The sequence below is a fragment of the Ahaetulla prasina genome, chromosome 9 (genome assembly GCF_028640845.1).
Source record: "Ahaetulla prasina isolate Xishuangbanna chromosome 9, ASM2864084v1, whole genome shotgun sequence".
Classification (NCBI taxonomy): Eukaryota; Metazoa; Chordata; class Lepidosauria; order Squamata; family Colubridae; genus Ahaetulla; species Ahaetulla prasina.
The window spans coordinates 3,897,265-4,030,072 of NC_080547.1; the positions used below are offsets into that span (position 1 = coordinate 3,897,265).

Below are 132,808 nucleotides of genomic sequence, written 5' to 3' on the forward strand. Positions count from 1 at the left end.
TTAATATTCGGCCTATGGATTCAGATTTTTAAATTTCAAATATTGTGTTTTAATTTTTATATATGTCTTTTTAACTTGGCTGTAAACTGCCCTGAGTCTTCGGAGAAGGGCGGTATAGAAATGTAAATAATAAATAAATAAATAAATAAATACAGTCCAAAAGGTTGGACAACCGTGATCTATTCTAGAGTGATAAACAGTTCCACAGAAATCCTATTGCCGTCATCTTGTTTTCTCCAGAAATGCTAAATTCTACCCGTATCTAATCAACCCCTCTTAAGGCATTCCTGTTACTTGCTTCATTTTACTACGGTAAGAGAGACCTGGTCTCTGCAGGATCGATAAGCAATCCTGCAATAATAGTAAGATTCAAGGTAAGCTGTATGCATTAAAAAAAAAAAAAGCTTACGTATATTTACAATATTTAAATGTTTAATATACTATAACATTAATGTTAAGGTGAATGTGAAAGATGTGACAAGAGGAATGATGAAGCACAAGAGGTGTTTGTACCCAGATGATACACTGCATAAGGAAGATGGAACGTTTATCTTTGTAATTAAAAAATAAAAAAACTATTTTTATAAAAAAGCTACATTTTTTACAAAAAATTTTTTTTTTGCATCGAATGGGTTGCATTACGCCGGATTATGCTTGCATGCAACTTTTGGTCACCACATCTGGGGGAGAAAAATAAAATGAATGGGCTGCATTATGTAATGGGTTGAATTATGGTGGACAAACTGGACGATGCTTGCGTGCAACTCTTGTTCACCATATCTGGGGGAGCAAAATAAAATTAATGGGTTGCAATATGCAATGGGTTGCATTACGGTGGACAAACTGGATGATCCTTGCGTGCAACTCTGGATCACCGCATCTGGGGGAGAAAAATAAAATGAATGGGTTGCATTATGCAATGGGTTGCATTACGGTGGACAAACTGGACGATGCTTGGGTGCAACTTTTTTTTTTTTTATAAAAAGTTTTATTTTAACATTCATATCCAATAACATATTTAATGTACCATCGTATACAATTAATCGGACCTGCCCGGTCACCACCCCCTTCCTTTAACTCTCTTCCTTTCTCTACCTTCTTCTACTTTCCACGACCATCCTCCCCTTCTCTTATCTACCTCCTCTCCTCCTTCCTCCCTACTCCTTTCTTCTCCCTCTTCTATCCCTCTTCCTCCTCTTCTCTTTCCTACCTCCTTCTCTCTTCTACTTCCTTCCTTCCCATCATTCTGAAATGATAGCCAGGCAGCTCCGATCTTACATTGCCTGCAACTCTGGATCACCACATCTGGGAGAGAAAAATATTTTTTTTTAAAAAAAAAAATCTTCCCCACACATCCCCAAACACACCGGCACTGCTGGCCAATTACTATTCGTCCCCCCCCCCAAAAAAAAAACTCCCCCAAAGGACCGGCCCCTATAGAAGCGAGCCAAGCAGCTCAGATCCCATTGGGTCCAAAGGCCTCAAGACCTGGTGGGTGAGGAAGGGGGGGGGGGAAAGCGGGGAAACTACAATTCCCAAGAAGCCCCGGGGGGGGGGACGCGTCATTCCACGCCGGCCAATGGGAACGCGTCTTTTTCTCTCTCTTCCCCCCGCCCCCCCCCGGCGCTGCCTGTGTGTGGAGCTTTTGTGTGCGTGAGGGAAGAGAGGAGGCGGAGGCGGAGGGAGCGGGAACGAGCAGGGCCGAGACCGGGACGTTCGAGGACGAGCGGAGCGCCAGCGCCCCCTTCCTTTCCCCCCGACTCGGTGCCGCCCCCCTTCCCGCGCGCCCCCTCGGCGGCCCGCTCGCTCGCTCCCTCGCTCTCTCGAGGCCCTCAGGCTCCTCGACGGCGGCAACCCGGAGGGGAAGCGGCGTTGAACGCGGGGAGGGGGGGGGCGGCGGCGGCGGCGGAAGGGAGGCCGGAAAAAAAGAAAAAAAAAAGAGGCGGGGACCGAAGCCGGAGAAGCGGGAAGCTTGCAGAAATCGAGGCCGGGGATCGAACGCGGCCTATCGAGGGGTTCGGCCCGCCCGCCTGCCTCCGTTGCCGGCCTCCCCTGGCTCGGGCCGGCCTGGCTCGGGGCTTCCCCGGCGCGACTCTCGGCGGCGGTCGGTCGGATACGGCGGGGGGAGTTAGAATGGAACTGACTGAAGGTGAGGAGGGAGGGGGGGAAGAAGGGGGCGGGGCTTGGGGAGCAGGGGGCGGGGCTTGGGGAGCAGGGGGCGGGGCCAGAACCCTGGCTAGTCAGTCAGCCAGGCAGGCATCTTCTCGGGCAGCAGGCGCTGCAGGTTTAAAGCCATACAGCTCAAGTTGCTAGTCCTCAGCGGGTGCTCTTTTGCTTCTCCTGGTTAACTTGGGCTCTCTGGGTTGTTTTTTTTTTTGGGCTGGATGGGATGCTGAGTTTGAGAAAAGAAAAGAAAAAAAGCCCGATTTTTTTTTTTCTTGGATATAATAAGTTTTTAAGTTTCTGCTGGGATTCTTGGGCGTTGCAAAATCTGGAGGGGATGCCAGGCTAGGAAATTTGGGCTTTTTTTTTCCCTCTCCCCTTTCTTCCATTTCTCTCCCCCCCCCCCGCCCTCCTTTGCATTGACGTCTTTTCCTTTTCTCCCTCCTCTCCTTTTCAACGGCAACGAACCCAAAAAATAATAATAACTTGGTTGCTGAAAAGGAGGCAGCTTGTGCAATTTGCTACCCTGTATAAGTGTCCTATGTTACAGGTGCCGTTTATCGTTTATAAGTGGTGTGTTTATTGTAGCATTTATACAATGTTTCAGCCTGTATTGGTTATGGTGTTTCAAAGTGTATCCATGTATGTCAACAACGCCTAGTAAGTAAGTAACATTTGGTAATGGACGGTGATGTGAGAGTTCTGGGAAACATCAGCTCCCAAATTCTATTTTATCTAGTAATCTCAGCTTGTCCAAATCTTATCTTCTTGGCAACTGGGTAAAAATTAAATGGATAGAATAGAATAGAATAGAATAGAATAGAATAGAATAGATTTTTTTTATTGGCCAAATGTTATTGGACACACAAGGAATTTGTCTTTGGTGCATATGCTCTCAGTGTACATAAAAGAAAAGATACCTTCATCAAGGTACAACACAATGACAGTCATAGAATAGAATAGAATAGAATAGAATAGAATAGATTTTTTTTATTGGCCAAGTGTGATTGGACAAACAAGGAATTTGTCTTGGTGCATATGCTCTCAGTGTACATAAAAGAAAAGATACATTTGTCAAGAATCATAAGGTACAACACAATGACAGTCATAGAATAGAATAGAATAGAATAGAATAGAATAGAATAGAATAGAATTTTTTATTGGCCAAGTGTGATTGGACACACAAGGGATTTGTCTTGGTGCATACGCTCTCAGTGTACATAAAAGAAAAGAAATAGATCTATGATATTTTGAGCTTTTTTGTTTAGAGGCAAGGTAACACACAAGCATGACAGAGGATCCCTATAACGTATTACATTCATGCCCAAGGTGCTGGATGAAAGAGAGGGTAAATGACCTGAAATCAATTATGATTTTAAATTTGGAGTTGGGTTTCTTGAATTCAGCCCTTCTCCAGCCTGCTGCCTTTCAGATGCATTAAATTACAGCTCCTATTATGATCAGAAGAATAGTTGTGTGCTAGAATGTGAAGGGATGTAATCCAACTCCACATCCTGAAGGATTAATTTTAGAAAGGGGAGAGCTGGTAGTTATGGTGGAAGGGTGGCTTTTGGAGACAGATTTTGAATTTGAGAAACACAGTTATTGGTGCGTTTTGGTTGCTAGTGAACAAAAGCACTTGCCTGTAATAAGCAATTAAAAATATTCAGGTATTAAAATGCTAAGTGTTAATTACTCCACTACAGATCAATTCCTACTTAAATTGTGGTGGGAAGAGGAAAAGGGAATGTATTTTATTTTTTTTTTATTTTTTTTTAATTTACATTTATATCCCGCCCTTCTCCGAAGATTCAGGGCAGCTTACAGTGTGTAAAGCAATAGTCTCATTCTATTTGTATATTTACAAAGTCAACTTATTGCCCCCCCCCCCAACAATCTGGGTCCTCATTTTACCTACCTAATAAAGGATGGAAGGCTGAGTCAACCTTGGGCCTGGTGGGACTAGAACCTGCAGTAATTGCAGGCAGCTGTGTTTTAATAACAGGCTATCTTACAGCCTGAGCCACCATGGCCCTATACATATACATATACATACATACATACAAACACACACACACACACACACAGCATGTTTCCCCAAAAATAAGACCCTGTCTTACATTTTTTTGAACCCTGAAATAAGTGCTTGGCCTTATTGCCATGCGCTCAAAAGCCCAATTGGGCTTATTATCAGAGGATGTCTTATTTTGAGGGAAACAGGATGTGTGTGTGTGTGTGTATATATGTATGTGTGTGTGTGTGTGTGTGTATATATACACATACACACACACACACACACACATATATATTCGTTGAAACATCGCCAAGACACTTCCAATTTTACGCGGGAGAAAACCTGAATAACACACACATACATATATATAATATGTATATAATATATATTATATATATGTGTGTGTATGTATGTATGTATATAAAATGCATCAGAAATGAGACCCAACAAAGAGGAAGAGATTAGTGTGTGGAAATGGACACCAAACTTTTTCAGACTCTGAAGAGTTCTGAGGATATGCAGGGTAAGATTAAGCGAAATTGCTAAGAATGCTGAAGAAAAGATCTGGCTCCATTGATCAGTGTGATGGAAGGCACTGTATAGCAGCCATCTACGCCAAACACAGGGCAGGATCTACTACTAAGAACCTTTCTGGGAGGACCACCCAGTCTCTGAAGACTTCTTATCAACGATCAAGTGAGCCATCAGGTTCAGATCAATTAGCAGTTGGAGGGTTATAGTGAGAATCCAGTATGTGTTATATCAACTTGATGAAAGCAGGGGCTGCTGAAATAATTTTAAATGGTTTCTCCATTTTGAAGTTTAAAATGGAAACGTGGAAAGGTTTATGGAAAAGTGTGTAAATGTGTGTGTGTGTGTGTATGTAGTGGAATGAGTGACATTACGAAGGAATCCGTGATGATGTGGGATCTGTACATTGGTAACCGTCATAGAAGAAGCATGTGTGAGAGCACACAGAGAGAAAGAGAGTATCTGCACTGAAGAGGTGTGAAGTCTGAACTGTGGATTTTGAATGGATTATACAGCCCGGTGTTTTAATTGTTGTTGCGTGACATTTTGCGTGGGAAGGCATGAAGAAGAGTCATGAGACAGCGACATTCTTGGAGTTGGGAAGTCTTAGGCTGACCTGGTAATGAAACAGCCTTTTGTGTATGTGTGCTTGCAGTGCCTACAATATATAAATATGCACAAACATCTGGGGGGGGGGGTGTTTGAACTTAGAATTTGAAATATTCTCTTGGGGGGATGGGGGGGGGCAGCATCTCTGGCTCTGTCGGAAAGGGGAGAAGGATAATTGTGGACAGACCAGATAATAGTTTTGTGTGATGGAGGAGGAAGAGGAGGGCCACTTAGATTTAAAGGGGCAGAGGCAGCCATGTTTGCTGCCAGATACCGCAGTGTAAATCTCTTTCCTACTCCACCCCCCAGCCTTCCCTCCAAAAGAAACCAGCCCTGCTTTGGGTTAACAAATGGGGGTTTACTTCTTTCTCCGCGATCCTTACTCCCTGCTTTATCATTTACACTGTTTTAGATTTTATCATAAACAAACCGGGGGAAACGACATCTTTCCTCCCTGCCTTCTTTTCTGCAGCCAGGACAGCTAGGGACTGCGGTGCAGAAATTAACCCTTTTCAGTACAAATCTGCAGCAGGATTATTCCTATTTCTCTCCCCCCCCCACCCCACTCCATTTTCATGAAGAATTAAACAGAAATAGGTAGAAGGGCTGCCTCTCTCGGACATGGCAAGAGGAGCCGAAATGTCTTCTACAATTTCTCTTTAAGTAAACAAGGAAATTGCAACCGCACAGCTGCCGACAAAAGGCACACTTGTTTGTGCACAGCTAGCTCAAACTTATTTATGTTTTAAATTTAATACCGGGCAAGGATTTTTCTCTTAAAGCGTTTCTTAATTATTATTTTTTCTTGTCCGTTTTATGGTATATTATAAGTGAGGCAATCCTCTATTTTAATCCATCCCTGAATTGGGCAAATGGTGTTGTTTGAATTTCCTGTACAGCAGACAACAGAGATGTGAGACAAATTGCTGTTCAGGTATCTAATTAGTGGGAAGTAGGTATATTTGTATAATGTTTGAAAGTATTTTTCAGTTTCATAGTGCAGTAGAGAGAAGCTCCGTATACTGAATATATCTTTACTATATTAGATATGCTAATTCTGTTTCTCGTGTATTAATATGATGTTTGGACGACTGTGTAAATATCTTGTAAATAAGTCACAACCGTATGTTCAGATGTACTTTATATTGTTCGATCCTGCATTGTTCGGTTTTTGAATCCAAATTGAAATATTTATATGATTGTTCCTTTTTTTATGCGCTTGTTCATGTGGACTTCTCAGTGGTTTTGCTTCTGTCTTTTAAAAACTTATCAGCTGATAAAATATAATTTATTGTGATTGATTCAAGGATGTAGTTAGCATAGTAGTATTTCATTAATATTTCAGAATATCCTCATGTTGGACTCAGCAGTGTGTCTAGCAATGGAGCCATTCTTTCTGGTTTCTATTTTTCTTTAAGTGGGTCATAGTAAAAGATGATCAATGGATGACAGAAGGTGTTCCTGAACAGCTTACAGTGATAATATTTGGTTTCTGTGACAGAATAAATGCTAATGAACGTATAAATATAAGCTGAGAAAAGGGAAATTTATATTCGCAAAATGCTTTCCAGGAATAATTGCATTTTCTCCCCAAAATGAATTATTTGTTGCGAGTTAAGTGCTACATGTATGTAAAGCTGGAAATGACTCATCACATTGTATGATGGTAAAAAGCTGGAGGACGGTTCTACAGTTCAAGGCAAACATTATTTAGAATTTCTGTCTGATTGAAGAACATGAACAGATTGTTGTGTTAGAACAAGAAATACCAGCCAAGTGAGATTATATATTATTTTGTATTTAGCTGGAAAGAGGAAAATTTGCCCAGGCTTTGATGAATGAAAAAGAAATGCATGCATATGAGAAAAGTAGTCGGAATCCCAGTTATGTATGTAGCAGTGGGGTTATAATGGGAGGCAAATATTGTAGTGAGGCATACCTCCTTCAATAGAATTTAAACACTGTTGCTTATTATTGAAGGCTCAGCCATAAGATCTCTTCCTATAGCTGTTGCTGATTATTGCTATCTATACGTTATTAGTTCTTGTCCTACTGTATATGAGTACTCACAACCAGTATATAAATGATCAAGTAATATTGTGAAAACAAAATCATAAAAGGCTATAGGTAGCAATGGGATAATCAAAACTTAATAAATCACCTGATCCTACCTTCCTTCCTTCCTTCCTTCCTTCCTTCCTTCCTTCCTTCACTCCCTCCCAACTTCCTTCCTTCCTTCCTATTTATATTTCTCAATCAGTCTAGACCAGTGATGGCTAACCTTTTCTGGACCAAGTGCCCAAAGCGCACGTGCAAACCCCCAAAATGCAATGTGCGCATGCCCCCTCCCCCGCATACGCCCCACACCCCTGCGCACGTGTTCACGGCCCCCCCCACGTGAGCCCTGCCCCCTGTGCATGCGCAGCAGAGACCCGAAGATCTGCTGGCTGGTGGGAGACGTGCGCGCATGCGCGGCAGAGCCGAGCTGGGGTGATGGCTCGCCTGCCCACAGAGAGGGCGCTGCGTGGCACCTCTAGCACGCGTGCCGTAGGTTCGCTGTGAAGGGTCTAGACGAGGTACAGAAATAGAGTCGAAGTTACAACTATCAAATAGAACAGAAAAGAGAAATGGTCATTCTAGTCGGGGGGGGGGAATTCACTAAAAATAATTTTTTTAAATTTATTTTTTTAATTTGAATTTATATCCCGCCCTTCTCTGAAGACTTAGGGCAGCTTACAATGTGTTAAACAATAGTCTTCATCCATTTGTATATTATATACAAAGTCAACTTATTGCCCCCAACAATCTGGGTCCTCATTTTACCTACCTTATAAAGGATGGAAGGCTGAGTCAACCTTGGGCCTGGTGGGACTTGAACTTGCAGTAATTGCAAGCAGCTGCTGTTAATAACAGTCTGCATTAGTCTGTTGAGCCACCAACCCTTCACAGATGGAATTCCCCTCCTATACTAGAATAAAGTCTTAAGGAAAGAGCCAAATGTCCAAAGTACAAGAGCAGAATCATCCAAATCTCAGAAGAGTTGTCATGATGAAGAAGACACATTTCCAAGGTCCCATCAAATGACAGTGCTTAATAGATGAGATTTGTAGTCTTGTTTTATAGGATGGGCAAAAGCAATGGGAGAGAGAGAGAGAGAGATATTCTCAAATTACTGTGCCATATGGACCTTTGTAGGTAATAATCAGCTCTTGAATTGCCCCACAAAACCTATTGGTAGTGTCACCCCATAGTATTGGTACACGCCCATAACTGCATCTGGTTCAGTCGAAGTTTCCAATTGGTCTTCAAGGGTAGCCCATGTAGAAATCACAGTAGTAGTCTACCTTCAAGGTGATTCAAGAGCCGCCGTGGTTAGAGTGCAGTACTGCAGGCCACTTCTGCTGACTGCCAGCTGCCTGCACTTTGGCAGTTCAAATCTCACCAGGCTCAAGGTTGACTTCCATCCTTCTGAAGTCGGTAAAATGAAGACCCAAGAGGCCGACTCTGTAAACTGCTTAGGGTAAAGCTCTGTGAAGTGACATATAAGTCTAAGTGCTATTGCTAAGGAAGGAAGGAGGGAAGGAGAAAGAAGGAAAACAAGGGGAAGGAAGGAAGGAAGGAAGGAGTGTTGGTGCAGTGGTTAAAGTGCTGTATTGCAGGCTAACTGCCCACAGCCAGGAAGTTCGATCCTGACTGGCTCAAGGTTGACTCAGCCTTCCACCCTTCCAAGGTTGGTAAAATGAGGACCCAGATTGCAAACTGCTTAGAGAAGGCTGTAAAAACACTGTGAAGCGGTATATAAGTCTAAGTGCTATTGCTATCAGGGCCTGAATGATAATGTGTAATGGACCTCTCAGTCCAAGAACATACACATGAGATAAAATCATACAAAGGCCTTCCTGGCTATAGCTGTCAGCTGCTCTTCAAGCAGAAGCTGAGGATCCAGGAGTACTTCCTAGGAAGTCCAGCCCCTTTTGGCATTAAAGGTATAGAGGCCTTATGTTCAAATGGTCCAGCTAGGCATCGTCATTAGGTCTCACAAAGGTTGAGCTTAGATCTCTTCTATCTCATCCAGGTCTCATTACACCTCAGGCAGAGACAATACACCTTGGCAGCATCCTTAGTTAGCCAGGAGTTGGGATACACAGATGAATATTACTGATATAACCATCTCATTCATGTAAAAATGCCAACATATCTAAGAATCTTTCCACTGTCTTGTGAAAGTGTTCGATCCAGGTGGATTCTCTGCCTAGGACAACAACAACAAAAAACAGTCCTTCTGTGCAAATTTTGGAGGCCCAGGTGAGGTTCCCCAAATCTTAGGATGTAGTCTCCCCCTATCATTCTTGGGTTCCCACTGAATTTTATTATTTAAGTAACAGCACATGGAAATAAATATGTGGGAGTAATCATGGCTGTTACAGAAATAATTGAAAATGAGCTACATCAGATTCAATATGTTGACTGCCTTCAACTTACCACTGAACGGCCAAGCCTGGAAATTGGCCAGAGAAAGTTTATGCATCTTTAATAATTGCATCTGGAGATGGGATAGTCTTATTTGTGTAAATATGGGCAAAGTAAGGCTATAATCACCAAATTCATAAATTGAGTGGGAAAGGTGAAAGTTCCTATGTTGTACAGATCTCTTAAGTTAATAGTCCACAAATTGTTTGAAGGCCTCCTAGTTTAAAAAAAAACCTGTTTGTCAGAAAAAAAAGAATTATAAGAATGGTATTGGTCAGAAAAAAAGAATTATAAGAGTGGTATTGGACACATTTGCCTGTCTATTGTGCATACCCTCACATTCAGTTTAGAAGAATAATTGTATAACTACTGTGTTTCCTTGAAAATAAGACCGTCTTATATTTTTTGAACCCCAAAATAAGCTCTTGGCCATATTTTCGGGGAGGTCTTATTATTTTGGGGCACATGGAGCATGATGGGGCTCCTCTTGCTGTCTTACCTGATTTCCAGCTCTGTCTCCCTAACCCTAAGAAGAGGAAATGGCGCATGCAGTCAAATATTTTCAGGGAGTGTTTATTTTCGGAGAGGGCTTCGTATTTTGGGGCGCGTGGAACAAGACGGGGCTCTTACCGTCTTACCTGATTTCCAGCTCTGTCTCCCTAACCCTAACCAGAGGAAATGGTGCAGACCAGCTGCGCATGCGGTTAAATATTTTCAGGTAGGGCTTATTTTCGGCGAGGGCTTATTTTAGCGCATGCGCTCAAAACCCCGATTGGGCTTATTATCAGGTGAGGGGTCTTATTTCCGGGGAAAGACGGCAGAACTGTTCTGCACTGAAATATCACAGTTCCTTTCAAAAAAAAAATGAAGCAATTTTTCTGGCACCTAACCCAGCAACATCCCTTTATTTACTGTTGCTGAAAACAGAATTTTTAAATAAACGCCACCAAGATTGCTCGTTGTTACCTTCCGTCTCGCCAATCGTAATCCTCCAACTAATTTGCTGGATGGTGCAGCCTTGGAAATGTTCTTTTTCTCTGGGGGGGGGGAATTCCTGAGCTACCTGGACCTTCTGTTGGCTTGATCCAACAGAACTCTTCCTACGTGCTCATGGCTGTCTCCCAGAGAACATCTGGGCTGCCTGATTTTTATTTTATTTTATTTTTTGGCCCTGAAGGCAAATTTGGAAACCTGAGAAAATATCACACTGATCACCACAAAATGTCTGCTGTATTTGGCCTGTTACAGGAAAAAAAACACAACAACCCACAGACCTTCCTCAGGAAACCGTGAAGAGGGCAGTGGCTGACTTCCACCTTCATATATAGAATTATATTATAGGCAGCCTAGCAAAGCACCCATTTCACAAAAGGTAAATGGGTAAAGATAAGAAACTCCTCCCACTTTTCCGCATTTCTGAGGCTCGGGGACCGTTTTCTTTCCCTTTCCAAATCTGTATTGCTTCTCCAAGCACAGTTTGCATTAGAAGATAAGTGTTGTTTTGTTACTGTTGTTGTACTTGATTTGAGGCATGTTGTCGTTAGAAGGGAGGCCGTACTAGAACCTAAGCACTTCCCAAACCACGCTGTTTATAGAAGACGGCAAGGAAAGTAAACATACTTAAGTCTAGCTATGTAATGGGCCGTAGTTACAGGATTAAAAATCCATCATCTTGTTTTGTTACTGATATTCCTTCAAGTAAAAGTAAATATTAAAGTTTTTTTTTAAAAAAATTCTGTCTAAAAATGAACATAGAGCAGAACAGAATAACAGAGTTGGAAGGGACCTTGGAGGCCTTCTAGTCCAACCCTCTGCTCAGGCAGGAAACCCTATACCATTTCAGACAAATGTTTTTGTCCAATAGAAGTTGTGAATGCTCCAACACTGGAAATTTTTAAGAAAATGTTGGATAACCATCTGACTGAGATGGTGTAGGGTTTCCTGCCTGGGCAGGGGGTTGGACTAGAAGGCCTCCAAGGTCCTTTCCAACTCTGTTGTTATATTATATTATAATCTCTTCTTTAAAATTTCCAGTTGGAGCATTCACAACTTCTGGAGGCAAGTTGTTCCATTGATTAATGGTTCTAACTGTCTGGAAATTTCTCCTTTGTTCTAAGTTGCTTCTCTCCTTGATTAGTTTCCACCTATTGCTTGCCTCATATGGAGCTTGACCCCCTCTTCTTTGTGGTAACCCCGAGATATTGGAACACTGCTATCGTGTCACGCCTAGTCCTCCTTGTCATTAAATTACTAGACATACCGAATTCCGGCAACCGTTCATGGTATGTTTTCGCCTCCAGTCTCCTCATCATCTTTGTTGCTCTTCTCTGCACTCTTTCTGTAGTCTCAACCTCTTTTTTTACATCATGGCGACCAAAATTAGATGCAGTATTCCAAGAATGGCCTTACCAAGGCATTATAAAGTAGTATTAACACTTCCAATGAAAGCCTCTGGAGGCTGGGAAGAGTGAAAAAAGGGCCGTTTCCAACCTCCGGAGGATGGGAAGGCTGATTTCGCCCTCCCTAAGCTCCTAGAACAGGGGTCTCCAACCTTGGTCCCTTTAAAACTTGGGGACTTCAACTCTCAGAGAACTCTGGGAGTTGAAGTCCACAAGTCTTAAAGGGACCAAGGTTGGAGACCCCTGTCCTAGAAATCCTCTGAGCCTGAGGAGGGTGAAAAACCGGTCTACTGGCCCCACCATGCCATCGCATGCCAAAAGCGGGGGGGGTGGTCATGTGTCCATGCGCGGGTGGGTGGGCGCATTGAATTATGGGTGTGGGCACGCACGTGTGTGCCCCCCCCCCACTCCCGCTTTTGGCACGCAACGGCAAAAAGGTTAGCCACCACCAACCTATACTATACCTGTGCATTTGTTTTTTCTTGCCTAAATGTAGAACTTTTTTTTTTTTTCATCACTGAACTTCGTTTTGTTAGATAGCGCCCAATGTTCCAGTCTGTCAAGATCCTTCTGTATCTTAAGCCTAGCTTTTGTAGTGTTTGGCTATTCCTGCCAGCTTGGTGTCATCTGCAAATTTGATGAGTTCCCCATCTATCCCCTCATCCAAATCATCGATGAAGATGTTGAACGGTACTGGGCCTAAAACAGAGCCTTCGGGTACCCTCCTGCATACTTCCCTCCATGTAGATGCGGTTCCAGTGAGGGCTGCACGTTGAGTGCATCATAATTTGCTTTCCGCTGTCCATCTCGTAGAATATTAATTTTCAGGTATGAATAACAAATTCCAGCACGTGAGTAAATCGTGGAAAAATACAGAATTGCCATTATTGCTTTTTTTTTTTTTTAAATTTGAATTTATATTCCTCCCTTCTCCGAAGACTCAGGGCGGCTTACACAGTGTTAAGCAATAGTCTTCATCCATTTGTATATTATATACTTTTATTGCCCCCAAAAATCTGGGTCCTCATTTTACCTACCTTATAAAGTCAACCTTGGGCCTGGTGGGACTTGAACTTGCAGTAATTGCAAGCAGCTGTGTTAATAACAGACAGACTTAGTCTGCTGAGCCACCAGAGGCCCATTTTTATGGCATTTTGAGCATGTTGCAAATGTCTTCCGGCAGGCCTCAAAACTAAACACGCTCCCATAACGCAAGTTGCTTTCGGCAATTCATTAATGGGTTACAGATAATGTAATTGAAAGGAATAAAAGTAAGGCGCAGTCTTGACATTAGTACTTAGTGAATACATAGGACTGATAAATGCTTCTGGTAGTCCACCAACATCAGCCCATCGGTGAGGCTCAAGAAGGTTGTGCATCACTTGGTATATTTTTGCTGGCTGTTACTGAAGAAGCAGGGAGAATGAAATCCTTCCTGCCATAATTGCCTCCTAGAATGTACTAACGATCACATTTACCTGGAATAATTTTTCTTCTGCCTACGTTTTCTCATCGCGTCATCGTCTGTTATTTTCCCCCAATTCCTGGTAAAACTGGAACTGAAATGAATTGGCGCAGAAAGAAAAGATGCGTAGAAATGATCGGGTCTGTTGTCAGAACAGGAGTATAACGTGTCATTTGCTAAAAGAATAATTAGCATATAGTGCAAGGGGGGGGTCAAACTCGATTTCATTGAGGGCCGCCTCAGGGTTGTGTTTGATCTCGGAGTGGGGGTGGGGTGGGGCATGGGCTGGGCTGGGCGTGGCCATGGTAGGCATGACACAGGACATGTCGGGGGGCACCTGTGGTGGCCAAGTGCTAAGGCAGGACTTCACTGAGACCCTCCCTCACTCTCATTATAACCAACCAACCAACCTTCCTTCCTTCCTTCCTTCCTTCCTTCCTTCCTTCCTTCCTTCCTTCCTTCCTTCCTTCCTTCCTTCCTTCCTTCCTTCCTTCCTTCCTTCCTTCCATAGTTGATGATTATTGCTATCTATACGTTATTAGTTCTTGTCCTACTGTATATAAGTAATCCCAGCCAGTATATAAATGATCAAGTAATATTGTGACGGCAAAATGATAAACGGCTATAGGTAGCAATGGGATAATCAAAACTTAATAGATCACCTGATCTTCTTTCCTTCCTTTTTTCCTTCCTTCCTCCACCCTCCCTCCCTCTTATCTCTCTTTCCTCCCTCCCTCCCACCCTCCCTCTTATCTCTCCTTCCTTCCTTCCATCCATCCATCCATCCATCCATCCATCCATCCATCCCTCTTCATTCTCCTTTCAACTTCCTTCCCCTCTTTCTTCATTTGTTCTTCCTTGCTTTCTTCCCATCTTTTCTTCTTTTTCTTTGTCTGTCCTCTTTCCCTTTGTCCTTTCCTGTCTTTCCTTCTTGCCTGCTCAAATGCAAAAGGGGAAGCATTTTTCCTTTCCTTTTGTTTTGTTTTTAGTTTGTTTTGCTAGCCCTCTGCCAGGGAAAACGGAGTTCCATTTTCGCTGGCAGAGGCACTGTGGGCTGGTCCTTTGCTGTTTCCAGGCTGGCCCCGTGGGCCAGATCTAAGCACCCCGAGGCCTGGATCCGGCCCATGGGCCTTCAGTTTGACACCCTTGATAATAGTGGATGGTTTTGGAGATCCAGTTTCAATTCCCACATACTTTATGGCACAGCTTGGCCTTCTTAACATGGTTGCTATGGATGATTGTTAGCTTCTGGACAATAGTTTAGTGTAGTGGTTAAGGCATTAGGCTAGAAACCAGGAAACCATGAGTTCTTGCCTTAGGCACAACAGCAGGCCATCGTTGGAGGCAATGGCAAACCACTTCTGAAAAACCTGGCCAAGAAACTGCAGGGACTTGTCCAGACAGTCTCGAAGAATTGAACTTGGTTGAATAGGAAGGGGAAAAGACTAGATAGAATATAACTTTAAACAGAGGTAAAGTTGATTTGTTTCCTTGTTGTTGATTTCACTTTACTGAGGTAGCACATGTTGATCTCAGAGGATGGCGAATTTCAAAGAATCCTTCTGCGCATGCTGTTTACTGTATTTTTCGGAGTATAAGATGCACCTTTTCCCCCCAAAAAAGAGAGTGAAAATCTGGGTGCGTCTTATTATATTATACGCCGAATGTAGCCCCGGCCCAGCTTCTCAGACGGAGGTTTCAGAGGCTGAAAAAAAGCCCCCAAACAGAGCTTCAGAAAAGAAGCCCCTAATAGAGCTTCAGAATAAAAGCCCCCAAACAGAGCTTCAGAAAAAAAGCCCCTAACAGAGCTTCAGAAAAAAAAACCCCAAACAGAGCTTCAGAAATTGTGGCCACAGGACCCTGCCGCACTGCAAACAGCCATAAATGCAGTTTAGTTGTTGAGCATCAAAAATGGAGTCACATGACCAGTGGGGGGGGAATGTAGAAATTGGAACTTCAGATATGGTCCATTGTCATTTCTATTGCTAATGAACTGGTCGTAAGTTGAGGATTAGCTGTACTTAGGATGTGACGTAGCATTTGGACTTAAGGGAGAAAAAAAATTAAGCTAACGGCTGGCTTTACCTATCAAGAATTATTTTAAAGAACTTTCTGTGGAAAAAAAACAATATATCAGTAATATTTTGAACCAGGGTGGATTTGATTTAAATCAAGTTGACTTAAATCCTGATTTAAATCACTAGTAGAAAGGCTTGGTTTAAATCGACTCGATTTAAATCATAATTTTTAAAGAGCAACTGTTCCACAGCGGCTCCTCCTCTGACCCAATGTTGACTCACCAACCATCTCCATATTACAGAATACACAGCCTCATGCTACATAACTAAGCTCCATTACATGCTGAATAAACTAAATTATTGATGTATCTTAAATAGAAAACTATCTTTAGATAGATTTTTTTTACTCCAAAAGCATTTTGTTAAAATAAATTTGATAAAAATAAAAAAAATCCGATTTAAATTTTAAAAAAATCTTCCATTTTTATCCACCCTGTTTTTCACTTGCACTCGTACTTATTCAAAAAACGGAAGGATAGCTATCTACTGATTTTTCACTTTTTTCAGAGCATAAAAACCACAATAATGAAACTTGAAATGGCACTGATGTTGCCATGGTCGAATTGACACTCCTGTGACAGAGAGCTTTTGCAAATAATTGGTCGCCACGATGTAAAAAAGATGCTGAGACTCTAGAAAGAGTGCAAAGAAGAGCAACAAAGATGATTAGGGGACTGGAGGCTAAAACATATGAAGAACGGTTGCAGGAACTGGGTATGTCTAGTTTAATCAAAAGAAGGATTAGGGGAGACATGATAACAGTGTTCCAATATCTCAGTGGCTGCCACAAAGAAGGAGGAGTCAAACTATTCTCCAAAGCACCTGAGGGCAGGACAAGAAGCAATGGGTGGAAACTAATCAAGGAGAGAAGCAACCTAGAACTAAGGAGAAATTTCCTGACAGTGAGAACAATTAATCAGTGGAACAACTTGCCTGCAGAAGTTGTGAATGCTCCAACACTGGAAATTTTTAAGAAAATGTTGGATAACCATCTGTCTGAAGTGGTGTAGGGTTTCCTGCCTGGGCAGGGGGTTGGACTAGAAGGCCTCCAAGGTCCCTTCCAACTCTGTTGTTATATATTATATTATAATTTCCATTTTATAACATTCTCTCATTGATTGGTCCGGCTTCTGTCGTTTTTTGGGATTGTTTTAATTTAAAGGATGTTTGCTTGCAGAAGGTGATATTGAAAAAGATGTGTTGGAATTCAGTAATGTCAGAGTTTCATTGGGCCACGTTTTATATAGTGAGCTATTAAAAATGCCTAAGGTTGTTTTGGGCCAGAAAGTTAATAAATACAGAGGAAAAACCTACGGAGGTGGGGGAAAGCAAACTTACTCAAGATTTCCCTTATGACTGCATTTTTGCTGACGCCAGTCTTTCGTTTCCTCACATGTTGACATGTAACTCACTTACTCATTCCTGTTATCAAAAGAGTAAAGCAGAAGTACACTGTCATTTTACTGAACGTTTAGAAAATGCGCTACCAAAAAGAAAACTCTCGGCATCTGTCAGGTTCTGCTTCTTTAAGAAATGAAGTACACATGTGGCAAGAAGGTTAAAAGCTGCAGAAGTAGAAGGTTGTCTTCAAGAAGGCTAGCCTTCTTGGTCTGTTAATTTCAGGGAGAGGGGTGTTTGTTTTCAGCCCCCCCCTTTTTTTTGAATTACTTCTAAAAGTGGTATGCAAAAGTTGAAACTGCGTTTATCTGGAATATGCCTTAAACTAAAATTGGCAAGCGTTTCATCCCTAAGGTCACAGTTTTCCATTACAGGGGAAAGTTTAGAGTAGAGTGGAGTGGAATGGAATGGAATGGAGAATAGAATACAGAATAGAATGGAGAATGCAGATCAAATATAGAAAATAGAATAGAATAGAATAGAATAAAATAGAATAGAATAGAATAGAATAGAATAGAATAGAATAGAATAGAATAGAATAGAATAGAATAGAATAGAATAGAATTTTTTATTGGCCAAGTGTGATTGGACACACAAGGAATTTGTCTTGGTGCATATTCTCTCAGTGTACATAAAAGAAAAGATACGTTCATCAAGAATCATAAGGTACAACACTTAGTCATAGGGTACAAATAAGCAATCGGGGAACAATACCAATATAAATAAGGATACAAGCAACAAAGTTACAGTCATGCAGTCATAAGTGGGAGGAGATGGGTGGTGGGAACGATGAGAAGATTAATAGTAGTGCAGACTTAGTAACTAGTTTGACAGTGTTGAGGGAATTATTTGTTTAGCAGAGTGATGGCGTTCGGGAAGAAACTGTTCTTGTGTCTAGTTGTTCTTTTGTGCAGTGCTCTATAGCGTCGTTTTGAGGGTAGGAGTTGAAACAGTTTATGTCCTGGATGTGAGGGATCTGTAAATATTTTCACAGCCCTCTTTTTGACTCGTGCAGTATACAGGTCCTCAATGGAAGGCAGGTTGGTAGCCGTTGCTTTTTCTGCCATTCTAATGATCCTCTGAAGTCTGTGTCTGTCTTGTTGGGTTGCAGAACCAAACCAGAATACATAATGGAATGGAATAGAATAGAAAATAGAATAGAGAATAGAATAGAGAATATAGAATACAATACAACAGAATACAGAATAGAATGGAATGGAATAGTTCTTTATTGGCCAAGTGTGTTGGACACAAAAGGAATTTCTCTCCAATGCAGATGCTCCCAATGTACATACAAACAACAAAGTAATGTAATCATAATCATAAGACACCAATAGGAGAAGATAGTAGGAAAGATGAGGAGGATAAGATGACAAGTTTTTTATTCATATCCCTATAACTTTCCCTTTATATTCATAAAAATAAACATGCATTACATACATACCAGGGTGGATAAAAATTGATGATTAAAAAAAATAAATCGGATTTTTAAAAAAAAATTAAATTGGATTTTTTTGATTTTTATCAAATTTATTTTTAATAAAATGATTTTGGAGTAAAAAAATCTTATCTAAAGATAGTCTTCTATTTAAGATGCATTCATAATTTAGTTTATTCGGCATGGAATGGAGCTTAGTTATGTAGCATATGAGGCTGTAGATCAGCGGTTCTCAACTTGTGGGTCGCGACCCCGTTGGGGGTCGAATGACTATGTGCCAGGGGTCGCCTAAGACCATCGGAAGTATGGGAAGTATACTTGCGAGTCCAAGAATCGCGCTCCAATGGTTGACTCCACAAGCCAGCTGCAGGCTCTTCAAATCACTAGCCGAATTCGGCTTCAGGCACGATGAATTAAAAAAGAGAGAAATCTTTGCTCTGATGTCTCCCTCTCAAGCCAGCTGCAATCACTCCCAATCGCTAGCCTAATCTGGCTTCAGGCGCCATAAACTTAATAGGGGAGGAGTCTCCACTTTAATGCCTCCGTCCTCAAGGCAATCGCAGGCAGTTCAGATCGCTGTGTCTGACTTCAGGCGCGATAGATTCAAAATGAAAATAATTTTACAGTTGGGGTCACCACATTGTGGGGAATTGTATTAAAGGGGTTGCAGCACTATAAAGGTTGAGAACCACTGCTGTAGATTCTGCAATATTGGGACTGTCGGGGAGTGAACAGCAGGTCAGAGGAGGAGCTGCTACGAGAAAGAGATGACGGTTGCTCTTTAAAAATTATGATTTAAATCAAGTTGATTTAAATCAAGCCTTTTTACTAGTGTTTTAAATCACGATCTAAATCAAGTTGATCCACCCTGATACATACTACTTTTCTCTTGCCCCCTGCCCTCCCAAGGGACCTAATGTGGATTACTGGCTTCTTGCTGCCGTTAGCAGTGGGAAATTAAGCAATCTGTGCCTACTAATTAAGTGATCTGGTTGGTTGGTTGGTTGGTTGGCTGGTAGAATCAGATTATTTTGCTTCCTGCTATTAATGGCAACAGGAACCCAGCAGTCTCTTTCCTCCTGACCAGTGAGAAAGGTTCCCCTATCTCAGGGGTCTGCAAACTTGGCTTTTTTTAAGACTTGTGGACTTCAACTCCCAGACTTCCTCAGCCAGCAAAGCTGGCTTGCAGACCCCTGCCCTCTCTCTCTCTGTCTCTCTCAATAGAGTTGTTGTATCAAAGGTTTTTTTTAAAAAAAGTTTGTGCAGAATAAAGGTGATATTGTTTGAAACATAGTGGCACCCCAAAAAGAATGAAATCAAAATTTTGCTGCTTCTTCTTTTTTTTTTCCTATTGAAAGGGTAGGTAGATGGCCCCATTTTCGTCCTTTGAAATGTCCCAAATATTTGTCATCTGTTGCTGAACTTTGAAACAAGATATATATTTTATATCTTGGCATAAAGATATAAGACATAAGATCATGGCATCCGGCCCTCTCAGTTCCTGGCAAATAGATGGGGGAAAAATGGAGGTAGTGACAGATTTTATTTTCCTGGACTCCAGTATTGCCGCAGATGGGGACTGCAGCCAAGAAATTAAAAGACATTTGCTCCTGGGGAGGAAAACCATGACAAAAGCTAGACAGCATACTAAAAAGCAGAGACATCACCCTGCCAACAAAAGTGCGTTTAGTCAAGGCTCTGGTTTTCCCAGCTGCAATGTATGGCTGTGAAAGTTGGACAATAAGAAAGGCTGAGCGCCAAAGAATGGAGGCCTTTGAACTCTGGTGCTGGAGAAGACTCCTGCGAGTCCCTTGGACTGCAAGGCGATCAAAAAAATCAGTCCTAGAGGAGATCAACCCTGAATGCTCTTTAGAAGGCCAGATCCTGAAGATGAAACTCAAATCCTTTGGCCACCTAATGAGAAGGAAGGACTCACTGGAGAAGAGCCTAATGCTGGGAAAGATTGAGGGCAAAAGAAGAAGGGGACGGCAGAGAACGAGGTGGCTGGATGGAGTCACTGAAACAGTCGGCGTGAGCTTAAATGGACTCCAGAGGATGGTAGAGGACAGGAAGGCCCGGAGGAAAGTCCATGAGGTCACGATGGGTCGGACACAACTTTGCAACTAGCAACAACAACAAAAGCTAGAAATAAGAACGGATTGCCTCCTTGAAGCCTCTTGCTCCCGTCCCCAGCCTTATGATCATAGGAAAAACTGTAGCATGAAGACGGGTTATTGTGACTCTGAATTTCAGTGGCAGGACGTCCTGTTTCAGGTATGCCTTGCAAATTAGTCATCCCTGATTTAAGCCAACCAGGAAGAAAGAAAAAGGCTGCCTTGCCCCAGTTGATATCTGTAGATAGGAAAGGGAAAGACTATTTTTTTTTCTAACCAGCCATCAAGCCACACCTACAGAAGGTGAAAAACAAAAAATTAAGCTATGGAAATCCTGCTTACATATTGCTCCTTTTTTTAAAAAAAATATGTGCATCCTGTGTCATTGCTTTGAAGTGTTAACAGCTAACAGACTGGGCTCAGCAGCATACAAAGCCTATTCTTCCGTGCTGCTTTATTCAAGAACAGGTCAGGCTATGGTTAGTATTCTTGCACCCAAACCAGTAAGTGACTTATGTTTTATCTTCACATGTTAGATGAAGTCAAACCACGATGTGAATTAGCATGTTCCCGCACAGCTACAATCCGGTAAAACTAAGCTGTTTATTCATGTTTTGCATAATTAGTTCTCGAACTGGGGAGCCCTGTTACATTCCAGCAAGTCCGAGCTCTTTTCTTTGGTCTCAACTCATAACAAAAAGTGTTAGCAAGAAATGGCCTCATTAGATAGAAGGTTTAACAGCCGAGCCTCTGAATAGCTTCATTTGTATTCTTCAAGTGTTGTAAGGCATGATGGGGTTGTAGCTGCATTCTAAAGTATATTTTACGATTAAAATATCTCAGCAAGTCTATTCTGTTTCTCCGAATACTGGCTCCTTTCACGTTGCACAAGCTTGCTCAAGCTTTAATATCTTCTTTCAGTCGTAATCGGGATTTTTCTTCTTCCTCTTTTCTTCATTTAAAGCACAGGAATAATCAGGCCCCATAATGGCCAACTCTGTTGCTTCTGCTTTTGTGTTCCGTTTTTCGTAGAGGGAAAGTAAGTGGTTGATGGATTTGAAGAGGAAAGAAACATTTTTCACTCCTTTTATTCTTAACGAACGCTAACCCCATCATTGGTTGTTATTCTGGTTGCAAAAATGCTTTTTTCCCCGGTGTCGAGGTGGTCTTAGAGCACTTCAAATCTTTCTGCTTTGAAACGGCACGTCCTGCTCTCCATTATTACCTTTGCTGTGACTAACTTGGGTTTTTAAAGATTCATTAACTAGATGGGAAGCTACCAACAAGTTGCCCATCCCTATGTCGATTTTCAAATGTACCTCTGGGTCAGTTACAATCCCACAGGCCTAACCTATGACAAGGGAGTTATTGGTTGGGGGAAAATTGAAGGGGAAAGTGCTAAGGTTGCTGCCCTGAGCTGCGGGGGTGCGGGGTGGGGGTGGGAGGCAAGATAAGATATCAATCAGAAGCCCAAATAGGTCATAAGGCCACTGAACTGCATGTTGAACTGTCCCATCAGCGGTAAATTATGAGTTCAAAACCATGCATTTTTAAGTGCAATATTACCTTGATTCCACTCCATATTTAATATGCGGTTAAGACAGATAATTTGTTATTGAAGATTCATATATCTAAAATATTGTACTTGATTAAAGGGCTATAACTATATTTTTTTAGAAAGACGAACCCCTGCACTGTGCTGATAGTTGAAAATGAAGAGAGCGGAATATATCACCATGTGGTTAATAAGGAAAATATTTTGGCTTGGAAACTATAATAAATTGGCTTTTTCATTTCTTTACATATTTCCAGAAAAATGTTTAAATGCCAGGTTTGAGTTTCGGCTGTTGAGGGGATTTTTACAAGAGAAAAAAATAAAGGTTTAAATTTGTATGTAGCATCCAGTCAACCTAGGTTTTCCTCCTTATTGAGAATATAACCTTTGAATTAGGATGTTTTATGGCTACTGAAGTGTAAAACTTAGTCTAAGGTAGAGGCCATTAGATTCTGTTTGATAAGTTTTAGTTTCCCAAAATTAAGAATTGGCCCTGTAGACAATTCCAGCCTCTTTTCCCCATTTAGAATAGAAATAGAGAGAGGGATGTAGCCCCATGGGAACATTTCTCTACAGAAAGTTCCATTATAGGTAGGAAAAAAATGTTTATTACATACAGATAGTCCTCGACTTATGACTACAATTGAGTCCAAAGATTCTGTTGCTAAGTGAGTCACTTAACTGTCTCGCTTAGCAACAGAAACTTCGGACTCAAGTGTGGTCATAATTTAAACAACCTTCCTCGCCACAGTTGATTATTATTATTATTATTATTATTATTATTATTATTATTATTATTATTATTATTATTTATTAGATTTTTGATAAGTGAATCACTGCAACTTTTTAAGTTGGTAAGACGGTTGTTAAGTGAATCTGGCTTCCCCATTGACTTTGCTTGTCAGAAGGTCACAAAAGGAGATCCACATGACTCTGGGACACTGCAACCGTCATAAATATTGTGTTTCCCCGAAAATAAGACCCTGTCTTATATTTTTTTGAACCCCGAAATAAGCGCTTGGCCTTATTGCCATGCGCTCAAAAGCCTGATTGGGCTTATTATTGGGGGATGTCTTATTTTGGGGGAAACAGGGTATGAAGCCATATTGAATGGCCACTAAACAAACTAGTAAGTTGAGGACTATCTGTATTGTCAGGTAGGCTATGCAAACAAGAATAGAATAGAATAGAATAGAATAGAATTTTTTATTGGCCAAGTGTGATTGGACACACAAGGAATTTGTCTTGGTGCATATGCTCTCAGTGTACATAAAAGAAGAGATCATCAAGAATTCTAAGGTACAACACTTAATGATAGTCATAGGCTACAAATAAGCAATCAGGAAATAATATCAGTATAAATCGTAAGGATACAAGCAACAAAGTTACAGTCATACAGTCATAAGTGGAAGGAGATGGGTGATGGGAACGATGAGAAGATTAATAGTAGTGCAGATCTAGTGAATAGTTTGACAGTGTTGAGGGAATTATTTAAATTATTATTTAATAATATTATTAATATTATTTAATAATATTATAATAATATTATTTAAATGTAGGAGTCTGCCCATTCTCACAAACATAAAAAACTGCAACTAGAATTGAATCCTTCCAAAGTGCCGCTTTCAGTAATGTGCTTATGGTACTTGCCTGCAATTTCTTTTAATTGTTCTTGTGAATATTACAACTTGGTAACACTTCCAATCTTACCAATCTAGATGTATGCACTGTATAACATATTCATATTTCAGGATATCTACTCCAAATATTTTTTTTTCTTCCAAGAAAAGCATAAAAGAGATAAACAACGGTGCAGCTGTATGGATATATATATGTATGTATGTATATATAGATTGTGATTTATCTCTTGCAGGTTTCTGAGCCACCCATAGCCAATCTTGTTTTGCCTCAGAAGCCATTATGATTGTGCTGCCGAAATTAGCATTGTTGAAGTTACTCCCAAATTCGGTGGTAAATACATATTCGAGAAGTGCAAAGAAATTGCTTGCTGTATTTAGCCTTTTCCTTACATTTTCAACATATTTTAAGGGACTGAAATTATTTTTTTTTCTCCCTGCCCATTTCATAGAATGATTTAGCCCCAGTGTTTCTTAACCTGTGCTCCGCGATCCTCTGGGCCCCCCACGATGCCATTATGGGATCCACGAAGGCTTAAAGAAACGTTTTGATTTAAATATTGAGTTAAGTCCAGGGGTCCATGGCCACAAAAGGTATTTAAAGGCGGGTCGCTGGTGAAGAAAAGGTTGAGAACCACTGAAACTTTCAGTGGGCACAAAATAAAATGCCCTGAATTAACACTGAAAAATTTCCCCTTGTGTGTTTTTACATAAATCTGGTAAATTAAGTTTCCAAACATAGGGAGAAAACAAAATATAGATGAAGATATCTCCTATCTTTGGGCAGTTTATTTTGGATGCGGTGGCTCAGTGGCTAAGACACTGAGCTTGTCAATCAAAAGGTCGGCAGTTCAGCGGTTCGAATCCTAGTATTAACAGAGTGAGCTCCCGTCACAGAGTGAGCTTCTGCCAACCTAGCAGTTCAAAAGCAGGTAAAAAATGCAAGTAGAAAAATAGGGACCACCTTTGGTGGGAAGGTAACTGCGTTCCATGCACCTTTGGTATTGAGTCATGCCAGCCACATGACCATGGAGATGTCTTCGGATAGTTCTGGCTCTTCCGCTTTGAAACTGAGATGAGCACCGCCCCCTAGAGTTGGGAGCGACTCGCACGTATGTGTGAGGGGAACCTTTAACCTTACGGCTTCATAATGCTTTTAATGGTGGAAGGCTAGAGATAGATTATCATGGAAAATATCTATTATATGTGGTCTCTCGGAGTTGAATACCAAGTTCTATGAAACAATGTGCTTCTTTCGTTTCTTTTTATTTTGTTTTACTCCAAATTGCTTTTTGGAACAGATCTTGAGCTTTCATATTGGCCTAATAATTGCTCTGTCCTATTTTGCATACACTGTTAATCGTGAGCGATTAAGTTGGAGTGTACTGTGTAAATAGTGATGGTAAATCTATTGCAAACAGCGACAGCCGACATCTTTAAAGACCAACAGACTGGTCCTTGAAGTGTAAATATGCGTGCTGAAACAAAAGGGGGAAAAGCCCAGAGCCCCTCTCTGAAGTGGTTAAAAAGCATATATTTAAACAGAGGGAGGGAAGGAAGGAGAAAAAGAAGGAAGAGAAAGAGAAAAAGAGAAAGGAAGAGAAAGAGAGAGAGAGAGAGAGAGAGAGAGACTGTGTTTCCCAAAAAATAAGACCCTGTCTTATATTTTTTTGAACCCTGAAATAAGCGCTTGGCCTTATTTTCAGGTCTTATTATTTTGGGGTGTGTGGAGAAAACCACAGGAAATGGCAGGGACCGGCTGTGTATGAGTTTAAATATTTTTGGGGAGGGCTTATTTTCGGAGGGGCGTTTATTTTCGTGCATGTGCTCAAAAGCCCAATTGGGCTTATTATCAGGGGATGTCTTATTTTAGGGGAAACAGGATGGATGGATGGATGTATAGACAGACAGACAGACAGACAGACAGATAGATAGCGGGGGGCACATAGAAATGCTCTAATTTTATGTATCTATATGTCAAATTTATATAACTGCCCATGTCACAAACAAGTGTCGCTGAATGGTGTACTGTTCAACTTTCAGAAGTGTCCAAGTATATTTTTGTGCTCCATGTTTGCATTACCTGATACAGGAGAAGGACTGGCCGAATCCCGGGGGTGGATTTAAAAAAGACATCATCAGCCTTAGAATCCCTACATAGCCACAAGCCAAGTAATCCAGCCGCTCTTGAATTCAGTTAACGCTTATCAAACTCCAAGCAGGTGTTAACCATTAATTGAGGCGATTCCTGTGCCTAGGCATGATTAGCAATACATCAGTTTAATTAGACCTTCACATGGACCCGTTCTTTAGTTGCCTTTACAATAACGATAGAAAACCTTTTGTGTACCAAATAAAAAAAGTTTGCTGTACACCAGGGGTCTCCAACTTTGGCAATTTGTGGACTTCAACTCCCAGAGTTCCTCAGCCAGCTTTGCTTCTCCTCCTCCTCCTCTTCCTCCTCCTCCTCCTCCTCCTTTCTTCTTTCTTTTTAATGTTGCTGCAAAGCAAAACTTTGCTGGCTGAGGAATTCTGGGAGTTGAAGTCCACAAGTCTTAAGACCCCTTCTCTATACACTAGAGTTTATGCTGTAGTAAACTTCCTAGTCTTTGAAACCTTGTTAGCAGAAAGGGGGAAATTCCCGTTCAATCGTAGCGATCACCTTGATTTTTCTAAATTTTGCTAGAGAAGCCATAGAATCACATCTCAAAGACCTTGGAGTTTTCATGTCAAATGATCTAAGTGCCAAAGCCCACTGCAACTACATAGCAAAAAAAGCTCTAAGAGTTGTAAACCTAATTTTGCGTAGCTTCTTTTCCAAAAATACCACACTACTAACCAGAGCATATAAAACATTTGCTAGACCAATTCTAGAATACAGCTCGCCAGTTTGGAACCCTCACCACATCTCTGACATCAATACAATTGAACGTGTCCAGAAATATTTTACAAGAAGAGTTCTCCATTCCTCTGAAAACAATAAAATACCCTATCCCACCAGACTCGAAATCCTAGGCTTAGAAAACTTGGAACTCCGTCGCCTTCGACAAGACCTAAGCTTAACTCACAGAATCATCTATTGTAATGTCCTTCCTGTCAAAGACTACTTCAGCTTCAATTGCAATAATACTAGAGCAACCAATAGATTTAAACTTAATGTCAACCGCTTCAATCTAGATTGCAGAAAATATGACTTCTGTAACAGAATCATCAGTGCTTGGAATACTTTACCTGACTCTGTGGTCTCTTCTCATAATCCTAAAAACTTTAACCAAAAACTTTCTACTATTGACCTCACCCCATTCCTAAGAGAACCATAAGGGGCGTCCATAAGTGCACAAACATGCCTACCGTTCCTGTCCTATTGTTTTTCTTTTCTTCTTCCGATATATATGCTTATACCTCCTTATATTTACCCATATATGTGTTTATTTACTATATAATCTTTTTGTATGATACCTACATATATTGTTGTGACAAAATAAAATAAATAAAATAAATAAATCTTTTTTTCTCTCTCTCTCTCTTTCCATCTCTCATTTCAGGCCCTATGAGAAAAAGGGAAAGCTAAGGATGCTGGAGCAGAACAATGGATTTCTCCTTCTCTTTCATGCAAGGGATCATGGGAAACACAATTCAGCAACCACCTCAACTCATTGATTCGGCGAACAACCGCCAAGAGGATGCTTTCGATGCCCACAGCGACATCACGGAAGATGGTCGACAGACACCCTATGAAGCTGCCCTTGCCTTACAGCAAGGTTTTCAGTATCCCACGCCAACAGCCGAGGACCTTCCGCCCCTCATTAATGGATTTCCCCAAATTGGCATGTACGAGCCCCAGGCCAAATTCCAGTCCTTCAGCCAGTATCCCAATGGCTCTGCCAACGGCTTTGGCACCGTTAGAAACTTTAGCCCACCGGAGTATTATCAAATGGAGAACTCTAACCTAAGGCCCCACGACCTTCTGGAAAAACCTTCTCCTCCTCAGCCCCCACCTCCCTCGGTCTCCCAGACGGTGATTCCAAAGAAGACAGGCTCACCAGAAATTAAACTCAAAATAACCAAAACTATCCAGAACGGCAGGGAATTGTTTGAGTCCTCGCTGTGTGGGGATCTTTTAAACGAAGTGCAAGCCAGCGAGTTTGCGAAGTCCAAGCACGAAGGGAGGAAGGAGAAACGGAAAAAAAGTAGCAAGCATGACGCTGCCCATTCAGAAGAGCGCAAGTCACGCAAGATTCCGAAACTTGAGCCGGAGGAGCAAAATGTAAGTTGGAGTAAAAAATAACAATAATTCCATGGGTGGTTTCTTCTTGTTGTTGTTGTTGATTTTGCTATTCCTCTTCTTCTTCTTCTTCTTCTTCTTCTTCTTCTTCTTCTTCTTCTTCTTCTTCTTCTTCTTCTTCTTCTTCTTCTTCTTCTTCTTCCGCTCCTCCTCCTCCTCCTCCCCCTCCCCCCCTCCTCCTCTTCCTCTTCCTCCTCCTCCTCCTCCTTTCTTCTTTCTTCTTAATGTTGCTGCAAAGCATTGCTTTTCTGAGTCTTTTTCTTAATATTTTTTCCATCTGCTTGTCAGCTTGGCTTTTATGGAATATTGCCAATCAGTGCCCAAAGATTGCTTAGTAGCATTCCACCCTGGACTGTTTGTATAAATGCATTTTATTAAAAAAATAAAAATTGTAGATTTTTCTCTACTGCAGGGGGGGGGGGGAAACCCCAAACCATCTTTTGCCACCAACTATGCAAATTGTCAGAATAATTTATAAAGAACTTTAGATTCTTCTAGAGTCAAATTGTACAATACTATGATGGGTGAATATTATCTCAGTAATTTTATTACAGCTGAGTGACATGACGGCTATTAAAGTTGTACGGTGCTTCATTTTGGGGTATAATTAGGGAGGGAGAATGAAAATCATAGGCAGTACATTTTCTGTTGACAACAATTCCTGGTCTTTTTGCATTTTCTGTCTTCTTTTTTTTTTGTGGTATTAAATTATAAGCTTCCCTGTGTGAATGGGTAACTGTTTCGTGCAGAAATCTCTTTTACCACCCAGAACAATTCAGGCTCCACTTTATTTAGCTTCACGTGATAATTTCTGATTTTCATTGCTAATCGAATCATCTGCCTGAAGGTTTTAAAATACAATTTTAGATAAAAAAGTAATTTTGACGTTTCAAATTTGTTCTTCAGTGTAATCCAGTAGTATAAGGGACATGGTGCCTTAGTGGGTAAGATGCTGAACTTGTCGATCGAAAGATCGGCAGTTCAGCAGTTCGAATCCCTAGTGCCGTGTAATGGGGTGAGCTCCAGTTACTTGTCCCAGCTTCCGCCAACCTAGCAGTTCGAAAGCTCATCAAAAATGCCAGTAGAAAAATAGGGACCACCTTTGGTGGGAAGGTAACAGCATTCCGTGCGCCTTTGGCGTTGAGTCATGCCGGCCACATGACCACGGAGACGTCTTCAGACAGCGCTGGCTCTTTGGCTTTGAAACTGAGATGAGCACGCCCCCTAGAGTCAGGAATGACTAGCACATATGTGCGAGGGGATCCTTTACCTTTACCTTTAATCCAGTAGTATCCATACCTATTCAAAATGTTCATTGAGTTTAATGGGGATTATTCTCAGACTGAAGCCTTAACCACTAAATGCATGGACACCTACAGAAGGATAAAGAGGAAACGTGTGATGACTTTACACAAACACACTGACTCAGTGCTTGTAGCTGATGTTCACCATAAGTATGTAATTGCAAAATTTATTTGTTTGTTTGTTTATTGGACTTTTATCTAACGCTTTATTTATAGGCAGAACATACATTATACTCCTTCCTCCTCCAATTTGTTGTGACCTATGCCCAAGTAGTTATTACCAGACACAATCAGTCTTAAACAAACATATTTTATTAGAACAGCTGAGAATTGCTTCATTCTCAGCTTAGTCCAAATTAATTCCAAAACAAAGTCCTTCAGAAAAAGTCCTTCGGCCTTATCACAAACCTTTGTCTTCTTTGGCACCCTGCCAAAATCTTTTCTTGGCAAAGCCCTACAAAGTTCAGAAACAAGAGACGCCAGTTAGAAACAACTGGAGCAATGTTGTTTTCCTACAAAGAGCCCAAGAGCCGTTGCTGCTCTTTTAAGTCTTATGGGAGGGGACAATCATCTCCTGGCCTTACTCCTGAATCATCCTCTTTGCTTGAGCTGCTCTTGCCTTCTGGCAGCTCTTCACATGCGTGCACTAGGAACAGGCTCCTCCTGTTCCTCTGCCTCTCTGCTGTCCGCCCCTGGAGGCTCCAGAGTCTACGCATCGCTCCCAGATGGCCCTGGCTCCACCTCTGCCTCTGATGCAGCGCCCTCGTCCGGGCCTTTCCCTGACTCCAGGACTGGCCCATTGTCCTCCCCAGCCTCCTCACTGTCCGACTCAGCTGCCAGCTCCGCAGGCTGCTGGTGGACCATTACACTATTTTCCCTACAGCAACAGCCTTGTGAGGTGGGCTAATAGAAAACCCAGCTGGTTTTCATGCCTAAAGCAGGACTAGAACTCCCAGTCTCCTGGTTTCTAAACCAGCACCTTAAACACCAGACCATATTGGTTTGTCTGATCATGTTGTCGCATGTACACACAGATCATATTTTGGCATCATTTCATTTATTATGATTCCATTGACTAAACTTACTTGTTTTGTGGAATTGGTCTCATAGTTCTGTCTTTAGACCTTTACTTTTGGTTGTTCTGACCTAGGCTCCCTTAACAAGCAGGAGGCAGGAAATGATCCCTGCAAAACCTCTTTTATTTACACAGCTGTGAATTACGTTCATTCGCAGTCAGCAAGGCTTGTCCAAACAGTTTTTCAAAGGAATATTTCTCAACACACCACCTCTCATTTGGCAAGCTGCCCTGTAACTTGTTTCTAACCACAGTACAAGGCAAAACTTGGCACAGAGTCTCTCAAAGCCATGGAATGAATGGATGTTTTCCTGCAAAAGCCCACTCCCTGTTCTCTCCTCTTTTATTTCCTATGGGAGGGGCCAATCACCTCCAAAGTGTGGCTTTACTCCTGAGTCGACCCTGCTTTCTGAGTTGTTCTTGTCTTCTGGCAGCTCTGTGCATGTGCACACTGGGAACGGGCTCCAGCTATTCCTCTGCCTCGCTGCTGTCTAACTCTCTCTGCCTCCGACGCAGACCCCTCGTCCAAACTTTCCCCAGCCCCCAGGACCAACCCAAGTTCCTCCCCCACCTCCTCACTGTCCGACTCTGCTGCCAGCTCTGCTGGCTGCCAGCGAGCCACAACATTGGTACACAAAGTTGTGAGATGACCCTTTCAATCAGTGGTATGGCATTCTATAAATATTGATAGGCATACTCACGAAACAGAGATGCACAAGCATTTGCTTTGTTTCTGCAAAACAAAACAAAAAATGCTCTTCATTGGCCCATATTTAACATAACATAACATAACATCAGAGTTGGAAGGGACCTTGGAGGCCTTCTAGTCCAACCCCCTGCCCAGGCAGGAAACCCTACACCATCTCAGTCAGATGGTTATCCAACATTTTCTTAAAAATTTCCAGTGTTGGAGCATTCACAACTTCTGAAGGCAAGTCGTTCCACTTATTAATTGTTCTGACTGTCAGGAAATTTCTCCTTAGTTCTAAGTTGCTTCTTTCCTTAATCAGTTTCCACCCATTGCTTCTTGTTCAGTAGACTAGCTGAAATATTGCCTCATGCCACAATAGAATACACTGTAAACGGTCTTAGAAGGTGTGGTTAAACTATGAGGAAATGTGGCGTAATGTTGGTAGCAACCCAACATTTTTTTTTTAATGGAGTTAAGCAATTTATTAAAAAATAGCCTTTACACGTAATGATGTATGACTGAACAGCCCCATGCCATCTCCCAAATTAAATTTTCACTCCATTTGAAAAGTAATTTCATTTGAATGTTAGTGTTGAAAGAAAACTCTGAGACTGATAGGTGGGATGTGTGTGTGTGTGTGTGTGTGTGTTATGTAGCTTATACATTAAATACAAAAATACAAAAGAAAATAGTAGGAAAGAGAGGGAAGGGAAAAGTATAAGAAAAAGGGGGAAAAGAAAGAAAAGGCATTGATTTCTGACTCCTTTTGGTGCAGTAGAATAAGATAATAATTTCATACCTCGACTTTTTAACTTTTACATAATATTATAAACTAGCCATTTCTATAACAACAAATCTATTTAATTGGTAAAACCCAAAATCAAAGTTTCATTTTTTCTCCCACCTCGAGCACAAAGTCCAGAAGCCGTTTCCAGGTAGAAACAAAAATAGATGTGTTTTTTTCTTTAATCAAAACAGTTAATTTAGCCATCTCTGCTAATTCATCAGCTTTTGCTACCACTCGTCCATTGTGGGACTCAAAGCGTCCTTCCACTTTTGTGCATAAAATAATCTTGCTGCCATCAACATGTATGATATAAAAGTTCCAAGAAAGTTTTTTTTCATTAAACCCAAAAGAAAAGCTTCTGGTTTTATCTTTATATTTACTTTGAGAATTTTCTGTATTAAGATATGAATCCTACTTCAATATTTCTTTGCTTTGTCACATTTATATAACAAAATATGTACTTTGTTAAGTATGTACGTCTTTGTCTTCTGTTTGCTAATCTTGAAACCTATTAATGCACCAAATTCTTGTTTTTAAGATGTAAAGTGTCCAGAATTATCTAGGAGTCAATCAGCTTCAAAATCAAATATATGCCTGAACTAAAATTCAGGTGATACTTGATGCATATACTGTATCAAAATAGTTATAATCGTCCACTGCATATAAAGAAAACTTATACAAAATATTTTATAGATGGCACTTCGCCCCAGCAATATTAGCTAGAATGTTTAAGAATATCTCTGCCAAGTGTTGGAAGTATAACCAAATCCCGGGCTCGTATTATCACATGTCTGAAAGCAAAATAATACTGGACTAAGATGCACACCTGGTAGAAAAGGTGGTAAGGGAACATATAGATCTAAAACTAGAAACATTTCTCTTGGGCATCATAGAAGAAATGTATTCTTAATAATACATGTGTTAACAGTGGCCAGAATCGTGTTGCCACAACATTGGAAGGGCGAGGAGATACCCACAGAAGATAATAACAAAATTTTTAGAATGTGCAGAAATGAATAAACTAACATTTGAAATTAAAGAAAAGGAAGACGCTGAATATTTTGCAATCTGTTCTATCATGGCTGGATGAGAGAAACAGGAGTTAGAACTTCAAAAATTACAAGAGAAAGATTAATTTTATTTGTTTACTGTAGCTTATTCATTTTGATTAGTATTAATAATTAATATGTATTAATATTATGAGGGAAAAGCACTGTTATTATGAGATTACTATTGGAGAATGCGATCATGGTTGCTATGATGAATGTTATTCAAAAGAATTGTAACCAGACAACACACTGCTTATATGGATTTTGAACATGTTGCTCTTTTTATCTATATTAATAACAATTTTTTTAAAAAATAGTTATATTAAAATAGAGATTTGTCCATAAAAATCACTCTTAGAACAAAACAGAACAATGTCAGTATTCTCTACTACTTTGCTATAATTCAACTAAGCCTCTTGCAAACCACTGTTGTAACTGGCTTATAAGACACCCTGTTAATGAACTCACACAATTTATTAACAGGAAAGAAGTCCTAGGTTTGGCCTTTATATTTTCACAAACAAAATGGAGATATAACTTACCAGGGTTTTGTTTCTAGCAAGGAACTTGAGTTGCAAAAAAAATTTCCCTTCATATATGCTCACTTCTAAAGCTTCTGTGAAAACCAGATAGTGTAGAGAGACAAAACTCACTTCCGGTTAGCAAAGTTGTGGCAACTTAGGAAGTCTCTTGCAAGCAGTATTTTTTTATTATTATTATTCCTAGGATCGGTGGTGGGATTCAGCCAGTTCGCACCACTTCGGGAGAGTTGGTTGTTAACTTTCTGAGCAGTTTGGTGAACTGGTTGTTGGAAGAAATCATTAGAGCAGAGAATAGACTAGGAATAGGGAGTAGAGTAGAATAGAATAGAATAGAATAGAATAGAATAGAATAGAATAGAATAGAATAGAATAGAATAGAATTTTTTATTGCCCAAGTGTGATTGGACAGACAAGGAATTTGTCTTGGTGCATCTGCTCTCAGTGTATATAAAAGAAAAGATAAGTTCATCAAGAATTCTAAAGTATTGTTAAATTATTTGAATTAAAAATTATTTAAATTAGGGCCTCTGGTGGCTCAACGGACTAAGTCTGTCTGTTATTAACACAGCTGCTTGCAATTACTGCAAGTTCAAGTCCCACCAGGCCCAAGGTTGACTCAGCCTTCCATCCTTTATAAGGTAGGTAAAATGAGGACCCAGATTGTTGGGGGCAATAAAAAGTTGACTTTGTATATAATATACAAATGGATGAAGACTATTGCTTGACATAGTGTAAGCCGCCCTGAGTCTTCAAAGAAGGGCGGGATATAAATGCAAATAAAAAAAAACTTGTGAGGAAGATGTCTCTTCATTCATCGTTACAATTAAACAAAAGGAGATCAGTAAAAGGCCTTTTTTAAATACTTTATAAGTCCCTTAGTTAAAACATTAAAAAAAATTTCTTTTTAAAAAAAGGAAATTATTAGCATGAAATACCTAGATACCGTATATCACCTCAAGCGACAATACAGGTAGTCCTTGAGTAATGACCACAATTAGGGCTACCATCCCTGTTGCTAAACGAGGTGATTATAAAGTGAGTTGCGCCCGATTTTGTAATAGTTGTGAAGTGAAGTGAAGTGAATCAATCGGTCGTTACACGAATCTGATTACCCCTGTTGTTCGAAGTCAACTCAGAAGGTTGCAGATGGTGTTCCTAAGACCCAGGATGCGACAACCATTGTAGTGCCGGTTGCTGAGTGCCTGAATTTTGATCACGTGACCGTGGGGATGCGGTGACATTTGTATGCTCAGGAATTCTGGGAGCTGAAGTCCACAAGTCATAAAAAGAGCCTTCGTTCCCCACCCTTGGTCTAGTTGTATCTTTCCTTTCAAAAAATGGCCTTAGCAAGTTGCTTTGGCCTCCGTGAAGATCGTAATTGGGACCTATTTTATAAGGCTAATGAAGAAGGTGTTGAGAAATGCACATTTGGAACAATAGATATGAGCCAGCTGTGTGCAGCATCTGCCAAAAAAGCCAACACAGTTCTGGGCTGCATAAACAGAGGGGTAGAATCAAGATCATGTGAAGTGTTAATATCACTTTATAATGCCTTGGTAAGGCCACACTTGGAATACTGCATTCAGTTTTGGTCGCCACAGTGTAAAAAAGATGCTGAGACTCTAGAAAGAGTGCAGAGAAGAGCAACAAAGAGGATTAGGGGACTGGAGGCTAAAACATATGAAGAACGGTTGCAGGAACTCGGTATGTCTAGTTTAATGAAAAGAAGGACTAGGGGAGACATGATAGCAGTCTTCCAATCTCTCAGGGGCTGCCACAAAGAAGAGGGAGTCAAGCTATTCTCCAAAGCACCTGAGGGTAGAACAAGAAGCAATGGGTGGAAACTAATTAAGGAGAGAAGCAACCTAGAACTAAGGAGAAATTTCCTGACAGTTAGAACAATTAATCAGTGGAACGACTTGCCTGCAGAAGTTGTGAATGCTCCAACACTGGAAATTTTTAAGAACATTTTGGATAACCATTTGTCTGAAATGGTGTAGGGTTTCCTGCCTCGGCAGGGGGTTGGACTAGAAGACCTCCAAGGTCCCTTCCAACTCTGTTTTGTTGTTGTTGTTGTTGTTATTATTATTATTAAATAATGCTTTGATGGTGATAATCTGCTCACAGCTTTTCTCCTTCCCCCTCTCAAACTGAGTTGATGATATGGGTGACTCAACTTCACTAATAAATGGAAGGAAGGAGACGAATGCCCCCTGAACAAAACTGGGCCACTATGAAACAGTCCTTCAGAAAGAAAGTGACAGAACATTTCCACAAAATATCTGCCCATAAATGAGATAAATTTAAAAGCCTGGCAAAGTGCCTTGCAGTCCCCAGAATGATTTGTGCGTTTAAATTACTTATTCATAGGTTCTAAATTTATATCCTCCTTTGCTGTTACAGTTAAATAATTCTTATCTACTTCTGCCTTCATTCTACACTACAAATGCAACAAACATCTTAAAATGGCCCTGTTCTAATTCAGTCACAATTGGCGCTCTGCCTGGATTCTGCCCATATGTTTAGAATCAGTGATGAAGATTGCAATTCGCTGGGTTATGTATTCTGTTTCTTTATTGGGAAGAAAAGGGTTGAAGACATGAATCAGCTTGCCTATCGTATTAGGAAGGAGAGAGGTTGCAAGAGGACTCCTACAGCAATAGTAACAGTTCTCAGAAAACTTCAAAGTGTAACTTGTGATGAATGCTGGAGAATGGCAGCGACTAACTAACCTGTGCAGCCATGTTAAATGCTGCTGATATTGAAGAATTATTTCAGAAACATGATCATCTTCTTTTAACGGCCCCATAATCCCTTGCGGGGTGGAGTCTGGGCAACTGAATGGAGCTGAGTGTTTACTGGCCGGATGCCCTTCCTGATGCCAATGCGGAGTTTTGTTCCGCAGATATATTCTCATTGTACCCAGAGAGAGAGAAATATCTGCCTCTACCTAGGATCGAACTCACAGCCTCCTGATTGTGAGGCGAGAGCTCCACCGCTAGGCCACCGCACCACTATTTCAGAAATATGATGATTCTCTCATATTATCCTTTCCGTTAAAAGTACAGAGTTGTCCGTGTGTTAATGAATGTACGTCCATTGCAGTGGGATGTATTGGCGATACTGAAAACACTGGTATACTTTCGAATCTCCTAAAACCTAAATGGTTTAGGTTGATACAGAGTTACTCTAACCAACCTATATCACACATAACCCAATGAAGCTGTAGGTCCGTGATGACGAATCTATGGCACGTATGCCAGAGGTGGTACCCAGCACCCTCTCTCTGGGCACACGAGCCATCGCCCCAGTTCAGCTCCGCCGTGCATATGTGTGCACCTCCCTCCAGCCAGCTGGTCTTTGGGGCTCTGCCGTGCATGCATGGGGGGGTGGGGTGCATGTGGGGGGTGGGGCGCGTGCATGTGTGTGGGGTGGGGGTGAATGTGTGGGCCGCATGTGGGCATGCATGGGAAGTGAGGCATGGAGGCCACGTGCACATTGCATTTTGAGGGTTTGGGCGCGCACACCTAGTGTGGTCCTCGGTATATACCGAATGGCCCTCATTAAAAAAAACACATAGAAAGCTATGTAGCAAGCTGCCCCATTTGCGCTGCCGCTAAACGCTGGCAGGGGAAAAACCCTGGTCTACTATAGCCGGTGGCTGACCCTTCAGCACCATGGAGAGTGAGCTCCACGGATTTCATTGTAGAATTGCCTGAGAGTTCTGGAAACACAGTGACCTGGGTTGTCACAGACCCTTTCTCAAGGCAGGTTCACTTTGTCCTATGCCAAAAGATCCCTATGGCCAAAGCCTTGGCTAAGCTGTTTTTGCTCCACATATACGTCTTGCATGTGGCCCCATGACATATTATTTCGGACAGAGAGGTCCAATTCACATCCAAGCTCTGGAAAGCCTTTTTGAACCTACTCGGAACTGAACAGGGACTTAATTCTGGTCATCGTTCGCAAACAAACGGGGCCACAGAATGAACAAATTCAGTTCTGGAACAGTACCTGCATTGTTTTATTAACTATCAGCAGGACAACTGGACTGAGCTATTGCCTTTTGCAGAAGTGGCCTATAATAATGCAGTTCACACTAGCACAGATTTTACCCCATTCAAAGTGGCCACAGGGCAAGAATTTAATGCTATGCCTCACATGAACCAGAAATCCTCTCATTTACGAACCATTTGGCCAGTGGTCTACAAAGCCATGGATGAAGCCAAGGCTGCCTATAATGCACAAGGAGACAAGAAACGAATCGAACCTAGATCTTACAAAGTGAGGGACAAAGTTTACTTTTCCACTAAGTTTCTAAAACCTTTGCAGCAGTCTAAAAAGCTGGGCCCTAAATATATTGGGCCTTTCCCCAATCATTCATATTATTAAACCCGTCACAGTGGAATTGCAACTCCCTAAGTCAGTGACGGCTGACCTTTTCCGGATGGAGTGCCCAAAATGTGCATGTGCCTGAACTCACAAAATGCAATGCGCTTATGGCCCTCTGTATGCGTCCTTCCCCCATGCATGCAAGCGTGTCTCCCTGCATGTGCCCCACCCCTGCACTTGCCCGTGGGGTCCCTGTACATGCCCCACCCCCCGCGCATGCACACATGAGCCCACTATACACGCCACACCCCTTGTGCAAGTGCAAAAGAGACCCGGCAACCAGTTGGCTGCCAGGAGGCACACGAACATGCATGTCAGAGCTGAACTGGGGCAACGGCTCGCATGCCCACAGAGAGGGCACTGTGTGCCATCGGTGGCACACGTGCCATAGGTTCACCATCACGGCCCTAAGTCATTACGGCAAGCCCACCCCGTTTTTCATTGAAGCCTGCAGTCACCTCTGACCTTTGTCCGGCTACTATCCCTGTTCCACTCCATTATGGTTGAGGGCGAACAACATCTCAAAGTTCAAGAAATTCTAGACTCTAGGAAATTCTGTGGAGCCACTCAGTACCTGGTGGCTTGGAAACACCTCCCCTTCTCACACAATGAATGGGTTCACAAAAAACATGTGCATGCCCCTGAATTAATACATATATTTCACCAATTGTACCCTGACAAACCTCGCTAATTTTATGTTTTCTTTGTCTCCCCCTTCCCTTTTTTGTTAAAAAAAAAGGTTTTTTTTATTTTTTAACAAACGCACACAAACAAACAGTGCATTTTTTTTTTGAACAGAGTATTGGCCGCGTCACAAATTTGTACAACTTTTAGTTTTTTCCCATCACAATTTATATTTTTCACTTTTTGCCATAATATTCTTTCTCTCTAATTTTTATTTTCTTTTCCTTATTTCTATTGTATAACTAATCTTACCATTCGCCCTAATCTCTAATCATTAATCATTTTCTCTCTCTTTTTTTCCCCTCCTCTCATTGTTTCCTCCAAGTTAAAACCCTTTAATTTCAGATCAATCATTTTCTAACGTTTAACCCTAACTCTAAATCATCCTCTTCAAATATTTTCCCATTACTCCCTTTTCACAACATGATATAGTTTTATTCCAATCACAAAAATTTATATTCATTTTTTTAAGTAAACATAATTTCAAATGCTTTAACTAAATTTCAACAATTAGAGACATTTCAAATATTACAATCTCTTATCTTGCATTTACTACAATTCTATACAATTTATCCCTTCCCTTTCTTTTTTCCTTTCAGGTGGACTTCCCATTTTACTAGTGCGGGGGGGGGGCAGCATGTCAGGTCCCATATTTCTATTGGGACGCTGGTATTCTGGTGGGGAGGGGGAGGATTGGAGGGATCTCTTTATTAAGTTTCTGTTTCCTACATTGCTGTGCTTGGCAGGGGTTTTGTTTGCATGGCTTTAAATTGCTGGTTTTTTTAAGTGAGAAAGTTTAGTTCCTGCCTAGACCTTTTGCTATCGCAAGCCTTTAAATAAAAGCTCCTTTTGGAACAACTTCAGTTTCAAGAGTCCTGCTTTCTTCCGAAGATTTGGAGAAGACAAGACCTCACACTGGGAATGTTTTCTCTGGTAATCATTGATCCCTGCATTTCTTTCATTCATTTTTTTTAACTTTTTTTTTTTTTTTAATTTACAGAGACCAAATGAAAGGCTTAGCATCCAGTCTGAAAAACCAAGGGAAGAAATGGCAACATTGGACGAAACCCCGGTTAGTGCTTTTGTCTTTTTAATTGTACATGGTATTAAAACAGGTATGCCTTCAGGACAAAGAACTTTATTATCAGAATTATTGGGAGACTGTTGGACCAAAATTTTGGAGAAGAGACTCTTGTAAGAAGCATCCTAGCTGCCTTGGCAGATGGAGGACAAGCAAAAAATTACAGGAGACAAAAACCATCTATTTTTATATACCGTATTTTTCGAAGTATAAGATGCACAGGAGTATAAGACGCACCTTAGTTTTTTGGGAGGAAAATAAGAAAAAAGCTGATTGGCAGGTGGGTTGGCCTCCCGGAATACTCCCAATCAGCTATTCCCAGAGGTGAATTTTAGCAACAGTTCCTTGGTTGTGAGCTCTGTGCCTTTGTTTTTTGTTTTGTTTTTTGCTTCTTTTCTTCCTCTGAAACTCTGTTTCAGAAAAAACTTTTTTCTGCCTCTGAAAGCCTCTCAAACAGAGCTTCAGAAAAAAACCTCTGAAGCTCTGTTTGGGGGCTTCTTTTCTGAAGCTTCGTTTCTGATGCTTTTTTCAGTCCCTGAAACCTACGTTTGAGAAGCTGGGCAGGGCTACATTTGGAGTATAAGACGCATCCAGATTTTCACCCTCTTTTTTGGGAGGGAAAAAGGTGTGTCTTATACTCCAAAAAAATACGGTAATATACCATGTGCAGGATATGGACTAATTCATCCATACATTCAATAGCCTATGCCACATTATGCTCTGCATCGGAATATCTGATTTGTAATAACAGCTTTTCACTTTCATGTGATGTAATTTTTTTTGTGTGCGCGTGTTTGTGTTTGTGATTCTCATATAGGTGCAGCAGGTTGCTTCTTCAGTTTCTGTGCAAGAGGCAAGTGATTGCAAATTTGAAGTGGGAGATCTTGTCTGGTCCAAAGTGGGGACATATCCTTGGTGGCCCTGTATGGTTTCAAGAGACCCTCAACTCGAAGTTCATACTAAAATTAACACGAGAGGTCAGTAAAGAGAAATGTATGAGCTGTTATTTCAGAAACTTTCTGAATAGCTGACTCGATTAATTGTTTTATTACTATCTCATAATTCAAAAATGAGCAGATTAGATCAAGAATCTGATTAAAATTAAAACCAGGAGATGATATGGAGAGTAAAACAGGGGTCTCCAACCTTGGCAACTTTAAGACTTGTGGACTTCAACTCCCAGAGTTCCTCAGCCAGCTTTGCTGGCTGAGGAACTCTGGGAGTTGAAGTCCACAAGTCTTAAAGTTGCCAAGGTTGGAGACCCCTGGTCTAAAACAGTTGCATTTGAGGTCCCTTAGATTCATTTTTTCATGTGCTTATATCAGTGGTAGGTTTCAAATTTTTTTACTATCGGTTCTGTGGGTGTGGCTTGGTGGGCGTGGCATGGCTTGGTGGGTGTGGCAGGGGAAGGTTACTGCAAAATCCCCATTTCCTCCCAACCAGCTGGGACTCTGGAGGCAGAGAATAGATGGGGGCGGGGCCTGTCAGAATTTTTACTACCGGGTCTCTGAACTACTCAAAATTTCCGCTACCGGTTCTCCAGAACTGCTTAGAACCTGCTGAAACCCCACCTGTGGTTTACACCAGCATACTTCTGTATACTTACACTTGATCAAGTTTTAAAAGTCACAACTGAAGTGATGGATATTTTTGCTCGTTTTTTTTTTTCCCAGGCAAATTTTTTTATTTTCCATAATAATTCCCACAATTTGACCAGTGTACAATACAATCACTTATCCAACAATCGATCCTATACTCAAATTATGCTCAATCAGGCCTGCTCGACCGCCACTCCCTCCCTCCCTTAATCCTTTCTACCCTTCTCATCCTTCTTCTACTTTCCCCACCATCCTTCTCCTCGCTTTCCTACTTCCCCTCCTCTTTCCCACTTCTCACTACCATCCTTTCTAACCCTCTATCTTCTCCTCCTTCTTCTCCTCCTATCCTTTCTTCTCCCTCCCTTCTTTCCTACCTACCTACCTGCCTACCTTCCTTCTTTACTCCTCTTTCCTTACCCTTTCCCTTCGGGAGTGGTTACCGAGCAGCCCCGACTTCACACCATTCCAACTTGTTTAATTCTACCATTATTCCTGTACAACGGCAATCAATCAATTTATAATCTTCCCCTCCCCCCCCCATTACCCCCCTCCCTCCCCCCTGAGACTTGCTCGTTTTTGTTTGTTTGTTAAAAGGGAAATGTTTTTAAGTTTGCCCGTCTACTTCACGCAGGTGTGAGAGTATGAAAAAAATGTTGTGGTGGAATTTCTTAGCCAAATGTTTCCTTTACATGTCGTCGTCCCCTTCCGCCCCCCCCCCCACTTTTCTTTCCAGGTGCACGAGAATATCATGTTCAATTCTTTAGCAACCAACCTGAAAGAGCTTGGGTACATGAAAAGCGGGTACGAGAATATAAAGGACGTAAACAGTATGATCAGCTAGTGGCAGAGGCTGCTAAGCAGGCCAACCATTCTGAGAAACAAAAGGTATGTACAGTCTGAAATGATAAGCTTATTTTAGCGGCAAGTAAGAGAACAGCTGTGCCCACAAACCCAGATATTTTTAAATGTTATTTTTTTTAAATTTGAATTTATATCCCGCCCTTCTCCGAAGACTCAGGGCGGCTTACATTGTGTTAAGAATAGTCTTCATCCATTTGTATATTATATACAAAGTCAACTTTTATTGCCCCCAACAATCTGGGTCCTCATTTTACCTACCTTATAAAGGATAGAAGGCTGAGTCAACCTTGGGCCTGGTGGGACTTGAACCTGCAGTAATTGCAAGCAGCTGTGTTTATAACAGACTGTCTTACCAGCCTGAGCCACCAAATTATTATTAAATTTGTTTGCCACCCATTTCGATGTAACGTGATTCTGGGCAGCTTACAACATCAAAGGGCCTCTTGTGGCTCAACAGGCTAATGCAGTCTGTTATTAACACAGCTGCCTGCAATTACAATTACTGCAGGTTCGAGTCCCACCAGGCCCAAGGTTGACTCAGCCTTCCATCCTTTATAAGGTAGGTAAAATGAGGACCCAGATTGTTGGGGGGGCAATACAAGTTGACTTTGTATATAATATACAAATGGATGAGACTATTGCCTTATACAATGTAAGCCGCCCTGAGTCTTCGGAGAAGGGCGGGATATAAATTCCAAAAAAAAATAATAATAAAAAAAAAAACTGTAACATGATTAAACAAGCCCACCTAAACCTCTCTGAGTGATAACCTGTATTTTTATTGTGGTTTTATTATTTTATACCTACCTACATGTTTAAAATCCTAATAAAATCACAATAAAAAATACAGGTTATAACTCAAAAGAGTTATAGGTGGGTTTGTGTATTTATATAGAAACTTATCAGTCAAGGTAACAAATTACTGTTTGGTTTTGAAAACAGACAGGTAATGCCATCAGCTCTTAAGGTAAAAGAAACAGGGAGCTTCGTCTGATAATTGTCCTAGCCTTGCAAAACTTCTGCATCAACATATACAATTTTCTGCACCGATAGAAAGATGGACCGATAGAAAGAAGTCATCAGCCGTTGTTCCATCGCTGTTCCAAATCAGCGTTGTAGAAATAGAAATATGACGTATTATTATTACACTTTGCCCCTTCTTACAGCAGAGATGGATAAGGGATGATTTGACATAGATGTATAATATCAGGGCTGGTGCTGGAAAAATATGGCATCCATTGGCTTTGAACACAGCAAGATTCAGGGCTGAGAGAAGCCTTTACTTAACCATATTTTTCGGAGTATAAGACACATCTTAGTTTTAGGGGAGGAAAATAAGAAAAAAGCTGATTGGCGGGTGGATCGGCCTCCCAGAATACCCGCAATCAGCTGTTCCCAGAGGTGAATTTTAACAACAGGTTCATTGGTTGTGAGCTCTGTGCCTTGCTTTTTTTTTTTCCAGCCTTTTGCCTCTGAAACTTCTGAAACTCTGTTTCAGAAAAAACTTTTTTTTCTGCCTCTGAAAGCCTCCGAAATAGAGCTTCAAAAAAAAGCCTTTTTTTCCTGAAGCTCTGTTTCGGAGGCTTTTTTTTCCTGAAGCTTCTTTCAGAGGCTTTTTTTTTCTCCTGAAGCTCTGTTTGGAGAGTTTTTTTCTAAAGCTTCTTTCAGAGGCTTTTTTTCCTGAAGTTTCTTTCAGAAGCTTTTTTCTTGAAGCTCTGTTTGGAGGCTTTTTTTCCCTGAAGCTTTTTTCAGAGGCTTTTTTTTCTGAAGCTTCTTGCAGAGGCTTTTTTCAGCCTCTAAAATCTCCTTTTGCGAGGCTGGACGGGGCTACATTCGGATTATAAAACGCACCCAGATTTTCACCCTCTTTTGGGGGGAAAAGGTGGGGCTTATACTCCAAAAAATATGGTAATTCATAGTTAAAATGTAGAGTTTAGCCATCAGAAGTGGTAAAGGCCACCATGGAGGATTAGGCGGCTCTGTGCTGCCGATTGCCTGCTTTTCTCGATGTTGGAAGATGTTTATGTGTGATATAGAATGCTAAATTAGATGTACAACAGGCCTGATCCTTCTGCTTTTATTATGAGCTTGTTGAAAAGTACACGCTTGAGTCTGGAGCGAAAGTAAGCAGCTCGTAGCTTCTGAAGAACATGTAGAATCATGCTGCTATAATTTGAAAGCCTTCTATTGAAACAATGATGGCGTATCCTCTAATTATAGTCAGATTTTGATGGGCTTAATATTTTAAGAAATACAACATGTCTTGTTCAACAGCATGGAGCAAAATACTGAAGGCCCCCCCTCCCCCTCCCCTCCCCAAAAAAATTGTTTGAAAATTTAGGCTACTTACTTATTCACCAACATCGCTGGTTATACTTCTCTTAAACAATGTGCATCTATAGTTGTTCAAGTCTACTGTAGTTATTACCAAAGATGAATTATGTAATTGTTCAGATCGTTTGAATTGTCAAGTACTGTAAGGAAGCACAATAAACTTCAGGTATCCTTCGCACAGGGGTGTCAAACTGGATTTTTTCGGGGGCCAGATCAGCATTGTAGTTCTCCTCCACAGGCCAGCGGAGTGGGGGGCAGGGAGAGATAGAATGGATGCTTCCTGCAGTACCCTGCCAGCCAAAATGGGCCACGGGGGAGGGGGGGCGTGCGCGGCCCCTGCACACTTCGTTTTCTCCTTCCAGCAGCGCTCTGCTGACCAAAAACGGGCCGCATGGAGGCCAGGGAGACCGAAAATGGGCCACAGGGGGGCCACACATGGCCCATTTTGGCCAGCAGAGGCATGCGGGCCAGTCCTTTGATATTTTCATGCTGGCCCCACTGGCTGGATTTTAGCACCCCGCGGGCCAGATTTTAGCACCCCATCGACCGGATTTAAGCACCCTGCGAGCCAGATTTAAGCACCCCGCGGGTCGGATTTAAGCACCCTGTGGACCGGATTTAAGCACCCCGCGGGCTGGATGCGACCTGCGGGCCTTGAGTTTGACACCCCTGCCTTAGCACTTCATGCCAGCTAGCGTTAGCTTGCAAAACATTTTGAACTCTGCCGACCATTTTTTTGTTTTTGTTTTTGTTAACGTCTGGCATCTTTTTTTTCCCCTTCATGAAGTAGTCCGACTGGGTTGACAGTCAGGAGAACTTCAGAATCTGTACCGTGGTCAGATCTGAAGACGAGAGGGATGCTTTGGATAAGAATCTGCTTTAAGATGACAGATTACTAACTCATTCATTTTGCTACAGGGTCATCTTTCTGGAAATAATTTGACACAACAACTGAAGCCCAACCTGTTTTCATTCGGGGGTATTTTGTAAGTTAAGCGGGGGCTGAATGAATGCCATATCTTTTTTTTCCCCCCCTCTCTCCTAAGATTCGCAAACCGAGGCCGCAGAGAGAACGGGCACAGTGGGATATTGGCATTGCCCATGCTGAGAAAGCGCTAAAAATGAGTCTGGAAGAGAGGATAGAACAGTACACCTTCATCTACGTAGATAAAGAGCCAGAAGAGGTGTCCTCAAAAGCCAAACGGATTGTCATGCCTAAGATCGAGGCTAAAAAGATCCGCAAAATCAAATCGCCGCCAAGCTCTCCGCCGGAACAAACCAATGATGTTTTGGCCGCACCTTCTCCACCCAAAATGGAGATCCGGAGGTATAGCCAGAGGAGACAGTCCAGTGCAGATGAAGAGTCCCCGCCTGTGAAAATTCAGTGGAAAACTGCTGCGGCCAGAAAATCCCTCCCGGCGTCAATAACCATGCACAAGGGAACCCTGGACCTTCAAAAATGTAATATGTCTCCGGTTGTTAAAATTGAACAAGTTTTTGCTCTTCAGAATGCAGCTGGGAATGGAAAGTTCATTGATCAGTTTGTTTACTCTGCAAAGGTAAAGAAACACCCCTCTCTCTTTTACAAGGAATATTTGTGCAAAACCAATATTGAAAAAGATTTTGCATTGCAGTCCTCCTAAGGACTACTTGGAAGTAAGTCCCACTGATAAGTTCAGAAGAATTTATCGTGAGGTGAACAGCTTCCTTATGTGCTTTCAGATTGCAAGCAGTATAAAATATTGGTGTGAATTGGTTTGACTTTAAAAAGTCAAGAATAACAGTCACTCGTCCTATATTTAGGACGCTTACTTCCAGGAGTAATATGTCACGTGAAATTGGTCAGTGTTTGGTGTGAACCTCTTTAATTGTTTTTCAGATACTATAATTATCTATTTTTGAGTAAATGTGTGCGGACAGCTATTCACTGGGGGCAAAAAAATGTGATCGTTAGAGCAGAATTGTCTACCTGCTATCTTTGACAAATCCCCTAACGCATTCCAATTTCAAAAAGAGTAATTTGCAAAAGCGGGAGCATTTAAATTCCTTTCTTTAATACTAAATAACAACCATTGTGCACCCTCCCCACACAAAAACCATCCACGTGGCAATGCTGCTTCAGTAGCGATCCAATCGCTACTCTAACCCGGCCCTCCGCGCTGATTCACTTCCTCGTTCAGTCCCTGCAAGCTAGAAATGTAAAGAGGCTCTGGGTTTGTTTGTTTTTTTGAAAATGACTAATTCTTTGTAATTTAATTAATAATTTGAAGAGCCAACTCAAACTCTCTAGCTCAGGGGTCTCCAACCTTGGCAACTTTTTATTATTATTATTATTATTATTCGAATTTATATACCGCCCTATCTCCCAAAGGACTCAGGGCGGTTTACAGGCATATAAAACATCAATATCAATATACAAATTAAAATAATCCTTAAAAAACTTATTCTAGCGCCCGAATTATTAAAAATAGAAATATAAATATCAAATATAAATATTAAAATCAATTTAAAACCCCTCTAAATTTAAAAATCTAAGCCAGTCCTGCACAGATGAATAAATGTGTCTTGAGCTCGCGACGGAAGGTTCGAAGGTCAGGAAGTTGACGGAGTCCTGGGGAGTTCGTTCCAGAGGGTGGGAGCCCCACAGAGAAGGCCCTTCCTGGGCGTCGCCAACCGACACTGCCTAGCTGACGGCACCCTGAGGAGTCCCTCTCTGTGAGAGCGCACGGGTCGGTGAGAGGTATCTGGTCGCAGTAGGCGGTCCCGTAGATAACCCGGCCCTATGCCATGGAGCGCTTTAAAGGTGGTCACCAAAACCTTGAAGCGCACCGGAAGGCCACAGGTAGCCAGTGCAGCCTGCGCAGGATGGGTGTTATCACGGGAGCCACGAGGGCTCCCTCTATCACCAGCGCAGCCGCATTCTGAACTAACTGCAGCCTCCGGATGCCCTTCAAGGAAGCCCCATGTAGAGGCGTTGCAGTAATCCAGGCGAGGCGTCACAAGGCGTGGTGACCGTGCAAAGGGCCTCCCGGTCCAGAAAGGCGCAACTGGCGCACCAGGCGAACCTGGTAGAACGCTCTCCTGGAGACGGCCGTCAAATGATCTTCTAGAGACAGCCGCTCATCCAGGAGGACGCTAAGTTGCGCACCCTCTCCATCGGGGCCAATGACTCGCCACCGATGGTCAGCCGCGGATTTAGCTGACTGTACCGGGATGCCGGCATCCACAGCCACTCTGTCTTGGAGGGATTGAGCTTGAGCCTGTTTCTCCCCATCCAGACCCCGACGGCCTCCAGGCACCGGGGCAGCACTTGATAACCGTTGGGGTGGTCCGGTGTGGAAAAGTACAGCTGGGTGTCATCCGCGTACAGCTGGTACCTCACACCGAACCCACTGATGATCTCACCCAGCGGCTTCATGTAGATGTTGAACAGAAGGGGCGAGAGGATCGATCCCTGCGGCACCCCACAAGTGAGGGGCCTCGGGGCCGACCTCTGCCCCCCTGTCAACACCGACTGCGACCGGTCGGAGAGATAGGAGGAGAACCACCGATAAACGGTGCCTCCCACTCCCAATCCCTCCAACCGGCGCAGCAGGATACCATGGTCGATGGTATCGAAAGCCGCTGAGAGGTCTAATAGGACCAGGGCAGAGGAACAACCCCTATCCCTGGCCCTCCAGAGATCATCCACCAACGCGACCAAAGCCGCTCCGTGCTGTAACCGGGCCGGAAACCGACTGAACGGGTCTAGATAGACAGTTTCATCGAGGTGTAAGGGAAACTGATATGCCACCATACTCTCAACAACCTTCGCGGCGGGTTGGAGACCGGACGATAATTACCTAAAACAGCGGGTCAGGAAGGCTTCTTGAGGAGGGGCCTCACCACCGCCTCTTTCAAGGCGGCCGGAAAGACACCCTCCACCAAAGAAGCGCTCGTAATCGCCTGGAGCCAGCCTCGGGTCACCTCCTGCGTGGCCAGCACCAACCAGGAGGGGCACGGGTCCAGTAAACATGTGGTGGCATTCAGCCTCCCCAACAACCTGTCCATGTCCTCGGGAGCAACAGGGTCAAACTCATCCCATAAAATGTCATCAAGACCACCTCAGCCGTCTCACCCGTATCACCGCAATCTTGGTCCAACCCAGCCCGAAGCGCAGCCTGTTTATCGAATAGATACCCGTTAACCTCCTCAGCACGTCCCTGCAACGGGTCATCCCGCTCCCCCTGGTGTAGGAGGGAGCGGGTCACCCGAAACAGGGCGGCTGGGCGGTTATCTGCCGATGCAATGAGGGAGGAGGCGTAGCTACGCCTCGCTTCCCTCAATGCCACTAGGTAAGTCCTAGTATAGGACTTCACTAGTGTCCGATCAGCTTCTGAGCGGCTAGACCTCCAGGAACTCTCTAGGCGTCTTCTCCGGCGCTTCATCCTCTCAGCTCCTCGGAGAACCAAGGAGCCGGTTGGGACCTGCGCCGGGTCAGAGGCCGCAAAGGCACGACACGGTCTAAGGCCCCCGCCGCGGCCCGTTCCCAGGCCGCAACAAGTTCCTCAACCGAGCCGTGAGCCAGACCCTCAGGAAATGGCCCAAGCTCCGTCCGGAACCCATCCGGGTCCATCAGGCGCCTGGGGCGGAACCAACGTATCGGCTCCGCCTCCCTGCGGTGGTGAATGGCGGTCAGAAAGTCCAGGCGAAGAAGAGAGTGATCTGACCATGACAAAGGTTCAATGACTATTTCCTTTAAGTCCAGATCTCTCAACCACTGACCAGAGACAAAAATCAGGTCCAGAGTGCCACCCCCAATGTGAGTAGGGCCATCAACTACTTGGGTCAGGTCCAAGGCCGTCATGGAAGCCATGAACTCCCGAGCTGCCGTCGATGACGAGCCGGAAGATGGCAAGTTAAAGTCCCCCATGACTAAAAGTCTGGGGGTCTCAACTGCCACCCCAGCCAGCACCTCCAGGAGCTCGGGCAGGGCGGCTGTCACGCAGCAAGGAGCCAGGTACGTGACCAGCAAGCCCATCTGACACCTATGACCCCACCTCACAAGAGGATACACACCCGGCAATCTGAGGTACAGTGGTCTCCCTCGGCTCTAGACTCTCTTTAATAACAACCGCCACCCCACCACCCCTACCCTGGGCCCTCGGCTGATGGAATGCACGGAAACCCGGTGGGCACATCTCGACCAGGGGCACGCCCCCTTCAGTGCCCAACCAGGTCTCCGTGCGCCTATAATATCCGCGGCACCCCTGAATCTGATCATGTATTAGGGGGCCTTATTGGCCACGGACCGTGCGTTGCATAACATCAGACGAAGGCCCAGGCTCTGAGGGTCTTGACCATCCGGGACGGGAGAAGGAGGGATCGGGCGCGATCGCCTGCAGACATCGAGCGCGCCCCCAAAACGATGCGGTCCCCTTCCGCCATATCTGCCCCTCCACTTACCGTGCAAATGGAACCACCTCACCAAAAGGAACGTAATCCCCCTATAACCTCCGAACCCATTACTAAACCGCCACGAGCGCTGCAAGGACTGGCTCCCCACCCGGCGGGCTACTCCCAATACCCGCCCTAACCCTCCCACCCCCTCCCGACGGGTTCTCTCCCCTACCGAATCCCTCCCTCCCAACTCTTAAAATCCCCATTAAAACTCCCCTTAAAAAATTTCTTAAAACAACTAATTAAAAAGCCCCTAAGCCTCCTATTTTTAGCATGCCACCTCTCGGGGCTCCAAAGCCCGTCCCCAAGGTGGGCCTCGATAGTATGGAGGCCAAACCCGCGAGAGGGGCGTCTCGCAGGGCAAGAAGGTCAGCCGCCGTAAACGTTCGCATCACCAAGAAAGTCCGGCAGGAGGCCCATCCTGGGCCGGTCAAGATGGTAACAGATGATACAGTGACCACAACCGGTCAGCAAGCTGGCTGAGGAATTCTGGGAGTTGAAGTCCACAAGTCTTCAAGTTGCCAAGGTTGGAGACCCCTGAGCTAGCTGACTGAGTTGAAAAAAACCGAGGCTCGGCCGGGAGGAGGAGGCATGGCCAAAGATTTTCCAACTCAGTCTCTGGCCAGTCAGACAAATTGAAGCCCATGCTTGGGCTCTCCAAGCAGTGCACAGGAGAATCACCTATTCTGCTTCTTTTTTTTATTTTTTAATTTGCATTTATATCCCGCCCTTCTCCGAAGACTCAGGGCGGCTTACACTATGTTAGCAATAGTCTTCATCCTATTTGTATATTTATATACAAAGTCAACTTATTGCCCCCAACAATCTGGGTCCTCATTTTACCTACCTTATAAAGGATGGAAGGCTGAGTCAACCTTGGGCCTGGTGGGACTTGAACCTGCAGTAATTGCAAGCAGCTGCTGTTAATAACAGACTGCATTAGCCTGTTGAGCCAACAGAGGCCCTTTTGTAAGATCATAAGTATACCTTTTCCCAGATGGTCCCTGTTGCACACATGCACATTCGTGGAGCTATTCTAGCTACCATCACTGCTAGCTTTTCAGCAAACAAACAAACAAAAAAAAAACCCCACACACAATTTCCTGCAATGACTGGGGCTTATACTTTGGCAGTGGGTGGAGTGTCTCTTCCTCTTATTCAGTGTCAGGCTGATGAGTTCATTCACTCTGTGCCCAGGCTTGACTTCCTTTGTTCATTTGCGCTTAACATCTATGTCACCCAAGTCATGGTTGTTCAAAAGGCGACTGGGCTTTGTTTTTCCTTGAAGGCGTTTCCCTTCTCATCCAGGAAGCTTCTTCCGCTCTGACTGAACAGTGAAGAATGGAAGGATTTATATTCCTTGCAGTCCATCTTGTCGTTAGCATTCTCCACCGTTCAGTCAGAACCGAAGAAGCTTTGTTGTGCCTCGTCCTCCCTCCTCTCCTCAGCCGGGCCCCTCCCATCTCCTGCGGGGCCTGCTATCAGATTCAGAGTCTGATAATGAAGAGGAATGGCCTGGCATGCCTCCAGCCCCCAGCCCTGGCCCCATGCCTGGAGGGGATGTCAGGAATGAACAAACAAACCTCACTCACACGCAGCCATCAGAGGAAGTCAGCCACGGATTGGAATTACCCGGGCCTGCTCCTTCTGACCAATCCCTTTCTCAAACAGCAGAAGACAATCTAAAGTGGGAGGATCCTTGCTTCTGGAGATCTGAGAGGCGATGCCAGCAGAAGGAATGGAGGGGTAGGCCTGGATAAGTGCTGAGTCATGGAGCCACACCCCATGGCCTATATAAAGGACCAGCTTGAGTCAAGCAAAATTTCACCTGGTTTGCTGAATTCACACCTTGGATTCCTGCCTGCCCTGAGAAATCTGACAGGAATTTGGCAAAGCTGCAGAGGCTTCGTGGCCATGCTTGATACGGACTTCCCAGACCCGGTCATCGGAGGGGGAGGGGGACACGACAAGCTTCTTGGTTGAGAAGCGAAATGTCTTCAAGGAAAAAACGAAGCCCAGTTGGCTTTTGAAGGAAAAAAAAAAAAAGCACATTTGGGATTTACACTCAACCATCTTTATTTACCGTATTTTTCGGAGTATAAGACGCTCCGGACTATAAGACGCACCTACCTTTCGGGGGGGAGGAAAACAAGGGGGAAAAAAAATCTGCCTCCCAGCAATTTGCCTCCTTGCAGCAAACAATGGAGGCTGAAAACGGGGCGCGCAGAGGCGGCAATAGGCAAGGCAATCCCTGCGGCCTGAAACAGCTGATGGTCGAGAGGCCGATCAATGGTGAAATCCAAAGTTTTTTACTACTGGTTCTGTGGGCGTGGCATGGCTTGGTGGGCATGGCAGGGGAAGGATACTGCAAAACCTCCATTCCCTCCCCACTCCAGGGGAAGGATACTGCAAAATCCCCATTCCCTCCCCACTCCTGGGGGAAGGATACTGCAAAATCTCCATTCCCACCCCACTCGGGGGCCAGCCAGAGGTGGTATTTGCCAGTTCTTTGAACTGCTCAAAATTTCCGCTACTGGTTCTCCAGAACCTGGCAGAACCTGCTGGATTTGACCCCTGGAGGCCGATCCAACCGGCCATCAGCTGCTTGTGCGGAGGGCCTGGGAGGGCAAAAAAACCGGGCCTACCAGAGGTTCTGGAAGTCCGGAAACGGGCCTGTTTCTGGCCTTCCGGCTCCCAAGGGAAGCAGTTTTTGCCCTCCCAGAGGCTCAAAGAAAGCCTCCAGAGCCTGGGGAGGGCGAAAAACACCCACCCCACCCACCCCACTGTGGTGCAGGCGGCCGACTAGACCACACCCACCATGGTCATGCCCACCCAGCAACAGGGCAGCGAACCCGTTGTTAAAGGATCTGAAGACCACCCCTGATGTGTGTAGGGGGGAAGAGTTCTCTCACATTTTGTGGATGTCCTTGTTTTATGCACACCTTCCTGAATGTGTCTGTGTTAACTGTGCTAAATATTTGAAAAAATGTATTTCTTATATAGAGACCCCAATTGAGAAATACTCACAACCTCCTTCTTTTCATTTGCAATAGGGCATAGGAAACAAACCCGAGATAATCATCAAAGGGCACGACAAAGTCACCTCCATCTCTATCCCGCGAATGGAGAGAGCCTCGTCACAAAGCGCACCCTCTCCCGAAACGTCTTCTGGGTTGGCAAGTAGGTAAAGTTTGTGTGGCTCCTGGTTTAAGGCCAAACGAATCAGATGTTTTATCCAAGGGTAAAGTATTAGGTGGAAACCAAAGGAAAAGGGCTCCGACTGACCTTCGGTGATTGCTAAGCTGGTTGATACGAGCTAGAACAGGGGTCTCCAACCTTGGCAACTTTAAGACTTGTGGACTTCAACTCCCAGAATTCTTTGCTGGCTGAGGAATTCTGGGAGTTGAACTCCACAAGTCTTAAAGTTGCCACGGTTGGAGACCCCTGAACTAGAAGACCATCCCAGAGGCAAAGGGTAGACTGAAGAAGGCCTTGGCCAACCAATTCAGTAGAGCAGTCCATGTAGCTACTGCTAGTTGAGCTGGACTAGGATGAGCTTTGACCTTTGAGGGCACCACATTGGAAGCCCAGCCGAACTGCACTACAGCCTTTTATTTATTTATTTATTATTTATTTTATTAAATTTTTATACCGCCCTTCTCCCGAAGGACTCAGGGCGGTGTACAGCCAAAGATAAAACACGAAATATATACAAATTAAAACATTTAAAATCTAGCAAATTACAAAAAGGCTAATAATTAAAATTTAATTTAAAAATTTTAAAAATATGAATAAAACCCCAAATTAAAATTTAACACTATTATGCCAGTCCCGCTTGAATAAATAGGTGTGTTTTTAGCTCACGACGGAAGGTCCGAAGATCAGGTACTTGACATAAGCCAGGGGGAAGTTCGTTCCAGAGCGTCGGTGCCCCCACAGAGAAGGCCCTACTCCTGGGGGCCGCCAGCCGACACTGTTTGGCGGACAGCACCCTGAGGAGACCCTCTCTGTGAGAGCGTACGGGTCGGTGGGAGGCATAAGGTAACAGCAGGCGGTCTCGTAAGTACCCAGCCATGGAGCGCTTTAAAGGTGGTAACCAAAATCTTGAAGCGCACCCGAAAAACCACAGGAAGCCAGTGCAGACTACGGAGTAGTGGTGTTACGTGGGAGCCACGAGCGGCTCCCGTTACCACTCGCGCAGCCGCATTCTGGACTAACTGTAGCCTCCGGCTCATGTCAACAGCAGAATGAAGGTGCCGTAGACTTTCCAACTTCGTCTGTGGCCCAAGTTTAAAGAACCGGGGTTTTCACGTTAGCTTCAAATCTTCGAATAAAGTTTCCAGAGTTATATCGTTAGGCTTCTTTCAAAGAATAGTAGCAAGTTTCCAGGAATGCTGCTATAACCGTGACAAGGGAAATTATGAAACATCTACGACACCTTAAACTTATCGCCTTGATTACACTCCGAGCTTTTGTTCAAAGTTGCAATTTGATGAATGGTTTCCACACTGACAAAAAAAAAACCCAAACAAAAAACCAAATACCTTGCACAATAATAGATTTCCTCCTCCCCCTTTTTTTTTTTAAAAAAAGTTTTTTTTCTCATGAACATATCTTAAACGTACAGTTTCTTATCTAACGTACGTATTTTCTTTTAACTTTCATACTAATACAATCTTCATCCTAAACAATTTAAATATATCTGGGGTTGCTCTTCTACCATTTCATCTCCCTTGTTTTACAACAATCCTTTTTCTCCTTCTCCTCTCTTTCTTTTTCCTCCCATCTTCTATCTACTCTTCTACTTTCCTCTTTCCTCCTCTCCTTCTCCCTCTCTCCTTCCCCTTCCTTTCCCCCACACCTCCCTACTTCCTCCCTTCTAACCTTCTCAGCTACTCTTATTTCCCCTCTCTTTCTTCCTCTCCTTTTCCTTTTCTTCTTTCCCTCTCTCTCCTTCCTCTTCTTTATCGCTCTCCATTCTCTCTCTATTGTTGTATTCATTTTCAATTTAATATTTTCCAAAGTGGTATTCGAGCAATCCCGATTTACTTTCTTTTCAGTTACTTTTTCATTTTACTAAATTCACACATATCTTAAATGTACATTTATATAACATTTTCTTTCTCCCCGCCTCACCCCCCTTTCTCCTTTTCCATTTTTACACAGGTGTCTACTGGGTTTCTATTTTTTGTGTGTGTCTTCTCTCTCATTTACTTATATCTTATCTAATTTATTTCTCGGTAATCTTTTATTCATATTTCTTTTCTAACATACATAAAATTGTCCCCATGTCTTGAAATCCATCGATTCCTCTTTATCTTTTAGTCTCAATGTTAACCTATTCATTTCTGCACATTCTAAAATCTTCTTAATTATCTCTCCTTCTGATGGGATTTTTTCCTGTCTTCCACTTTTGTGCAAATACAATTCTTGCTGCTGTTATTCCTCCTCCCTTTTGAGGTAGGGCAGTTTTGAGGCGTCAAGAGACTCCAGTCCTTTATTTTTTTAGTACCTCTTCATTTAGTACTGCAGCTGTGGAAACATCAAGGAAAGCAGTAATTAGAAAAATCCGTACTAAAATAACCTGATGGCGATCATCTCCTGTATTTTGATTATTTATTGATAATCATCCCCCACTTTTGAACTGAAAATGCTAAGAATGTAAAGTCAGTCCTTAAATACACAGGAAAGCTGCAATTCATTATATCTGACCCTCTCCTAACCAGGGAAAACTACAGGTGGTCCTTGATTTGCAGCCATTCGTTTAGTGACCGTTTGAAGTTACAATGGCGCTGAAAAAAAGTGACTCGTGACACTTTTTTTCCACAGTTGCAACAGTTAACAGCATCCCCATGGTCGGGCGCTTGGCAATTGGCTCATATTTATGACGGTTGCAGTGTCCCAGGATCATATGATCCCCTTTTGGGACCTTCTGACAAGTAAAGTCAATGGGAGAAGCCAGAGTTGCTTAACAGTTGGGGTACTAACTTAAGAACTGCGGTGATTCACTTAACAACTGAGGGAATAAAGGTCATAAAGTAAGGCAAAACTCCCTGAATAAATGTCTCGCTTAGCAATGGAGATTTTGGGCTCAGTTGTGGCCGTAAGTCGAGGACTATCTGTATGAGCAGTGTTTCTGAAAGCCACTGCATATCCATCCCTCCAGAGGAGACGGACATTGCCTGTTCCTGAAACAACAAATGGACTAATGCAGGGGTCGGCAACCCGCGGCTCCAGAGCCACAAGTGGCTCTTTGGGCCCTCTGCCGCGGCTCCCTGTCCCATAACTGATTCGCCCCTCCCCTCTTATTTCTTTTTTGGACTCTAGCCCGAAGCGGCAGGAAACGAAACGCGTAAATGTGGTGTAAAGGCAGGTCCAGGGCAGCTTCGCTCCTGCACTCTCCTCCCTCCCTCCTCTCCTAACCCCCTGGGCAGCTGTGGATGAGCTGGGAGCATGCGCACGCACGGAGAGACTCTCCCTAAGCGAGCCACTGCCTGTCCTGCACGCACCTTTCCTGAGCTTTGGCACTTGCTTGAGGAGGGTCTCCCTGCGCATGCACATGTCCACAGCTCAGCCACAGCTGTCCTGGGCATCCTGAGAGGAGGAGGGGGAAGAGGGTCACCGGAGAGTGCAGGCGCGAAGCTGCCCAGTACCTGCCTTTGCACCACATTTGCGCGTAAGGCAGACTTCGCTTCCTGCCACTTCAGGCTGGGTGTCTGAATGCTCCCGGCTCAGGCACAGCCAGCCAGGGAGTTACGAGAGGAGTGGGGAGGAGGAGGACTGTTGCCTGAAGAGAGTGGGGAGACACACACACACAAACACACAGAGTGATACACAGAGAGAGGGTGAGAGAGACATAGAGAGTCACATACAGAGTGATTCACAGAGGGGGGATAAGAGAGGGAGAGATACAGAGGGAGAGAGACATGGGGGAGAGAGATGTAGAGAATAGTTTTGTAGCTGGGTAGGCGTGGCTAGGTGGTCATGTGACTGGGTGGGAGTGAGTGACATCGACCTGGCCATGCCCACCCAGGTTTTGTGGCTCCCGGTGCGTTTTTTTCCTGTAAGAAACGGGTCCAAGTGGCTCTTTGAGTGTTTAAGGTTGCCGACCCCTGGACTAATGGAAGAAGCAAAGGTGGGCTTGCCAAGGGAAGAACTCCCTCAAAGTCCCATGTGGCCATCTGTTCCATCTTCCCTCTCTTCTCTCTTTCCTTTTAAATGAATGGCTCAAGTCTTTATCTCAAATGTTAGATGAGAAAGATTCATCTGAAGGTTATTCATCGGCAGCCTACCCAGACTAGCATTTTCTTAGATGAACAGGAGGTGCTCAAGGGAACTCAGCTGCATTCTGAAGATACTTCTAGTCATTCGTGGTTGAGTAAATCAAGGAGGGAGGGAGAGAGAGGCCCAATTAACTGGGTGTCTCTTTTGTGACACTGATTTTTGGAGGGTGGGAGTAAGAAATCTTTGACGTACCAGGAGTGGGTTTAGGAGCGTTGACAACGTTCTATTGTCGAGGTGTTTGGAATGAAATAACCTAATTAATCCATTTGCAAGGTAATAGTTTTTCATGACCTGTCACCATCCTGCGGTCCACACATGTAATGTGGTGTAGGAGGCATATTCCTTTAGAAGAAAGAACCGTGGCTGCATTAAGTAGCGCCCTCCAGCTTCCTTCTAGATCCAGTCATTTTTTTATTTTTCCCCTGCCTTCATAATAGATGGAATGGACCACTTATCTGAGGAGTAGGTTTAAGGAGAATTTGCAGGTGAGGAAATTCTCCAGTCAGTGAGAATCCCCTAAAGCAGCGGCCCCCAATCTTTTGAGCACCAGGGACCGGTGCCACGGAAAGAGATTTTTCCGTGGACCGGAGGAGGCGTGGTTTCACATGCTGCCTACACCCCACAGATGGCGTTTCGCTTGTTTGCGGGGTCCAGTTTACGGCATGCCGCAGCCCAGAGCCAGTCCACGAGCCGGAGGTTGGGGACCTCTTCTCTAAAAGATCCGCATTTTCGCTACGAAATCCACACCCTGTGTTGTGCGAAGTAGATATTTGGCCTGAAGTACATAGAGGCAAACATTTTAGGGAGTTTGAACTCTTTAATTCTCCTGATGCTGGAAATGAAGCATTGTCAGTGAATATAGCATATAGCACGCCCTCTTATTTCCCACAAAGTTTTTAATATACCGTATTTTTCGGACTATAAGACATACCTATATTTAGAAGAGGAAATCAACAAAAAAAAGTTTTTGGCCTCCATGGGGCCCATTTTCGGGCCTTTTCCAGCCTTTTTTTGGGGGGGCCATTTTTGAGGTTTTTTTCTATCCATTTTCTAGGCTTTTTTTCAGGCCATATTCAAGGCTCTTTGGGGCCCATTTCTGAGGCTTTTTTTGGGCCTTTTTTCTGAAAAATTGACCCAAAAAAAGCCTTGAAAATAGGCCGATAAAAGCCCCCCAAAAAGCAAAACAAAAGGCCCGAAAATGGGGCATGCGGAGGCAAAAAAACGGCCAGCGGGTGTGCAGGGCTTCAGCAATATTCGGTATATAAGACGCACAGACATTTTCACTGTCTTTTAGGAGACAAAAAAGTACGTCTCATAGTCCGAAAAACACAATAAATTAGATGCTAAGAAAGTGAACTGGTTGTTGAAATGACCTGAAGGTCTGTCTCCTAGATAGGCAGTTAGTTTTCGCATGAAATTAAGAAACATATTAACATCCTTGATGGTATAGTAGTTGGTTTGGAAAGCTAGCGCCCCCCTCCCCTCCCCCCAAAAAATTGAATTCTAGAAAACTCCCCTGTACCTTCATACTAAATCTGGTCTTCTCCTGAACTCTGAAGCACTGAGATGCATTGCCTGCAGCCAGAACGTCAACTGGCAGATTAAAGTCTATGCCCTCCAGAAGAATATAGAGAAATCAGCACTTTGTTATTGAACGCCATCCCTCATTGTGGAAAAAGACAGAGAGAGAGAGAGAGACAGACAGAGACAGAGAGAGACAGAAAGACAGGAAGAGAGAGAGAGGAAGAGAAAAAGAGAGAGACAAAGAGAGAGGAAGAAAAAGAGAGAGAGACAGAGAGAGACAGAGAGAGAGAGGAAGAGAAAGAGAGAGGAAGAGAAAGAGAAAGAGTCGGAGAGGAAGAGAGAGAGACAGAGAGGAAGAGAAAGAGAGACAGAGAGAGGAAGAGAGAAAGAGAGAGCGAGACAGAAAGAGAAATTAAGAGAAAGAGAGTCGGAGAGGAAGAGAGAGAGACAGACAAAGAGGAAGAAAAAGAGAGAGAGAGAGAAAGAGAGAGAGGAAGAGAAAAAGAGAGAGAGATAGAGACAGAGAGAGAGGAAGAGAGACAGAGAAGAAGAGAAAGAGAGACAGAAAGAGAGGAAGAGAGAGAGGGGGGGATAGAAAGAGACAGAGAAAGAGAGGAAGAGAGAGAGAGACAGAGAGGAAGAGGAAGAGAGAGAGAGAGAGAGAGGAAGAGAAAGAGACAGAGAGAGAGGAAGAGAGAGAGACAGAGAGAGAGAGAGAGACACTCCTGTAATGGAAACCATTCTCTTCCCTCAGGTTCTGTAGAAAAGAAGCAACAGCGAAGATCAATTCGAACTCGCTCAGAGTCTGAGAAATCCACTGAGGTTGTGCCAAAGAAGAAGATCAAAAAGGAGCAGGTTGGCTTCCTCGATGTAGAGAGTTAAAAAAAAATATATCGTAGTCATACCCGTTGTCATTTTTTATATTGATGCTTTTTTTTTAATTTAAACCCTGCCTACCCCCTCTCTCTATTTTTTTTTTTAAACTTTTTTTACCCCGTTTTTTTTTTTTTTTTGGACTCTCTCCTTGAGATCCAAAGCCTTCATAAACACTGCTGGTCAACTAAGTTTCCGCTGACAGCATCCATTCGTACTTTTGGAAACCCGAGAAAATAGAGCTTCTCACGAACGCGATTATTTGTTTCTTGTTACTACGAGCTGTGTGATTATGATTATTATTATTTTTTTTATGTTTCCGTGAGTTTTCTGGATCGCGCGCTCGGCTTTGTTTGCATCTTAGCGTAGCCGCTGGCTATGTATATTGAGGCTGACGCCTGTGGTTTTATTTTTGTTGTCTCCCCCCCCCCTTTCCAAGAAAGTAGGCTGGATATTAGACCCTCTGGAAAGGGGAATACTGAGCATGGTCTTTGCTTGAAGCCCAAATGCTGACAGCAAGCAGGAAGGGACATAATTCTGGGTTTCTATGGAGATTTCTCCTCCATCCAGGTCATGGTTGTCCCAAAGGTGCTTGGTTTTTTGTTTTGTTTTTTCCCAAGAGACAACTGGACTTTTTGGGTTTTTCTTTTTTTTTCTTGGAAGACATTTCACTTCTCATCCAAGAAGTTTGGACCAAGAGGATTGCTGGTTTGAAAAAGGGGTCAAAGAGACCATCTGTGTCAAAATGTAAACAGCCCTCCCTCAACGGAGGGGGAGGGATACGACATCATCCCTCTCCAGGCTACAACACAGTCCTTTCAACAGTTCCAAGAAGGCTCCGCACCCATTTGCACCACTCAGGTGACCCTGAAGACACAGGTAAACCTCCAAGTGCTTCAACCACCCTCTAAAAGGATACACATGTCCAGCTGTCTGCAAGGAATATAAATCTTTCCATTCCCCACCATCCGGTCAGAGCTGAAGAAGCTTCTTGGGGGGAAAAGCAAAACGTCTTCAAAGAAAAAACAGAAAGCCCAGTTGCCCCTTGGAAAAAAAGAGAAGCACCTTTGGGATAATTCTGAGTTGCCTTTATTCTTGTAAGAACCACCAACATGTACACAGGGTATTTTTTGGGGGGGATGGGCCTCAAAATATCAAAGGTGTATATTGCTTTTGGAAATAGCCAGTTGCAAGTCAAGAGGGGTGTGTTAAGTTGCTTCGTTGTGCCATTCATGCTGTCTGTGGATTCTCTGCATGTTTCAAGAAGGTTATATTACATTTTGGGTTTTCTCGACCATTTGGGTAGGCTCCTTTTTTTTTTTTTAATTCAAAGGAAATTTATTTTGGAATATCAAGTACAACACACTTTCCCTAACAGCCCAAATCATTTGAAAAAGTTCCAAGACGACAACTTCTAATAAATGTTACATATGGTATTTTTTTTTAAAAAATTGTTCTTATTATTTTTTTGCTAGCTATGTTCTGTTTAAAATACCGGTTCATTCTTCTGGCTTTTAACTTTGGCTTTGCGGTCCCAGCAATACTTTTCCTGGGTTGGATTTCCAAAGTAGTGACTTTAAAGGAAGAAAATTTCAACACGGGTTTTGGTGTGTTTTTTTTTAATTAAAAAAAACAACTCATTCCCCAAGTAATCTTTGCTTGCCTTATACTATGGAACTAATTAAATCAACATAGTATATTGTACTGGTGTTTTCAGGAAAAGCATATAGGAAAGCTTAATGAGAGAAGCACTGTATTGCATAAGCTTGAATATGTAATATGTTCAGAAAGGCATACTGATATTTTAGGATTCAGCAACCATATTTGTTGTTCATATCAGTGACTTTCCAGATTAATTCTGCATCCTTTCAAATTTTAAGATGACAACTGGAATATTAAGTTCAACTGAGAAAGACAAATGTTAATTCTGTTGCAAGTGAGTGATAGCAAAATACAAGTGATTGTCTAGATTTTATATTTGTATTATCAATTGTATCCTATACAAATCCTTCTATTGTATGTTTTTATCCATTGTACAACGAAATAAAATATTTTTCAAACATTATAGGACAATCCTTAATAAATATTTCGAGATGTGTTTCTTAACCTGCCTATGTAAATCACCTTATGGAAAACTTTTATTTTATTTTTATTTTTCAAATCACGAGTTTTAGCCTTTTTTTAAAAAAAAAAAGTGAGACCTTTACCCAAGAAGCCGCTTTGCCACTACCAAATTCACAACTTGGGTGTTCCCCTGCCGAAAACCAACCTCTCTATGTAGGATCCAAGGCACAGAAATACAAAACGCCTGGAAGGGATTTCACAAGGTCACCAACCAGCCTAGATCCATGCGCTGTGTCGACGTTGCTTCCGGCTGTATAGAGGCCTGCAGTGCATTTGCACGGCTTCCTTCCCCCTTCTGCCTTTGCAGAATTCTATACAGAGGAGAAACCCATGACCTCAGAAGCTCTGGCTTCAAAACAGGGCCGTAAGTTAAAAACGTCATTTGGAACTTGAGCGTCCTGCTTTTCTCTCCTTTCACAGCTTATCGTTTTTATTTTTATTTATTTTCCCCTTTCCTCTAGCTCAAGGCTCGCCCTACCCCTAACCCCTGAATTTGGTTCTTGGACAAAAAAATAAAAACCACGCACACATTGAATGATTCTGAAGCAAACAGACAAGCCCCTTTTTATGTTGTTCAGGGAAGGCAGTCTTAATTAAACCCACAAAAAGAGAAATCTATACCCTGTTTCCCCGAAAATAAGAACTCAATCGGAAAATAAGCCCTAGCATGATTTTTCAAGATGCTTGTAATATAAGCCCTACCCCCCAAAAATAAGCCCCACTTCAGATCATCAGCCAGATGGACGCGATTAGTAGTACGGTATTTTCCCTCAAAATAAGACCTAACCAGAAAATAAGCCCTAATGCATCATTTGGAGCAAAAAATAATATAAGACCCGGTCTTATTTTCGGGGAAACACGGTATATATTTGGGTTATGGGTGGAAGGGGGGAAAAAAAAGAACTCTTAAGTGTGATTCCTTATATACTAACTGCTTGCATTGAATTTACATTTCCTCCTTTGTACTAGGGAACAAGAAATGTCTTTACTAACCCCTCATTTTCCTATCTATAAACAGGTAGAAACAGCCCCACAGGCAGCAGTGAAGACTGGCTTACAAAAAGGTTAGTGTGGCCTTTATTTCTTGTGGTTTGTCTTGTTTCTCCAGTCCCTAAAACTTTTTGACAGACTTGTGAAATAACATTCTTGGGTCTATACTGCTGCATAAATTTAGTTTATTGTCACGCTAACCCCTCGGTAACCAGGTCGTGTCAAAAGGCAGTGAAGCGGAGTCTCTGACAACGCAGGCTTGAAAATGCGCAAAATGAAAGCACAAACACCCTCTCTTAAATCTCCACAACAAGAATAATTACTGGAGTGAGTTCCAGCCTTGGGTGTGGAACACGTGGTTTTGCTGTATATCAAAAGTTCATTTCTTCAGAAAGACTTGAGGCGTATGGTTTTCAAATTTATTATATGCTGTGAAGCTTTATCAGGCTGGAAGAGTGGGAAGCACACATTAAACTCCAGTTATTTAATTTATTGCTCATACCTACACACAAGAATCTAATCAACCAAAGACCAACACTAAATTGGGCTAGATAAGAGTCAACTATTGGAGAAGAGCAGGCAAACTAGAAGGCAGGGTTAAGTGTGTTATCAGTTTGGAAATCATTGCGCTGTTGCAAGAGACCCAAATCCAGCCTCCCCATGAATTCTATTGACTCTTGTCTAGCACCAAAGTTTACTGTTACTTGACTATATTCTTGTGTAGAGTTAGGAGTAATAAATAGTTCTCTGCTTTGAATTCCCATGAATGCCTCTGGTTATTTGCCCCTGACATCAACGGAATTCAAGCAGGCTATTTAAATCACTAGTAAAAAGACTTGATTGAAATCAACTCAATTTAAATCCTAATTTTTAAAGAGCAGCTGTCGTCTGTGCTGTGAAGTTGGGTGAATGCATCCATGCAGTGCATGTTATCTCAGCTTGCAGAGCTTGGATTCATTGAATGAGTTTACTAAAAAATGTACCGTATTTTTTGGAGTATAAGACGCATCTTCCCCCCCACCCCCAAAAAAGGGTGAAAATCTGGGTGTGTCTTATACTCCGAATGTAGCCCCGGCCAGTTTCTCAAACGGGGGTTTCAGAGGCTGAAAAAAGCATCAGAAATGAAGCCTCAGAAAAAAAGCCCCCAAACAGAGCTTCAGAGGCTTTTTTTCTGAAGCTGTTTCAAAGGCTTTCAGAGGCTGAAAAAAAAGCAAGGCAAAGAGCTCACAACCAAGGAACCTGTTGCTAAAATTCACCTCTGGGAACAGCTGACTGGGGGTATTCCGGGAGGCCGATACACCTGCCAATCAGCTTTTTTCTTCTTTTCCTCCCCAAAAACTAAGATGCGTCTTATACTACAGTGTGTCTTATACTCCGAAAAATAGGATAAATATTGTAGAATCTACAGCCTCATGCTACATATCTAAGCTCCATTTCATGCTGAATAATCTAAACTATTAATGTATCTTAAATAGAAAACTATCTTTAGATAGATTTTTATTCCCAAAGCATTATTATAATAAATTTGACCAAAAAAAAAATCGGATTTAAATTTTAGAAAACCCAATTTAAAATTTAAAAAATCGGATTTAAAAAAAAAATCATCGATTTTTATCCACCCTGGTTTACGGGAACATAACAACTTTAGGGTGGGCGTGGCTTGGTGGGTGTTGCAGGGGAAGGATACTGCAAAATCTCCATTCCCTCCCCACTCCTTGGGAAGGATATTGCAAAATCCCCATTCCCTCCACGCTCCAGGAGAAGGATACTGCAAAATCCCCATTCCCTCCCTACTCCAGGGGAAGGATATTGCAAAAACTCCATTCTCTCCCCACTCCTGGGGGAAGGATACTGCAAAATCTCCATTCCCTCCCCACTCCTGGGAGAAGGATACTGCAAAATCCCCATTCCCTCCCTACTCCAGGGAAAGGATATTGCAAAAACTCCATTCTCTTCCCACTCCTGGGGGAAGGATACTGCAAAATCCCCATTCCCTTCCCACTCCTGGGGGAAGGATACTGCAAAATCCCCATTCCCTCCCCACTCCTGGGAGAAGGATATTGCAAAATCCCCATTCCCTTCCCATTCTGGGGCCAGCCAGAGGTGGTATTTGCCGGTTCTCCAAACTACTCTTAAATTTCCACTACTGGTTCTGCAGAACCTGTCAGAACCTGCTGAATTTCACCCCTGGGTTAAAGATTAGAATGGCTGGGATTTAGGCCTGCTTCAGATAGTTCTTTGAAGTCCCACATTTGCCATGCTTCCTGTCCAGGGCATAGGCTAAGATGGGAAGGAGAAAACTTTCACTTCGGCCTCCTTCCTCCAAATTTGGTGACACTGAGACCAAGCATTTCTGCTTGCTTCCTCCAAGGCACTGTAATGTAATGGATACCATTCAGATCTAGGTACAGAAGGATGTTTGATTTCGTGTTAGTTTGATCATGTGTATTCAGTGCTAATGGCTTCTGAGATTGCATTTCACATACGGGAAGGGATAAGGAACCTTAAAGTGTTGTCAAAATAAAATACCCAAATAAACCACGAATCAGCGCATGCCTCACTCTCCAGCCTTTGAAAAAAAAATGCTAAAAAAACTATTTTATCATTAAGCAATATTGTTCCGATTCTGACTTTCCACTCTGTTTTTGAAACAGTTCATCCCATTGTGTGATTGCTTTTAGTTCTTACATTGTGAGCTGCCTTGGGAGGATTTTAATTTGGAAGATAAGGTATAAATGAACAGAAGATACACTGTGTATCCCCTATCCAACAGTTAATAGCATTGTTGCATTGGGAAAGCCCTGCTTTTAAAATCATAGATTAGCTTATTGTTAACAAAAAATTAAAAAAAAGTAGAAGAGTTGTAAATTTGAAAAGCTTTTAAATCAAGTGTGCTGTTTGGCTAGTTCTCTTGGCATTGTTCTTACTTTCTCTTTCAGTAGCTTACATATTTGAGAGGTCTTTTAGGATTAATTCCAGTGTGTTGTGTTAAGGTGCCAGTGAGATTTCCGATTCTTGTAAACCTCTAAAGAAAAGAAGTCGGGCCTCCACAGATGTAGAATTGGCTAACTCAGCTTACAGAGATACCTCCGATTCTGATTCAAGAGGACTTAATGATATACAGGTATTTATTCAGCCTCAGCTTTGAAACTGACAAATAATTTGATAAATGCGTTTCACAGATTGCTTTATGATTAAAACCTTGGGAGTGAGATGTTTGTGGCTGCTAATCTTCTTTGAATATGTTTTGTTTGCAAACACAATTGTAAACGAGGTACAAAAACATCCCATTTTGACAAGAAACGGATTTTTGACATCAGGCAAGCGTAAGCAACATTGACTTAAGTGCAGTTAAGTTACATTAACTTCTCCTTCCTTAAAGATCTGTTGAATTCTGTATTCCGAGTGTTATTGTTTGGTAGTTTTTTCTCTGCACTGAAAAAGGAAAATGTCAAAAAAAAAAAAGGTGGCATTACATAAAATGCTGCTGCAGTCAAGGCTGAGAACAAACATGAAAATTATAGCTTTTAAACAAACAAAATGGAAAGAGTTGGCCCAGAACACTAAATAGAACAGTTAACCTATCACTGTTAGCACTAGCTTGATGATGGTGGTTGGGTTAGGGCTGAAACATTGCTTTTCTCTGCATTGTTTAAAATTCTATTCTACAAAGAATTTTTGATTTTTACATGACAGGAAATAGTCAAGAAAGATTCAAATCAGAGAAATCTTAAGACGTATTTTATTTTTAGGTTGGCAAAGACAGAAGATAAGTTTGGTGAGGCCTGCGAGCAGCAATGTCTCTATCCTTAACTTTCCCGTATCTTAATAATAATAACATGATTATTAGTTCTTAATATTCAAAAATCCATCATTAATTGCAGAGGTAGGGGAAAATAAAACGTCAGCAGTCTTCCCAAAATTCCTCTAGGTCTCACCTGAAGCCAAGGTGCCTGAGAAATTAAACATGGTGGGATTGTTTAGAGCAGGGGTCTCCAACCTTGATCCCTTTAAGACTTGTGGACTTCAACTCCAAGCTTTGCTGGCTGAGGGTCTCTGGGAGTTGAAGTCCACAAGTCTTAAAGGGACCAAGGTTGGAGACCCCTGGTTTAGAGAGACATTTTTTGATGCGTATCCTGCCACCAAAAAGGAAGAGAAGGAAGTGATTCATAACCATATGAATCTTAACCATGTAAGCCGCCCTGAGTCTTCGGAGAAGGGCGGGATATAAATAAAAAAAAAAAAACCAAAACAAAACCAGTCCTGATCAGGGATAGCAGCAAAGCAATTTGGGCTAGAGCAGGGGTCAGCAACCTGCAGCTCTGGAGCCGCATGTGGCTCTTTCACCCCTCTGCTGTGGCTCCCTGGCACTCAAAATAGGCATCACAACCGCCAATGTGCAACACCCGCCAGCACGCGATTTATTGAGCTTTTCAACCCCCGGTAGGCCAGCCATGGATAAATCCAAGAAAAGAAAAGTTTCAGAAGAAAACAGAACGTTTCATTCAACTACATATGCTAGTTCTGTGGCGGCTCAGGAAATAGTCAGGCACAAGAAGGGTTTTGTGGCTCCCGGTGTTTTCTTTTCTGCGGGAAACGGGTCCAAATGGCTCTTAGAATGTTTAAGGTTGCAGACCCCTGGGCTAGAGAATGATTTAAGAGAGGATTGAGACTAACCCAGGGAAGTACTATAAGAAAATTAATAATTTCATTTTCTTGTCTGTCAGATTCCACTTTCCCCTCTTTTTTTTTTTCATATTTGTTAGAGTTCTGTCAGATGACCCCCAACCCAGAATATCTTCATGCATGTATTTGGAGTTATAAAGCACCATTCTTTTAAAAAAGGGAAAGAAATTAAACCAAGAAAGTTATATTTTGCATATGGGGACTCAAGTGACATACAGTGAGGGTTCAGTATAGTACACAGGGCATATTTATCAAGATAATAGTAACAAAATTCAAATCAGGCAGTGGTCTATAGAGTATATAACTTTCAGTACTGTCAAATTAGGGGGAAATGCAATCTGTATCCTTAATTTGTGCCAATATAACAATAAAGTTGCTATTAATGGAAAATTAATAATACCGGAGGATACTCAGTGGAGTAAGAGGAAGAGTAGAGAGAATGCAAGTAGTCCTTATTAAATGACCCCTTGTTTGAAGTAACGATGGCACTAAAGGAAGGGGGCTTACGACGTGTCCTCATAGTTGCAACCATTGTGGCATTGCAACAAGCATCACAGTTCAGACACTTGGCAACCGGGCTTGCATGCACGTGATTGCCATTTGTGACCTCCACTGCCAGCACTGGGGAAGCCAGCAGGAAGTCACAAATGGCGATCAAGTGACATCGTGCTTAATGATTTCTCAGGATTTGCTGAACGACCATAACTGGGAGTGTTAGAACCGCTATCGTCAGTCAGCATTAATCACGTGCTATTGCGCTTTTCAGCCATGTCACTTAACAGAAAGGACTTTCTGATCCCAGTTAGCATTGTTACCTATGAAGCTATTACGAGGACTCTACAGAAAGCAATAGGAGTGTTAGAGAGAGCTCTAGAAACAGGGGTAAAATTTACTTCCCTTCCTTGCCGGCTCGGGCGTACACGTGCCCCGCGCACGCATCACATTCTGCACATACCTTCTGCACATACGCCTTCTGCACATACGCATGCGTAGAAGGTAAAAACACATTACTTCCTGGTTAAAACCAGGAACTAATGACACCTGGGCGGGAGGGCAGAGCTTTGCTCCGCCATCGCTACCAGATCGCCAAACTACCGGCAACGATCGCTACCGGAATTCGGTAGCATTTTACCCCTGCCTAGAAAGGATGATAAGACGAGAGAGGACAGCTAGTGGGGTAGATTTATTTGCCAAAGGGTGGTGAATAATTCTGGGGAGGGGAAAAGGTTCCTGACCACATTACGAAAGCTTATGTCCATGAATCCCACACATGGGATTGGAACCTCATAGAATAGCATCTATCCGTGTTTCCACAAAAATAAGATCAGGTCTTATTTTCTCTTGAGCCCCAAAATAAGCACTAGGACTTATTATTGGAGCAGGGCTTATTTTTTTTACAAAAGGCCCACTTCTTCTACTTGTTTGTGGAAGGGCAGGAGGGTGTGCCAGTGCCGCTGCCACTAGGCGGGGGTAGAACTGCCCAATGCGCCCTGCACCAGCTTACCTCGGGGCCCCCGCCGCGAGGCCATCCATGCCCTGACATCTGCCTTGCCTCATGGCCACAGCACCAACATGTCCCTCAGCCTCCTCCTCCGTTGCAGCCACGAGCAAACAGAAGAAGTGGGCCGATGGCCATAGGTGCTTCTGTTGTGCATGGCCGCCGGTGGTGCTGCTGCCACAAAGCTGGTGTTGGGGCGTGGATGGCCTGGCTATGGGGGCCCTGAGGCAAGCCGGTGTGGGGCATATGGGGCAGTTCCGTCACCACCCCGCCTCACCTTGTGCGTGACCACGGCACCTCAAGCAACCAGGAGGCTGGGCAGGCTCTTAAGTAGGGCTCATTTTGGGGGGGGGAGGGCTTATATTAGGCACACACATAAAACACGCTAGGTCTTATTTACTGGATAGTTCTTATTTTCAGGGAAACAAGGTTGCTACCCACATCTGATGAGCCCCAATAAGGCAAAACTGGCCATGTGGTCCCTCCTTATAGTCATTGTAACTGGGCACATTATAACAGAGTTGGAAGGGACTTTGGAGGTCATGTAGTCCAACCCTCAGCTCACGCAGGAGACCTATACCAGGGATTCGAACCGGCGACCTTTCTGATTGATAAGCTCAGCATCTTAGCTCCCGAGCCACCTAGCCTCCTAGCCTCCTGTATTATTATACTAGATAATAATAATATAATAATTATTGTAAAGATATATTAAAATAAATATTATATTATTTTCTGATTTCTTCTGAAAGGGAAGAAATTCTGTTGGATTATAAAGCTGACGGATCTGCATTTTAGGGACCAGATTTTTCTACCGTTATATCTTCAGAGTTCTGGGCGGCTTGGTTTCTCTTTTAGTGTCATTAAATGCCCCGCTTCTCTCTGTAGACATTTACAATGATGATACTAATCCACTTTCCATGGGCAACCACCATCACATGCTGATGAGAAGCTCCCTATGAAGAAGGCCAGACACAAGTCAATGCTTTGAACTTAAATAACTTGTTCCATAGTTTTTCAAGAAGGTAGAAAATGTAGCATATTTTTTATTTAATGCTCGGTTCAAGGCTTCTATTTGGAAACTGGACCTTGTGATTACGCTATAGTTTACTTTTACTTCACTTTATTGATTAGCCCTTGGGCCATATCAAAGTGCAGAGTTCCAGATTCCAAATCATTACTAAAATCTGATAAAAACAATTTAAAACGGAATTGGAGTAAAATACAGTAATTTAATACAGGGCTCTCCAACCTTAGCAACTTTAAGCCCAGAGGAATTCTGGGAGTTGAAGTCCAGCAGGCTTAAAGTTGCCAAGGTTGGAGACCCCTGATTTAATATATAGAAAAATAAAATATGAAAAAATTATATTTTGGTATCATCCCTACAATCTACTCCAATCAGTCCCACCTGTGCCGATCTCAACCGAGCCATTTTGCTTAAGTACTATGCTGTGTCAAATGTTATTTTCAGATTCTGGTATAAGGTAAGTTGTTTTGATATGGGTAGCTATGCCTAATATTTTCCCCTATGTGTCCCCTTTCCAAATTGGGTAGAACGAATTTTGCAAAGAGATATATGTTTGTTTAAACAGAATTAACTTTCCTCATCCAGGCAATGTATTCATCCTTCTGCAAATTTCGTCTTTAGGTTAGATGAAATTATACCAAGGACGGCATTTTAATTGACCCAAAGTTAGAGCTCAAAGAAGTTATGGAAACAGTTAGCTGTTTCGTTTTGTTTTGTTGTCCCTTTAATGAACTGGATTTACACTGATTCTTATTTATGGAGCTCTTCTATAAAAAAAAAACGAAAACAACTGCGCCTGCTTTATTTTTAGGGTAGTTTTGGAAAACAGTCAGACAGCCCACTGGCTACAGCAGATGCTGATGTTTCTGACGTCCAGTCGGTGGATTCGAGTTTGTCAAGAAGAGGTTCAGGGACAAGTAAGAGGGACACTGTTTGCCAGGTAAATGAAAAGTGCAAATCTGGGAATAAGTTATGGCTGTGATCCTGATCATTTACCCATTTTTTTCCATGTATTAAGACACCACTTTTTCTTTAAAATATTTACTTGAAAATGGAAGGGCGTCTTGTACACAGGAGGCCGAGATGAGAAGGCTGCAGATGCTGGATAGGCCTCTACTACAGAGCTCTCCAACCTTGGCAGTGTTGTGACCCAGGCCCAAGTAGGTAGTAGGAAACTCAAGTCAGTGTAAAAATAAACAAACTTTATTCGAACAGCTGAGAATGACTTCATTCTCAGCATAGTCCAACTAAAATAAAGCAAATTCCTCCCAACGCAAATTTCTCAGTCCTATCACCAACCTTGATCCAATTAGACAAACTGCCAAAGGCCTTTCTTGGCAAAAGTTCAGAAGACACCGATACAAAATAAATGCAACAAGACAAAGCTATCAATGTTGTTTTCTGGCAAAGAGCCCAAACGCCGTTGCTGGTCTTTTAAGCCTTATGGGAGGGGCCAATCATCTCTTGGTCCTACTCCCGAGTCGTCCTCTTTGCTTGAGCTGCTCTTGCCTTCTGGCAGCTCTTCTCATGTGTGCATTAGGAACAGGCTCCTCCTGTTCCTTTGCCTCACTACTGTCAGCCTCTGGAGGCTCTGGAGTCCGCACCTCACTCCCCAATGGCCCTGACCCCACCTCTGCCTCTGACGCATAGCTCTCATCTGGGCCTTCCCCAGCCTCCAGGACTGGCCCACGCTCTTCTTCAGCCTCATCGCTGTCTGACTCAGTTGCCAGCTCCACAGGCTGCTGGTGGACCGCAACAGGCAACTTTAAGACTTGTGGACTTCAACACCCAGAATTCCTCAGCCAGCAAAGCTGGCTGAGGAATTCTGGGAGTTGAAGTCCACAAGTCTTAAAGTTGCCAAGGTTGGAGACCCCTGCTCTAATATGCAGCTTTATCATCCCTCTCTATTGTAGTTGCTTCCTGTATCACGTTGCCATCCTAGATTTCATCTCCATTGTTCCTGCGATGCATTTCCTGTTCTTGTTGTATTACTCACTCGAAACCCGATGGCTTCTGCACAGCAGTGGCTTGTAGTCTGCTTACTACAAGAAACTACATGAAACACGGGGGGTGTCTTATAAATGGGGGCGTCTTATAGATGGAAAAATACGGTGTTTCATTTCTCTTGAATCACCTTTACCAAAAGCTCAAACAACGACAAATACCAAAAGGTCAAATTATAAGGAATAACAAACAAACAAATTAAAAAAAAACAACAAATAAAAACAAAATAGCCCTAAACTTACGACCACAAAAGAGCCCAAAAATTTTAAGTGAGAAATTTGTTAAGTGGGTTTTGCCCCGCCTTATGATTTTTCTTGCCAAATTTGTTTTAAGTGAAGCGCTGCAGTTTGTTAAATTAGTAACCCGGTTGTTAAGTGAATCTGGCTTCCCTACTGACTCAGCTTGTCAAAAAGTCGCAAAAAGAGATCACGAGACACACACACACGTACACCCCAGGACACTGCCAATTGTCATAAATGTGAGTCGGTTTTCAAGAATCCGAATGTAAACCACATGACCATTGAGATGCTACCCAGTGGCGGGTTTCAAAAAGTTTTTACTACTGGCTCTACTACTGTGGGTGTGGCTTGGTGGGCATGGCAGGAGAAGGATACTGCAAAATCTCCATTCCCTCCCCAATCCAGGGGAAGGATACTGCAAAATCCCCATTCCCACCCCACTCCAGGGGGAGGATACTGTAAAGTCTCCATTCCCACCCCACTCCAGGGGAAGGATACTGTAATATCTCCATTCCCACCCTACTCCAGGGGAAAGATACTGTAATATCTCCATTCCCACCCCACTCCAGGGGAAGGATACTGAAAAGTCTCCATTCCCACCCCACTCCAGGGGAAGGATACTGTAAAGTCTCCATTCCCACCCCACTCCAGGGGAAGGATACTGTAATATCTCCATTCCCACCCCACTCCAGGGGAAAGATACTGTAATATCTCCATTCCCACCCCACTCCAGGGGAAGGATACTGTAAAGTCTCCATTCCCACCCCACTCCAGGGGAAGGATGCTGTAAAGTCTCCATTCCCACCCCACTCCAGGGGAAGGATACTGTAAAGTCTCCATTCCCACCCCACTCCAGGGGAAGGATGCTGCAAAATCCCCATTCCCACCCCACTCCAGGGGAAGGTTACTGCAAAATCCCTATTTCCTCCCGATCAGCTGGGACTTGGGAGGCAGAGAATAGATGGGGGCCGGTTCTCTGAACAACTCAAAATTTCTGCTACTGGTTCTCCAGAACTGGTCAGAACCTGCTGAAACCCACCTCCGATCCTACCACGGTCACAAGTGAAAAATGGTCATGTCGCCTTTTCTGGTGCCGTTGTAACTCTGAATGGTCACTAACCAAACTGTTGTAAGTACCTGTAGGTTGATTTAATTTGCATCCGTCTCCTTAAAAATCTTAGTTTGAAGTGCATTTACAGGTTATATCCCTATATATTTTTTTTACATTAAGGGTCCTTCGTTATTTTATAGTCTAATCACATCCAGGTCTTCTCAGAGATGCGTTTGATTGTTTTATCTTTATTTCTTTTCTTCTCACCTTCAGTCGGGATGTGGCTCCACCTGATTTGTACAGCTCCTTTGCCTGGGTCCCTGTCCATATTTCACATTTATTTCTTCTTGCTTGCTTGCTTCAGTGGAAAAGAAAATTAGTTTCTCTCCCCCGCCCCTTGTTAGTTTTAAGATGCCTTCTTCAAGAAAACAGATTCCATCACCTTAATTAAACTGACCCACAAATAAAGGGAACGTCTTAGATCAGGGGTCTCCAACCTTGGTCCCTTTAAGATTTGTGGACTTCAACTCCCAGAGTCCCTCAGCCAAGGTTGGAGACCCCTGCCTTAGATGGCACGATCTCGTGAAGAGTAATTGCTCCCTTAAGTTCAAGAGAGGGAAGCTGACCATAAGAACAAAGAACTGACATCCTGCTTGTTGGCCCTAACCTCCAGCTCTTTTGGAAAGCTCCCCAAGAAATGTTCCTCGGGTGTTTTCGGGATATTTAAGATGCTGCTTCCCCTCAGGGAATATCCACTGATTTTCCTTGGGTGTCTCCCTCATGCTGGTCTCGACTAACCCAGAAAAAAAAACAACACCACCTTTCACAGCAATAGAGGACATCCCTTGGAAGTCCTTATGGATTTGGAAGAGTGGGAAGCTGGATGGATGGATGGACTCTCAGATAATTTCAGTCAGCAGTTATCAGCCACATCCACACTGTTCAGAGAATCTTTCTCTCTCTTTCTCTCTCTCCCTCTCCCTTCCTCCTCCTCTCTCTCTTACTCTTTCTCTTCTTCTCCTCCCCTCTTTTCTCTCTCTTCCTCTCTCTCCCTCCCCCTCCCTCTCCCTCTTTCTCTTCCTATTCCTCCCCCTCCCCTTCTTTCTCTCTCTCTCCTACTCCCTCCCTCCCTCCTCTCTCTCTCTCTCTTCCTCTCTCTCCTTCCCTCCTCCCTCTCTCTCCCCCTCTGTCTCTCTCCCTCCCTCCCTTCCTCTCTCTCTCTTTCTCTCCTTTCTCTCTCCTCTCCCTCTTCTCTCTCTCCCTCCTCTCCCTTCCTTTCTCTCTTTCTCTTCCTCTCCCTTTCTCTCTCACTCTCACTCCCCCCTCTTTCTCTCTCTCTTCCTCTTCGTCTCACTCTCTTCCTCTCTCTCTCTCCCCTCCCACCTCTCTGTGTCTGGATTATCTGCTGCCATCTAGTGGCAGGTTTTCATTCCCCGCCATATTAGAGCGTCCTCTTTCACCCACTCAAAGAGGATCAATTCTTTTGTTAGAATAAGTGAGCAACTACTTGGCAAGTTAATCAGCACTGCAAAACTTTTTTTAAAAAAAACGAGTTTGCAAACAGAAAAAGAAAATATATTCAGAGTCTTCTCGTTCAGCTGAGTTTAAACATAAATAGGATGAATAAAACGAAAATACGGCGCAGACTATCAGTGCCTCTTTCCGGTTTCCTTTCCGATAGTGACTTCTTTTATTGGGTCTGCTATACAAACCGGGTCTCAGTAAAAGTCGAGGTCTTTCTGTATAAAGTCAGAGGTGAGAACTTCTGCCTCTCAGCACCTTTTTAAACATCCCGCGCTGTTCATGCCCCGCCCCATGGCTGAACTGCTCCGTTGATTGGACGCCCGGTTGCTCTCTCCCTCCTCGTCTGACAGCCTCAGCTGCCACGTCATCTGCTAAATCCCGGAACTAAAGCAGCTCTTTCTAACGCCCAGCCCTCATCTCCCTCTATCCCGGCCACCGGTGTGCAGATTCCTTTCCCATGCTTGCCAAACGCAGATCCCTGCAGCCCTCAAACAAGTCCTTGATATGTTATCCCTTTGGATCTTTGATTAGGGGCTGCTCCCATGATCCGTACCCCTGTAGCGTCATATGTCGAGCCGGAGCTGGCCTCGACACCCTGCTTTTGTTCCACGGCTGATGTCTTTCCATCAGTGTATCTTGTCCCCTGTGGGATGTGCTGGTCTCTGAAAAGTATTTCTATAGTAAAGGAACCTTGAAAATGGTACGATAACCCAGCATGAAAACACCCTAAAAGTGGGTGGAAATGTTGGTGCATCTTATACACTGAATACAGCCATTTTTGGCCTCCCAGAACCCCACCATGCACGTCCCATTTTCACCAAAAACAAGCCTGGTTTTTGTTTTTTTTTCAAAAATGTGGTGCGCAGGGCTTGGGAGGCCTGCAGAGTGCTCCTGGGGTCTCGGGACAGCAAAAATACGATGCGTTGGGGCATTTGGGAAGCCAAAAACAGGCCCATTTTTCACAAAAACTGGAGTGTTTTTGCCCTCCCAAGCCCCCAGGAGCACTCTGTAAGCCTCCCAAGCCCTCTGCATGCCCCGCTTTTGCAAAAAATGGACCCGTTTTTGGCCTCCCCAACCCCCCACGCATTGTGCTTTTTGCCCTCCCCAGCCCCTAGGAGCACTCTGCAGGCCTCCCAAACCCTCTGAGCATCCCGTTTTTGTGAAAAATGGGCCCATTTTTCGCAAAAACGGGACGCACAGAAAGTTGGAGAGGCCTGCAGAGTGCTCCTGGGGGCCAGGGAGAGCAAAAACATTTTTTTTTCTTGTTTTTCTCTTCACAATCTTGGTGCGTCTTATACTCCGGTGCGTCTTATAGTCTGAAAAATATGGTAGCTTTTCAACTTGATAAACTCAATGACTTTATTTGGATTCTCTCTCTCTCTCTCTCTCTCTCTCTCTCTCTCTCTCTCTCTCTCCTTTTTCTTTTTAAGATTTGCGAAAGCACCGGTGAGTCTCTCGTCTCCTGCGAAGGCGAATGCTACAGGGTCTTTCATACAGAATGCCTAGGACTGAGCTCGCAGCCTGATGGGAAGTTTATCTGCCTGGAGTGCAAAAATGGTAAATGAGTGAAATTCTTTCTATTCTTTGTGTGTGTGTGTGTGTGTGTGTGTGTGTGTGTGTGTGTGTGTGTGTGAGAGAGAGAGAAAGTGGCTGGAATGCCCAAAAACTCTGAACGCGACTAAACAAAGATCCGTTCAGAGCTTTTGAACGTCTGTTCGACGAAGTCTTGCTTGCTTTCTCTTTCGAAACGGTTTGCGATTTAACATTTTAAGCCCAACCCACATTCTGCGGTGTGATGGTTGAAGTCATTTGTGTTTTAGCGCTGAGGGTTTTAGCGTTAACTTGATATCTGTTTTTCCGGGATATTATTTATTTATTTATTTATTTATTTATTTATTCAAATTTGTATACCGCCCTATCTCCCGAAGGACTCAGGGCGGTTCACAGGCACATAAAACATTTATATACAATTAAAATAACTATTAAAAAACTTATTCTAATGCCAAATATTAAAAAATAGAAATATAAATCTTAAAACCAAATTTAAACCCTTGTAAATTTAAAAATCTATAAATTTAAAATCTAAATTTAAAATCTAAAATCTAAGCCAGTCCTCCACACATGAATAAATGTGCCTTAAGCTCATGACGGAAGGTTCGGAGGCCCGGAAGTTGACGGAGTCCTGGGGGGAGTTCGTACCAGAGGGTGGGAGCCCCCACAGAGAAGGCCCTTCCCCTGGGCGCCGCCAGACGACACTGTCTAGCTGACGGCACCCTGAGGAGTCCCTCTGTGAGAGCGCACGGTCGGTGAGAGGTATTCGGTAGCAGTAGGCGGTCCCAGATAACCCGCCCTATGCCATGGAGCGCTTTAAAGGTGGTTACCAACACCTTGAAGCGCACCCGAAGGCCACAGGTAGCCAGTGCAGTCTGCGCAGGATAGGTGTCATCACGGGAGCCACGAGGGCTCCTCTATAACCCGCAGCCGCATTCTGAACTAACTGCAGCCTCCGGATGCCCTTCAAGGGGAGCCCCATGTAGAGAGCATTGCAGTAATCCAGGCGAGACGTCACGAGGGCGTGAGTGACCGTGCATAGGGCATCCCGGTCTAGAAAGGGGCGCAACTGGCGCACCAGGCGGACCTGGTAAAAAGCTCTCCTGGAGACGGCCGTCAAATGATCTTCAAAGACAGCCGTTCATCAGGAGGCGCCCAAGTGCGCACCCTCTCCATCGGGGCCAATGACTCGCCCCAACAGTCAGCCGAGGACTCAGCTGCCTGTACCGGGATGCCGGCACCCACAGCCACTCTGTCTTGGAGGGATTGAGCTTGAGCCTGTTTCTCCCCATCCAGACCCATACGGCTTCCAAGCACCGGGACAACACTTCGATAGCTTCGTTGGGGTGGCCCGGTATGGAAAAGTACAGCTGGGTGTCATCAGCGTACAGCTGGTACCTCACACGAAGCCACTGATGATCTCACCCAGCGGCTTCATATAGATGTTGAACAAAGGCGAGAGGATCGGCCCTGCGGCACCACAAGTGAGGCGCGCGGGCCGACCTCTGCCCCCTGTCAACACCGTCTGCGGCCGATCGGAGAGATAGGAGGAGAACCACCGATAAACGGTGCCTCCCACTCCCAATCCCCCCAATCGGCGCAGCAGGATACCATGGTCGATGGTATCAAAAGCCGCTGAGAGGTCTAACAGGACCAGGGCAGAGGAACATCCCCTATCCCTGGCCCTCCAGAGATCATCCACCAACGCGACCAAAGCCGTCTCAGTGCTGTAACCGGGCCGGAAGCGGACTGGAGCAGGTCTAGATAGACAGTTTCATCCAGGTGTAGGGAAACTGATATGCCACCATATTTCTACAACCTTCGCGCGAGGGTTGGAGACCGGACGATAATTACCTAAAACAGCCGGGTCCAGGGACGGCTTCTTGAGGAGGGGTCTCACCACCGCCTCTTTCAAGGCGGCCGGGAAGACTCCCTCCACCAAAGAAGCACTTGTAATTGCCTGGAGCCAGCCTCGTGTCACCTCCTGAGTGGCCAGCACCAACCAGGAGGGCAGGTCCAATAAACACGTGGTGGCATTCAACCTACCCAACAACCTGTCCATGTCCTCGGAGCCACAGGGTCAAACTCATCCCATAAATGTCACCAAGACCGCCTCAGCCGTCTCACCCGTCACTGCAATTCTGGTCCAGACCATCCCGAAGCTGAGCGATTTTATCGTATAGATAACCGTTAAACTCCTCAGCACGTCCCTGCAGCGGGTCATCCCGCTCCCCTGATGTAAAGGGAGCGAGTCACCGAAACAGGGCGGCTGGGCGGTTATCTGCCGATGCAATGAGGAGGAGGCGTAGCTCGCCTCGCTTCCTCAATGCCACTAGGTAAGTCCTAGTATAGGACTTCACTAGTGTCCGATCAGCCTCGAACGGCTAGACCTCCAGGAACTCTCTGGCGTCTTCTCTGGCGCTTCATCCTCTCAGCTCCTCGGAGAACCAAGGAGCGGTTGGGACCTGCGCCGGGTCAGAGGTCGCAAAGGCACGACTCGGTCTAAGGCCCCGCGCGGCCTGTTCCCAGGCCGCAACAAGTTCCTCAGCCGAGCCGTGAGCCAGACCCTCAGGAATGGCCCAAGCTCCGTCCGGAACCCCTCCGGGTCCATCAGGCGCCTGGGACGGAACCAACGATCGGCTCCGTCTCCCTGCGGTGGGGAGTAGCGGTCAGAAAGTCCAGGCGAAGAAGAGTGATCTGACCATGACAAAGGTTCAATGACTATTTCCTTCAAGTCCAGATCTCTCAACCACTGACCAGAGACAAAAATCAAGTCCAGAGTGCCACCCCCAATGTGAGTAGGGCCATCAACTACTTGGGTCAGGTCCAAGGCCGTCATGGAAGCCATGAACTCCCGAGCTGCTGTCGATGACAAGCCGGAAGATGGCAAGTTAAAGTCCCCCATGACTAAAAGTCTGGGGGTCTCAACTGCCACCCCGGCCAGCACCTCCAGGAGCTCGGGCAGGGCGACTGTCACGTAGCAAGGAGCCAGGTACGCGATCAGTAATCCCACCTGACACCTATCACTCCTCTTTGTTTTCCTTCACATTGGATAGCTAAAGAAAATGGCATAATAGCCTGAGGTTTTTTAGCCTCTGGAAAGCTAAGAGGAATATAATGTCCCATCCTCTCACTATCACTCACGTCTGAAAATGTCTTCCCTGAGATACTGTCACAGTTCCAAGTTTAGCGTCCAACCAAGGGGTAAAATCCAGCAGGTTCTGGAGAACCGGTAGTGGAAGTTTTGAGTAGTTCAGAGAACTTGCAAATACCACCTCTGGCTGGCCCCAGAGTGGGGTGAGAATGAAGATTTTGCAGTATCCTTCCCAGCGGTGGGGTTCAAGTAATTTAACAACCGATTCTCTGCCCTAATGATTTCTTCCAACAACCAGTTTGCCAAACTGCTCAGAAAGTTAACAACCGGTTCTCCCGAAGTGGTGCGAACTGGCTGAATCCCACCACTGATCCTTCCCCCTGGAGTGGGGAGGGAATGGAGATTTTGCAATATCCTTCCCCTGCCATGCCCACCAAGCCACACCACACCCACCAAGCCACGCCCACAGAACCGGTAGTAAAAAAAATTGGATTTCACCACTGGTCCAACCCCTGTTATCCATTAGGAAAACTAGATTTTCATATTCTTTTTTAGATAGATAGCTAAGAAAGATTAAATTGCAGAATATTGGAAGTGGTGTTTGCTTTAACCTGTAGGCAGTATGTCTCAAAGGTGCTTTTTCGAGAGGCAATTGGACTTTCTGGTTTTTCTTTGAAGACGTTTTTGAAGAAGCTTCTTGAATGAGAAGCGAAGCGTCTTCAAAGAAAAACCAGAAAGTCCAGTTGCCTCTCGAAAAACCACCTTTGGGACAACCATGACCCAGATGGCTGAGAATCTCCATCGCCTTTAAGCAGTACGTTGTTGATACCCAGTTGTATATTTCAGGAAGCCCTTTAGACCAGGGGTCTCCAACCTTGGCAACTTTAAGCCTGGAGGACTTCAACTCTCAGAATGCCCCAGCCAGCAAAGCTGGCTGGTGCATTCTGGGAGTTGAAGTCCTCCAGGCTTAAAGTTGCCAAGGTTGGAGACCCCTGCTTTAAATAGTCACTTAACCATCTCATGGTTTGGCTCCTTGCAATGCTCTCTACCTGGGACTGCCCTTGAAGACCTCCCAGAAACCTTCAACGAGCAACACTGGGCATGTCTAGTATACCTATGTAACATATGTGCTTCACAAGTTTGCTTTGGTTGCCAATTTATTTCCTGGTGTGATTCAAGGTGCTGGTTGTTGCTATCAAGCCCCGCTTATCACAAAGCCTGGCTTCTTTGAAGACCACCTGATTTGATTCCGCAGAGTTGGGGCACTATGAATTCCTGCCCAGTGGAATTCCCTGTAGGCCCCTTCCTCTGAATCAAGTGGGGCAGGCAAGTCCCACTGGGGTAAGGCGGCTCCTCAGATACCTTGTACCCCCATACCATATAGTATTTAAAGACAATAGTATCTTGAATTGGATACCAGAAGCAAACTGGTAACCAATGCAGTTCGCACAACAATGGGAGTTATGTGTTGATCTCTGCTTGCCAGATAAGGAAGGATCGTTGCTCAGTTCCTGCCTCATTGTACCAGTAGCACTTACATACCGCTTCGCAGTGCTTTACAGCCCTCTCTAAGCAGTTTACAGAGTCACTCTATTGCCCCCCCAACTATCTGGGTCCTCATTTTACCCACCTCGGAAAGATGGAAGGCTGAGTCAACCTTGAGCCAGTCAGGATTGAACTGCTGGCAGTGGGCAGAGGGAGGGAGGAAAGGAAGGAAGGAAGGAAGGACAGAAGGACGGACAATAGCAATAGCACTTAGGCTTATATACCACTTCGCAGTGCTTTCCAGCCCTCTCTAAGCGGTTTACAGAGTCGCCCTATTTCCCCCCAATTTGGGTCCACATTTGACCCACCTCGGAAGGATGGAAGGCTGAGTCAACCTTGAGCCAGTCAGGATTGAACTGCTGGCAGTGGGCAGAGGGAGGGAGGAAAGGAAGGAAGGAAGGACAGAAGGACGGACAATAGCAATAGCACTTAGGCTTATATACCACTTCGCAGTGCTTTCCAGCCCTCTCTAAGCGGTTTACAGAGTCGCCCTATTTCCCCCCAATTTGGGTCCACATTTGACCCACCTCGGAAGGATGGAAGGCTGAGTCAACCTTGAGCCAGTCAGGATCGAACTATCGAACTGCCGGCAACAGCACAAGTAGCCTGCAGTGCTGCCTTCTAATCACAAAATACATCGTCATATTTTGCAAACGGCCCCTCGGGTTCCCGGGCTGAAAGAATGCCTCTGCATTCCAGCTAAAACCCTTTTACGTTTCTCCTCTTCAAAGGGCAGCATATATGTTTTTCCTGCAAACTTCCCGGCAAAGAAGTGAAGCGCTGCTCGGTCAATGCCTGTGGCAAATTCTACCATGAGGCCTGTGTCCGCAAGTTTACTACAGCCGTTTTTGAATCCCGAGGATTCCGTTGCCCTCAGCATTGCTGCACCGCGTGTTCTATGGACAAGGATATTCATAAAGCAAGCAAAGGTAAGGAAAAAGCAAGGTAATAATTCCCGCTGTGAGGCATCGCCATGGAAGCTCCAAATGATTTCTGTGTGTTTTGCTTAACCTTCACGATGGAATTCTTGCTAAGATTTGAGAAAGGGAAGTCCAGAAACGGCGGCAACCTAGGTGGGAAAATGTCGTTTGTTTTTGGCAAATGGTTTCTTCTTCAAGCTTATTTCAATTTAGTTTCTGAACGTTTCGTTACCAGGTTAGGTATCAGCAGCAGCAGTATTTTGTCTTGTCTTGGGTGGCGTGTGGTCAGTTGGTTGTGTGATTACACTCAAGACATTTATAATAAGCTAAAGCGGATAAAAAGTGGCTCGGTGGCTAAGATGTTGAACTTGTCGATCGAAAGGTCGGCAGTTCAGCAGTTCGAATCCCTAGTGCCATGTCATGGGGTGAGCTCCCGTGACTTGTCCCAGCTTCTGCCAACCTAGCAGTTCGAAAGCAGGTAAAAAATGCAAGTAGAAAAATAGGGACCACCTTTGGTGAGAAGGGAACAGCGTTCCATGCGCCTTTGGCATTGAGTCATGCCGGTCACATGATCACGGAGACGTCTTCGGACAGCACTGGTTCTTCGGCTTTGAAACGGAGATGAGGACCGCCCCCTAGAGTCGGGAACGACTAGTACATATGTGAGAGGGGAACCCTTTACCCTTTACCTTTAAAGAGGATTAGGACAAGAAAATCCTGCTGAAGATGTTATCTAGCCTGGTAACAGAACGTTCAGAAACCAAATTGAAACAAAGTTGGAGAGGAAACCTCTGCCAAAATCTAAACCCTGAGCTACAAGTATTTTCTATTATTTCAATGTAGTTTGATTCTTTAAAAAGGGGCACATTCCGAGGTCAGCCTGAACAGGTGGAGACAACACACAGGTCGAATGTGATTGCTATTTTCCCATGGTTTCTATGGACAAAAAAAGTCTTTACATTCCTGCAATTGTTTTGTGTTGGGAGAATTATTTGCCAGGACCAACAGACCTTGACAAAACAAAATTTCTTTGGGCTGTTGGTTTCTATGAAATCGACATTCTGTACAGGAGAAGAGAGAATGGAAGGCTTTGTATCAACCTAAATGAGCATCCATTCTGAATTACCGTGTTTCCCTGAAAATAAGACCCTGTCTTGTATATATTTTTTTGAACCCTGAAATAAGTGATTGGCCTTATTGCATGTGCTCGAAAGCCCGATTGGGCTTATTATCAGGGGATGTCTTATTTTGGGGGAAACAAGATAGTTAGGGAATGGGGTCGGCATTCACACCCAGTCTTAATTCTTCAATACATGACAAGGTTTGCAGCAGCGTACATGTGTGCCTGTGTGTGTAAAAAATACATCTACTTTATTTGCACATGGCAAGGAATGAAACCTAACCCTAACCCTAAAGATTTTTTTTTTGCTGTTGTTTGCTATGAAAAAAAATCAAGACAACCTAAAAACAAAACCAAATTTCTTCCATCCTTTGAAAGAGATACTGTGTGATTGATTTCATCCTGTTTTCATCAGATGTGGGTCACAGGCCTTTGCAAGTTAGATAAATTTCCTTCAGATAGATGATTGATTGATAGATAGATAGATAGATAGATAGATAGATAGATAGATAGATAGATAGATAGATAGATAGATAGATAGATAGATACCCTGTTTCCCCAAAAAATAAGACCCAACCGGAAAATAAGTCCTAGCATGATTTTTCAGGATGCTCGTAATATAAGCCCTACCCCCAAAATAAGCTCCAGTTAAGATTGTCAGCCAGATGGATGCATTTAGTACCGTATTTCCCCAAAATAAGACATAACCAGAAAATAAGACTTAATCCGTCTTTTGGAGCAAAAATTACTATAAGACCCGATCTTATTTTCTGGGAACCATGGTAGGTAGGTAGGTAGGTAGATTGGTTGGTTGGTTGGTTGGTTGGTTGGTTGGTTGGTTGGTTGGTTAGTTGGTAGGTAGCTAGGTAGGTAAATAGATAGACAGTTGAGAGGGGAAGGGAAGGACTAGATATAACATTTGTAGCTCTCTGATCTGTGTTTAAAGGAAGATGGCATGTATATATCATTCTGACAGCACTTGTAAAAAAATGTGTATAATAGAAAGGGAATGAAAATATGCATAACATCAGACCATGCATCTTGCAAGGCTATGCTTCTTACAGATATTATATCTAAAAAAGAAAAAAAATATGCTGGCTTAAAATATGCAGAAATGTGGGTATTTAACTGATCGAAAGCTAGAGAGTTTGCTTTAAAAACATTTATTGAAGCTTCCTAGAAACCATTATTGAATGAAGCTCACCATGACCAGAACACTATGGAGATAAACAACCAGGGAATTGTGTGCTTAGAATTCTCAGAAAGGAAAGGAGGCTCTCATGTTTTTGGTCCAGTTGAATTCTCTTAAAACTGTGAGGGAGCAAACAAATATCGTTCTCATATATGTTAGGCTATCCGGTCGACTAAAGGGTGATGATGGGTTTTCTTGCAGTGGCGGAAGTATGAAAATTTGCTTTCGCTAATAACTATTTTAGCAATTCAGTGGAAAAAATACTGGAAGTATTATCAGTGATAATATCTTGGGTGTCTTACCTTCTTTAGCCAAGTACAAACTGGCTTACCTCTTTTTTGAGAAGTTTGGCTTGTGCTTCATTACCTTGTTCTTCGGGAGATATTGGGGTATTTCTGCCCTTGTGTTTTAAATCTGCGTAAAACTTGCCATATTTCATTTTCAAAGCACTTTTGCATAATTCATTGGGGTTTTCCCAATCATCGGGGAGATTGAAAGGATGGGATGCAAGACGACTAATTTGCTCCGCTAATAACCTCTGGGCGAAGAGCAACTAATATTATTGTTGAGTACCAATGAGACCAATAGGGACGCGGTGGCTTAGTGGGTAAGATGCTGAACTTGTCAATCGAAAGGTCGGCAGTTCAGCGGTTCGAATCCCTAAATGCCACGTAACAGGGTGAGTTCCCGTTACTTGTCCCAGCTTCTGCCAACCTAGCAGTTCGAAAGCATGTAAAAAATGCAAGTAGAAAAATAGGGACCATGTGCCTTTGGCGTTGAGTCATACCGGCCACATAACCATGGAGACGTCTTCGGACAGCGCTGGCTCTTTGGCTTTGAAACAGAGATGAGCACCGCCTCCTACAGTCGGGAAAGACTAGCACGTATGTGCGAGGGGAACCTTTACCTTTACCAATTAGACAGTGCCAATATGATCTTAGCGTAACTGGCGCTAAGGGTTTTTTTTCTTTCTTTCCCATTGTTTATTTTTCTCTCTTTCTTTAAAAACAATTGAAAACTGGCTTCTATGCTAGATAGCATCTTTTGAACCTTCTCTGCCATTCAGTGGAATAATCCCAATATATGTACAATATATGTACAATGACCTCGCTATCTAAGTGTCCTCACTGTGGAAGCCAAGCAGAATTTCACCATTAAGAATGCAAAACTGTCCTTGCTTTGTAAAAAAACTGTAACATCTTCGATTGGATACAGGAAACTTTTATTGAATCTATCAAGCTAAAGCCAGAGCGATGCAGTGGCCTAGGGGTGAAGACGTTAGTCTCCCACTCGGAAGGTTGAGAGTTCAATTCTAGGCAGCGACAGATGTTTCTCTTATCAGGGTACAAAGAGAAAATTATCTGCTGTGAACCCTACGTAGGCATCAGGAAGGGCATCTGGCCAGTAAACGCTCAGCTCCATCCATTCACCCTGACTCCAGGGATGACTGGGCCGTAAAAAGAAAAGAAAAAACATAAATAAGCTAAAGCCAAACTTGACTGAGGTTTGGGAGTGTGTTCTAAACAGACTGTTATCTGGTGCATTTTATATTAAACAGGTCGTATGGTGAGATGTTTGAGATGCCCCATTGCCTATCACTCAGGAGATGGCTGTATTGCTGCGGGAAGCTTGTTTGTGTCATCCCACATCCTCATCTGTAGTAACCATTCCAAAAGAAGCAATCACTCCTCATCAGCTGTAAATGTAGGCTTTTGTTTCGTTTGTGCAAGAGGTGAGCTCTGTTTTTTGCCTTCCTTTTGTCGATCTCTTTGATGTTGAGTTGTTGATTTTTTTTAATGAACTGTTATACCCCCCGAAATCGCACACCCTCACACACCTACTTCCAATGTGCATCCCCATAGACAGGCACAGACATCATGTGCATTCCCATAGACCAGAGGTGTTCCAACTTGGCAGCTTTAAGACTTGTGGAATTCTGGGAGTTGAAGTCCACAAGTCTTAAAGCTGCCAAGTTGGAAGACCTCTGCCATAGACAGACACAGACATCAATCCAAGAAATTACTGTTGATCAAGAATTCCTCGTTGGCTGTTGGGATGAAAAGCTTCTCATGACCATTCCTGGGTTTTCTCTTAAACCTTCTCGTTCTCCCTGCCCCTTCTTAAAACAAGGCAATGAGGAACTATCTTCTTTTGCTAGTTTGGGGGATGGATGAGGCGCAATAGGCAGACAACAGTGACTCAGATTCTGAGGAAGTTAATTGACTTCCATAATCATTATTTTTTTAAAAAAAGAGCATGAATAACCCATGTAAATTGACGAATCATCTGGAAGATGGATGGATGTGTGGCTTCTAGATCAGGAAGGAACTCTTTTTCTCCCCATAGTTTCAATTAAAATGTTTTATATGAAGCAATTCTCTGCATGACTCTAAAAACTATCACCCTTCGTTAAAATTATGTCCTCTAATTCCCTGCTATCTGCCTCACCTTCTAACTCTGCTAATTTGAAGATATAAGAGTATTTTTTTTAAAAGTTCATAGCTTTAGTGAACCAAAGCTCACCTCCATTACAGAAATTCACCTATGAGTAGCCCAGGTATAAAAGATATTTAGCTTGAAGTCATTCTCGCGGAACGATAATGTGACAGCAAACTTCACATGTATGTTTTGAGAATACATAGCTAAAGAAGGATGATAACTGTGTGATAAAACCCCTAGATATTTTCACTTAGTGGGAATCAATTTGGTATTAAAATATAACAGAAATTACACTCCGTACATTTAATCCAAGACAGACCTATTTATCCTATTGAAATAAAATTGTAGGCAACTATAGGGTTTCAGGGGACTTGCACCAGGGGTGAAATCCAGCAAATTCTGACAGGTTCTGGAAAACCGGTAGCAAAATTTTGAGTAGTTCGGAGAACCGGTATCAGAAATTTTGAGTAGTTCAGAGAACCGGCAAATACCACCTCTGGCTGGCCCCAGAGTGGGGTGGGAAAGGAAATTTTGCAGTATCCTTCTCTGCCACGCCCACCAAGCTACGGCCACAGAACCAGTAGTAAAAAAATTTGGATTTCATCACTGATCTGCACATGTTCTATTCAATCATCATCAGTAAAAGCAACAGGTACATTAAAACTACTTTGGACCATCATGTGTGCAGTACAGGAAAGATAGTTTAAAGAGAATATGTATGGGAGGATAAAAATATATTGGGGCGGGGCGGGGGGTTACTACCAGATAGATACATGATAAGAAATAAAGCAATTGCAGTTCCAGGTAGAAACCATTAGACAGAGTTCTTGTTGTATTAAATAAATGCTTTGCAAAAGAATGATGTCTAAAAGGTTAGAGAAAGAAATGCTGAATCTGAATTACATAAAAGCAACGTTTAGAAAGGATAGTTCGTTAATTTTTTTTTTTATGCCTCAAGGAGAAACTGTATGTTGTCTTTAAGGGATGACAGTGACTTGAGGGCATACAATCAATTAATCAGACAATCGGTCTATATCAGGGCTTTGACATAGGTTTTTAAACCAATATTATTGTCATTCGAATCCTTCACATACGTAGGTAGAAGTCTGGGGATTATGTGCTTTTAGTGCTTATCAACCCTGACTGCTCTTTAGAAGGCCAGATCCTGAAGATGAAACTCAAATACTTTGGCCACCTAATGAGAAGGAAGGACTCCCTGGAGAAGAGCCTAATGCTGGGAAAGATGGAGGGCAAAAGAAGAAGGGGACGACAGGAAACGAGGTGGCTGGATGGAGTCACCGAAGCAGTAGGCATGAGCTTAAATGGTCTCCAGAGGATGGTAGAGGACAGGAAGGCCTGGAGGAACGTTGTCCATGGGGTCGTGATTGGTCGGACACGACTTTGCAACTAACAACAAAAAATTATTCAAAATTTAGATTGCTTTTAGGTGCTTTCCTTTTCCTTCCCATGATTTCGGTTTTATATTTGGAAGTAGTTTGTTTTTTAATTTTAGAGTTTATAGAAAAATGGGCCAGACTCACTAAGATTAAATTTAGCCAGGAAAATGAATAAACATATTCGTTCCGGTCCAGATTGTGGTCCTAAGTCAAGGACTACTTGTACACACCTTTCTGGTTTTTTTCTTAATGCCATTTTGTAGCAATAATCTTTGCATCCTGGTCCATAATGCTGCCAAGCGGCTTATATGATGATGATGATGAATTCATCAACCCTGCATGGAGAGATTCCTGCATGTCCATTGGCCTTTGGTGGGGAGAAAGCAAGCTAGCCCCCCTATCTGCTCCCCCTCTTAAATAATCTCTTGAGGGTAAAGGTTTGTTCTCCGAGCTTGCGGGTTGGTTTCTGAACGTTATGTTACCAGGCAGTAGTGGGGATTCAAGTAATTTAACAACCGGTTCTCTGCCCTAATGATTTCTTCCAACAAACAGTTTGCCAGACTGCTCAAAAAACTAACGACCGGTTCTCCCGAAGTGGTGCGAACTGGTTGAATCCCACCACTGAGTTTAGGGGATGTCGGGGTCAGTATTCTGTTTATAAGAGGGGTGTCAAACTCAAGGCCCGCAGGTTTGAAAGGGAAAGAGGAAAAAGAAAAAAGAAAAAGATGGGAAGAGAGTGAGGAAGGAAAGAGCGGAAGGAAGAAGAAAGAAGAATGACGAGGAAAGGAAAAAGAAGAGGAAGGGAGGGAGGGAGGGAGGGAGGGAGGAAGGAAGGAAGGAAGGAAGGAAGGAAGGAAGGAAGGAAGGAAGGAAGGAAGGAAGGAAGGAAAGAAGGAAGGAAGGAAGGTTATAATGAGAGGAAGAGAGGGTCTGAGAGAGTCCTCCCTTAGCACTTGACCATCAGAAGCGCCCCCGACATAAATGACATTGAGCTGGCCACACCTGCCCCAATCATGACCACCCTGGCCTCCTGAGGTCAAACACAAATCTGATGTGACCCTCAGTCAAATTGAGTTTGACATCCCTGGTTTATAAGGACACCCATACCTGAAGCCCTTATAAAGAGAACACTGACACCGATATCCCCTAAACTCTCCTGAAGATGTTACTTAGCTTGGTAATGAAATGTTCAGAAACCCAGAGAACAAACTCAAAGAGAACAAACCTTCATCCTCGTCCTATACCTGAGCTACCGTTATTTGCCACAATTGCATAATCTGCATGGAACCTTTGCTGTACACAAGGCTTTCTGGCCATTTCTCCTTCTGGGGGTAGGTTCATAAGACAACCCACGCTGAAATATTCTCCCCCTTTTTTTTTAAATTTAAAATTAATAGCCCCACGTTTTTAAAATTAGTTTTGCTGCCCTATTAGAGCCAGAAAGATACAGCTTGTTTATTTCCGCCCTGTTGCTTGAAAATATTTTGCAATTGTCACGATGCTCGCCAGCTACTTTTGAAAAGTTTTGTTGGGAATGGAAAAGAATTAACCTGCTCAGCAGCAGGAACTCTGGTTGCTACAGCAACATGGCATGTCAGTATAGTCAGAAAGATGGATTCATTCAAAATGGATATCATGACATGCTTGGAGTCTTGTCCACCCTGCAAACACAAAGAGCCTATAATTTGCTTCTTAAATTGCACAGTAAAGTATTTTTTTTTCTTTAAAGAGAAGCATTTTGCCGAATATTTCGTTTTAAGATGTTCTGCAAAATGCACATGAGGGCAAGTACCGTATATAATGGTGCATATCATTTTTGTTTTGTTTTGAACCTTAAAAGTATTTTCCAAATTGGTTAAAAATATTAAAAGAAGTCATCTTTAAAAAATAAAATACATGGAGGAAGAGGAAGACAAATTAAAATGGGATTTTTTTTTCCAAAAGAAATTTCTTTGCTCAAAGAATGGTACTATGCATTGTATAGCCTTGATAGAGGTGTTACAGTGGAAATGGTGCTTCCTTGTAAATTTGATCTCACCAATGTAGTTCTGCATTTTTGAGGACTAGATAGAAGATAGAATAGCAGAGTTGGAAGGGATCTTGGAGGTCTTCTAGTCCACCCCCCTGCTTAGGCAGGAAACCCTACACCACTTCAGACAAAGTATAGACTAGTAGTACTCTTTTAGAAAAAGAAAACAACTTTTTAAAATACTAGATTCAGCCCATGCCATGCCAGAAGTTCAGATAATTTCACTCAGTATGGGTTGTGCTTGAATTAATAATTTTAAAAAGTTGTTTCCTTTTGAAATAAAATATAAAATTGTAATCAAAAAAATTGTTTTGGGTTTTTGTTTTGTTTTGTTTGGTGTTTTGACAACCTTAACACTAAACCTCCAAAGGCCACCCAAAACAGGATATAGAAAATTTTTGCTCTGGAACACCTACTTGGGAAACTGATGAAATTTCCTCATGGTGCAAGGTATTCCCAGCTGCTTGTGGACTTGGGAGTCTACATTCACACATAGAGAACTTAAAAAAAAAAACCCCAAGTCTAAAGATCATACATTTCAGATTTATTTAAATTTAAGATCCTTTAAAAGTCTACAATGGGTCTCCAACTTTGGCAACTTTAAGCCTGGGGCAGGGGTCTCCAACCTTGGCAACTTTAAGACTTGTGGACTTCAACTCCCAGAATTCTGAGAGTTGAAGTCCACCAGGCCAGGGGTCTCCAACCTTAGCAACTTTAAGATTTGTGGACTACAACTCCAAGAATTCTGGGAGTTGAAGTCTACAAGGCTTAAAGCTGCCACGGTTGGAGACCCCTTGTCTACAACAATATATGACTTTTGAACTCAGCAGCCAAGAATTCCCACTGCAAAACTCAATACTATCATGGAAAGCTTTCTGGACAAAGCCCCCTGCAGCATTATAGTGGTGGACAAATGAACAAGGCTTCAAGTGACTGATGGAAGCAAGATTGGGGTGTTAATTTTGTGTACTAATGACCTCTTCCCCTTTCCTCCACGTTGTACTCTTTTCTCATTCACATACATGGTGCGCACATAAACACCCTTCCTGATCCACGGTCATATACACTCCCTCTCTCCCTCTCCCTTTCTCAATGCACAGACACAAACAGAGCTGACCGAGTTATAAGCTTATACAAATGAGCTAGCAATCACAAGATGGATTCTTTTGAGTCGATTGGACGGCATGGTTTGTATCTGCCTTTTCCTCTCCTGCCACCCTCTGGATACCTCGGGACATTTCTTTTTCCAAATTTCTCATTTAGGTTGGCTAATTGGGAAGGTGAAAAAATCCCAGCTCATTTGAAAGACCTCGAGCTGAAGAAGGCCGATACTTACTATGTTTATGAAAAATCAGGAGGGAAGAAATGTTGTAAAAGTACTTACATTTGATTTTAATTCTTCTCTGGCCAATTTATTTGTTTCCTACCTATAGTTTCCCCCCCCCCCAAAAAAAAAAGTTTCACATTGCTCAAGAATAGTATAGATTAGATTTAGGATTGTCATTTTTACTCTGCAGTTATAAGCGGAATGCAGGTGTTTATTTTTTTTTTTAATGAAGGAATTCAATTTTACATTTCATTTCCATTGGGAAACCATAGATTCTGTTAGTGGTGGTTGGCAGATATTGTTAGAAGAATATGCTGAAGGTTGTCCCAAAGCTGCTTTTTCAAGAGGCAACTGGTTTTTCTTTGAAGACGTTTCGCTTTTTATCCAAGAGGTTTCTTCAGCTTTCAGAAGCGAAACGTCTTCAAAAGAAAAACCAGAAAGTCCAGTTGCCTCTTGAAAAAGCACCTTTGGGACAACCAGGACTGAGCAGCTCCATAGACAGGCTGAAGGTCGTATCAGCATTAGTGCCCAATCAGTGCAAGCTTCTATCCAAGTTCTTCTGTTCAGAATTTTGGATTTTCGGAAACTTTGTATTTCAGCAAGTAGATTGTTTTTTAAAAAAATGCAAGACAGTGCTCTCAGGCATCATGACCTTTTTATTTACTATATTTTGAATTTTTAGGAAGTAAGGAAGAAAAAGAAGGAAGAAGGAAGGAAGGAAGGAAGGAAGGAAAGAAAAAGGAAGGAAGGAAGGAAGGAAGGAAGGAAGGAAGGAAGAAAGAAAGAAAGAAAGAAAGAAAGAAAGAAAGAAAGAAAGAAAGAAAGAAAGAAAGAAAGAAAGAAAGAAAGAGAAAGAAAGAAAAGAGAAAGAAAGTTTTGGAGAAACAGGAAGTTAAGATAACTCAGAGAGTTGACCATAAATTATTGTTAGGTGTGAAAACAAGAAGAACAAATTGTTAGGTGTGAAAACAAGAGGTGTGTTAGAACAAAAGGCAAGTCCCTTCTGTGTTTTGAGGGTCTTCCCTACGTCCTCCAGAAATTAATAGGAATTGAGTAAAAGAGAACCAGAGACATTCTAGCATTAATTTATGGGAGAGAATCCTTAACCTGACGACAGTCCTAAGGTAAGGTGATTTTGGATGCAACATGGGGAGAAAATTTCTGATTTCATTTCTACTGTATTTATCAGATCATCTTATCTCCCCTATGTTACAACCAGCCAATCCTGCACTATCACCCTTTCCAATATGTTCCAATAAAGCTTGCAGTACCTCCGTAGGTGTACCTTTCCCTCTAAAGGAGGAGTGCGAGAAAAATCCCTGAATCTCACCAAACTGATATTTCTCCAAAGTAAATAATATACGGGTATATCAGTGATTCAGACAACAAAAGAAATAAATAAGCTGCAGGTAATAATATCCGCTGGCAAACCTTGCCTAAGTAATGTTTTAACGTTTCTATAGCTCAGCCAACAGCCGGCATGTGATTTTTTTAAAAAAAGTTTCTAGTCCCGTGATGGTAAACCTATGGCACGCGTGCCAGAGATGGCACGCAGAGCCCTCTGAGTGAGCACATGGGCCGTCGCCAGCTGTTGTTCCGGGTTCCATCACACGAAGACCAGCTGTTCGGTGTGCATGTGTACACCGGAACCTAGAAAAGAGCTGCTGAGTGCTGCGTACACATGAACACCGGACAGCTGCTCTCTTCCAGGTTCTGGCATTCCGGCGTGTGCATGCGCACTCCAGTTTAGCCGTCACTGTTCTAGTCCCTAGTGCGGGTCTTAACCACCAGTTTCACAGTTAGCTAGCTTTAATATTTGGAGTGGCGGGCAGGGTAGAGAAAAAAGTCGAGGTAATCTCATAGGTGCTTTTCTTTTAATTGAAGATTTAAAAAAGAGCACAGGTAAAATTCAATTTCAGATCTAGTACGGGTAGTCCTCGACTTACAACAGGTTGCTTAGCGACCGTTCTACGTTAACAATGGCACTGAAAAAAGTGACTTATGACCCATTTTTTCACACAACGGTTGCAGCATCCCCATGTTCACACGTGATTTACATTTGGATGGTTGACAGTGGATTCACATTTATGACGAGGTCACGTGATCCCCTCCTGCGACCACCTGACAAGCAAAATCAATGGGGGGGGGAGCCAGATTCACTTAATGACCCTGTGGCTAATTTAACAGCTGCAGTGATTCACCCCAGTCGTAAAACAGAGCAAGACTCTCTTAACACCTTTCTCATTCAACAGTAGCAATGTTGGCCTCCGTTGTGGTCGTAAGTTGAGAACTACCTGTACTTATTTTCTCTCTTTGGTACTTGGGCATGGACGCTACCTCCTTCAGTGTGACCACCTCTTAGAGATAGGGCAAAAAAAAAAAAATTTCTTTCACCTTTTCTTTTCCTTCATCGCATCACCTTTCCTTTTCCTCACTTTTTAAAAGCACCGGTGAAATATGCATAATAGGTTATTCATTTGGTTTTTTATTTCGTTTTTTCTCCTTATGGAATCATGGGTAGTTTCATTGCAACTCATTTATTTCTGTTTGTTTTGTATAGGGCTGATAGTGCAGGATCATTCAGACCCCCTGTTCAGTTCATATGCCAATAAATCTCACTATCTACTGAATGAATCAAATCGTGCTGAGTTGATGAAATTACCTATGATTCCTCCTTCTTCGTCAGCTTCCAAAAAGAAATGTGAGAAAGGTAACCAAAATAGCTTCTTTCTCTCTCTCTCTTTCTCTCTTTCTCTTTTAATTTTCTGTCGCTTTTCCTGCTTTTTCTTTCTTTTAGTTTGCTTTTTTCTTTTCTTTTAAACTAAACCAAAGCTTTGAATGCTCATCTAGCACTTCCTCTTTGTGCTTTGTAAAACTTCACTCATTGCTTATTTTGAACGTGTATTCATGTTTGGCTGAAATCTTCCAAAGGGGCTTAAAATAATTACCGAATTCCACTCAGGCATAGACTTGTGCATGATTAGCCAACCCCCGCAGACTTTCCTAAATCCTGAGGCAAAATTGTACACCTGGAGGGATGCTCTAGGGTCTTTCGGTTGTTTAGATCTATCCGTGTCTATAAACCACACTAAAGGAGCTATTGTCCATTTTTGGGGGTCTTTTGGGATTCTTTTACAACTTAGAGTAGACTGCCTGGAACATCCAGATATGTGAGCCACTGACCCCAGACGAATTGTCCAGCCTTGACATGCCAGTTTATAGCCAGCTGTTTGACTGGATAGCTTTCTCATTTATCAATGAGGTGGAAGATTGACCTTTAGGTCCTGCATCATGTAACATATTCTGCCACTTCTAGGTAAAAGGCCTTTAAAAATGCATTATGGTCGGAGTCTCCCAGCTTGGCCGCTTTTAAGACTTCTTGGTGGCCGGAGAATTTCTGGGAGGTGAAACCCACAAGTCTTAAAAGTGGCCAGGTTTGGAGACCCCTGCTTTATTGTACTTTTTAAGTAGCTGGATTGCTTTTGGCTAGTAGTGACAGCCTCCTACTTTTTCATCTAATGGAATAACATAAGACACAAACGACTTCCGCTCTTCCATCACTTCCTGGAAGCGTGTTTCCTACAAGGGTGTTCCTAAACCGCTTACTTATGTTATGTACGTTTTTGTTTCTGTGCCCCCTCAGCTGCCCGAAGGCTCTGAGCATCTTAGAACAGGTAGAAAAACATAGAATTCAAGTCAATGAAAACACAACCAGCAAAATAATGACAATTACGTAGAGCTGAGAAGCTGCAGCACCACCCAGCGATAGGATAACTCCTGAAGAGCCATGGTTTTTATTTGCAATTCTTTGGAAGCCTTTAAGTAATGTTTTAAATATCGAGCGATAATAGGAAGAAGGCTTGAATAAATCAGGTCCCATAGTGTCATTGGCTAATACTATAGAATTGTGTGTGTGAGGGATTGACTGTTACTAATTGCAAGTCTTCATATTAATCTGTAGAAATTCACCGTTGGGGAAAGGGATACCCGATATTTCAGGTCCCACCAAAGTAACAAGCTATCTGATTCTGGCCAAGGTCAGGATTTCTTTTTCATAAAATGATCACACGCACAACAGGGATAGCTTAGTTTTGGAACTGTTTGGACAAGTTCTTTTGTATGCAAAACCTATGGCTAGTGGGAGCGCGCTTCTTGCATCCACTTGACATTATTTGTCTTTCCCTTCTACTTCATGCATGTAGATAGTATGCCTAAAACGACATCCCCTGTGAAAATGGGTAGTAGCCTGCTCCTGCAGCTCCATATTGACTGCCTACACTGGGAGCCTGGTTTTTCGGTCTGTCAAGTTTGAGAAGATTTTTATTAACTCTTGAATTTTTTTATAAAGCATGTGACTTACCATGCTGGCCTATTTCAAAGTCTCTCTCTCTCTCAGCACGAGGCAAGAGACGATCAATTATTTTGAGCCCTCTTTCATAGCTGCAGAAAATCTTACTAATGCATTGTAAAAGCCAAGTTTCCTTGCTTAGCATTGGAAAAAAAAATCTGTGTGGTTTTTATTTGTTTTGCTTGGTTTTCATATCTTTTGGCATTCTGCTGTTTGGGTATCGTTTCGATGATTGAGCTGTATTTCCTCTGAAATAACTTGTACGCTTTTAAATTTGATTTTGGGATTTTTGGAACGATCATGGAGATGCAAAGATTTGGACTTTGTTCCATTTCATGGCAGAGGAAATATAGCAACAATTTTGTTGTTTTAAGCAACCTTTAAAGCTTTGTAACAATCAGTGCAAATTACAGATTTTAAAGTCTATAGGTGGACAAAATTTTCTGACAGATTTGTGGAAAATAATCTAAATTTCTCCAATACGTAAAAAAAAAAAAAGTTTAAATGCTGTCTTCTAAATTATTGGGAGGATTCCCTTTAAGTGTTAAATCCTCTACATTTTTAGAATTAATGAAGTTAAAGATGCTTGTTATCGACTGAAAGAAAATCCATAGCTAGCCTAAGAAACCATTTCTTAGTTTTCAGCCTGAAATTCCCTTCTTGCTTCAAAAGTTATTTGAACTTAGCACAGAAGTAAAATACCTAAAATACTTAAATGTTCAAATTGATGCAGATACACCAGTATACTCTGCTGAGATCTGGAAAACAAAACAAAAAACAAGAAAGGACTATTGTATATGCCAGGAAGGAAATACGTAACATCATAGTTTAAAAGATTCACAATGTTTTTATCAGCTCAGGCTTTATAGATAATGATATTATAATGCTTCATTTTGAAGGGACAAGAACGATTTGGAATTCTAAAATTTTCTGGATTTGTTTTGCTAATACGCTGTTTTTTAAAACAGAACAATATTGATCAACCTATAGGCTCATTTTACATGCACTAACTGATTGCTAAGGGATCAGGTTATGACAATGCAGATTTAAAACAAAATTTACGTCTTGACTGTTGAGGGACAATTAACTCCCTGAACAGTTTGTCATAGTTAAATACCGGTGTTTTGAAAAGACGCACCCATCTAACCATATCACTCAAACAAACAAAACCAAACCTATCCATTTAAGAGCTTCATCTAGGAAGTTGGTCTTGACTGATTTTATACCAACTAAAAATAAGTGGCTTTAAATCCAGCATTGTAATTCTGACCTGATCCTTTTTTTTTGCCATTCGTGTTGTGCGACATGGCAAATCCCAATGCCTAATGCATTTACGAAACGAAATCAGAACCGCTTGCACTACTTGTTTCCTTTAACTATAAAGTGAGGTCTGTTGTTGCCTTAAAGGTGGGAAGCTGTTGTGCTGTGAATCTTGTCCCGCGTCCTTCCACCCGGAATGTCTTAACATAGAGATGCCAGGCGGCTCCTGGAACTGCAACGATTGCAAATCGGGCAAGAAGTTGCGATACAAGCAGATCGTTTGGGTCAAACTTGGAAATTACAGGTACCTTGAAGCCAATGAACAATAATTTTGTTGTTTCGTCGTCGGAGCGGTGTTGCAAAGTGTAAGTGACCCTGGATCCTTGATTCCAGAGTCCTTGTCTTTCGACTTACTGATTTATTTTTCAGAAGTTCACTTCTGACCTTAATTTTGATCATTTAACTTTTACCACATAAATGGCACCGCGTCTTGAGGGTGAGTTGCTTCTTTTAATTTACCGTATTTTTCGGAATATAAGATGCACCTTTTCCCCCCCAAAAAAAGAGGGTGAAAATCTGGGTGCGTCTTATACTCCGAATGTAGCACCGCCCAGCTTCTCAGACAGAAGTTTCAGAGGCTGAAAAAAGCATCAGAAACAAAGCTTCAGAAAAGAAGCCCCCAAACAGAGCTTCAGAGGCTTTTTTTCTGAAGCTGTTTTGGAGATTTTCAGAGGCAGAAAAAAGTTTTTTCTGAAACAGAGTTTCAGAGGCGGGGAAAAAAAGCCCCCCCCCCCCCCAAAAAAAAAGCAAGGCACAGAGCTCACAACCAACAAACCTGTTGCTAAAATTCACCTCTGGGAACAGCTGATTGGGGGTATTCCGGGAGGCCAATCCACCTGCCAATCAGCTTTTTTCTTATTTTCCTCCACAAAAGCTAAGGTGCATCTTATACTCTGAAAAATACAGTACTGGTAAAGTTGAGCAATAATCTTTGCCTGTATTTATGGAGGCTGCTTATTCTAGGTCCCATCATTTGAATGAGGATATCAGTAGAACTAACTTGACACAAGAGTTTCATATATTCAAGTTGATGACTGATGGGGGAATAATTGTGTAAGACTGTATTCATCATCATCATCATTTAACAACCCCATAATCTGGGCAACTGAATGGAGCTAGCAGAGCGTTTACTGGCCAGATGCCCTTCCCTGTTGCCAATGCAGAGTTTTGTTCAGCAGATTTATTCTCATTGTGCCCAGAAAGAGAAACATCTGCCTCTACCTAGGATCGAACTCACAGCCTCCTGATTGTGAGGCAAGAGCTCCATCTCTAGGCCACCGCACCACTCTGCTGTGTAAGACAGTATTGAAGTAAACTAACCTGTGGGAATTGGCTTGAGAACCGAAAACTAAACAAACTGCTTACTTCTCCAATTGTTCTCTCCTTCTACCCTTACCTCTACCCACCCCTCTTTCTCCTAGGTGGTGGCCAGCTGAGATATGCAATCCCAGATCTGTTCCTCTCAACATCCAGGGCCTCAAACATGATGTTGGGGACTTCCCGGTATTTTTCTTTGGTTCACATGATTACTACTGGGTGCATCAGGGGAGAGTCTTTCCCTACGTTGAAGGAGATAAAAGCTTTGCTGAAGGGCAAACTAATATTAACAAGACTTTCAAAAAAGGTACGTTTAAATTATTTCTACCGACTAAAATTTCTCCACATTTTTGGGTCTCCATCGTCCCCAAATACAGAAATGGTGTCTTGAAATTAAGACACCCTTTAGTGTCTTAATTAATTAATTCTTTTAGTTTTAGTTAATTAAACTCCATTTAATTCCATTTAAAATGCTTCTATTCTCCACGTTGGACTGTAAATAATATCATTTCTGGAAGGATTTTCTACTTCATTTGAAAGAAACAAAATGATGATACAAAAAAAAGGTGTTTTTTTCCCCAAAAAAGTCATGAAGAGGAAAATGTGTGTGATGGACATAATTTGTAGAAAAACCATTCATCCTTCTTTTATCTCCACACTGTTTTATATGAAAGATAAATATCCTTTCCTTTTAAAACAAGCTTATGAGCACAGTCTTAAGTTGAGCTATTGAATTTACTTAAATGATATCAGATTAAGAACAAATACTCAGGCCTAGATGTTTTCCACTGAGCCATATTTAGCCTGTCGCTAACTAACAGAAGAAATCTCTTATGGGCCCAGAATTTTTTTAATGCCTTACAAATGAATAACCCACCTCTCACAAATTGATAATGCAGGAATCAAGCTGACACAAGGCTTACATTTTTTAATGGAATGTAATGAAAGAAGAGATGCTGCCTAAGAAACAATCAGAGAAGAGAGTCACAGCCACTTAATGAGCAGAGAAAAAAAATTAGGAAAAGCCCACCCTAATGAATCAAGTAGTTAAAAGTGGAAAGGGACGTTTGTGCCTTCAGTCTGACCGGATTCTGCCAATGTAGTCTCACAATAGCACTGATGATGTTACCTAGTTTGAGTAATGAAACCTCTGCAAGGAAAAACCACCAAGCTCAGAGAGCACCAAGGACCCCCTCAGTCTTCGAACAAAGTAGAATTAATTCATCTTTTTAAAAAAAACATATATTGAGTTTGTTTTATCAACCAAAAATAAAATACAAAACAGAAAAAAACCATACATCTAACACTAACAACAACAACAAACGATTAGTGTACCAAATAAAAGTGGGGGAGTGGGAAATGGCCCAAGTATCAAATAAATTTAACATTAAACATAATAGAATCCACCCCGTGAATTAGTTCATCTTGTGGTTCCTGACTGGTGTACATCAAATGAAAAGGAGGACTAGGGGTGACATGATAGCAGTGTTCCGATATCTCAGAGGCTGTCACAAAAAAAGAGGGAGTCAAGCTATTCTCCAAAGCATCTGAGGGTAGAACAAGAAGCAACAGGTGGAAACTAATCAAAGAAAGAAGCAACCGAGAACTAAGGAGAAATTTCCTGGCAGTTAGAACAATTAATAAGTGGAACAACTTGCCTCCAGAAGTTGTAAATGCTCCAACACTGGAAGTTTTTAAGAGAGATTGGATGACCATTTGTCTGAAATAGTGTAGGGCCGTGATGGCGAACCTGTGGCATGCGTGCCGGAAGTGGCACGCAGAGCCATCTCTCTGGGCACACCAGCCGTCGCCCGTTGCTCTTCCAGGGTTCCAACATGCACAGCTGGTGTTTTGTGCGCGCAGGAGCGCCGCAAACCGAAGACCAGCGGCTTGGTGCACATGCACGCGCCGGGAAGCTGAGGTTCTGGTTTCTGGCACATGCGCGCCGCCCAGCTGGTCTTCGTGTGCGCATACACACCAGAAGTCAGAAGACCAAGTGACTGGCACACATGTAAGCTCAGCGAAATGATTCGCCAACACTGGTATAGGGTTTCCTGCCTGAGCAGAGGGTTGGATTAGAAGACCTCCAAGGTCCCTTCCAACTCTGTTATCCTATTCTAAATCTTGCAAGCCTGAAGGCACAAATTTCCCACCTCCACTTTTAAGTACTTGATCCATTAGTGTGGTACTGTGAGTTATACAGAGTATGTAGGTCAATATATATTCCCCCCTTACTAGAGAGATCGCTAAGGAAGACAGACGACTTTTATGTAGGCTTTCTCCTCCAAGACTCAAACCCGGCTACCATGCATGCCGTGGCAAAATTCTGTGTCGCTGCAATGGCCACAAGAAAAAAATGGCTTACAGAATTACAGATGTCAACTTGTGCCAATTTTTTGGAGATATCTCTAACAATTTTTGGAAAAATACATTTACTCACATACTTATTGGCTCTCCACTCATGTAAATTAGGGAGTGAGCCTAACGGTTTGAGATCCTGTATTTCCATAATAGGGATGTTATCATTCACGATTAATGTCAGTATTATTTTTAATTTATTGTATGTCTATGGCTGGTCGATGACTTTAATAAACTTTATATTCTATTCTTGTATTCCGTTAGGGTGGATCTTCCCTAAGTTTCTTCTTCTGGCCATTAAGCGACTGCAGGCTCCTGCGTCTTTTACCTAATTGTTTCCTAGGCAGCCTATCCTCCTGCCTTCATTCCAGATCAGGGGTCTCCAATCTTGGCCATTTTAAGATTTGTGGACTTCAACTCCCAGAATTCCTCAGTAAGCTTTGCTGGCTGAGGAACTCTGGGAGTTGATGTCCACAAGTCTTAAAGGGGCCAAGGTTGGAGATCTCTGTTCCAGATCACCCATACATTGCATGACAAATGTGTCACTAAATTCAGGGGTCTCCAACCTTGGTCCCTTTAAGATTTGTGGACTTCAACTTCCAGAATTCCTCAGTAAGCTTTGCTGGCTGAGGAACTCTGGGAGTTGAAGTCCACAAGTCTTAAAGGGACCAAGGTTGGAGACCCCTGCACTAAAATCATTGCTTTTAAGTAAAGGCCAGGCCTAGACACTTACATCATTATTTAAATGAGTTTTGGTTCTTCGCTGATCCCTGAATATAGTTGCTAATGCTAAGCCTTTTTTTTTTTTCTGCTTTGGGGAAAACTCATCCAGCACTTGAAGAAGCAGCAAAACGCTTCCAGGAACTAAAAGCACAAAGAGAAAGTAAAGAAGCACTTGAGATCGAGAGGAATTCCAGAAAACCGCCTCCCTATAAACACATTAAAGTGAGTCCCTTGCGCTGTTCAGGTGTGTGCATGTACTGTACGCGTGCAAAGCATACAGGTGGATTTTAAGTGCGCTGCTTCTTAAATGTGAGGATATTTTATTTTTTTTATAAGTATTTTATTTATTTATTTATTTATTACTTATTTATTTATTATTTATTATTAAATTTATAAGTAGATAAATTCTATAAGTAAATTTCTATTTTTCTATGAACCACGCGGTGGCTCAGTGGCTAAGACGCTGAGCTTGCCAATCGAAAGGTCGGCAGTTCAGCAGTTTGAATCCCTAGCGCCGCCTAACGGGGTGAGCTCCCTTTACTTGTCCCAGCTTCTGCCAACCTAGCAGTTCGAGAGCACGTGAAAAATGCAAGTAGAAAAAATAGGGACCACCTTTGCTGGGAAGGTAACAGCGTTCCGTGCGCCTTTGGCGTTGAGTCATGCCGACCACACGACTATGGAGACGTCTTCGGACAGCTCTGGCTCTTCGGCTTTGAAACGGAGATGAGCACCATCCCCTAGAGTTGGGAACACATATGTGCGAGGGGAACCTTTACCTTTACCTAAAGATAGAATTTTAGCCTGTTTGTTTGGAAAAATCTGGAACTGCTTTGAAACTGGAAGTTAGTATCTTGAGCTTCCTTTTTCTCAGCCTAAGACTTGTCACAGTTCTCTACACTCATAAGAACTTTGATTCTGCTCACAGAAGTTGTCCTCAAATGGTAAATGTCAAAGGGCTCCTTGGGGCTTTTTGATTTTGCTTGTTTTCTTGCAGATGTTTCATGACCCAAACTAGGTAATCAGTGCTAGTGATTACCTAGTTTGGGTCATGAAGCATCTGCAAGAAAACAAGCAAGCTCAGAGAGCAGCCAGGACCCCTCCTGTCACTCCTTGGAGCCACAAAGATTCTCCTTGATTGTGAACTAATGCTCTGCCTGTGCCCTTCATTCTGCATCCCACAGTCCAACAAAGTGGTAGGAAAAGTCCAGATCCAAGTTGCAGACCTGTCCGAAATCCCTCGGTGTAACTGTAAGCCGGCGGACGAGAACCCTTGTGGCCTGGAGTCAGAGTGCTTGAATCGAATGCTGCAGTACGAATGTCACCCTCAAGTTTGCCCCGCGGGAGAACGCTGCCAAAATCAGTGCTTTACCAAAAGGCTCTATCCGGAAGCGGAGATTATCAAAACCGATCGACGCGGCTGGGGTCTGCGGACCAAACGGAACATTAAAAAGGTAGCTTGGCTCTTCAGTGCGTTACCTATTCCTTTTTATTCTTTAAAAATCAAACGAAGGGAGGAAGATTAAAAACGAAGCCGGAATGAAAGGGGGGGGGAGGGAAATACTGCCTTATGACATTTCTCATTTTCTACACGAATGTAAAATAATAGAAACACACACAGCTAAGCATCACTTATAAAGTTTAGCTACTGTATTTTTAGGAGTATAAGACACAACTTTTTCCCCCCTGAAAGGGGGTGAAAATTTGGGTGTGTCTTATAGACTGAATGTAGCCCCACCTACCGTTTGGCCCCCACCCTTTGGCCTCTGCCTTTCAGCAATTTACCTCCTTGCAGCAAGAAGAAACAGCCCATTTCAGCTTCAGCACAGCCTGATTAGCACAAGTTGATCGTCCCTCCCAACTCTCAGCTATTTCAGGCTGCAGGGATTGCCGTGGCCTATTGCTGGGTGGGCCTCTGCTGCTTGCTGCCAGGAGGTAAATTGCTGGGAGCAGATTTTTTTTCTTTCTCGTGCTAATCAAGCTATGCTGAAAACAAAAATGAAAGTAAAGCAGGCTGTTTACTGCAACGAGGCAAAATTGCTGGGAGGCAGATTTTTTTTCCCTTGTTTTCCTCATCAAAAAAGTTAGGTGCGTCTTATAGTCCAGCGTCTTATACTCCCGAAAAATATGGCAGGGTTCTTAGAATCTGGAATTCTTTTATTATTAGCTTAAAAGATCTATATGCAATCAATTCTTTGTGTGGCATTAGGATGATGACCAATGGTTATTAGGCTATTCTTTAGAAATAATGATTCAAGTAAAACAAATGACAATAACAAAGGACCGTGGTAGCTCAGGCTGTAAGAAGCCTGTTATTAAAACACAGCAGCCTGCAATTACTGCAGGTTCAAGCCCGGCCCAAGGTTGACTCAGCCTTCCATCCTTTATAAGGTAGGTAAAATGAGGACCCAGATTGTTGGGGGGGGCAATAAGTTGACTTTGTAAATATACAAATAGAATGAGACTATTGTCTTATACACTGTAAGCCGCCCTGAGTCTTCGGAGAAGGGCAGGATATAAATGTAAATAAATTTTTAAAAAAACTGAAAAAAAGCCTGAAGGTATATGCATGCTTTAATTCCCACTCCCCCTATATTCTAGTAAGGAGGTGACTTACTTCAGCAAAATTTTTGTTGTTAAAAACAGTCAAGCCATCCCACAAAAGATGCTTGAACTATCAACACAAAATGAAATCTTATGAAATTCCTTCTTTTCATACTCTTTTAGTAGCAGACTCTGTTTTCTAATGTTAAGGCTGATGACTAACCGAAACAAAGGAATTCCAATTCATTTCATCTCTTAATGTATACATATGCTTTTAACTACCCTGTTTCCCCCAAACTAAGACCTCCCCTGATAATAAGCCCAATCGGGGCTTTTGAGCGCATGGCAATAAGGCCAAGCGCTTATTTCAGGATTCAAAAAAATATAAGACAGGGCCTTATTTTCGGGGAAACACGGTACTTAAAATATTTCCATGACAAAGTTCACTTAATTTGGTTTCTGGAAGGAAGTTATTGTTTACCAATTTGTGCACAATTTTTGTTTCGAAGTTCAAAGTTTCCCTCACAATTTCTCTGTTATCTAGTTGCATATTTTTACTATTATTGTATATTTCATATTTTCTTTGGTCCGAGGGTCAAAGGAAAGCTGTAATGTTGTGAGGGGGAGGATGGAATTCAGTACAAGTTTCTTTCAAATTTGGGGGTCCCAGTGTCTTATGTTACCGGGCTTTGAGCTTTTCGGAACTGGCCGTGGAAGTGAGGGGTGAGCACACGTTAGCACATGTGCATCCCCGCTCCCATGAACAGTGGGTGAGCACATATGCGTACTCCATTTGCATGACCGATGCGTGCACCCGCACAGAACCATCTCCTCTCCTCCCCCCAGAAATGTTGGGGAACTCTGTTTTATAATAGTGTTTCTCCATTGGGGCCACTTTAAGATGGGCAGACTTCAATTCCTAGAATTCCCTAGTCATGTCTGTTTGAAGAATTCTGGTAGTTGGAAGTCCACATATTTTAAAGCAGGGGGTCTCCAACCTTGGCAACTTTAAGATTTGTGGACTTCAACTCCCAGAATTCCTCAGCCAGCCTCTGGTGGCTCAGACTGGTAAGACAGTCTGTTATTAACAGCAGCTGCTTGCTCAAGCCCCACCAGGCCCAAGGTTGACTCAGCCTTCCATCCTTTATAAGGTAGGTAAAATGAGGACCCAGATTGTTGGGGGCAATAAGTTGACTTTGTATATAATATGCAAATGGATGAAGACTATTGCTTGACATAGTGTAAGCCGCCCTGAGTCTTCGGAGAAGGGCGGGATATAAATGCAAATAAAATAAAATAAATAAAATAAAATAAGGTTGGAGACCCTTGTCTTAAAGTACTCCAGGTTGAGAAATACAACTCTATAATATAATGTCCCCATTTATAAGTCCATTTCTCCTTTGATTTTTTTTTCTTTTAGGGTGAATTTGTCAATGAATATGTTGGTGAATTAATTGACGAGGAAGAGTGCAGATTGCGAATTAAGCGTGCCCATGAGAACAGCGTGACCAATTTTTATATGTTAACTGTTACCAAGGTAAAAGGACGCTCTGTGTGTGTGTGTGTGTGTGTGTGTGTGTGTGTGTGTGCATGTTTGTATGTCATTCGGGCATCAGAGATATTATAGTTTTGACACCTGTGTAAACAACAATCACATTTCTGCATGTGAAATCCACCAGCAAAAACTGAGTTAGATTATCAAGAGTTTCAAATGAAGCCAGGTGGCCATTCTATAACCTTCCTGCAGATTATAGAGTGCAGGTTATAGAGTGGCCACTGCAGGTTATAGAGTGGCTACGAAAACAGAAAAGGTGTTTAGAACATAGAATATTACAGCGGGAAGGGGCCTTGGAGGTCTTCCAGTCCAGGGGTCCCCAACCTTTCGGACCTCAGGAACCACTAAATTCATAATTTTAAATCTCGTGGACCACTAATATGATCTGCCTAATGACCGGCTGGGTGAACATGGCTAGATGGTCATGTGACTGGGTGGGTGTGGCCAACTTGATGTGACTCATGTCGAGGGGCACCTCGCCAGCCTCTACTCACCCCTCCCCTCCCAGCCACTCCTCGCCTCCCCACCTGGGCTCCTTAGGGCCCCAACAGGAAGCAGTTGTTGGAGCGAAGCAGCCACCACGAGAAAGAGTTGGCAAAACAGCTGGTTCAGTTCAAATTGGATCTGGCCAAGAAGGAGGCTCGGCAGAAGCACCTCACTGAGGACTAGGAGCATAGGCTTTCCAAGCAGAGGGAAGACCTGTGGGGGTGCAAGGCCAAGTACCAGTGCCTTGAAGCTCAGCCGGCTGAGATGGTCAGCCAGTTCCAGGCCATGATGCAGTCCCAGTGGAACAAGACCCTCCAGCTCTTTGCTACCAGCAGCACTTCCCTCCAGCCTTTGCCCAAAGCCCCACACCAGGAGGCTGAAGCAGACCCCCAAGTGGGAATTTCTGTCCCCTTCTGACCCACACAAAAAGACCTGGAAGCGGGAGATTCTCTGCAGCAACACAAATGTTCATTGCACGTATCTGTCCCAAGGGGCATAGTTTGAAGACCCCTGATTTAGTGCAATATAAAAAATGCAAATAATTTTTCTGCGGACCACCAAAATTTTCTCGTGGACCACCAGTGGTCCATGGACCACCGGTTGGTGACCGCTGTTCTATCCAACCCCCTGCTTAAGCAGGAGACGCTATACCATTTGAGATAAATGGCTGTCCAGTCTCTTTTTCAAAGCCTCCCATGATGGAGCACCCACAACCCCCACTTTTGGCATACAACGGCAAAATGGTTAGCCATCACTGGTATAGGGTTTCCTGCCTAAGCAGGGGGCTGGACTAGAAGATCTCCAAGGTCCCTTCCAACTCCTATTCTATTCTATATTCTATATTCTAGTCTAGTCTATATTTTATATTCTATATTCTATTCTAGTCAATATTTCCTAATCTATTCTATTCTATTCCATTCCATTCCATTCCATATTTTCTATTCTATTCTATTCTATTCTATTCTATTCTATTCTATTCTATTCTATTCTATTCTATTCTATTCTATTCTACTTTAAGACATTCATTCTTTACTAGGCGTCGTGTTAATTACTGCATCCTTTGTCTTATCCAAGGACCGCATAATAGATGCTGGACCAAAGGGAAACTACTCTCGCTTCATGAACCACAGCTGCAACCCCAACTGTGAAACCCAGAAGTGGACAGTGAACGGAGACGTCCGGGTGGGACTCTTCGCTTTATGTGATATTCCTGCAGGTAAATTGTCTTCTGAACGTTCCCCTTTGCCTTTGGAAATGAGTGTGGATATTTTTGACCTCTTCATTGCCTTTTTTTTTTTTTTAATCTAAGAGTCCTTTGTTTTGTTTTGTCTATGGAGATTCTTAGTCATCCAGGTCACAGTTGTCCCAAAAGTGCTTTTTCGGAAGACAATTGGACTTAATTTTTTTTCCTGGAAGATGTGTTGTTGTTTTTTTATGAGACCGATCTATCAGGGCAACCTGGTCTATGCAAATATGGGATGGAGCACACTGCTTCTCCTTCCACCTTTCAGCCCCAATCCAGGAGCCTTCGCAGGCAGTCGCTTCCATGACAAACTATTTTTGTGTTTAATTTATATTCACCGACAAAGAAATAAAAGGAGACTAATATATGTCCTTCCTGTTGAAGACTACTTCAGCTTCAACCACAACAATACACGAGCGCACAATAGATTCAAACTTAAAGTGAACCGCTCCAATCTTGATTGTAGAAAATATGACTTCAGTAACAGGATTGTTAATACCTGGAATGCACTACCTGACTCTGTGGTCTCTTCCCAAAATCCCCAAAGCTTTAACCAAAGACTGTCTACTATTGACCTCAGCCCATTCCTAAGAGGTCTGTAAGGGGCGTGCATAAGAGCACAAAGGTGCCTACCGTTCCTGTCCTATTGTTCCCTTTGGTTGTATTCATTTTATGGGGTTATTTCATGCTTATACTTATATATATTGTTGTGTTTGACAAAATAAATAAATAAATAAAATAAATTAAAAAAACATAGATCTATTTCAAGCTGTTTAGCTGTCATCAGCTAGCCATACCCTTCTGGGATTCGAACCCAGGCTGCTTGCATATTAGGTAGATGTATTAACCTCTAAGCCACAGGCTCTCCTCGCTTTGTTGTTTATACCAGGGGAAAGATTGTTTTATCCAGTGAGACCAGTCTATCAGGGTAACCTGGTCTACCCAAATATATGGGACGGAGCATACTGCTTTCTCTTTCGCCTTTCAGCCCCAATCCAGGAGCCTTTGCAGGCAGTTGCTTCCGTGACAAACTATTTTTGTGTTGAATTTATATTTACCAACAAAGAAATAAAGGGAGACTAGTATAGATCTATTTCAAGCTGTTTAGCTCTCATCAGCTAACCATACCATTCTGGGATTCGAACCTGGGCCGCTTGCATATTAGGCAGATGTATTAACCTCTAGGCCACGGGCTTCCTACCAGCAGTGGGTTTCATATTATGTTACTACCAGTTCACCACGCGCGCACACACTCCCTTCGTGCGCGCGTGCACCTGGTTTGCGCATGCAGCTGTCTTCCACGCATGCGCCCGGCCTTCCGCGCATGTGCCCAGCCTCAAAAACGTGCGTAAATAGGATGGCATAGAGCTGGGGCCCGCAATTTCCGCTGCCGGTTCAGGCGAACCGGCTGAATACCACCCCTGCTCCCCTCGCTTTGTTGGCTGTACCAGGGAGAGATTAAATGTTTTTCCGATGAGACCAATCTTATCAGGGCAACCTGGTCTAACCCAAATATGGGACGGAGCTATACCACTTCCGCTTTCGCCTTTCCTCGAAGACGTTTCACTTCTCATCCAGAGAAGCTTCCTCAGCTCTTGAGAGCTAAAGAAGCTTCTCAGATGAGAAGCAAAATGTTTTTCAGGGAAAAAAACAAGCCCAGTTGCCTTTTGAAAAAAAAAAAAGCATTTTTGGGGACAGTCCTTTGTTTTGTATAACTCCCGTGATACTATTATCAATCTCTGGATTGTGTCCTACCTTCTCCTCCTGCCCAAGAATGCAGGCAGCATTTGGCCTAGTTGTTGTTTCTACGTTTGGTGCTCCTGGATTCCTTCCAGTTCTTTTTCCTCAATTTGACCTGGATAGGGATATTCTCTTAAGTCTTCTGTTTTCAGGTTTTACGCTGCTGCCTCTCAATTCTTTTTGCTGCTGCTGCTGTTGTTCATTCAAAGTGTCTCGATAAACATTTTCCCCAAACATTTTGAAAAACATCGCTTTATGTGGTTTAAGCCTTTGCCTTTTTGTCCATACTGACCCTGCTGCTGGGACTGGATTGGAAAAAACGAATTGTTCCCCAGGGCAAATAAAGCAAACGGGAAAAGCTGGTATTTGGAGAAATAATTCACTAAGGAGAAATTTCCTGACCGTTAAGAACAATTAACCAACGGAACAACTTGCCTCTAGAAGTTGTCAATGCTCCAACACTGGAAGTTTTTATGAAGAGGTTGGATAACCATTTGTCTGAAATGGTGTAGGGTTTCCTGCCTGGGCAGGGGGTTGGACTAGAAGGCCTCCAAGGTCCCTTCCAACTCTGTTATTCTATTCTATTCTATTCTATTCTATTCTATTCTATTCTATTCTATTCTATTCTATTCTATTCTATTCCTATACTATTCCTATTCCTTCTGAAAGAAAAAGCAAAAACATAGAATAATTGGGTGAGAAGGGACTTCTCCATTCAAAGACTCAATTCAATGACGACCTCAAATGAAAAACTCTTGAGGTGATAAGCAACATGCTTCTGTATGGAGACTTCTTCATCCATGACGGTTTTGGCCAGATCCAGGAGGCAGTTCAGATTTTCTTCTTCCGGCATAAATATGCTTCTTTGCACAAGCAAAGCAAGATTGAAATGAATAGTCAAATCGAAAGACTGCACTCGCCAGCTTTTATTGCACAGAATGTTTTCCAGGTTTGGAATGCTGATGGAGATCAACTGTGACCTCTCCCAAGAGGGTTACATCTGGCTATGATGGTTTGTTGCACAGCCAGCCAGGTGTTTAGATTGGATTTGGCATTTTTATCCACCGATCAAGTCATTTCCAAGGGCCTGGGTTAGGCAGATGTGGTGGTTTGATGATGTCAGAGTTGGTGCCACGGGATATAAATTGTCCCAAGTAAAGCTACCTTTTGCAATTGACTTGATGGCGATATTCTCATGGCTGATGGTGTTCACGTGGTACTCCAGATGTTTTGAGATTGCACCCCAGGCAATCTCTACTTGCTCTTGGTAGTATCTTCGCTTTCTTTTGCCACAGTTGCTCTACTTCTATTGCCAGGTTTTTACATTTTCTTCAGTTCTTTCTCTTCTTTTTTGATGTCTCCAGGAATATGATAATAATAACCTGAAGAGGATTATTGTCATTATTAATTAGATTCAAAACTGATCTCAAGGTTTTCTTTCTTTCTTTCTTTCTTTCTTTCTTTCTTTCTTTCTTTCTTTCTTTCTTTCTTTCTTTCTTTCTTCCTCCTCCTCCTCCTCCTCCTCCTCCTCCTCCTCCTCCTCCTCCTCCTTCTTCTTCTTCTTCCACCTCCTCCTCCCCTTCTGCTTCCTCTTCTCCTCCTCCTCTTCTTCTTTGTCTTCTTTTTCCCTCTTCTTCCACCTCCTCCCCTCTTCAGTTCCTCTCCTCCTCCTCTTCGTCTTCTTCTTTTTTCCCTCTTCTTCCACCTCCTCCTCCTCTTCCCACTTCCTCTCCTCTTCCTCCTCTTCTTCGTCTTCTTCTTTTTTCCCCTCTTCCTCCTCCTCCTCTTCGTCTTCTTTTTTTCCTCCTTTTCCTCTTCCTCCTCCTCCTCCAAAGAGTGGCATAGATCAGGACTCTCCAAACTTGGCAACTTTTAAGACTTGTGGACTTCAAATCCCAGAAATCCTCAGCCAGCACAACAAACCTAATCAAGTAACAGTCACAAGCCTCCACATCGAAAAACACAATATAACCAAAACCAAACCAAATAAAACAAAAAGGATAAAAAGGAAACAAGCGGTGGCACCAATTCAGTTACAACCCTCTCCAAAATAAGGACAAGATTTTTCACGGACGACAAAGTTAGCAATCGCATTTTTAATATTTTGATTAAGATTTCACCTAAGCTGGCATATATATATATATATCACTCTCTTCTGATGCAAAACCAAAACAGAAAACAACCAGTATCCCTACATTCTGTGCCAAGTATTGAACTGATTCTCTTGAAATTTGCAGGGATGGAGTTAACATTTAACTATAATTTGGATTGTCTGGGCAATGGAAGAACTGAATGCCATTGTGGAGCAGAAAATTGCAGTGGATTCCTAGGAGTGCGGCCAAAGGTTAGTCACACAAGTGGGAGAAAGCCCTCTAGGACAAAAACTACACACACACACACACACACCTGTCCACGTTCTCTGTCTGCTTGTGCTCACCACTCAGAACAAAGTCCAAACGAGGGCTTTCCTCCTGATCTCTTTCATTACAGGTGGTCCTCGACTTACGACCGTTCGTTTAGTGACCATTCGAACTTACAATGGCACCGTACGACCGTTTTCGCGCTTACGGACTGTTGCAGCATCCCCCTGGTGGACGCGAGCAAAATTCAGGCGCTTGGCAACTGACTCATATTTACGACGGTTGCAGTGTCCCCCCGGGGGTGTGTGTGGGTGTCACGTGATCATCTTTTGCGACGAGCAAAAGGCAGTGGGGAAGCCGGATTCACTTAACGACAGCAGAGATTCGCTGAACGACCGTGGCAAGAAAGGTTGTTCAATGAGGCAAAACTCACTGACCCACCTTCTCGCTTAGCAGCAGAAATTTGGGGCTGGATTGAGGTCGTAAGTCGAGGACTGCCTGTATAGAATCCCCTGCTTCATTTAGGGCTGATGGCAACTGTTGGGTGTTCATCTGAGCTCAATATTTTTTATTTTATTTTTTGGGGCTGGAAGTTTTTGTTTTCAAATGTCAAGAGATTGGAACAGCAGAAAGCTTATAGAGAAACGGGAATGGCCTTGAAACAGGACGAAGAGCCACTACCAAGGCACTGTCCAGGGGCTTGAGTCCATTCCAAGAAATAAATTTAACATCTCAGGCAGGCCCCTGCCTAATTCAACTGGCGAATGTGTGAAAGAAAAGCATATTCAGACTTGCACAAGACTGGGTTACTATAGATCAGGGCTGGGGAACTATGGCCCCTTTATGACATGTGGATTCCAACTCCCAGAATTCCTCAGCCGCAAGAATTCTGGGAGTTGAAGTCTACAGGTCCTAAAGGAGCTACATAGTTCCCCACCCCTGTGTAGATGATACAATGAAAGTAGTCCTGTCCTCTCTATGGTATTGGTTTCTTAGCCTGGTCTACCTTGTAAACAGGGATGGGCTTCTGGGCGGTTCGCAGGGGTTCAGGAGAACCTCTAGCTAAGATTCTGTGCAGTTCAGAGAACCCCCAAATCCCACTCCTGGCTGGCCCCGCCCACCCCACCCCTCCAGGGGTGAGTTCTATTTACCTTTATTACCGGTTCACATCGTGCCTGCCCGCGTGCGCTCGACTCACGCGCTCTTCTGCGCGTGCACAAATCACTTTTGATGATGTTCAGGTCAGTGGGCACAGCCTCCTGCGGGCTTTACTATCGGTTCTATAGAACAAGTCCGAACCGGGGGCAACCCACCACTGCGCACACACACCCCCAGCAGTCCCCACAGGGCCTGTTTTGGATGCAGGTAAGTGCAGGGTGCGCGCGGAGGCTCGGAGAGGGCAAAAAACAGGCCTATCGGAAGTTTGGGAAGGCCAGACACGGGCCCATTTCCAGCCTCCAGAGGGCCTCCGGAGCCTGGGGAAGCCGCTTTCGCCCTCTCGAAGGCTTGAGAAAAGCCCCTGGAGCCCAGGGAGGGCAAAAACACCATCACACCGTGATGCAGGAGGCTGACTAGGCCATGCCCACCATGGCCACGCCCACCCAGCAACCGGGCAGAGAAACCCCTTGCTAAAAAATTTTTGAAGCCCCACCCCTACTTGTAAAAGCTGACTTAAGATGGCCAGTACCCCTTTCTACTTCTGTCGTGTCCCACTCCTCCGCTGACGGCCGGGTCAGGGAAATCCGAATCAGGCGTGCCTCTGCAGCTCTGCCAAAGTCCTAGCAAAGTCCTGAAGGCAGGCAGGAGACCAGAAAGTGACTTCAGCAAGATATGTTTAGACTTTGCCTGACTCAGAAAATGCCAGAAAGCAGGTCCTTTATATAGGCCATGGGGTGTGGCTCCATGACTCAGCATTTATCCAGGCCTGCCCCTCCCTTCCTTCTGTTGCCTCCGCCTATCAAGTCTTCTGACGCGAGGGTCACTCCAGTCTGTAGCTGTTGGCAATTGACCTCCCTCAGGCTCACATGCTGTGGAGGAGGGGGAGGGGTCTAGTTGCTCCGTTTGCCTGGGCATGGAGCCAGAGCTGGGGGCTGGAGGTACTTCCTCCTTCTCAGCCTGTCTGGGCATGGAGCCAGGGCTGGGGGCTGGAGGTATTTCTTCTTCTTCAGCCTGTCTGGGCATGGAGCCAGAGCTGGGGGCTGGAGGTACTTCCTCCTCCTCAGCCTGTCTGGGCATGGAGCCAGAGCTGGGGGCTGGAGGTACTTCCTCCTCCTCAGCCTGTCTGGGCATGGAGCCAGAGCTGGGGGCTGGAGGTACTTCCTCCTCCTCAGCCTGTCTGGGCATGGAGCCAGGGCTGGGGGCTGGAGGTACTTCCTCCTCCTCAGCCTGTCTGGGCATGGAGCCAGAGCTGGGGGCTGGAGGTACTTCCTCCTCCTCAGCCTGTCTGGGCATGGAGCCAGAGCTGGGGGCTGGAGGTACTTCCTCCTCCTCAGCCTGTCTGGGCATGGAGCCAGGGCTGGGGGCTGGAGGTACTTCCTCCTCCTCAGCCTGTCTGGGCATGGAGCCAGAGCTGGGGGCTGGAGGTACTTCCTCCTCCTCAGCCTGTCTGGGCATGGAGCCAGGGCTGGGGCTGGAGGTACCTCCTCCTCAGCCTGTCTGGGCATGGAGCCAGGGCTGGGGCTGGAGGTACCTCCTCCTCAGCCTGTCTGGGCATGGAGCCAGGGCTGGGGGCTGGAGGTACTTCCTCCTCCTCAGCCTGTCTGGGCATGGAGCCAGAGCTGGGGGCTGGAGGTACTTCCTCCTCCTCAGCCTGTCTGGGCATGGAGCCAGAGGTGGGGGCTGGAGGTACTTCCTCCTCCTCAGCCTGTCTGGGCATGGAGCCAGGGCTGGGGGCTGGAGGTACTTCCTCCTCCTCAGCCTGTCTGGGCATGGAGCCAGGGCTGGGGGCTGGAGGTACTTCCTCCTCCTCAGCCTGTCTGGGCATGGAGCCAGGGCTGGGGCCGGGAGGCATACTAGGACATTCCTCCGTGTTCGGAAGCAGATAAGAAGGCCCCGGCTGCGGTGAGATCGGACGAGACACAACAACTTCATTGATATTCTTCTTGGCTTTTCCCTCTACCCGGTCAGACGGCGTGCGCCACGGCAAACGAAGAGAAGGCGAAGAACGCAAAGCTGAAGCAGAAGAAACGGAAGATAAAAACGGAGCAGAAGCAGATGCACGAAGACAATTGCTTTCAGTGTGGAGACGGGGGTGAACTCGTCATGTGCGACAAAAAGGACTGTCCCAAAGCATACCACCTCCTCTGCCTTAACTTGACACAGCCGCCCTTTGGTAGGTGCCTGCAATTTTGTGGCAGCTGTAAGTGGGTCTTTTTTTGGGGGGGGAAGTGGGGGGGGGAAACATAAAAGTACATCTGCAAAAATCGTCTGGCTGTTTAAGCTAGGAGCTGTGGTGGCGCAGCAGTTAAGATGCAGTATTGCAGGATAACTCTGCTCACTGCCAGCAGTGCGATTCTCACCGGCTCAAGGTTGACTCAGGCTTCCATCCAACCGAGGTTGTTGGGGGGGCCATAAGCTGACTCTGTAAAATGCTTAGAGAGGGCTGTAAAGCACTTTGAAGCGGCATATAAGTCTAAGTCAGCGGTTCTCAACCTGTGGGTCGGGACCCCGTTGGGGGTCGAATGACGATGTGCCAGGGGTCGCCTAAGACCATCGGAAATATGGGAAGTATACTTGCGAGTCAAAGAATCGCGCTCCAATGGTTGACTCCACAAGCCAGCTGCAGGCTCTTCAAATCGCTAGCCGAATTCAGCTTCAGGCGCGATGAATTAAAAAAAGAGAGAAATCTTTGCTCTGATGTCTCCCTCTCAAGCCAGCTGCAATCACTCCCAATCGCTAGCCTAATCTGGCTTCAGGCGCGATAAACTTAATAGGGGAGGAGTCTCCACTTTAATGCCTCCGTCCTCAAGGCAATCGCAAGCAGTTCAGATCGCTAGCCAATACTGCTTCAGGCGCGATAAATTCAAAACGAAAATAATTTTATGGTTGGGGGTCGCCACATCGTGGGGAATTGTATTAAAGGGGTCGCAGCACTATAAAGGTTGAGAACCACTGATCTAAGTGCTATTGGGAAGGAAGGAAGGAATGTTGGTGCAGTGGTTAAAGTGCTGTATTGCAAGCTAACTCTGCCCACAGCCAGGAAGTTCGATTCTCACCAGCTCAAGGTTGACTTAGCCTTCCGAGGTGGGTAAAATGAGGACCCAGATTATTGGGGGCAATAGGCTGACTCTGTAAACTGCTTAGAGAGGGCTTTAAAGAACTATGAAGTGGTAGTTGGTGCAGTGGTTAAAGTGCTATATTGCAGGCTAACTCTACCTACAGCCAGGAAGTTCGATCCTGACTGGCTCAAGGTTTACCCACCTTCCTAGGTGGGTAAAATGAGAACCCAGATTATTGGGGGCAGTATATAAGTCTAAGTGCTAGGCTATTGTCGCTCCCTTTCAGTGGTGCAGTTGTGAAGAAATTAACTAGGGAAGCCCCTGATATCTCTTAAGAAGCCCTCATACCAGTCACACAATGGAGCAGCTGGGACTCTGTCCCCTTCCAAAATACTTGCGCTGAGTTTCCACAATCCAGTCACTTTGTCAGCATTCCAAAGGTATTTGGGATGATTGGTGTTTTTCTTGCTTCCAAATAGTTTTTAACTTTTTTCCCAGGAATCCTTCAGCCAATCCTGAAATGACCCTTTTAAGCCGCTCTTTCCATAGGATTGGCTCTGCCAATACTTTTTGGCTTGAAAGTACAAGACCAGGGTAGTTCTTCCCTGTCAAGGTTAGGAGACCAGCTGTGCTTACTGGACTTTATCTTGCTTTCTATTTACCTTGAGTTGCTAAGATTTGTTTTTTTGAGCACAGTTGAGAACGTGACATGTTTGCCCTGCTAATTCCTATAAATTAATCTATCAAGCTGAGGTTGCAGTAGATCTCTCAGAATGTCTATGGAGATTCTCAATCATCCAGATCAGGGGTCTCCAACCTTGGCAACTTTAAGACTGGCGGACTTCAACTTCAAAGCTTCAACTTCAAAGCTTTGCTGGCTGGGGAATTCTGGGAGTTGAAGTCCGCCAGGTTTAAAGTTGCCAAAGTTGGAGACTCCTGATCCACGTCATGATTGTCACAAAGGGACTTTTTTTTTCAAGAAGCAACTGGACTTTCTGGCTTGTCTTCAAACACATTTCGCTTCTCATCCAGGAAACTACATTTTGTGACCATTCAACGTTACAACATCATTGGGGGAAAAAATGACTCGATGACGGTTTTACAACCTTGGTGGCGTCCCCCATGGCCATGAGATCGAAATTCAGAATACTGTGGCAACCGACCCCTATTTATGACAGTTGCAGTGTCCAGAGGTCACGTGATCCCCTTTTGCAACCTTCTGACACGTGTTAACAGTACAACTGTACAGTCCAAAACAACTGTAACAAGAAGCAATGTCAGTGGGAAAGCCTGATTCATGTAACAGCCCTGTTACTGACTTAACGACTAGAGTGGTTCGCTTGACAATGGTGGCAAGAAAAGTCGTAAAATAGGGCAAAATTCACCGAACAAATGCTTCACTTAGCAACAGAGATTTTGGGCTCAGTTGTGGTCATAAGTGGATGACTATCTGTTACACGTGCTGGTTGGAAAGCACCCAAATTTTGTTTATGTGGCCGTGGGAATGCTGCAACAGTCCTAAATTCAAGAACCAGTCGTAAGTTGCTTTTTCAGCCCCACTGTAATTTCAAATGGTCACTAAATGAATGGTTGTAAATTGAGGAATAAATATGTATATATATGTGTGTGTGTGTGTGTGTGTGTGTGTGTGTGTGTGTATATGTATATTTGTTTTCTGAGATTTTCACGGGTGTTTGTATATAGGTCTTTGGTTGTTCGGGTTTTCTCCCGTGTAAAATTGGAAGTGTCTTGGCGACGTTTCGACGAAGTCTCATTCGTCATCTTCAGGCTTCAGCTTCGTGCTTCTGGGAGCAATGTGTGACTGCAGCTGTTTCTTCCTTTTTAACTGCTAGTGGGGGTTTGAACTGATTGGGTGGGAGCTTGGCTGTGCTCTGATTGGATGGGGTTTTTTTTGTGCTCTGATTGGATGGGGGTGTGTCCTGTTTGGGGGGGGCTTGGTTGTGCTCAGATTAGTCTAGCAAAAACCTCAGAAAATATATATATATTGTGCAATGTCCTAGAAGCACGAAGCAGTAAACACCAGCCTGAAGATGACGAATGAGACTTCGTCGAAACGTCGCCAAGACACTTCCAATTTTACACGGGAGAAAACCCGAACAACCAAAGACTTACATACAAACACCCGTGAAAACCTCAGAAAACAAATATCTATCTATCTATCTATCCATCCATCTATCCATCCATCCATCCATCCATCCATCCATCCATCCATCCATCCATCCATCCATCCATCCATCCATCCATCCATCCATCTATCTATCTATCTATCTATCTATCTATCTATCTATCTCAGGGGTTGCCCCAAAGAAGAGGGAGTCAAGCTATTCTCCAAAGCACCTGAGGGCAGGACAAGAAGCAATGGGTGGAAACTCATCAAGGAGAGAAGCAACTTAGAACTAAGGAGAAATTTCCTGACAGAACAATTTTTTTTCAAATTTTTTATTTTATATTATTTATACATATCAATGGGTGATTAGTGTGATACCTGGGTATCATACATTTTGATACAAATAGACATAATACTATTGCTCATAGTTATTACATTTCATTTTCATTGTTTCATATTGTTTAAACATACCTAATACTACCGCCCTTCAATTTCTAAACCTCCCTCTTATTATTACATATATCTTATTATATTAATATACATATATACTATTATTTCCTTTTTATTTCTATCTCAGTTAGACAGTTAGAACAATTAAGCAGTGGAACAAATTGCCTCCAGAAGTTGTGAATGCTCCAACACTGGAAGTTTTTAAGAAGATGTTGGATAACCGTTTGTCTGAAATGCTATAACCGTGATGGCAAACTTATGGCATGCATGCCGGAGGTGGCACACGTAGCCATATCAGTGGGCATGCGAGCTCAGCTCTGATTTTCAGGCTTTCTGGGCCCACTAGAAGTAGGGAAACGGGCTGTTTCCTGCCTCCGGAGTGTCTGGGGGTGGGTGGGGAAGGCCCGTTTTTCTCTCTCACCTGGCTCCAGAGCCTCTCTATGAGTCTGGGGAGGGTGAAAACGGCCTTCCCCACCCCCCACCCCCCACAGGCCCTCCGAAGGCCAGAAATGGCCCGTTTGCCAACTTCCGGTTGGACAGGAAGTGACTTTTTTGCTGTCCCCAGCCTCCAGAGCCTCTCTAGGAGTCTCTGGAGGCTGGGGACAACAAAAAAACGTCACTTCCTGTCCAACCAGAAGCTGGCAAATGGGTCTTTTGGCCTCCGGAGGATTTCCGGAGGGGTGGGGAAGGCCATTCTGGAGGTCCCTTACAACTCTGTTATTCTATTCCTGTGATGGTGAACCTATGGCATGTGTGCCACAGGTGACACGTGGAGCCCTTTCTGGGCACACAAACTGTCACCCAGCTCAGCTCCACCACACATGCCTGCGCACCTCCTACCAGCCAACTGATTTTCCGGTCCCTGGCGTGGGGGTGGGGTGCATGCAGAAGACGCACATGCATGCATGAGTGGTGCGCTGCGCCCCACCCCCACCCCCCCAGTGGCCCATTTTTGGTCCCGGGAGGCCTACTAGGCCCAAAATGGGCTGTGGGGGGGATGTCGCTTGCACATGTGCAGGGGAGCGCAGGGGGGACAAGCATGCATGCGCGGGGGGGGCAGGGCGCATGCAGGGACATTGCATTATGAATGTGGGCACACACGCGTGCAACCCCCTGCGCTCCCCCCCCTGCTTTTTTATTTATTTATTTATTTATTCGAATTTTTATACCGCCCTATCTCCCGAAGGACTCAGGGCGGTTCACAGCCAAGATAAAAACATGCAAATAATACAGGTAAAAACAGCAATTAAAAAACTTATTAATTAGGCCGAATTAAAAATATCACTAGAATAAAATAATATAAAACCCCATTAAAAAACTAAATTTAAAAACTAAAACCCTAGGCTAGCCCTGCGCAAATAAATAGATGTGTCTTAAGCTCGCGGCGAAAGGTTCGAAGGTCAGGAAGTTGGCGGAGTCCTGGGGGAAGTTCATTCCAGAGGGTGGGAGCCCCCACAGAGAAGGCCCTTCCTCTGGGTGTCGCCAGTCGGCACTGCCTGGCGGATGGCACCCTAAGGAGTCCCTCTCTGTGAGAGCATACGAGTCGGTGGGAGGCGATCGGTAGCAATAGGCGGTCCCGTAAATAACCTGGCCCTATGCCATGGAGCGCTTTAAAGATGGTAACCAAGACCCCGCATGACCTTTTGTCATGCGACGGCAAAAAGGTTAGCCATCACTGTTCCGTTCTATTCTATCTTCACAACGCCAAACCATGATATAAAGTAGTTCTAGTTTTGCACTGTGAAATGGGGCTGGGTGTATTTTCTTCCCATGCCTGGTCTGATGCCTCTTTGATCTCTCTCATTGTATTTTTTTTCTCAGGGAAGTGGGAATGCCCGTGGCACCAGTGTGCCATCTGCGGCAACCCGGCGACTTCATTTTGCGAGTTCTGCCCTCACTCCTACTGCAAAGATCACGAAAAAGGAGCCCTGGTCTCTTCGGCCTTGGACGGACGCCTCTGCTGCTCTGAACACAACCCCAAGGCTCCCGTGGCCCCCGAGTACTGGGGCAAGATCAAGCGTCGACTGGAACAGCAAAATCCGGAGGAAGCCTCGAAGGAGTGAAAGAGGCCCCCTTTTCACGAAAACGCAACCCCCAACATTTGTTCCCCGTTCTGGGTGTGGCAAATCCTTGTGAATCTAGAGACAGCGCCAGGGGAAGCCTCCTCAAATCTGTCTTTTTTAGAGCTGCCTCTGTGGGACTCGAGATCGGATCGCCGGATCTGGGAAGGCAGTTTAGGAGCCTCACGCATCTGATTAGATCCGTTTCCCGCGAATGTGTCTTTCAGGCTCTATGAAGATCAGGAAGAAGCAACTTGGCATCCGTTGTTTGTTTGTTTTGTTTTTTTAAAAGAGGAGACCTTTCTAATGCCAGGGGAAGGGTTTGCAAAAAAAAAAAAGAAAAGAAAAGAAAAAAGGACCTTGAATTTAAAAGTATGTTCTCTGCGTGTAGAAGAAAAAAGAAAAGAAACATAGCAAAAATATTTATTTATTTAATTTTTAATGGACTTTTTTGAGGATTTCTGGTTCTAATACGATCAGTGTGTCTGAAAAGGAGTAGCAGCACCAGCCTGGTATCTTATCTCTCTATGTGTCTTTTTTTATTATTATTATTATTATAATTTTTTTTTTCCTATCTGGTTTTACAATTACGGGGTAAAAAAAAACAAAAAATCAGATACATCTTACCGGGCAGTTCCAAAGCGAGATACTTCCAGTAACTTCATGATGGCAAGAGTTGGGTTTCATTTTTATTTTTCTCTTTTGTTTTTGTTTCGTGTTTGTTTTTTTGAGATGGCGCAATCTCTCATTCCTTTTTTGAGTGAGCAAAACGATAATCACGATACCTTCAGCCACCCAAAAATAAAAAATAAAAAATTAAGACTCCGTGATTTTGGAAGGGTATCCTCCTTGACGTGATGTCATCGGTCCCTTTGGAAGCATCTACTCTGGTCTGGCAGCTTCTTAACATGCGCAATGTTTGAAGTTCTGCTTTTTTTTTTCTTTTCTGTAAAGGGCTTGTGCAGAAGAGTCTGGTAGGCTGTGCCTATAAAAATCTAGGTGGGGGGGGGAAACTCCCAGGAGACTGGGGAATATTTCTCTTTTGGCCCCTGAGTCCGGTTTCATTACGCATAAGGTCACTTTTCTGTTGCATCCGAAGGAGACAGGAAACTGCTATTCTTGACTGTTGTAATTCTCGCTACGTTATGGGGAAACCAGACGACCTCCTGCCTTCACAAGTTATAATAAGTTCAGGCTCTTCTTTTGCAAGGCCTTGAGTTGGTTTCTTCTTTTTATGGATCTTCTACCATGCAGAACCTATACTCTTGCACGGTTTCCACGGTAATAGATGCTGATGAAGATTTATCTTTTTTGAATCTGAAAGGCAAGAATTTGGCTGCCAGCCGTTAATTGTCTTCTGTATGGCCAGTTTTTTGTTCTTGTCTCATCAGATTTTGACACAGATTATTCAAAGGAATCGCGCCGCTGAATAGGAATATGGTCTATCTTACAAAGCCATTTGTGTGTATTTCATAAAGACTAGTTTATTAATCTTTCTAAAAGAACCGGCACTGAAATCTACATAACGTGTTCCCAGTGGGTATTCCAAGTGTATCCTGAAATACTTTTTACGCAGGATACTTAGTTCAATAACGGCTGTACATTGATTTATATGAGCATTGCAGATTAGGCAATTCCAGGAAATAGACAGTATTTTATGAAGCCCCTGACTCTTAGGGTTTTTTTTAATTAATTTTTTTTATTAAAAAATCTTCTTTCTAAAAGCCGATAAAGGAAAAGGAAATACAGCTTCTATTTTCCTAATCCGCATAGGCATAAAAATAAGGCGGCACACTACATTCCTTTAAAGCGCCTAAGATGTCTTTCGGTTTTTATTCAGTTGGCAAATTCCTTTGCAGATCATTGACTCGGTTTTCTTGTATTATATAAGCTTCAGAATCATGTGGACTAATGAAATACGAAGCCCTAAAAGAAGATGATACATATTTGATAACACTAATGAACGTTTAAAGTAATTTTTGAGAACACTACGATTTATTTATGTATATTTAGGTTTAGATTTTAGAATTATTTGATTACATATTTGATTTTTTTGGGGGGGAAGGGGGGAATAGGAAAAAAAACCCCAAGGTCATGGAGGAAGAAATTTTTTCAGAGAGGATTTATCTTAATCTAGGAATCCTAAATTCAGAATTCTCGTCTTTATTTTCTTTCATACGCTCCATTATTCCTTGACAGATTGGGAATGGCCTACAGAATGCCCAGCTTTTGTGGCAGCGCACCTTGAGAAGGCAAATATAAAATTTAGGGAATAGATGTCACTGAAGTTAAGGTGGAGTTTGGAAATACTGCAGCTCCAATCTTGGGCTCTGCGTTAGCCTCTTGGACCCGATCATGTTCTCCAAATCAGGGATCTCCAACCTTGGTCCCTTTAAGACTTGTGGACTTCAACTCCCAGAGTCCTTCAGCCAGCAACTCTGGGAGTTGAAGTCCACAAGTCTTAAAGGGACCAAGGTTGGAGACCCCTGCTCCAAATCATGTTCTCCTTTCTCTTTGGTCGCCTCTCCCCTCCTCTTGTCCCTCTCTCTCTCTCAACTGCCTTGTAACTGCTGTGGTTCTTTATCTTTTTCATTGTGCTTCAAAGAAACTTGTGTCATTGAGCTGGACAGATCTTTTGTCCTTAACAGTGGAGAATCCAGCATCATGAATAGAACTTGTATGTCACCCCAAGTGCAATTCGGCAAGGAAAAAGTGGCCAAAATTGTTGATAAGTAGAAGGATCGTTGGTGGGATGGTCAATATTCAGAGCAAATCTTACTTCAGCCACCCGTGAATTAGCCCAATCCTCAGAAGAATGGAACACTCCACTATCAACCCAATTTAAAGTCATGTTTCAGATTTTCCCCACTAATGGACGCAAAAGTGAAGAAAGCATCCATTTTATTTGGGTGATATTTTTTTGTAAGAACAAACCTTTTGGAACCCTATAAAGTTTCTTCGTTAAGGTGTTTCAAACTTTTGCTGGCTCATTCACCACTACATTTTAAATGTTTATTCATTATTCTGGATTGAGTCTCTGTTCTAGATTGTTCAATCTAGATCATGGTTCTGGACTGAGCTCTGGTTTGATTTGACTTTATTTGAAGATGTAAAATGGGAAGGTTTTCTTTGAAAATGCAGTCCTACCATAAGCAATATAACATCCTTAAGGAACAGAAAGATTGATGGTGAATTATGGCAGTGGTTTTTTTTTTTTTTTTTTGTGAGCAACGGAAATGTTAAAGGTTCCTGGGTTCGCTCCCTCTTTTCTCTCAAATTCTAATTATTCAGAACGTAGAAAAAAATTACTCTGTGATAAACAAAGAACTTTGGTTCTGTTCTAATAAAATTCTTAACATAGGATTTGGTCTCTTTGCCTCTGCAAAAACAGGGAGGGGGGGGGAACGTATTGCCATGAGAAATGGAAGTTGGGCCAAATGAAGGCTGACTTTCTTCTCTGGATATATTCCTGCAATCAGGTATTTCTTCCCCTTCCCATCCTGCTCTGGGTGCTTGACTTATAAAATCTGCTCCTGCTCCCTCCATCTTTTCCTAATTCATGCATAAGAGTAGGATGTGACAGGTTTTTCTTTTCAAGCGGCTCATCAGAATGGGTAACCACTGCCGGTTATCTTGTACGCACTTAGAATAGATAGTTTCCCGGAGATCCGTATCTTGCTCTGCACACATCTATGGGACAAACCAATTCAACACAGCAGTACTTCTTGCCGAGCGGACAACACACAAGCCTCGTAGCACGCTGTGAATTCGGTGAAATGTAATTTCTGAGCGGGCAGACACCTAGCATTGTCGTTTGTATGCGCAAGCCACGATGGGGGTTCCGTAGGAAAAAAACCAAACGGTTACGTTTTTGCTTTGTCCCATAGAACACGCACTTTAATCGGGGGTGGAAAGTTGGCTTGCTCCGCTAGAAGATTTGCAGTTTCGTGTTTCTTGCAATTGTGGAGATGCTTTGAGCTTTGGAACTGCATCCCGTAGAATGCAGAAATCTTTGGGCTGTATTGTCGTAACTCTTGACTCAAGACTCTGGAATGATTTTTGGTTAAATCTGTGCCTCACGAGGAAATATGTTTTTGTCTGCAGGCAAATGAAAAAGTAGCATGAAGACATCTGGCTAGGGGAATAGTTTAAAGAACATTGTTTTGACACTTAGATTTCAAGCAGGTGTCTCGTGATTTCGGGGGATACCTGGGGATACACAGGTGGAAAAGTCACGTCTGCATATCTTTAGACCTACAACTGTTGCATCAAACACTCCCAAGGATTGCAATTCATCCAAGAAGTGGGGGGGAAAAAACCCCAAGAAAAATTTCTTGCCATTTTTCTGGTTTGGGCTTTGAGGAATGAAGTAAGAAATAGGAAGGAATATTGTGGTCTTCTCTTGCAAGCAATTACCTGCACAGTATTTTTGGACATTTTCTCTCCCCCGCCCCCATTTCTTGCCAGACCTCAGTGGGATTTCAGGCTTTACCATATAAAATCATGAGCCCGTTGTTGAGGTTTGATCTCAAAGCTCTGGGCAGCCTCCCCCACCCCCCCCAATACCAAGTTGTATGTCTAAAGCTAAAGTCTTTGGTTTGTGGTCATGGTGCTTTTTTCCTTTCCTCCAGGATGTACAATACAGGCGTGTACTTCCTACATTGTGTGTTAGCAGCCCTTAAGTGCATATTTGCGTTCCTAAAAATGCCGCATGGGAACCGGTTCTGTAGAACTTGCAATGAAGAGGAAGGGACCCAGAGGCCTCTCTGGCTTGGCGCCCTTCTGCATAACCCAGGTGGCATTCAAGAGATGTAAATTATTACAAAATCATTGCCAATGATCAGAAAACCCATTGACTGTATATATATATATGGAGATGTTATGGGTAGGGTTGGGAGGTGGGAAAAGTCAGCCGCTGGTACGAATATAGTCACTTTAACATTGTTATCTTCTGCCTCATTGAATTCAGGGTTTAAAGTACTTGAAACTATTTTCCATGCTTATTTTACAGTTTGTGTTTTATTTATTCATCTTCCTGTTGTATTATGAGTCTCCCCCCTCCCCCCCACCTGAACGTGGAGTCTGCAATGATTTTCCGCTTCTGTTGCACGATATGGATTCAAGGCGCATAGCAGTGTAGCCGAACCTTTTCGGCAATGAGCGCCGAAACAGGAGTCGCATGAACACATGTCGAAAACCAGAAGAGCAGCCGCCCAGAGCGCATGAGCGCGCGGGGCGGCTGATCTTTCGGTTCCCGGCATGCGCACCGGCCACCTGGTCTTCCGATTTCTGGTGCGCATGTACGCACAAAGACCAGCTACGGTGGTGATGGTGTTCTGGTTTCCAGTGTGCGCATGCGCACCGGCTACCTAATTTTTTGGTTTCTGGCACACATGCGTGCACGAAGACCAGCTGGCCAGTGCACATTGGGCGGCTGCCTTTCTGGTCTCTCTCCCATGCGCGTGAAGACCAGCTGGCCGCGCCAGAACCTGGAATAGCAACAGACAACAGCTCACATGCCTGGAGAGATGGCTCTGCGTGCCATAGGTTCGCCCTAACGGGTGTATAGGCAATACTTGGAAAGTAAACTCCACTCCTTTTCTTGACGCTGTTAAGAGCCGTTGCCCTGAGGTAGAAGCAGCATTACGACTTTCCAGTATTTTTGTATTTCGAACACTAAATGAGCCTTTCTGCTTTTTTTTTGCTCTCCACGGTCAGAGATTTCAGACAAAAAAAAAAAAATGCACTTATCGCTCCTAGAAGATAACAGAGATAACTCTGGGTGGTGGACTTGAGCAAATTGGTATTCAGCTGCCTGGGGCGAGCTTGGGTGCAAATATAATTGGGTAAGAGGCACTCTTTTGTGGAGAGGATGGGAGGAAAGGAAAGGGGCTGGTTTGGTTGGTTGGTTTTGCAACTGCGGTGTTATGCATAAATCTAGGAATGGTGTGCCTGCCCAGCATCAACTCTGCCTATACCATTAAATTGCCAGTTTGCCAAAGTTTCTTTGTTCACTGCTTCCCATTATAGGGATTATAGCAGTCCCCGGACACAGGAATGGGCTGTGCTTCTCTTTAGGTCAAGGTCTTTGAAACTTGACAACTTTTAAGACTTGTGGACTTCATCTCCCAGAATTCTCCAGCCAGCATACTAGCTGTAGAATTCTGGGAGTTGAAGTCCACAAGTCTTAAAGCTGCCATGTTTGAAGACCTGTGCCCTAGCCAGTCGTGATGACTGGGGGATTCTGGGAGTTGAAGTCCACGAGCCTTAAAAGTTGCCAAGTTTGGAGATTCCTGGTTAAGGTCATGCATTACATGTTCTCCTGAACCCGTTGCCCACATTGTTCGCACTAGGCCTCCTGGGAGAATGAGTTCTCAATAAGAACTAAATGGAGAAAAGCTTTATGTCTGTTTTAAGTTCTTTCATGTTGATCTGTAATCTGGTCAATGTCATTTCTTCACTGCCCTGGTTCCTCCCCCCCCAATCAATGAACTTGTGTTGCCATTGGAAACCAAGTTGGTGAAATAGCTATTATGATGGGCTAGCAACAAGAATGTGTCTTCATTTGTTTATAAGGGTATGTGCTTATTATTCTGAGTTTGCTAGAGAAGATTTAAAAAAGAGAAAGAGAAAAATCCATTTGTACCCACACACGTGATATTGCACAAAGACACCAATACCAACAGATTGTCTCCATTCCTGTGTAACTCTTTATCTGTAACAATGACTTTGTAGAATTGTTATTTCTGTAGATCTTGTTACTATGTACCAAACTTTGTAGATTCTGTGAGATGTTATTTTAACAAAAATCACCAGAGTCTTTAATAGCAGAATCATTGATATTCACTTAAAAAACAAAAATCAATATCTTTAGGAGTTTCTCAAACCCGGATAGAAGATTTCAACACTAAGGAGTAGTGTTAAATTTCCCTGGGGGTGATCCATGGGGATTATTACTGTATTATGACTTGATGTTGCTGCATAGACTTTGAGACATAACAACATTTTGGAGGTTTTTTGTTGTTTAGCCTATGTTCTCTTGCATAGTGTCACATCTATAAAGCTTGGTTAACTTGTATATAGATAGTTCATTGTTTACTAGTCAAAGTGTATCTAGAATTGCCTGTAATATTTTAGCTTCTTACTGGATGTGAGTGATGGTAGGAACATATAATTTTTGTACATTATATTTACTGAGATGTTGCCTTTTTTTTATTTTACAAATACTTTGGAATTCAGATGTGTGTTTGCTTCCGTGAACATTAATTTGGAAAGGTTTTTAAAATGACATTCCACTGATTAAAATCTTTGCTTGAGGTTGACTTCAATAAATTGTTCTGAATGTTCCAATTAAAAACGTGGTCACCTTTTATTTTTCTTCACCGTCACCTTGGGCATGAAGGAAATGCTGAAAATAACTTTAGAAAACTTGCTCGGATTAAGTACGTACTTGTGAGTTAAAGCACATTGTGAGTTATGAACGGGACCAATTCTTGGGAATAAAATGCCATAATTTCCTTCATTGCATCAGGATTTTGTATGTCGGGGATTCGTTTTTGTAGAATAGATCAGGGGTCTCCAACCTTGGTCCCTTTAAGACTTGTGGACTTCAACCCCCAGAGTCTCTCAGCCAGCAAAGCTGGCTGAGGGACTCTGGGGGTTGAAGTCTACAAGTCTTAAAGGGACCAAGGTTGGAGACCCCTGGAATAGATAATCCTCAATTTACAGTCGTTCGTTTAGTGACTGTTCAGTTACAGCAACACTGAAAAAAAATGACTTATAACCCTACTCACCCTTACAATTGTTATAGCAACTTTATGTTCGCATGATCAAAAATTCGGACGCTTGGCAATTCTCATGTATTTATTATGGTTGCAGCATCGTATTTATGATGTGATCACCATCTGTGAAACTTTCCAACCAGCCTCTGACAAACAAAGTTAATAGGGGGAAGCCAGATTCATTTAATGACCGTACAATTCCCTTAACCATGGCATAAATCATAAAATCCTGGCGTGACTCACTTAATTGCCTCACTTAGCAAAAGAAATTCTTGTCCCAATTGTGGTTTTAAGTCGAGGGCTTCCTGTACTATGTAAAGCAGGGAGAAATCTCACCTGCTAAACCGTTGGCACAAAAATGTCCAAATTTGTGTTATTGTTGCCTGTCGGGCTTGCAAAAGCTTTTGCGTGCGCAGCTGCCAAATCAAGCGTTTTTATTTGTGAATTTGTATGCAAAAGAAGAGACTTCAGGGATTTGAAATGAGAGAACCGGTCTCATCTTGAGGAGAAGGTGGAGGAGACTTCATTCATCCCCCTCCTGGTTATAAGAAATAACAACTGGCCATGATTTCTGGTTGGGTTGTGAACTTACTCGAGAGAAAATGGAAACCGAGCCGTTTGTGAAACAACCTCCCGAGGAGAATAATGAGGGACGTTTTAGTGATGGAGAATGGTGAATAAAAAACAGGGACGCGGTGGCTTAGTGGCTAAGACGCTGAGCTCTCGATCAAAAGGTCGGCAGTTCAGCGGTTCGAATCCCTAGTGCCGCATAATGGGGTGAGCTCCCGTGACTTGTCCCAGCTTCTGCCAACCTAGCACTTCGAAAGCACATAAAAAATGCAAGTAGAAAAATAGGGACCACCTTTGGTGGGAAGAGAACAGTGCTCCATGCGTCTTTGGTGTTGAGTCATGACCACGGAGACGTCTTCAGACAGCGCTGACTCTTCGGCTTTGAAACGGAGATGAGTACCGCCCCCTAGAGTCGGGAACGATTAGCACGATTTAGTGGTGAAATCTAAATTTCTTTCCTACCGGTTCTGTGGGCGTGGCTTGGTGGGGGGTGTCATATGACTGGGTGGGCGTGGCTATGTGACGGGGATCAAAAGACAGAAACTCACTAATGATGTCCTGCTGGAGCAGGGTTGGACTAGATGACCTCTAGGTCCCTTCCAGCCCTGGATTATCCTCTGAAGCTGTGTCTAGTGCCAGGTTTGTAGTCCTTCCTTCCTCTTTTTCCTCCCTCCTCCTCTCTCTCTCACTCTCTCTCTCTCTAAAACGAACCACCCGCCCTCCCATTTTTTGCCTACACCCATCCCCCATTTTTGGCCTACAACACCCCCCCCCATTTTTGGCCTAGCAGGCTTCAGCTTTTTTTACCTTTTAAAAGTAAAAAAAAAAAAGCCTCCAACAATCAGGCACCTCACCTGGGATCAGGCACCTCACCTGGGATCGTCAGAGCCTTGTTTTAACCCTTTAAAAGCATTTTTTAAACAACCTCTTCGGCCAAAGAAGTTGCTAAAAATGCTTTTAAAAGTAAAAAAAAAGAGGCTCTGATAATCGTGCGGCTCAGCTGGGCATGGGGGGGGGCAGGGATTTTTGCTATCGGTTCTCCGAACCACCCACCACCATTGCTACCGGATCGGCTGATCCGGTCCGAGCATTTCATCCCTGATTGACCGTCACATCCATCTGACCCACTAGAGTGGGGAGGCAAGGATTGTTGTGGTTCCTATCCCCTAAGGACCCCCTGGTGGGACCCAGAAGGGCCTTCTTCATAGTGGCTCCCTCTGTCTGGAATATCATTCCCCCAGGAAGGGATCTTATAGGTCATCTAGTCCAACCCCCCACTCAAGCATGGCCCCCGCTCTAATTCTCTTCCGGAAGGTGCTGAAGACCTGGTTCTGCCAGTGGGGCTGGGAAACCCAGAGTGGGATGGAGCCCATTAAATGGCTCATGTGATGTGTTATATGTATTATATGATTTTATTATTTTATCTTATATCCCCATAAGCCACCTTGAGTTGCCATGTGTGAATAGGCAGCAATATAAATTTTCAAATAAATAACTAAATAAATAATGAAGTAATGAAAGGAAGGAAAGGTAAGGAAGGAAGGGAGGAAGAAAAAGAAAGAAGAAAGGGAAAGAAAGAAAGAAAAAGAAAGAAAGAAAGAACAGGAAGGAAGGAAGAAAAAAGAAAAAGGAAGGAAGGAGGAAAAAGGAAGAAAAAGAAAGGGAAGGGAAGGAAGGAAGGAAGGAAGGAAGGAAGGAAGAAAAAGAAAGAAAGAAAGAAAGAAAGAAAGAAAAGGGAAGGAGGGAAGGAAGGAAGGAAAAGAAAGAAAGGGAAGGGAGAGAAGGAAGGGAAGGGAAGAAAAAAAGGAAGAAAGGATAAGAAAGAGAGGAAGGGAAGGAAGAACGGAAGGAAGGAAGAAAAAGGAAGGAAGGAAGGAAAGAAGAAAAAGAAAGGGGAGGGAGGAAGGAAGGAAGAAAAGGGAAGGAAGGAAGGAAGGGAAGGGAAGGAAGGGAAGGGAAGAAAATAAGAAAGAAAAAAGGAAGAAAGAAAAAGAAAGAGGGGAAGGGAAGGGAAGGAAGAAGGGAAGGAAGGAAGGGAGAAAGAAAGGAAGGAAGGCCAGGATTCTCTTGCAGGAGTTTCCAAGCAAGCCCGGCCGTCTCCCCAACCCTCCTAAGGCCCCGGTTCTTTCCCCCTGAAGTCAAGGGCCCACCAGGACCCGCAGGTCAGGCGTTCCCTCCGCTCGGTCCACGTGGCACCAGGCGGGGAAGGGCGCTGGCCAGGGCGGGCGCGTGGAGACGGTCCTTTTCAACCCCTTTGCCCTGGAGGGCGGGAGAGAGGGAGGCAGGGAGGGGGGGGTCTTCTGCCTCTGCCCCCCCCCCTCACACACACACACACACACACACACCGGGGAAGCTTCGCCCAAGACCCCGCAAGCGAGCCTCCGTCCTCGGAAAGAGAGAGAGAGGGAAAGCCGGCGAGGGTTGGGGCTCCAAGGAGAGTAATTCCCATCCTCGCCGGCTTCGGAGACTCTCCCAGCGGAGACCCAGACCGGCCAAGTTGTGACCTTCCCACGAAGTTGCCCCTACCCCGGGCGGGCTCTCTTCCACTCCGCTTTCCGTGGAAACGGCGGGATTTGGAAAAGAGGGGAAGGGGGGGGATGTATTAGGGAGGGGAGGAGGAGAGGGAGGGTTTCCTTCCTTCCTTCCATCCTCCTTCCACCCCACCCCCCCAAACTCCCCCCTCCGCCCCAACCCCATTTTCTTTTCCTTGGAAAGGAGCCAGGCTCCGCTAAAAAAAACCCCTATTCCGCTCTGTCCTAAGATGCCCTGGCTCTCCCCCCCCGCCCCTCCCCAACAACTCCTCGTCCCACTTTTGCGGAGTTTGGCCAAGGGGTCTCTCTAGGTAAGCGGCTGGGAACGAGGAGGAAGGTGGGTAGGTGGGCGGGTGGGGGGGATCCGGGGAGGTCCGTCCGGGATGGCCCAGCTTTGTTTCCACGCCTCCGTTGGAGGAAAAAGGGGGGGGATAAAAGAAAGTTTATAAAGGGGTGGGTGGGTATCCCGACTGGCGAGTGGTCCTCGCCTTCCTTCCACGCCCACCCACCCACGCGCACCCCTCCCTCCTTCCCGCCCTCCCTCCCGCGGACGCCGGTGCTGGCGAGCCCCGCAAGTTGGACCGCGCCGGGCAAAAAGAGGCTACGTTGGGGGTGAGTGGCAGCATCTCCCAGAAGCTCCAAAGCTTCTCTTTCTTTCTCTCTCTCTTTTTCTCTCTCTCTCTCTCCCTTTTCTCCTCCATCTCCCCTTCCCTTTCGCGCCCCCCCCACCACATCCCGGGGCTGGCCCAGTTCCCAGGGTTGTACTGTGAACAAACCCTCCAGCTTGGAGGGGGCTGAGCTCCGGCTCTTGAACCCGCCTCCGCCAGATCTCATTTCCCTAAAAGAAAAAAAAGGGGGGGGGGAGAGAAAGAGAGAGAGAGAAAGCCGGCGAGGGTTGGGGCTCCAAGGAGAGTAATTCCCATCCTCGCCGGCTTCGGAGACTCTCCCAGCGGAGACCCAGACCGGCCAAGTTGTGACCTTCCACGAAGTTGCCCCTACCCCGGGCGGGCTCTCTTCCACTCCGCTTTCCGTGGAAACGGCGGGATTTGGAAAAGAGGGAAGGGGGATGTATTAGGGAGGAGGAGGAAGGAAGGAAGAAAAGGGAAGGAAGGAAGGAAGGGAAGGGAAGGAAGGGAAGGGAAGAAAATAAGAAAGAAAAAAGGAAGAAAGAAAAAGAAAGAGGGGAAGGGAAGGGAAGGAAGAAGGGAAGGAAGGAAGGGAGAAAGAAAGGAAGGAAGGCCAGGATTCTCTTGCAGGAGTTTCCAAGCAAGCCCGGCCGTCTCCCCAACCCTCCTAAGGCCCCGGTTCTTTCCCCCTGAAGTCAAGGGCCCACCAGGACCCGCAGGTCAGGCGTTCCCTCCGCTCGGTCCACGTGGCACCAGGCGGGGAAGGGCGCTGGCCAGGGCGGGCGCGTGGAGACGGTCCTTTTCAACCCCTTTGCCCTGGAGGGCGGGAGAGAGGGAGGCAGGGAGGGGGGGGTCTTCTGCCTCTGCCCCCCCCCCTCACACACACACACACACACACACACCGGGGAAGCTTCGCCCAAGACCCCGCAAGCGAGCCTCCGTCCTCGGAAAGAGAGAGAGAGGGAAAGCCGGCGAGGGTTGGGGCTCCAAGGAGAGTAATTCCCATCCTCGCCGGCTTCGGAGACT

The 132,808-nt window shown here is 43.7% G+C and overlaps 2 protein-coding genes across 3 annotated transcripts; one reads left to right on the forward strand and one right to left on the reverse strand.

Moving 5' to 3' along the window:
* The first annotated feature begins 1,643 nt into the window (after nt 1-1,643).
* Nucleotides 1,644-120,679, forward strand: NSD3 (nuclear receptor binding SET domain protein 3). Of its 2 annotated transcripts, XM_058194054.1 has the most exons (24): nt 1,644-2,149; nt 27,417-28,138; nt 39,681-39,752; nt 40,579-40,738; nt 42,093-42,244; nt 45,601-46,113; nt 53,047-53,173; nt 59,556-59,656; nt 62,817-62,862; nt 65,782-65,912; nt 70,808-70,936; nt 76,245-76,371; nt 81,736-81,933; nt 85,795-85,968; nt 93,989-94,138; nt 97,184-97,340; nt 98,518-98,720; nt 101,604-101,716; nt 102,676-102,945; nt 105,456-105,572; nt 107,151-107,292; nt 111,297-111,403; nt 114,546-114,750; nt 120,036-120,679. In XM_058194054.1, the coding sequence occupies exons 2-24, from the start codon at nt 27,461-27,463 to the stop codon at nt 120,275-120,277; spliced, it is 4,314 nt and encodes a 1,437-aa protein (XP_058050037.1). In that variant the 5' UTR covers nt 1,644-2,149; nt 27,417-27,460; the 3' UTR covers nt 120,278-120,679. The 2 variants fall into 2 exon arrangements, with proteins under 2 accessions (XP_058050037.1, XP_058050038.1); XM_058194055.1 differs by lacking the exon at nt 93,989-94,138.
* On the reverse strand, nt 111,738-114,193 carry LOC131203639 (skin secretory protein xP2-like). The gene is made up of 2 exons (XM_058194056.1): nt 114,109-114,193; nt 111,738-114,008 (listed from the first exon to the last, which is right to left on the reverse strand). The coding sequence occupies exons 1-2, from the start codon at nt 114,184-114,186 to the stop codon at nt 113,334-113,336; spliced, it is 753 nt and encodes a 250-aa protein (XP_058050039.1). The 5' UTR covers nt 114,187-114,193; the 3' UTR covers nt 111,738-113,333.
* Nucleotides 120,680-132,808: the final 12,129 nt, after the last annotated feature.

Coding starts and splice junctions, on each gene's coding strand:
- NSD3 (XM_058194054.1), top strand. CDS start 27,461: ATGGATTTCTCCTTCTCTTTCATGCAAGGGATCATGGGAAACACAATT. Junction 76,372..81,735: donor CTGCCTGGAGTGCAAAAATG/GTAAATGAGTGA, acceptor TCCTCTTCAAAG/GGCAGCATATATGTTTTTCC. Junction 114,751..120,035: donor CTTGACACAGCCGCCCTTTG/GTAGGTGCCTGC, acceptor TTTTTTTCTCAG/GGAAGTGGGAATGCCCGTGG.
- LOC131203639 (XM_058194056.1), bottom strand. CDS start 114,186: ATGCCCAGACAGGCTGAGGAGGAGGAAGTACCTCCAGCCCCCAGCCCT. Junction 114,009..114,108: donor CCAGACAGGCTGAGGAGGAG/GTACCTCCAGCC, acceptor GCTGAGGAGGAG/GAAGTACCTCCAGCCCCCAG.